The sequence below is a fragment of the Pecten maximus genome, chromosome 11, assembly GCF_902652985.1.
Source record: "Pecten maximus chromosome 11, xPecMax1.1, whole genome shotgun sequence".
In the NCBI taxonomy this organism is placed as follows: Eukaryota; Metazoa; Mollusca; class Bivalvia; order Pectinida; family Pectinidae; genus Pecten; species Pecten maximus.
In genome coordinates this window covers 10,693,693-10,815,588 of record NC_047025.1, presented here as the reverse complement: position 1 = coordinate 10,815,588, position 121,896 = coordinate 10,693,693, and the positions used below count along the sequence as shown (strand labels likewise).

The 121,896-nt window shown below is 36.7% G+C and overlaps 4 protein-coding genes across 7 annotated transcripts; 2 read left to right on the top strand and 2 right to left on the bottom strand.

Annotated features, from left to right (window-relative positions):
• Positions 1-3,807: 3,807 nt before the first annotated feature.
• Positions 3,808-27,215, bottom strand: LOC117337279 (rhophilin-2-B-like). Of its 2 annotated transcripts, XM_033898176.1 has the most exons (15): positions 26,960-27,215; positions 18,200-18,315; positions 16,119-16,247; positions 15,477-15,552; positions 14,912-14,989; positions 13,820-13,944; positions 13,380-13,488; positions 12,762-12,911; positions 11,654-11,746; positions 10,554-10,710; positions 9,771-9,887; positions 7,819-7,939; positions 6,721-6,871; positions 4,890-5,039; positions 3,808-4,373 (listed from the first exon to the last, which is right to left on the bottom strand). In XM_033898176.1, the coding sequence occupies exons 1-15, from the start codon at positions 26,996-26,998 to the stop codon at positions 4,014-4,016; spliced, it is 1,971 nt and encodes a 656-aa protein (XP_033754067.1). In that variant the 5' UTR covers positions 26,999-27,215; the 3' UTR covers positions 3,808-4,013. The 2 variants fall into 2 exon arrangements, with proteins under 2 accessions (XP_033754067.1, XP_033754068.1); XM_033898177.1 differs by lacking the exons at positions 15,477-15,552; positions 16,119-16,247; positions 26,960-27,215 and having other exon boundaries at positions 18,200-18,312.
• Positions 27,216-29,021: 1,806 nt separating this feature from the next.
• Positions 29,022-42,428, top strand: LOC117337281 (RING finger protein 151-like). Of its 3 annotated transcripts, none has more exons than XM_033898179.1 (3): positions 29,022-29,223; positions 39,728-40,609; positions 41,000-42,428. In XM_033898179.1, exon 2 carries the CDS (start codon positions 39,750-39,752, stop codon positions 40,593-40,595), a length of 846 nt encoding a protein of 281 aa, XP_033754070.1. In that variant the 5' UTR covers positions 29,022-29,223; positions 39,728-39,749; the 3' UTR covers positions 40,596-40,609; positions 41,000-42,428. The 3 variants fall into 3 exon arrangements, with proteins under 3 accessions (XP_033754070.1, XP_033754071.1, XP_033754072.1); XM_033898180.1 differs by lacking the exon at positions 29,022-29,223 and adding an exon at positions 36,643-36,771; XM_033898181.1 differs by lacking the exon at positions 29,022-29,223 and adding an exon at positions 39,440-39,481.
• Positions 42,429-44,061: 1,633 nt separating this feature from the next.
• On the bottom strand, positions 44,062-82,512 carry LOC117338428 (protein virilizer homolog). The gene is given in 41 exon segments (XM_033899782.1): positions 44,062-45,047; positions 46,343-46,465; positions 46,995-47,085; positions 47,679-47,832; positions 48,282-48,487; positions 48,838-48,899; positions 49,376-49,658; positions 50,494-50,596; positions 51,059-51,314; positions 51,709-51,842; positions 51,844-51,870; positions 52,388-52,459; positions 53,713-53,818; positions 54,460-54,660; positions 55,119-55,318; positions 56,216-56,352; positions 57,299-57,371; positions 58,328-58,423; positions 64,324-64,470; positions 65,225-65,310; positions 65,806-66,009; positions 66,441-66,584; positions 67,316-67,465; positions 67,861-67,978; positions 68,383-68,566; positions 69,614-69,708; positions 70,406-70,586; positions 71,566-71,654; positions 72,025-72,282; positions 73,536-73,696; positions 74,037-74,116; positions 74,715-74,875; positions 75,371-75,451; positions 76,005-76,076; positions 76,274-76,368; positions 76,627-77,958; positions 78,330-78,465; positions 78,914-78,965; positions 79,921-80,007; positions 81,718-81,830; positions 82,403-82,512. Coding segments are annotated over 41 exon segments (6,495 nt in total). The 5' UTR covers positions 82,475-82,512; the 3' UTR covers positions 44,062-44,974.
• Positions 60,017-62,656, top strand: LOC117337280. The gene has a single exon (XM_033898178.1). The coding sequence runs from the start codon at positions 60,630-60,632 to the stop codon at positions 62,154-62,156; it is 1,527 nt and encodes a 508-aa protein (XP_033754069.1). The 5' UTR covers positions 60,017-60,629; the 3' UTR covers positions 62,157-62,656.
• Positions 82,513-121,896: the final 39,384 nt, after the last annotated feature.

The window sequence follows — 121,896 nt, the reverse complement described above, 5'->3', positions numbered from 1 at the left end:
GATCCAGAAACATCTGTGGTGTCCTCCTGATCCAGAAACATCTGTGGTGTCCTCCTGATCCAGAAATATCTGTGGTGTCCTCCTGATTCAGGAACATCTGTGGTGTCCTCCTGATCCAGAAATATCTGTGGTGTCCTCCTGATCCAGAAACATCTGTGGTGTCCTCCTGATCCAGAAACATCTGTGGTGTCCTCCTGATCCAGAAATATCTGTGGTGTCCTCCTGATCCAGAAATATCTGTGGTGTCCTCCTGATTCAGAAACATCTGTGGTGTCCTCCTGATCCAGGAACATCTGTGGTGTCCTCCTGATTCAGAAACATCTGTGGTGTCCTCCTGATCCAGAAATATCTGTGGTGTCCTCCTGATCCAGAAATATCTGTGGTGTCCTCCTGATCCAGAAACATCTGTGGTGTCCTCCTGATGCATGTATTTTGCCCTGACCACCTCGTTAGTAATTACTTGCACCCTGATACTGAGATATCTATGACCGGTAGACAACCAATTCAAACTAAACTGGGAGAAATATCTACAGTAATCGAGGCATGTTACTGCCTTTGTCCAGCAGGAAGACGGACCTCAGGTATATACGCTTATGTTGCATTGATGCTGTACTATATTGGTTATTATATGCATCAGGCAAATACCAAAGCGCTCCAGTCAACAAGTCGTAAATTCAGTATTTCTGTGTTGTAACATGGCCATCCAGATTTCATCTTCACATGTGCCTGCATATAAACAGTTCATTTTGACCACATTAAATGCCTTTTTGACTTCGTAAGTAATGATATTCAATTTTTACTTGATGTTAGTAAAAATAGACCATCTGGTAATTTGACCTTTAAATGACAAATTTACCAGTCCCAGATTTACAAAACCTTTACCATAATAAGTTTACATAATGAGCCAGCTAATCACAATATATTGTTGGTGCACAAGAACAAAAAGTGGGTATATCATTTCCGTAGAAATATGACAAAATATGAATTTAAAAAGTCACAATTTACGATAGATTTTGTTTGCTGTTGGTAGCCCCCGTATGAGAATAGGCATTTAAATCCAAACATGTACAGAAAAAAAAAAAAAAAAAAAAAATGTTTTGGTTTCCGGGAAAATGCAACAATATATCAATTTATCTTTGGGCAGGATTAGGGTTAATAATAAGCTCTTAATACGCTACGTATTTTGAAAGGGCTGCATATGGAAGACATTTAAAATGTAATTTTTCTCACAAAACAAGAGGCCCAGAGGGCCTGTATCGCTCACCTGGATTTCATGAGATATGAAACAAGAATGATGATTAAGTATATTTGTCACTGGTATTGCTATGTCAATATATCATAGGCATTTTATATGGGTACGTGAGGATTTTATGTCAAAAAATGCATTAATCCATGAAATAAAATTGACTTTTGGCGCAACCCCATAGGGATGCTACCACACGAATGTGAGTGATATCCATTGCTTAGTTTCAGAAAAGAAGTTGTTTAAACCAATTGACCCCTTTTGACCCCGCCCTCTGCACCCCAAGGGGAGTGGGGGTCAGTTCCTTCCTTTATAAAATTTTGAATCCCTACCCAAAAGGATGCTACCAGGCAAATATGAGTGATATCCCTTGCTTAGTTTCAGAGAAGAAGTTCAATTCAGCCAAATTGACCCCTCTTGGCCCCGCCCTTTAGGCCACCGGGGGATCAACCTCGCCATTTATACAATTTTGAATCACCACCCAATAGTGATGCTACCAGGCAAATATGAGCAATATCCATTGCTTGATTTCAGAGAAGAAGTCGTTTATATCAATATAGCCCAATTGATCACATTTGGCACCGCCCCTCAGGCCCCACCATTTGTACCATTTTGAATCCCAACCCCAAAGGGATGCCCACAGTCAAATATGAGCAATATTTATTGCTTGGTTTCAGTGGAGAAGTTGTTCATATCAATTTAGCCAATTGACCCCTCTTGGCCCCGCCCCTCAGGCCCCTGGGGGTCAGCTCCATCATTTGTACAATTTTTAATCCCCACCCCATAGTGTTGCTACCAGGCAAATAGGAGCGATATCCATTGCTCGGTTTCAGAGAAGAAGTCGTTTATATCAATATAGCTATATTAACCCCTTTTGGCCCTGCCCCTCAGGCCCCCAGGGGGTCAGCCCCACCATTTGTACAATTTTGAATCTCCACCCCATAGTCATACTGCCAGGCAAATAGGAGCAATATCCTTAGCTTGGTTTCAGAGAAGAAGTCGTTTATATTAAGAGAGCCAAATTGACCCCTTTTGACCCCGCCCCTCATACCCCTTGGAGGTCAGCCCCACCATTTGTACAAATACGATGAGTAAAATAGAATTGTCTAACCTTATTTCAGCGTAAGCGTTTCTTTAAATATGGAAATCAACATGAACCATACTTTTCAACTGCTTTTGCTTCCAGGGAGTAATGGGTAGGTCCGAGAGAAACCTGCTTAATTTCTTGTCCTGAGAGACCTGTTAATCTCCCTGCTTTCGGGTCCTAGTCCCGGACCCTTTCCGGTCATACACCCAAAAGAATGCCATAGCTAGAGTCATTAGTTATGCAAAATGTATACTCCCATCCCCGAGGATGCTTCTGGCAAAATTTTGTCAATGTTAAAAGTAACAATTTAAAGGACTTATTTCTTATTCCTCTGTTGGGAACCAACCATCCAGCCCCAGTAGACCAGTGTCACAATTTGACCCGACTATTATCCTGACAAAATTTGGTAAAAATCCATTCCGTCCTTTATAAGTAGGGACTTAAAGACTAACCTCTGGGCCCAACACTTCCGGCCCACGGAGGGGCCAGTGTCCACCATTTTTGCAAAGTATGTTCCCCAGGTTTGTTTCTGACCAAATGTGATCAAAATCCATTCACTTGTTCATGACTATCCACAATTTAAATGACCAAACCTCTATTTCCCCCATTGGGTCCTGTCCCTCCAATGCAAGGATCGTCAGTCACCATTTATATACAACAGCAGGACTGGATTGGGCTGAATGCCAATGGCCTGGTTACTCCAGATGGTTAGAGCATCGCTCTAGAAGTCGGAATTCGCGGGTTTGAAATCCCGATCTAGTCATTGCATTCTTTCTTTCCTATTACATTTGGCACCCAACTAAATACCCATGGAAGGTGGTATAGGGTATTGTGTGTGTCGTTGTCATTGTTGAAGGAGTTATTCTGCTGGGTTTATCGCCCTGTGAACAGCCATGGTCATTTTAAGGCAAGGTCTCCTTATAGTAGTAGTTCACTACAGCTAGACTACCTCACTGAACAACACACGTTGTATGTCATCCAGAGCAAATGGATCAAGTGTTTTGCTCAAGGATTCAACCACGACAACACAGACCGGTCTGTTTCTCAGCTTACCGAACTACGAACTATAAACCTTGGATCGTCACCCGAGGTAACTCTTTGTTGAAGGCGGAAGTTATGTACACTGTATTGTCAAACCAGACTGGACTGGTACCAGTGACCAGGTAACTCAAATGGTTAAGAGCTCCAAGTCTGGTTTTTGCATAATTCTTCTCGTTACAATACTGCTACTAAAGGTATGGTTTGAATGACATAACTTGAAAAATACTTGGTAGTCCTGTCTCCCCAGTATTATTAAAATAACCAACTTGAATTTTCATGCCCTTTGCAGATGTGATTAAGATACATTTCTTCTCACATTCAGGTCCCTTGTTTGCTTTAATCTGGACCAACAAGAGTAATTAGGAAGATAAAATATTTTTGCATTATTTTTTGAAGATAAATAAAGTTGATTGTTACAAACAACATAACAACAAAACAATAATTTTGATTTTAATCTCGGTTCTCTCTTCCTACAAGATGTAGATATTGCTTTTACAATGAACAATTGCATATCAAAATGTATATAATAAAATATAATATATGATAATATATAAAAGGTTAGTCATAATACTGTGATTAAAAGTCTTTTGATAATGTGCACATCCTCTTTTTCTGACAAAACAACAATCTTTTTAAATAAAGTTATCGCAAAAACAAATCTCCATCTTCAAATTCTTTGCTTTTTTCCGGCTTTTCCTGTTTTTCCTTCGACCCTTTCCGGATGAAAATCCAGGGAGCACTTAGTCTGCTGCGATTACTTTTCACACTGTGGCTGGACACACTTTCTCCTGGACTCTGCATCCGCATTGGAGTTCCAGGAGAACTTGGTGTAGAAGACGGTCGCGGAGTTTCCAACATACTATTGTTTATGGGAGTAACTAATGTAAGTTCAAGATGGCTACCAGATTGTCGGACCAAATTCACAACCTCTTCGTGTCTCAACCATTTGGAGTCTTTGCTACCCACAGCCACCACAAAATCACCAACTTTAAGCTTGCTAGCCTGAATCATGAAAAAAAATTCAAATATCAAAAGTTAGCGAAAAAAATATTGATTCTCCTTATACAAGAACATCCAGAATAATAAATCAATGAATTAAGTTACTAATTATTACAATAAAACTTCATTTTCTCCAAATCTGATAACTCGAAGACCGTTAAAATCAGTGTACATATTCTTTTCCATCAATAAAAATTCTACATATTAATAAAATATGCTCGGTTACCTCAAATACTTCAGAAATCTCAATCTGTTTTTGTATGACCTTAATGACATCAAGATAACAAGGTTTAACTGTACATTCTTCAATTAAGATGAAAATTATTTCCAAATATTTGTCTACAAAGTTGGTTTTCCAGACCATAACTGGGTCTAATATTTATTTTACTTAATATTTTTTAACTTGACCATGAGCCTACAAGCAGTACAAAGTGAACTTGTGAGAAACTCCGGGAATGGATTTGTAAAGTACAGTGTATTGAAGGGTAAAGCTTGAATAGAATGTAACTAGGGACTCACCTCAGCCACACTTCCCATTTCGATCTCCGCCACCTTGACTGGACAGTCGCCACGGACACTGAAGCCAAATCCCTGGACAGCACTGCGGTCAAGCACAACGGTCCGAGGAGCAGACCACTCATTTTTGGCATTGAAAATCAACACAGGACCCTGAAACACGGTCAATAATAGAGAATCGACAAAGGGACCTGAAACATGGTCAATAACAGACAATCGACACAGGGCCCTGAAACATGGTCAATAACAGAGAATCGACACAGGGCCCTGAAACACGGTCAATAACAGACAATCGACACAGGGCCCTGAAACATGGTCAATAATGAAGGATCAACACAGGACCCTGAAACATGGTCAATAACGGAGAATCGACACAGGGCCCTGAAACACGGTCAATAACAGAGAATCGACACAGGGACCTGAAACATGCTCAATAACAGAATCGACAAAGGGCCCTGAAACACTGTCAATAACAGAGAATCGACACAGGGACCTGAAACATGGTCAATAATAGAATCAACATAGGGCCCTGAAACATGTCAATAACAGAGAATCGACACAGGGCCCTGAAACATGGTCAATAATGAAGGAACAACACAGGACCCTGAAACATGGTCAATAATAGAGAATCGACACAGGGACCTGAAACACGGTCAATAACAGAGAATCGACAAAGGGCCCTGAAACATGGTCAATAACAGAATCGACACAGAGCCCTGAAACACGATCAATAACATAGAATCGACACAGGGACCTGAAACATGGTCAATAACAGAAAATCGACATAGGCCCTGAAACACAGTCAATAACAGAGAATCGACACAGGGCCCTGAAACATGGTCAATAACAGAATCGACACAGGGCCCTGAAACATGGTCAATAACAGAATCGACACAGAGCCCTGAAACACGATCAATAATGCAGAATCGACACAGGGACCTGAAACATGGTCAATAACAGAAAATCGACACAGGGCCCTGAAACACGGTCAATAACAGAATCGACACAGAGCCCTGAAACACGATCAATAACATAGAATCGACACAGGGACCTGAAACATGGTCAATAATGCAGAATCGACACAGGGACCTGAAACATGGTCAATAACAGAAAATCGACACAGGACCCTGAAACACAGTCAATAACAGAGAATCGACACAGGGCCCTGAAACATGGTCAATAACAGAATCGACACAGGGCCCTGAAACACGGGCAATAACAGAATCGACACAGGGCCCTGAAACATGGTCAATAACAGATAATCAACACAGGACACTGAAACACAATAAATAACAGATAATCGACACAGGGCCCTGAAACATGGTCAATAACATAATTGACAAAGGGACCTGAAACACGGTCAATAACAGAGAATCGACACAGGGACCTGAAACACGGTCAATAACAGAATCGACAAAGGGCCCTGAAACATGGTCAATAACAGAGAATTGACACAGGGCCCTGAAACATGGTCAATAATGAAGGAACAACACAGGACCCTGAAACACGGTCAATAACAGAGAATCGACACAGGGCCCTGAAAAACGGTCAATAACAGAATCAACACAAGACCCTGAAACACGGTCAATAACAGAGAATCGACACAAGACCCTGAAACATCATCAGTAACGGGGGATCGACATAGGACCCTGAAGCATGTTCAATAACGAATCAACACAGGACCCTGAAACACTGTCAATAACAGAAAATCAACACAGGACCTTGACAAATGAAAACATAAATTTTAAAAAAAGTTGTATCTAAGCATGTCCAGCATGATGCTCAGAAATTATGTCGGGTTTTTTAATGATGTCTGACAATTAAAAATACTTACCAATTTCTGAAAGATGTCCGTCACTTTGACCTTTGTGAACTCTGGTGGAGTAGGGGAAACTACACGCTCGGATTTTGGCTGGATTTTTGGAGACATGAAAATTTCTGTGAAATCGTCTTCTTCTTCCAATGAAGAGAAGCTAGCTAAACACCTGGAGGTTACAAAATATACACAAGAATTGGACACAACATCAAGCGAGGTTTACAGGTGGGTACATGATTACTGTAAATGTAAAATTTACTCAGAAACCCATTTTCTACTACATGTAGCATGTTTCAGAACCGAAAACACTGAAACTTTCAACATGAACTATCTCTGTTGAGCTTGAACGTATTAGGTACACAAACTGTGTTGTCTGGATAAACAAACAATCAATCAAGTAGTGGCTTGTTTGAAATCTTAAGATTCAATTTTGAGATCACCTGCCCAAACCTGACCTAGATCAACTTCAAAGTCTAGAAGCTCTACGAGCAGATGTGCGATACAGGCCAATTTGACCTCTTGTTTTTTTATTGTTAGCCATTGGTCTAATATGAAGTATGTTACATTTGCCTCAACAAATAATATACATGGTTCTATAGGGCTATTCCTGTAAAATATCTAACAGATGGAAGGACTTAACAGTTTTGACACTGTCAACATGAACAACGGAAAAAAAATTCAAAACAGTATTATGGTATATTAAATAAGCCACATTTTTCAGAACTCATCATGCATAGTTTTTCTTTTCTGCAGTCCTCCTGTGAGATATATTATTCACTAGAAAAGCCTGGATGCATCAACTATCGATCATTACCCAATACACATACATGTATAATGTATCTAAATTCTGCCATATTATAAGACAGAATGAAATCAAGACTTGTTAATTGCTATTCGATCTATTTTCTCTGTTCAAATTTTTCATTTTTTTTAATTTAATAATTCCTTCAGCCCTTTTTTATTTTGCAAACCTTACCATATCTTTGGTAATATATTGACAAAACCTCTATATAATCCCAAAATGTTTTATTTCAATTGTTTGCAGTATCATCATTAATAAAACTGACTTAAGAAGTATAGGACACTTAATTAATTTAATTATACCCAGTAATTTACCTATCGTGGCCGGGCTTAAGGATACCGAGGAACTGGTCGATCTTTCTGAGTTGTTTACACAGGTCGTGTAGTCGTAGGGCCTCCTCATGGCTCATCAAGGCTTCCTTTAAGTGAGCCTTTCCTGTCACCAAATTTATAGAGATTAAAACAATGGAATAAGCAATACATTATATCTAGGCATTGTTCTAAGTAAATAGATATTCACTCTTTCCAGGTTAAACTGTTAAATATTCACTGTAATGAGTGTCCCTCGCCCAACAAGTTCCCTCCCACTTTCTCAGGAATGCACCTTTGTACTCGTCATAGTAATTATCAAAGCAACTCATATTTGACAGTGATTACACACAACTAGAACAATCTCTACTGATATTATATTAATTATATATTAACTCATTTTTCACTAGCAAGGAAGAAATCCTTCTTTGCTCTTAATTTAATTTATTTTAATGTCGTCCTTTATTAATTAATGAAGACAAGCAATTTTTCAACCTAAAAGATAATCATTTAACAAGAGATCCCAGAGGGATCTTGGCGCCCACCATTGAACGATCTTTATAGGTTCCATGTCAGATTGATCTTTTTCTCTATTTTTCCCTTCCTTTTACTAATCTGTGTAAATTGAGAAACATCCCTCTAGTACTTTTCAAACAAGGGGAAGCTATATATGAAACTGGAGAAAGATCACTTCAGTACTTTCTCAGAAATAGCGATAACAATCTTCAATTGTCAAAATGCAAGATGGCAGCCTGTCGGCCATGTTGTTTTCCGATTGGTCTCAAAATGTTATATGCATAACTAGGCAACAAGGGGAACCTACATATGAAATTTGAGAAAGATCCCTTCAGTACTTTCTGAGAAATAGCGATAACAAACTTCAATTGTCAAAATCCAAGATGGCTGCCTGTCGGCCATGTTGTTTTCCGATTGGTCTCAAAATGCGATATGCATAACTAGGCACCAAGGGGAACTTACATATGAAATTTGAGAAAGATCCCTTCAGTGCTTTCTCAGAAATAGCGATAACAAACTTCAATTGTCAAAATCCAAGATGGCACCCTGTCGGCCATGTTGTTTTTTGATTGGTCTCAAAATGCAATTTGCATAACTAAGCACCAAGAAGAACCTACATATGAAATTTGAGAAAGATCCCTTCAGTACTTTCTGAGAAATAGCGATAACAAACTTCAATTGTCAAAATCCAAGATGGCTGCCTGTCGGCCATGTTGTTTTCCGATTGGTCTCAAAATGCAATATGCATAACTAGGCACCAAGGGGAACCTACATATGAAATTTGAGAAAGATCCCTTCAGTACTTTCCGAGGATTAGCGATAACAAGAATTGTTTACGGACGGACGGACGGAGGGAGGGAGGGACGGGCCACGGACGCAGGGCGATTTGAATAGCCCACCATCTGATGATGGTGGGCTAAAAACCGATAATTCAAAAAACAAAATATGTGTTCACTTTATGTAAGAGGGGCCTGCATACCACTAGGAAACCTAGTAGATGAGCAAAATCAAATTTTAGATAAGTTTAACTTCGTTTTCAATTTCCTTATAAAGATCAAAGTTCAAAATACAAATCAAGAGGTGACCTACTCCTAGAAAAAGACAAAATCGGTTTTTTATTTCAAAATATATCCACACCATCAAATCATGGCCTCAAAACTATTTTTGCAATACCTCCGGTATCAATATAAAAGGCCGAAATATAGGTTACAGTGACCTACTTTTGATACCATGACCTTTTACTATTACCCGACACACTGCCTTTCCAAGATAATGCACTGTATGACAGATACGTCCTGGTAATGAATTCTTGGATAGATAGACAAGACAATGAGAGTAAAATATACGGACCCCATTAGAGAGGTTATATTATTTTAATCTTGTTTTCAACTACACACATTTATAAATATAATTTTTGACAGGAGCTACCACAGACTTCCTACCATGTGTAAGTCTCTCCTTATCAGTGCGGGGCGTTTCCACCTTGTTGTTATCGTCATCCACTTCCGAGTTCTGGTGGGCAGCCATGTACAGGCCGAGTTTGATGTGATCATTATTGTCTACAAAATTTTGTATTGAAAAAACTTATAAATAGTCAATTTCAAACATTCTTTGAATTCATTCCAGTAAACTTGTCTGATACTGTAAGTTTTATCCTTGTACTGGAGCCAGGGAAATCTTTACAGAATGCTTAATTCTTCTGTCTCGTCCGATCTCTCTGATACCGTTATATGTATACAGAAACATTTCCTACAAAATTATGTCATACTCAAATACATTTCTAACACATAATTCACAAGGGAGGTAATTCAGTCAAATAAGATAATTAGAAATAATGATTAATATAATATATTATAATCACTGCTTCATATTGCTTTTATGCAATTTTGATTCAATGTCTGAGAAAAGGAATCTGTTACCCTTTGATGTTCAAAATTGATTTTCCTCTGTAGTCTCGGGTTAGAACTCTGTAATTAGTCTCAGGTTAGCATTCTGTAATAACTCGTTCCTGACTTTGCCTTGAACAAGATTTTAACAGTTACCTAACTCTGACTGATAATTCACCGATTTCGATGTCATCTGATTAGTCTGAGACTACATAATGTCACCCTGGACTGATAAACATCTATCTTAAACACATATGGACAATAGATTCTGTTTATCTAGATATTTACATCTTCCTATGGTCAAGGATTTATCATCATCAGTAGATTTTTCCCTCATACCTTTATGATTCAATATTGCACTGGCCATGTGTTCGTGGGCGATTGCCATGTAGTACTGAGATTTCACCTGAGTCATGGACAGCCACGAGTATGGGATGTAATCCTTCATTGGCTCGGAGGCCATCAGAACCTGGGTGTCATCATACATCTGTGACACCTGTCAACAGGACAAAAATAAATGGCGTAAAAACAATACACTGTAAAACAATAAAACTTTGTGGAATATCATATATGGACTAAATCATTAAACACAATTCTATTTATAATATCAAAAACATATACTGTAAATCACTTATATTTCGCGTGGGATTTATTTCGCATTAATTCGCGAGGAGAGTCAAATGTGAATTCAAATCCCTGGCGAATATTTATATAAGAATGGCAAAAATAAGTGGCGTCCATTTTGAATCTACCGTAATCTTTACTTGATGAACAGACATTGCAGTTAAACTAATAATAGAATGATAAATTATATACTTATATCAGATTGTAATTTTATATCACAAAACACTACATATGAACGGGCGTGAAAGCTTTATTTACATTTTACAATTTATTTACAATTTAAAGACATTTTGAGATCAGAATTCGCGAAATTATGTATTCGCGAATAAGTCGAATGAGGTGAGTTCGCGAAATAAAGTACTCGCGAAATATAAGTGATTTACAGCACCTAAACTTCAAATATGATTTCTAGATCAAAATTAAAATGTAAATTGAAGATTAGTATTTTAAATGCATGTAGTGAGAATATTTCATGAATATTTTTAATAGTTATCTTTTTCATTGTCAGACCTCGTTGACACATGGAATTATCGTTTTTCACAATTTCACAAATTCATCTCAGTCGTATGAAAATGTTTAAATTACTGTAACATCCATGTTTAATGTTCAATTATTAGGTATACGAAGGAAAAATTATCTGTTTTTAACAGATAACAGATACATAAAAATCTTCACAGAGCTTGTCTAAAATTGTCAAAAGAAAATTTTAACAAGGGAAATATTTACTAAAATCCTGAATTTATTAATTATTTTGGTAAGAAGAATTTCACCACATATTTTTATAATAAACAATATCTAGTCTTAAGTAAACCTACCACTATGGCTTCCTGGGCCGCTTTTACATGAGCTAGAATTCCTTCAACGCCACCAAAAACCTTGCTCTCAAATACACACTCCTGGGCCTGACTCTGTAAAGAAAGAGTTATAAAATTTACTAAACATATCTTCAAAATACAAGATTTAGATTTGTTGTAAACCCACATGTTACTATATTTACATTTGCTCCGCATTTCCCCATTGACACAATGCAAAGAGGCAGTTGCCACCATAACAGCCAGTGCCTCAGGCTATAACACCCAGTGGGTCATGTGATGTTAAAAAGGGCGGGTTTTTTTTTGTATTGGTTTAATTTTTTTCAAAGTTGACGAAAATGGTAAGACAATGTAAATATAAGTATTGAACAGTGGTCATAATGTTGTTATAGTCGATATGGCAGCAAGATGTATGGTGGGCAAATGTAGCATGGAAACCCTAACGGGTTCCCATGCCAATCAGCCATTTGCCCACCATAAAACTTGCCGCTATATCGACTATAACAATGTTAAAACCATTGTTCATTGCTTAAATGTTTTCAAATTAATCCTCCACAGGGTTCAGTTACAGTTAATACAGGATTACGGCTCTCTGCCAACCACAGATATTTTTCCTAATATGCAAATATTCACACAACACCCAACACCTTACTTACCAAGTAGAGAAGGACTGTGGTAATGTGCGACCTTTGACATTTACTAATGACCACAAAATTGAATCTGGTAATTTGAAATTAAAGTCACACTTGTTGAGAGGTCAGGTGGTACAATGGTGGCTCACTAGCCTTAAACCTAGGGAGCCAGGGTTAGATTCCCAAATTGATGTGAAAAGTTATAGGGTAACCTCTTCAAACATACAGATTTTCATTGGGTACTCTGGTTTTCTTCCTGCAGCAAGACCTCCTGCACACTTACATCCAGGCCAACAAGAAGTGATTATCTGTTATATAATTTTATATAGTTTGTTTCCCAAATGTTGTGAAATAACAAAGTTTGTAGTTTTTCAACTGCTCATAAAAGCTTTTTACTTTCGAACAGGTGAATTTATTGCTTAGAATTACCAAATGATTTAAGAATTTTAGAGGAAAAGAAAAAGGATTTTTTTAACTACCATCATGAGCTGAACCATCATCGTTAGTGTCTGGGGCTGCATATCCATACTAGGGGCATTGGAGAAGTGATTGTGTAGGTATCGGAATGTGCCAGCGGCCTTCTGGAAACTGTTTATAGCATACTGCAGGCCAGTGGGGTTGGTGCGGTCCTAAAATAAACACAAAAATACCTATAAATAAGAATCTAATAATCATTTATCTACTGACTCATTTCTTCCATCTCGGACAGAAAAAGGGGGTATTCCAATAAAATATATCTACCCCACTCCAGGTTTTGTTAAAGGGTACCACCAAAGATTGATTTAATAAACAAGTAATAGGAAGGAAATCCAACAATTTTGGAGTCCTGGGGTCATGTAGATATTTTAATGGAATAGCCCTAAACATTTTTATAGTTACATTAGACTAAAAGGCACTAAATATCTACCTCCTTATAAATGCATTCAACTCAAATGCACTAAAATTGTACTTCCTTACAGCTGCATTTGACTAAAATGGCACAGAATTAAATCTCCTTACAACTGCATTATACTAACAGGCACCTAACTTCCTTGTATACAGATGCAAGGATATTAAAAATTATTAAATATTAAATATTAAAAGGAACTAAATTTTACCTCCTTACAGCCAATCTGAGTATGTAATGCTGCAATGTTGAATAAAACGCTGCCTTTCTCAAAGCCCATGGTCTTCTGGGTGTTAGGGACACCAGTCAGGGAGTCATACCTAGCAGATACAAACTAACATTACACAAATATTGTCAATTGATCATGCACATTCTTAACCCCAGGGAGTGAATGACAGCGGTTTGTTATATATAAGAGGAAATCCAACACTCAAAGAATTTGTATCAAAATTCAAGGAAATTTTATAGTAAAGTGTATAAACAAAATATTCAACATTACACAAGAGTTACAGGGCTGGTTGTGGGTGATATTTTCGTTTTATCTGTGGTATTAAACAGCATTTATGATATATTTAAAAGCGCCACAACAAATATGTTCAAAAATGGTCAAAATACAATGAAAGGCTTGGATTTAATTATGATGGATCGTACCAGTGGAAATGACAGCCCAGAACTCTGTCTGGTGGGAAGAATCGTCTCTCCACATAATACAGCTGATTAAAGTACTCTGTTAGAAGGTTAACCCCATCTTCATTACGCTGTGGTGTCCTTATAGCCTTCAATACAAAAACATTTAAATATTATATTCACGTTAAAGTTGTATATGTTGCTGGAACATAACTTCTGTTTTAAAAATTCACAGTATGTCTGTTCTTCATCTCTTTTTATGTGTAATGGAGTGTTTTTTAGTTAAGACTGTTAAAAATAGCATATAATTCGTCAAAATAAATTACTACATAACCATTGACAACATCGTTTTGCGATATATACGGTACACATTACACACTACTTCACATCTTCTACTTGTGACTTAACAAATTATTTGCTAAGGCTTGTGACAAATTATTTACTAAGGCTTGTGACATAACAAATTATTTGCTAAGTCTTGTGACGTAACAAATTATTTACTAAGGTTTGTGACTTAACAAATTATTTGCTAAGACTTGTGACAAATTATTTACTAAGGTTTGTGACATAACAAATTATTTGCTAAGGCTTGTCACGTAACAAATTATTTACTAAGGCTTGTGACATAACAAATTATTTGCTAAAAGCTTGGACTTTACAAATTATTTGCTAAGGCTTAATTGTGACTTAACAAATTATTGAACATGTTTTATATATTCCACATTAAACATTGTCACAGATGTTCCACTATTTCTTGAAAGAACGACCTAAACTATGAGACATTCACATATGGTAGATCACTGCTTATCCGCACACTTCTGTTTATGACAAAGTCATGGTGATCTTTTTTTGGACGACTGGTGTTACTAGAGTTATTGCTGGTCCAATGTATATTTAAATTGTTTTTTGGAAAATCAAATGACCAACATTTGTATTTTAAAGCCTATAATATCATATCAAAAACACTTACAAGTCTTGAAAATAATTTTGCACAATATGCTTCACAGTTAACACCCATTTAGTCTGAAGGAAAATATTTTGTTGAAAACTACATACTAGATTTCTACAGAGAAACTTGGAAATGACTGTTTATGCATACAAAGGGGGATAACTCACCTGTCTTAGATCAAGGAGTTCCTGAATCTCAGTTGTGTAGTTTTCAGAGTCTTCACTATAATGTTCCATGATAAAGTCCTGTAAAAACAAAGTATTGACATGTACACCTTACAATGACATCCAGGTGTTGTGTCAAACACAAAAAACTTCTTATCAAATATGACCTGTCATACAAATTGTAATTCTTTCAGTGAAACCACATTAAAATAATTAAGAACACTAAAATCATTCTATACCAATTCATCCCTGAGCAAAAAAAAATTTGAACAGAATAAAAATCTTCGTTTGCTAATATAAGTTTTAATAGCACATGATGACAAAAACTGAAAACACATGTAAGAAAACGAGAAAACAGATTTGTATTGTTGCAGCTTATAGAGTCATTTATATATATGACCTATAGAGATTAATTTGACCCAAAAGCACGACATTGCTTCTTCTAAAACATTTTGTCTATTAAAACAATTAAAACCAAACAAATTGCATTTTTCTTTTCTCCTGAACATGTAAAGTATTGATTATATTGTAAAAATATATCACAAAGTCTCCCTCAACCAATGATCACCTTAAGAGGGACGGTCAGGTCACATTCTGTCGTCTCTTTCAGGCCCAGTGGAATCATGGGAACACACGCCCCGCCACTGAAATAACATAAGTAAATAATTAACAGGTAATATTAAACCAATTTTTGTTAAAATTCTGGATAATTTAAAGATTTTCAAAGGAAACCTAACAAAAAGATATAAAAACAAGGCAAAATGAAATTTATTTTGATTCTCAACTGTAATTATTTCACAGTTGCCTTTGTGTACAAATATTGTTTGAGAAAATTTATAAAATATTTCTCTGAAAACTGGAAATACATCCTTTATTAGTTTATCCTCAGCTGCAAAACATCACCAAAATATAACGTAAAGTTATGAAAATACCAGTTTATACCAAAGTTCTTTTCTTTCGAAATCTCTTTACTTTTAATTTGCTCTTGGTAAATCGGTAGTGATTTATAATTGTGTAATTAATCCTGTCTAGTGTTGAGACAAGATAAACCTACAATATAATTATATACATCTCCTAAGTTCGATGTGCCCTGTGAAATCTAACACGAAATTTGGCTGTTGTAACTATTAAAACTTCTATTGAGCAAGACTACGCAATATTATACTGAAGGAAAACATTTTTTAGAATTAATTAACAACCACTCTATTACCTGTCATGTTGATAAACTTCCATAGAACTGTTCAGTTCAGATAATTCTTCTTTTAGGAGCTGGATATTGGAGTTGAAGAATGACAGTTCTACAGCTACTAGCTCCTTTAGCCTTTTATTACCTGTGGCTCTGAAATCACAAATACAAGGAATATAATCAATAAATATCAGACATCAGAATTTTAACATGGTGTAGATTTTTTTATAGATAGTCATGTTAAGATTAAGTGATATCTAGAGAGTCAAACTTCTCTATCTTGACTATGGTTTATTTTGTTTAACGTTCTATTATATTAACAGCCAGGGCCATTTAAGGACATGCCAGGATTAGGTGGAGGAAAGCCGGAGTACCCAGAGAAAAATCACCGGCCATATATGGTCAGTACCAGGCAACTGTCCCACGTAGGTTTCGAACTCACAACCCAGAGGTGGAGGGTTAGTGATAAAGTGTCGGGACACTTTAACCACTCGGCCACCGCGCCCCCATTTTGACTCTGACCACTCTGTTTAACTTAAAAGTAAAAATTTAATTCTGATGGCAAAAGTGCTGTGTGAAATATGTGCAGATATCTCAAATACTCACGATGACTTTAATATTTCCATTATCCCCCTGACTTTGAGATAACAAGATCTAGATCTGACTATAAAGGTTGAGATTTTATGTGTAACGCTTCAGTCTTATTTTCATTTTTCTATACCAGGAATGTGATAATCATACCGGGTATAAAAATAAGTAGGTTATGTTTTAATGTATTACCATATATATCTAAACAGCTCATCAACACAGGAAGGTCATCTCACTTACCATCCCTCCCTATAAATGAAGGAGTTCGAGATTCCTGATTTTTTTACAGTAAATTTACACATAAAGTATAAGTAGAATCTCCTCTATTGTTCATAATTCAAAATTTGAATTCGTCCAGCAAAAATAACAGCTCACATATAGCTAGTTTTTGCTAAAATAAAATCTTGAAATAATGCTCATTATTTGAGGCTTAAAATCTTCAGCAATCTTTAACATAATCTCCCCAGTAGAAATTCATAGAAGTTGGCAAGTATGGTTCCATTTAAAGTCATGAAATGGTTATAAATGAAAAGAAACATCACCACACAAATAGAAACATATAAACAAGACAGTAAACTACACTGTCACATTTTTAAGTCAGGTATATTGAAAGTAGATAGGCATAGTTAGGTATGTATCTTTAACAGTGGAATAATGAAATGTTTTTACTGATTTTCAGTTTTATCAAGATTTTCTCAATGTTACATAAGTTAACACCACTTATACGAACACATAACCTCCTCGGGCCAGAATGGCAGGAATTCATGCCTTAAGGACATTTTTTATGTCATGACCTTTCCTTTCAATAAGCCTTGGACTCAAAATTAGATCACCTATCTCAATGGCTTGATCTTATCCTAGGTATAAAGGTTTTTTTTAAGTATAACTGAAAGAACTTTTTAGTGGTTTTTTAACTTCAGATCTGAGGTGAAAACTCATACATGCCCAATGCAAAATGATTTCTATTTATACTACATGTAGTTCTTTAGGTAAAATTCCCAGTTTGAAAATAAGAAAATACAAATAAATTAAAGTAAAAAAGTTGATTTTTCTATTACGGAAATGTAATAATTTAACAAAACAGATTATTATACCTTATGTAAGATTCTCGCCTTATTATTGGTCAATTCCTAATCACATGACCTGAAACAATATGCAGTGTCAGAAACAGCGGTCAACATTGCCATGGGATATTGCAATGTTCCCCGCTCCGCCCGAAAACGCACGATTGTTTCTTACGGAAAATCACGAACATTGAGAAGGGAGACAATTCTTACAAATGCAACAGTGACACAGACAACTTGTAAACATGGAGCAGACGTCCAAGAGGTTTGTCTCAATATTTGAGGAGGATATCGATAAATTGATATCTATTCGGTATAATAAAATAAATAGTGCCCTTGTCTGAGGGGAATATGGAGGATTGTTTCCCCGAGGGAACATTATCTTCCCGAGCCAATATAATGTTTACAACAGCCAGTTTGAATTTATAATTGACCAACGTCCACATCACATACCGAAATAAATTTTCAGCACCATTCCTCATTCTCAGTTCTCTGTTTATCTGATCGTTGATTTTAGATCTCTTCGTCTGTAACTTTCCCCGTGCTGTCGACACCAGAGGGTCAGAACCCTGAAATAAAATGCAGAATAAGTTTTTACTATTCAAAGTAAATCCCAGGCCTGTTTATGTAAACCATTTTCAATTCTTTTTTTTTCAAACTTTGATGCTAAAATCTCCAACATCTGAAATGAACTGAAAAAAATATAATGAATTATCTAAAAGAAAAATAAATATTTGACAGTGTTTACATGGTATATATACCCATACCTAGTTTTAATTATAATGATCAACCTTGTATGGTTTTTTCAAAGAATAAGTCATTTACCGGTAAATTATATCACATGTAATCATTCTTTCCCCCTCTCCCCCACCCCAAATTGTATACATCAATCATAAGTTAAACTTATATTGCAAGTGTACTTGTAATTTCAAAATTTTAATGCACCAGAAAGAAAAGCAAACATTTTATATTTCAGTCTAAGAGTTCTGAACAAAAAAAGAAGAAGAAATTAAGTGCTCTTAATATAGGTGTATACTTTTTGAGGTTTGAAATTTTGAATATGTGCATTGTACAATATAATCTATTCAATGAAAAATCTGTGATATTTATATAATTTATATATACTGGTACACTGGCAAAATTGAAGTCGGATATATAATACACGAGATAAAATGTTATGTACATATACTGTATGAAGATCTGTACTTTGGACAAATGCAGCTAAAATATTTTTTATTTAACCCTTACACTTAATTGTAGATAAGAATAACTGAAAATAAGTAGAGAGACTCATGGTTTTGGAATGTGGTGGGCCACATATATCAGGGCGATACTGATATCTTATCTCAGGAAAAATATTTTGTATCTTTCGCAAATTAATCTATACATTAATTTATTATCTGGGTTCACTATAAAATCTTGTCAATCCTACCATTGTTGTTTAGTATAATCTATCAAAGTGATAAAACACACTAACATTTCTTATTGCCTTAGCAATTTCTACCATCTGTGTTCAGTAAGAAGCTTGACAGTTACAACATAAGATGTAAATATATTGCCGGCTCAAATACAATTGCTGGATTGTGTTTTGTAACATTTTTAAAAATAACCCTTCCACTATTCATATCGACACCTAAAACACCTTTTACCACAGGGGCTAGACACGTTCATATCACCAAGCACAAATATGAAATATTTAACCAAGAGTTCATCCCCAAGATCTCTAATAACTGAAACAGATCTGGGGGTCAAACACTGGTTAAGAGACTGGGGGTCAAACCTTGCTTGAGGTCCAACCCTGGTTGAGAGATCTAGGGGCTGGGTCAAACTTTATAGTTAAAAGATCTGGGGGTCAAACCTTGGTTTAGAGATCTGTGGGGATGGGGGGGGGGCAAACCTTGGTTTAGAGATCTGGGGGCCAGGGTCAAAACCCTGAGATCTAGGAGTCAAACCTGGGTAATTAGAGATCTGGGGGCCAGGGTCAAACCCTGAGATGTAGGGGTCAAACCTTGGTAGAGATCTGTGGGGGATGGGGGGTGGGGCAAACCTTGGTAAGATCTGGGGGTCAAACCCAGCTGGGTTAAATATATTTCATTCTGGGTCAAGAATGTGTCTAGCCCCTGTGCCTTGTAATAAATGTCCTACTGACATTTTTTCAAAATGAAATATATATTTACATAATCATGTAGCTTAAGCTGTCTTCCTTAAAAGTCTTCATACTGGTGGCTTTTTTTCATTTCAGACATTCCTCATATATATATTCATGTACCTGCATGAGCAGATATTGAAGAGGTATTTATTTAGAATATATATGGTTTAACTCATCTGGAAATCAAACTGAAGATGAATATATATATATACATGTATATTATATGAAATGTTTAATTTATAAAGATCAAAGAAATTTTCTGTCTAGACACAATGCACTTCATATATGTCTATGTAGCTATTTATCAAATTATCAATACATGTACAATTGTATTATACTGTAAATAAGCAGTTTTATGCATATCACAAGATGATTCTGCCTCGTGGAGCAAATACTGTCTGCTGTATACAATTCAGGTCTGTACGTGTGATTTTAACTTGAAGAGTTATTTTCATTAAACTCTAAAAACAATTTATTGCTCCGAGACCAAACACTGCCCCTATTTAACATGTAGTTACTGGAGGCATCAAACTCATTGAGATTCTCATGAAGATTCAATTCGAACAGGGTTAATGATACATTAAGATGACCTAGATATTGAAAGGGAGGGGTAGAGAAGATGAGCTGTCTTTGATGTTTAGAATTAAGACTGGTTATAGAAATGCCTTGGGTAATTGAGGGGGAAGGTGGGTGACAGGATAAACCACTTTGATCTTAAGTTCAGATATACTGCCCACTTACCTAGCTAGAGCACAACAGCTGATTGCATTAATGTTTCGACTATAGCCTTAGGGAGTGGCAGTCAATACATTTGTATATGTCATACAGGTGATACAAATGATAATGATGTCATGCCCTTATAAGGAAAAGCCAGTCATTGTGATGGCTGCACAGCCCTGTCTTACTATGAGATGGGTCATAAGACTGAAACATTTTAAAATCATTTTTCGTTTCCCATTGCCTAATCTTCCAATTGTTTTCTTTGCCTATAACCTACCCCGAACATTTGATCAAAATCTTTTAAAGTTGTGAATATACATTCTAATTTTAAAGATATTTTGTTTTTTATTATATAAAGTTTAATTTTTTTATTTTAACTGCCTACCTCTCAGATATTTTTCAAACATATTATTAACAGGAAACAACATATAGTTTTGCTTAGCCTAACTATTGAGATAAGAAATTACATAACATTCAATATAATTTACAAGACCTACATAAATGAAAAACATTTCTTTTTGTGTCTATATATACATATAAAGTATAGTTTCACTTCAGGTAAAACTGTTTCTGATCCCATCCGAATATATACTACAATGTACAAAGTGTAAAAATCTAAATAAGATATATATATGTAAAATAGCCATGGGTAAAATAGTTATCGACTCTATTCTAGATTTACATCAAAAGGAAATTTAAGCTTGTCAAGTAGACTTTTTAAATTCAAACAAATAGTTGATACATATATCAAGTTTATTTCAACAAATTTGATACAAGATGATCATAGATATTGCATGAATGAGATGGAACTGTGAATAACAGGCTAGCTAGGGGCCAGATGTACAGGCTAAAAGTACCGGCATATAATTATATACATACCAGCATGTTACCTTCTGTTGAGGGAAATAGGTCTCATAATATACCTGATAATACCACCTAGAGAAATCTCTCTCTGCGGCAATTTTCCAGTTAAAGTAGAATTCCCACCATTTTCCTTTTTTAGGTATCCATATGTAAGTATAGAACCTTGTTAATTATTTCATCCCACCATATCTTCTACTACATACCTATAGGCCTTTATAAGTCATTTTCATTTCAGATTGATGTTAATTTTTTCACCGACATTTATATTTAGACAATGATATAGGTCATATATTATGAGTCAAGTCTTTTATTCCCAGTGATTTAATGTTTTAGAAAAATATCATTATGCTTGATAGTGTAACCTGACAGTGAATTTATCTCTTTTGTGTATGTAACTCCTTTAATTTGATAAAGTTAATTATATATATGTAACTTGAGAAATAACTCCAAGTTAACAAATGTATAGTGCTGTACCCTGGGACTGCTCTCCTATTTAATTATAGTGCACAGACCGAAATTGTACCAGGGAGATATAGCGTACAGCCCTGGGAGATATAGCGTACAGTCCTGGGAGATATAGTGTACAGCCCTGGGAGATAAAGTGTACAGCCCTGGGAGATATAGAGTACAGTCCTGGGAGATATAGTGTACAGTCCTGGGAGATATAGAGTACAGTCCTGGGAGATATAGTGTACAGTCCTGGGAGATAAAGTGTACAGTCCTGGGAGATAAAGTGTACAGTCCTGGGAGATATAGTGTACAGTCCTGGGAGATACAGTGTACAGTCCTGGGAGATATAGCATACAGTCCTGGGAGATATAGCGTACAGTCCTGGGAGATATAGTGTACAGTCCTGGGAGATATAGTGTACAGTCCTGGGAGATAAAGTGTACAGTCCTGGGAGATATAGTGTACAGTCCTGGGAGATATAGTGTACAGTCCTGGGAGATATAGCATACAGTCCTGGGAGATATAGCGTACAGTCCTGGGAGATATAGCATACAGTCCTGGGAGATATAGCGTACAGTCCTGGGAGATATAGTGTACAGTCCTGGGAGATAAAGTGTACAGTCCTGGGAGATATAGTGTACAGTCCTGGGAGATATAGTGTACAGTCCGGGGAGATATAGTGTACAGTCCTGGGAGATAAAGTGTACAGTCCTGGGAGATATAGTGTACAGTCCTGGGGATATAGCATACAGCCCTGGGAGATATAGAGTATGCAGTCCTGGGAGATATAGTGTACAGTCCTGGGAGATATAGTGTACGCAGTCCGGGGAGATATAGTGTACAGCCCTGGGATATATAGTGTATAGTCCTGGGAGATATAGTGTACAGTCCTGGGAGATATAGAGTACAGCCTTGGGAGATATAGTGTATAGTCCTGGGAGATAAAGTGTACAGCCCTGGGAGATATAGTTTACAGTCCTGGGAGATATAGTGTACGCAGTCCTGGGAGATATAGTGTACAGTCCTGGGAGATAAAGTGTACAGTCCTGGGAGATATAGTGTACAGCCCTGGGAGATATAGTGTACAGCCCTGGGAGATATAGTGTACAGCCCTGGGAGATATAGTGTACAGTCCTGGGAGATATGGTGTACAGTCCTGGGAGATATGGTGTACAGTCCTGGGAGATATAGTGTACAGCCCTGGGAGATATAGTGTACAGCCCTGGGATATATTGTGTACAGTCCTGGGAGATATAGTGTACAGTCCTGGGAGATATGGTGTACAGTCCTGGGAGATATAGTGTACAGTCCTGGGAGATATAGTGTACAGCCCTGGGAGATATAGTGTACAGCCCTGGGAGATATAGTGTACAGTCCTGGGAGATATAGTGTACAGTCCTGGGAGATATAGTGTACAGTCCGGGGAGATATAGTGTACAGCCCTGGGAGATATAGTGTACGGCCCTGGGAGATATAGTGTACAGCCCTGGGAGATATAGTGTACAGTCCTGGGAGATATAGTGTACAGCCCTGGGAGATATAGTGTACAGTCCTGGGAGATATAGTGTACAGTCCTGGGAGATATAGTGTACAGCCCTGGGAGATATAGTGTACAGCCCTGGGAGATATAGTGTACAGCCTTGGGAGATATAGTGTACAGTCCTGGGAGATACAGTGTACAGTATTGGGAGATATAGTTTACAGTCCTGGGAGATATAGTGTACAGTCCTGGGAGATATAGTGTACAGTCCTGGGAGATATAGTGTACAGTATTGGGAGATATAGTTTACAGTCCTGTTTTCTTCGCAAATAAATGATTTTTATAATTATGGACATTATATATATGTACACTTTGAATACTCAATAATTTATATGGTTACAGGTGAATAATTATCAACAGCGTTTGATCAAGTGATTATCAATCCTGTCTTGCATGCATGAAATCATCAGTGTTTTTCTCTTGTTGGAGTACTAGTTCACGCCCTAAACTCATTAATATTGTAGCTTATAATTACAGCAAAGTGACTTTCTCCTGTGCACACAGTTCTTATAACCTGTATAGGTTATGCTAGTTTTATTTTTCGGCAAAGCCGTATAATATTCTTTTGGTCCCGGATATGACGAGACAGGTGGCGTTACTGATCAAGATGAAGTATACGATTGGTCAATGTAGCGATAAATGCAAAATGGAGATATGCAGTTAAAAACGAAACAAACTTAAGATTGAATGCAAGCTGAATTAAAAAAAAATTGTATTCCTGATTCAAAGTCTGCCTTATTATCAACAAATCTGATTCAAACCGATACAATTTTGTTATCCGTGCTGAAACGCATTAGTTTGTTAATTTTTTTCACCGGCAGTTTTACATTATAACCACCAGCATTAAAACTATGCCGTTTATCTTTTTTAAAGATTTTTCTTGTTCATTTATATTTTGTTAAACGTCCTATTAACAGACAGAGTCATTTAAAGATGTGCCTGGTTTTGGAGGTAGGGGAAAGCTGAGTACCCGGAGAAAATAGGTTATATATGTAATAGCATAGTCGGGAATGGGTGATACAGTACATTGTATACAAATTATCTACCAGGTTATCATGGAATATCCATATCCACAAAGCAATTATAGTTCGATTTCCCACTTACTAACCGAGACATTATAATTATGACAGACCTTTAGTATACTTGTAGTCATGTGGTACAGGAATGCTTATCGTAACACCATATAAGGACGTCCCAGCAAATTTCTCCGACTGAATTTTTGTCTGTATTATATTTTAAGAAAGTTGTTATTTTTTCCTGGGACAGCTAGAGCCTAGCACATTAAGTGGTCTTTGTACCTGTGCATAATTGCAGCTACAAATCAATATCTGTTCAAAAAGGAAATTGATTCAATAAATATATTATATGCATTGTTTGCAATAGACAAGTAATTATAACCATATTTAACAGTGTTATATAATTGTACTTTGAGTTTGATTTAATACCATACATGTATGTTTAAAATAGATCTGAGTCAATTGACATGTCAGATAGCATCTTTTGAACATATGTTACATTTTTTTTATGATTTAAAAAGCGATTGTCTAATAAATATATCAATCAATGTCATTGTGAAAGAACAAGAAAAAACAAATTTATTGCAAGCACATATCTCCAGGAATCAAACCTATCAAAATAGCTTATTATTTTAATTAGGAGCCTCCAATTAATAATAACATCAATTCTGCTAGGTGGTTTCTCAATTGTGAAGTTGAAATCACAAATCATCCCTAGCTATTACTTAACTCCAATTTCTCTAGAAAATATGCAACAAGTCTCAATGAGGTAGCAAACACCTACTACAAGAACACCCCACCTAAAATCTACCCTTACCAATCACTGGCAATGAACACAACAAACAAGCATGGAATATCCTATTTATATATGAGGTATAGCCACCAGCTACAACAAGGAGATCCCATCTCAAATCTACCCTTACCAATCATTGGCAATGAACACAACAAACAAGCATGGAATATCCTATTTATATATGAGGTATAGCCACCAGCTACAACAAGGAGATCCCATCTCAAATCTACCCTTACCAATCAATGGCAATGAACACAACAAACAAACAAATATCCTATTTATGAGGTATAGCCACCAGCTACTACAAGGAGATCCCATCTCAAAATGGCCCTAGCAGTTGACTAGTTAGTAAAATAATTAGATGCAAAAGTTTAGCATTAAATGTATTGTGCCTCATTACAAACACTGTACTACATGTAATGACTGATGTCTATTTCGTCAAGGTACATGTGTCATAATGAAACAGACAGTGTCCCAATCCACATTTACCTGTACACAGAGCAGTATTTTGTTACAAGTGGCAATAAGCGACACTAGTAGTATATATTTGCCCAATTTACATGTTTATGTAAACAATTTAACATGCCCAATAAGATAATGACAGATGTATACCTATCTGTTATCTGTACAAACCTATGTAAATAGTGCTGACAGAGTAAGGTGATTTAAATGGAATTAGCTCGTATTTTGATTAGCCTGGACTCCTGATAAGTTGTAAATGTGTAAGTCGCTGTGACTAGTACATACATTACCAAACGACAACATTGTTGACATACTTTAATGTATACATGACTTTCATTAATCATTTACAGTGTGTATACATAATCTTACGTCTGAAATACCAGCCACACTTAATGAAAAAACATACTATGGTCGACTGAATTCTGACTAGACATTTGAATAGAGGTTTTAAAAATGCTTGTTAGCATTTCAATAGGTAATCATGGTAACGTCTTATACATAAAATACAGGTAGAGCAGTTTACTTGTAATTCATGAAACATAATTCCTATCGACTAGATTTTAAGCATCCTCAATATATTTATACAGCGTTAAAAATGTTCTCATGCAGTCGACTGGAACCAATTCCCAGGAATTCACTTGTGACGATCATTCATTGGTTTACAGGTAAATTTGAATATAATGAAGAACTACTGTATACTTTACCTAGGTAGACTATAATTACACAACAACGTATTTCAACATTTTTGGACCATTACATCAATATTGTTATAGACATAGTTTATTGTGTTGATGCGTGGAAGGCTATTAAATTACTGAGATATTTCTGTTAAGTTAATATATATATATATATATATCGACTGGCCTATCCCTTAGGTATATTTAAAGTCCACTGTGTATATCAGACCGGGTTACAATGGATAAGACAACACCCCATTCAATTCAACAACCACCCTTTAGCTTGTCGTACAAGGCTGTCGACACCGTGTTTTAGATCAAATCTACTCATTTTAAAATCTCAGACAATCCTGATATAAAACACAATAAAATCTAGACATAGACAATACATTTAAACAGTCAATCGCATGGATATAATATCAGTCGGATTTATATTTGCAAAACTTTCAGTTGCATTGCCCAGAATGAGAGTGTAACATTCACGAAGTCGAGGATCTCCACAAATCTAGATTGTTCAAAGTTGTTGTTTTCGTAATTCTCACCTTTCTAGCATGGTGGACGGCTGTATGTGTTCCGCTCATATCGTAAAGTCGGTTACAGCGAACATGGAGGCTGAGGAATGTATTTATACTCCGGAGCAACAACTTCAGCAAACTTCATCCGTTCCCATTTTCACTCGCTGACCTATGACCTGTTCGCGTGGTGACGTCACTAAGGTAGCCTAGTTCTCGTTGAGCACAGCAGGTGCCCGTGTAATACCTATACTAAACCTACAGACGTACAATAATAAGTAGGTATGGTTGAAACAGTAATAATAGAGAGATATGTCTCTAATCTGTACATAGAACTACGTTTACTTAGGCGCAGATCGAGGAGACGTTGTCAGACTATTTTTTTTTTTCAAATCGCGTGGTAGTGCGTAATCACAAGCTACATATTTGTATATGCATATTTACTGCATGACTTAGTTTGAATAGAACAAGTTCACATATAATTTGTTGCTTTTTTCATATCAACTCCACCATTCGAGTGAATGAAAGCAATTTTGATGAATGTCCCTTCGCCACAAAAATGTCCCGTACTTAAATCTTATGGAGTCATATTTTGGTTCTGGGACAACACATATTTCAAATGAATCTTATAACTAGATCACGGTTAAAAAAAAAATAATATGAATGTTCTTTTCTTCTTATCAAGAGTATTGTCAAATATATATATATATATGGTATATGACACTTTTATGTCTCTGCTGGTAATTAAAAAAAAGTATATCACATTAATATCAACATTATATGTATAGATTGTTGAACTTGAACAAAAACAAAAAACAAAACAAAAAAACACCAAAGCGATTTTTTTACAAAACATTACACAAGTCTGATTATCAAGAAGAAGAAAAACAGGGACATTCCTCTGCATTCAAGTTGATATGAGGTTTCATAGTAAGGTGTCGTTATAGACAGGTGGTCGTAATATATGATGAAAAGTCTTTACATAGGGTCGATGAAGACAGGAACGGAGTCTTTACAAGAGGTAGTTTTAGAAGGTGCTCTTTATATGTAAACGCTATTGAGTGGTCGTAATACAGAGATCTTTAAATGCAAATGATAGGTAGTGGTCGTTATAGACAGGTGGTCTTTATAGACAAGTTGTCTCTTCAAAAGGTCGGTAAAGACAGGTAGACAAGTGTTCGTTATAGGCGGTAATAGGTGGTCTTTGAAATGAAATCATCGTATAGAAGGATGATTTTTGCTTCTCAATTTTTAACATTTTTGCTGAGGTGTGTACATATTTATCTAAAGTCTAAATGGACGTGCTCATGAATATTCACATACACTATAACTTTGAGAGATATACAAACACACATGTTTAGCGTATACATTATTCAAGTCTACATTGTATATTCAAGAGTAAACATATTGTATACATAAAACGATAAGACACTTTCCTTTTGTGTATATAATATTCACATTGACCTTGGCCAGAAGAAATATGGGTACTATGTAAACAATATGCTGTAGCTATAAAGGTTCAAACATGAATAGTCGAGATATCTTCGGCCTTCAATACACAATGTACTTCTGAAGAACGTACAGAGGCTAATATCTTACACTGTGACTTGTTGCATTTCAGCAGTACTGTAGTTTCCCGTGAAGAACAGTTTACCATTTGCATATACATGTACATGAATGTCAGGCCAGAATGATGATATTTTTATTTATTTTTTTTATTATTTCATGAATTTAAAGCAAATAAATGTTTGGGTTTTCTTTTCTTTTGTTTTCTTTTACAAAAATACAAAGACTTGCGTCTCTATGATAAGGAATCGCCAAAATGTGATGAGCTTAAAATGTTCAAAATATTTCGTTCGTAACCGGTTTCTGTTATTGTAAATATTGTAAATTTATTTTGTGATGAGGTGGAAATTCTTATCAAGACCGTCTCGTATTTCTAGATGGTATTTATGTCACTTTATCGTTAGTACGTACCTTAATCTACCTAATTACTAAACCTGGACCTTTAAATACCCCTATCCCTGATAAAATGCCTACTTACAGAAACCTATTGTGGTTTTATAGACATTTTAGCCTGCTTTAACACAACAACATTCCGAGGTCAGTTGAGTCCGGGAAATTGACATCGGGAGAAATCGATTTGATGCCTGTCATCAAATATATTATGTAAAAACACGAGATCAGTCTCGATCAATATCCGTTGCCACGCGTGTGTCAATCTTCAAGCCTTGCACAGTGAAGTTTCAAATTCCAACAACGGCCACTGTTGGTGTTTTATTTCATCGATCCATGTAAGTTGTTTATATATTCATGAGTTCACCCTGTACAGAACTCTATATTTAAAGATTTGCATTATACTTTCATTGAAGATATCAACATTCTGTAGCAAGCCCAAACTTATTCATCTGAACAAGAAAAATAGAGGTAACACTATTTCTAAAAAAATCTCCGTATCTTTTGGAAATGTCAATATTTTGTTTTCCTTATTAGGGAGCGTAATAGAATTTTACAGGAAGCGGTGCATATGGTATATACATATACGTGTATATATATACATGTACATTGCATTACTATATTTAGTTTTTTTTTATTGCGTAAGTGACAGTCTTATGTCCATTGTGACTTCCTGGTTAGAATTACACATGTAGTATACTAATGTATTTACTTAAACCGAGGATTTCGATATCAGATGTAGGTAACAAGCTTAGTCAAATAGCAGCACCGACATGTGGCCACACGAAAGGTCGATAATTAATTCATACGTACATCTAGTATATCACTTTCACGCTGTTTGTATCTTAAAACACACGAAAAAAGGCGTACAAGTTTTTTTTTTACATTTTTAAAAAGATAATATATATGTTATAATTTTTCTATAAGAAGAAATATTGTGTGTCGAGTTTCATAAACCTTGTTTGAAATGGAAGCGAATTTGATTTTCTTCAATGGCATGCTCATCATTTGATCCCATTGAACTCTTTCCGTGTCTTTTCTTAAAATCAGTTAGACTCTTTGTCCATTGTCTTTATCGTGACGTCATACCTTAAGGTGCAATTGTGTGACGTCATTTCCTCATTTTGATTTACGGATGCAATCACACGGTAATCAATATATGATGAACGGTCATCCCCAAACTACTATAAAATAATAAAACAGCGTATTAGACAAGGCTATCTTATTTTACTTCCCTTATTCGGTTCAGTTGAGTCTTACTGTTCGTCGGTTTAAACATTCTATATACATTGTATACAACACTGGCATTCTAACACATCGTGAAGGGGTTTGAACACATTCATTTCCTTTCTTATAGCACAATTTCATAAATTTTGTTGTGGCTATCTTTCATTCGCCGTTTTCATGCTACGTCTATTATAGTTTTATATTTTCTAAAATCTATATAATATTCACATATTAGTATGATATTAAATCATATCTTTGTGAAATTGGAACATTCTTATCTATACACACTCTGAAACACAGGGGCCAAGCCCCTGTGCTCTGAAATACAAAACAAAAACATTGACGAAAATTCTGTAGGCACTCTCACTAATAATTTTGAGTTGGGTAGGTGAAAACGACTATCTTAACCCATTGGTGTTATTGAACCACTCAAGTCCCGAACTCCACTTATATATCGACCGCGGCCTTTAAATACCCTTTATTGGTTTTCAACGCCTGGATTTTTATTTGTTTGATATTCATTATGAACACCGATCCTACATATTTGTTGGGTGTAGGATTTCATACGTACACGCGTGGTGACACTGTCACTGTGGCCAGCTCGCGCTGTGTATTTGGAGGGAGATGGACATCGACAAGTTGAACAATAAACTTATCTATTGTTTCCAGAAATGTAAAATTAACACCAACAATCCAGGTATTGTGAAAGGGAATGCTGAAAAGGTGATCCAGCCTTCTCAGACGCGAAATGTTTTTGTGACCAACTATATTTTTGAATGCAGTTATCTTGATTATTTTTCCATCAAGAGAGAGTACAGACTGACACATTATTATGTATTATCACGTATCTGTATACAGATGAGCTGTAAAGCTGAATGTAACAAAAGAATTTTAATTTGACACATACTTACCCATCCACACTTGGACGAAAAGAAAGAAATGAGCTCGCGATTTTTGTACAGTATAATTGTACAGGTGTAAATTCACGTATTCTCTGCTAAACGTTCAACAATTATAAGTATATGAAATAAATAAATATATAACAAAATAAAAATGTCAAAACCTGCAAATTTCATCAATATCTATAAAACACAATCTATCACTAATTTTGGACTATTGTGTACTTGGGAAAGATCTGACATCAAAGAGTAAAAAAAAAAAAACTCATTAAAACATACAAAACAATTATTTACATAATGTCTGATAAAAGGAGGTAATCAAATCAAAATTCGAATATTGCCCCAAGAATGTCGGGATTTGATTTTGGACGATACATACATAGACACATTTTATTGTACCAATTTGTATATACATGGGACCAGTACAGGTATTCGACCAGAACTAATGTGTGATCAACAATTAAATCTGGTTCGGTATTTTAAGACAAATGGGATTGATATGGTTTATCTTATTTTGACAGTATGCCATTTGGTCGCCCGTTTAATATACAAGTACAGGCATTATAAAGTAGCCCTTACCAAAAGTAACATATGTTGGCTATTGTACGAGGGATTATTGATATGTTGTGAGCCTCGTATTGAAGGAGGTACTCAAGGATGTTCTTTTTAAGTTCTTCTGTTCTCTGACTATCTGTGACCGTGTACCCAAGGACTGGTCACATTTGGTTAGTCTATATCGACGAGGTAGCACTCGAATGTAAACAAGACAAGCGGCTTTTGCAAAATGGACAAAATCGGTGTAATAAAGGTTCATCACCTAAGGACATCCATAATGATATGGTAGCAACACTAGGGAAAGATGCCCCCCTTCATATGCTACAGCGAAAAGGTGGGTGGCGGAATTCAAAGCGCGGCCGACAGAGCCTTGATAACCCCGTCCTGGATGGTCTGTCAATGTTGCAACCTCAGAAATGGTCAATAAAGTACATGATATTGTTATGACTGACAGACGAGTCACAGACAGATATATAGCCAGTAGATCGAGTTGGCATTTCACAGGAAAGAGTACATTCCATTCTGACCGAGGATCTTGCAATAAGAAAGCTTTCGGCCCGATGGGTACCAAGACTTCTGACAGTTGATCAGAAGCACACCAGGCGCCCATTATCGCGTGCTAATCTTAACCTTTTTGTGGAAGATCCTGCCAACTTTCTTCAGATATTTGTCACTATGGATGAAACATGGGTCGAACATTTTACCCCAGAGGCTGAACAACAATCGAAACAATGGAAACACACTCGCTCTCCCTCGCCAAAGAAGGCAAAGACGGTTCCATAAGCTGGGAAGGTTATGGCCTCGGTTTTCTGGGATGCAGATGGTATTCTGCTGATAGATTGTGACAAACAATCAATGGCACCTACTATGCTTCACTTCTGAGGCAGTTACGGGAAAATATTAAACTTAAGCGCCGCGGAAAGATCACTAAAGGTGTGTTATTCCCTCAGGACAATTCTGTTCACAAGTCTGTCATTGCCATGGCTGTCATTCACGATTGTGGCTTTAAATTGATTGAACATCCGCCTTATTCACCCGATCTCGCTTCATCAGACTTTCATCTATTTCTAAAACTGAAACAGCTATTTCAGGCACCCACTTTCAGTCCGATGATGACGTCATGCACGCAGTGGATGACTTTCTGAACAGCCAAGAAAAGGAGTTCTATAAAAGTGGCATTGAGGCCCTTAAACACCGCTGGCAAAAGTGTATAGATACTGAAGGGGATTATGTTGAAACATAATACAATATGTCCGGCTAAAATCAAATCCTTGAATATGAGGCTCACAACATATCAATCGGCACTCGTACAATCCCCACGCTCGTATTTATAAAATTCTTACGATGCAATGCAATGACAAAATTCATTATACATCAAACATAACTTACAATTATTTGCCAAAACATCCAAACAAGTTTACTTACATGCTAAAATTAAGTTTCAATTTAAATACATGTATGATCACATTTATTCAGTGTGGTTTAAACCAAGGTGTGACTCAAGTCGACAAATCAGGTATGTTTGGAATTCATTTAACTGATTGTCAAACATACACATTGTGACATTAAAGAAAATTAACAAATGTAACAAAAATAATCTCGTGAACACAAACTTAATCACGAGACCAGATGATTTTACAATATTTTGACAAGATAAGAATAACTTTTAAAAAAAGAAAGAAAAAAGAATAAGAGTTGCAAAAAAAAAAAAAACAAAAAACAAAAAACTATTCATGTCGCCCCGGGATTCCTGCACCTCTGAAAACGTCGGAATGTCCAAATGAGCATTCTCTGGGATAGATGGCGGAAGTACATGACGTGACAATTAATGTTCCCCGTACAGTATAGGTGGTGTGATGTAGGAGTGTCGATCGGAGCTCCATTTCTTTACTGTAGGAACACAGGCGGTCACGAACTAGGAAATATAATTCAGGCCATAGGAGTCATGATTTAATGAATGTCAGCACATGACATGGAGATCGAGAGAGGGAGATATTGGGACATTCATAACGCTAGCGTAAGAGGAGAAAGAATACCATTGGGTTGGGATACCGTTTGTGGGACAGTATACTTCATTAATTGGAAATCCGGAAAAAATAACTTATTATCATGTACATTTTTTTCAAACTATCGTGTTCTGAGATAATGTTGTTTTCATTTTCCAAGTTCGATTCTAGAAAACTGAAATGAAAAAATGTGGTGTGTCCGGATCACATTTTGTTTTTACGGAAATAGGCTGTGGTATCCAATCTTAATAACATCATCTGTTATCGTAAATTTCGTTTCTGATAATGCAGTATCACATAAAAAGACGTCTTTATTTACATCAAAAACGACCAATCCTCCGATTCAAAAGGAGACAACCGGCGACCCGAGAGCATTGCCCGAGAGCATGTTTGTATATAGCCCGAGTTTCCTCTGGCCCTGACACCAGACATCCATGGTGTCATGGTCAGAACTAGTTTGTATATAAATCATGGCACAGTCAAGGTGTAATTAGATGATATTAATCACGTTTATGATTCATTGGGTGCAGAAAGGTTATAGACCGCTAGAAAGATTTTCTATGTACACAGACAGCTTGCCACAGGTACTTGGGGTCAGGCACTAAAGTTATAATGGAATCGTCTAATTTTAATTTGTAACATCATTTCTTGTCTACTAAGTATTTATGCATCGATACAACATTGGAATCGATTATAAAGCGCTTTTAAAAAAACACCCGTTTCTGGTTGTTATAATATAGAGCTAAATACTGTTCTATATCCTCTCTATTTAACCTGTTTATCCTTACACAGGGCCTTAATAAAGAATTGATAGAATTGATAAAAAACAATCCTATCAAGTTTAAATCACCGAGTACTTATTGAACAATCCCGGTCAATTCTCTTCAGCCATCTCGCCTTTAGTAAGCCCACCAAGGCGATTTGTCTGCAAAAATATTCCAATTCATCACATTTGAGGAAAACTATCAACGCGAAGACGATTAAGTTGGAATGAAGACGTGTTTTGTAGTATTTTTGAAGTATTTGTCACATTTGGTTGCGAAAGGGCTAACATTGGGAATTTAAACGTGTCAGGTAGGACTGTCGTCTGCCCGTCTGGTTTTGTAGATCTCGGGCCGGGCCGGCCAGTTGTCAACTCGCCTAACATCGATATTACTAAAGTAAAGACTGTATTCTAGATTTTGGATGAACAAGCATGTGTATTTACATGAAAACCTACCAATTATAAAATAGTCCGGCTGCAACTGACGAAAAATCCTCTTCTGTGCATTAAAATACCCGCAACGCAGCAGCGCGTTGTTTACATTATTTCCGAGGTCGTAGTCCAATAATTTATTGAAAAAAAACAAACAAAAAACAAAACAAAAACAAAAAAAACCACAAACATTTGCTACAGATCCTATATGGAATAAAAGGGCCAATCATCTAATTTTCAACTGCAATTTATCCTCTACATAACGCATAACAAGTAATAGTGAGGTTAATTAAGTTTTTAACTTTTTTTCCCGCGAACCTGTAAAGGATATATAGGCCATCTACATTGAAAATAGGAATCAGCCGAATTATTTTGTGTTAGCTTGCTCACAACATTGGGTAATGTATTCAACGCTTTTTGTCGTGTTGGAGGAGCCGTTAAATACATTTTGCTAGATTTATTTTTGTATGTGAAAAAATCTCGAAACAAAAATTCACATGAAATTCACATGAAATTTTTCACGTGAAATTCACATGAAATTCATGTGAATTTCACGTGAAAAAAATATTCACATGAAAAAAATTCACGTGAAGGAATATTGCCTGTGTAACACTGGCGGATTTGTATTTGTATGAATCTATCGTGAAATACACCAGAATGCAGGATTTTGCATTTACCTGCTAATTTTTTTCCCGGTGGAGTACCCCCGCACCCCCCGTAATTTGGCAACCCCCCCCCCCCCCCCCTAACTGAAAATCATGTATCCGAACTTGGCTAATGAGATTTTTAATCATCAGGAAAATGCTATTTTTTTTTTATCATTGCATGATATTTCGTCATCAGAAAAATATAATCGGCTTCGTTGATTGCCCCTGTTCAAAGAGACTTGTTAGCTTGTAATCTGTTTAGAATTAATTCGAAATACCCCTGTATGGTTCGTACAGAAAGTAGAGCACCTAAGAAACTCATTGTGACTGTAGGGACTTACCCAATGATCACTACCTCACTTCTCATTTTGAGAACGTGATAAATTACCTTAATTTGACCAGAATACACGGTGGTTGTCGCCACAGGCCGCGATAGCTCAGTCGCGAATCAGTTAGAGCACCTGTCACATTTAAGCTCAGATGAAGGTCCGAGGTACGTAGTACGACGTACGCTCCCTACCCGAGTCGGTTTATGTTTCTCGGGAACCTGAGATGCTGTCGTGGTTGTGTCTTTGGACAAGAAACTTATAAGAAACTCCATAATTGCTCTGGATGGCATACGATTAGCCCCCTGTATGTTCAATGAGGTAGTCAACAATTACTATAAGAAACTCCGCCTCAAAATGACCGTGACTACCCATGGAGAGAAAAACCCAACAAAACGCTACTGATTGCGGAACACATGGTCCTATTCTACTTAACTTTGTGAATGGTCTCCATGTAAATCGATATTTTGTCACGGATTTGACCCATTTTGAGTATGTATTATGATTTTCTGAGCACGTCAGTATTGTTTTGCTCAGAATTCAAAACAGACCTCGCCACCAAAGTGACAATAATTTTAATTACATACATCCATTTCCACATCTTCATTTCGCTGGTCACTTATAACAATAACTTACATGTTTTCCATTGTGTTACCTAGATCGTATGCCAAAAGACTCTCGAGATTTAATACCAAATTATAAATCTTGGACACATACCAAGAACCCTTCATTATACCCGGTGGAACAGTTATGTTGATCTGTTGAACGCGCTGCCAACATTCCTGACAATTAGGTAAAGGCTGATTGGCAATTGTTGTAGAAAAATGGCGGGACATGTGACGTCACAGCTGTTTACATTATACAGCACCAATATTGGCGGGAGGTAGTACCCTATATAAGTAGGTTATACCTATACATATTGTAGATATGATACATTTGTTTGTTCAGACCTCATAGAGTTTATAACTGAAGATTGTCGCGAAACTTTAACGGGACAAACAATATACTACTCCAGTGTTTGGCTACCAAAGGTAAGTATTATATTCAGCTTATATATAACGATATCTCTATTGATATATCGATCGAAAGGAAGCGACATGAAATGCGCCATCATCATCAGACTGCTGCCGAGATCATTAAACTAATACAGTACAAATAACGGTACATTTTCTAGATAATTAGTCTCGGTGTTCAGTACAAAATCTGAAATATTGATCCTCGGAATTCGGTCAGCGACATGTTTAAATATCAGAGTCTACAAAGATGTGTGCTATTTTCTACAACACTTTTATTTATTCCAGTAACTAGATACAGTAGAATATATATATATATATATATATAGAATAAACTCTGAACTGTCAATATATTGTATTTCTTCTCGAAGACAAATCGAGAAAAAATAATTTAACTTCAGTTAATCCAAAGTTTTCAGGACAATGAAAAGAAGTTTATCATTAGATGATTTGATGGTTGCTTGTGCTGTATTTCAATATTAATTTTTCGGAACCATCACAGGTACCGATCGGTCCAAGGCTTATGTTTGGTTTTTATCGTAGGAGTTAACATTTGGCTTTCCTCTGTTTCAGTTTGTCAGTGCAATCACTATGTTATCTAATTTATATATATGGCGTGCATGCCCATTCAAATTGACTGTTTGATACTAATTTAATGAAACCCAATGGTGAATCTGGAATTTGCACTAAAAATATGAAAACAATAATAATAAATAAACAAAAAATGAAATACGTAGACTGGCGGGAGGGGATTGTACATGAACGGACTACATCCATTCTATCGGAGAAAACAAGAAATTGGGAAGAATATAAAAGTTAAAGAATTCAACATCAGCATGCTTAGAAGTTTGTAAGTTAGTAACTCGTGTATCATATTTTGTCACTCTGGAGATTTTCTACAAACATCGCTCGAAATACACCTGTATTCTGATAGTTAAGTATCATATACAAAAGTCGTGCCAGGATGTGCCGTTTTACCATAATCAAAATCTGATTTAGTTTGTGTTCAAATAGTTATGATACATAATTGATACCGTAATTTGAAACAAATACACGGAACACATTAGATGTAGTGAACGAACAATGGAGCCATTGTAAACATGGCCGCTTTGTTCTATAATATATCGATATTATTGATCAGAGATGCCGAGACAGTTACAGCACTCAATATCTCTCCGGCCTTAGTTTAATGTCCGAGATATCTGTCATCAATATCCTTTAAAGTCCACTGAGCCGATTACAATACGCAGGTTGTGCAAATATATCTATACAACATGTATATAGCTATAGTAAACGAAGCTCAGTGGCATAGTACGTGAAGCAAGGCGACTCCTTTGGTATCGACTGTGCTACATAAATTTAATATGAAGATTATTATTGCATGTCCAAATGCATGTATGCATGCAGGTTTCGTAACTGGAGAAAACATATGCACATAAAATTCAATATTTCCTGGATCCGATTAAATCGTGGAATGTGACGTTTCAAAGAAAAAAAAATATTATAAAAAACAAAAACAACAAAAAAACCCGAAAAAAACAAAAACAAAAACTCTTTCAGATAACATGAAATAAAATGCGTATTCTTGTTTGTTTGAATGATATATAGCTCGGGTTTCCTCTGACCCCAACACCAGACGTTCTGCATTTTGATTGGGGAAAACAAATCTCGTATCCAAATGTCCATAGTTTAGCCGATGTTGGAGAGGCTACAATTCGGCTTAGAAGTCGAAAATAAATAATATGTTTTCCCTGCATGTACGGCAGTAAGAACCCCTGTCAAGCAGAAATGCACTTATTTGACCGCTCAGTGGTAACATAAAGTTCGATTAGCAACAACACAAAACTGGCGGAGTATGTCATGTAAAAAGCCGTTCTAGACGACGCACAATTGTGTCAGCACGAAGGAGTGTCGCCATTGTGAAAGCACAGTATTGTTTATTTATATGTCACATTTATTATCACTTTGTTATTGATTCGGTCTCGTTGTCATGTTAAAACGCGACACGCCATCTCGAAACACTTGAGTTCATGATTATGTAGCCCTCGTGGGACGATTTATTTTGTTTTTGCTCTGTACAGATGATATTCCTATTTTAAATCCAAATTATTACGTTGTTTGCGCATGTATTTCTATAACAGGATTTTTTCGCCTCATTACTTCCCCGATATGCATGTACCTATTTTTATTGCTAGGTAGACTGACTGGTACAGGACACGGAACAACCTTTGATTATAGATTTAGATCAGATCAGACGTTGTCACATGCTGTTTAAGACAATAATATTATGATTATGCATTTTTTTACCGATATGTTTGTGAAGTAATCTTCAATAGGGGTAATATTTTAACAGATTAAGTGTGCCTGGTTGAGTAATTCTCATAAACATATAGCCAAATCGCGTTTCAATCGGTCTCGGCGTCCGCGTGAATCTAGATCCCGTTAATACAGATTAGCTGGTCAACTCGATCTCGCCGCTGCGCACGCGTTACACTTACGTCACAATGTGACTTTTTGACATGCTCATATCTTGAGATTTCTATACAGATTATTTTTGTAATCCCTCAAGGTCAACAAGTTGAGATCAATCACTGGAGTCAGTTAGGACATTGGATTCTGATAGAATCATATCTAAATCAACTATTGCAGTAGCATGCACTTTGTGGCAGAGGAACTTCGCCAATTACTGAAGATTGAACACTTAAAAACATTTCTCTAAATTGAAAAGGTGGATATGTCATTTACTTTTCTCAACTGCCGGGAAATATTTTGGATGTTGTTCCATCCGTTGCAAGTCTCTTATACTGTTCACTGGAAAAGGAAGGAACAGTTCAGAAAGATCGTAGGCGCGGGATAGCTTAATTTTACTGCCTGACAAGTTTTGCAAAAATATAAATATGGCCATCATTAATCGATTGTCTTTGAAATTAGCACAATACTTTATATTTATTTTGAATTCTTTTCATGATTTCAGAAATTTAAGATAACAACCAGCAATGGGATATGATGTCGACAGGTTTGTTGTCACCGTCAACGAAGGTCTGCTGTGCTGCATCTGTCGTGACGTGCTAGAAGACCCGGTCCAGGCTCCTTGTGAGCATGCGTTCTGTCGCACGTGCATCGAAGGATGGCTTGTCCAAAACACGCGCTGTCCAGAGGACCGGAAACAGCTATCGCTCTCTGCTCTTAAACCCCTCTTTCGATACATGAAAAACGATCTCAACAAAATGCAACTAAAATGTTGCAACCATTTCTTGGGATGTACGTTTATTGGCGATTTGGAATTTATGCATACCCATGAATCTGAATGTCCATTGGGAACAGTACCATGTCCAAACGAGAAATGCAAACTGATGGTTTCGCGGAAAGATTTGGTTGAGCACTTGGACAATTGTGAATTCAGAGCGAAAGAATGTTCTAATGGTTGTGGTATGTTGATGATTTCACCGGAAGACGCAGCTCACAATTGCATCGCTGAACTTCGAACCGCGTATGATGTTCTTCGGTCGGAAATGGCTTGCAAAATTCAGGAACAGCGGCACGAGATGGAACTTCGTTTGAATATGCAGCGTGAACACATGGTTCAGAAAGAGTCTATAATCCAATGCCAAGTTGACGAATTAAAATCTGAACTATCACGGATGTCGCAAAAGATGAAACTTTTAATGGATTTGGAGATTCAAAGACGACAGGACATAGAGAGACTTGAGCTAGAGAAAAAAGAGCTCATGGAGCTATTGAAAGGCCAGGCCCGAGGGGGCGCAACAGATAAAGGACAAGCGGCTGGTTCAAGTCGTACACAGCTTCCGTCATCGTTCACTGGCAAAGTCACGACCATTTGAGACCCTGGCTGCTGGTGAGTTGATCACTTTCTTAATGTATAAATGTTCTCAATCATCCATCCTCTAAGTCGAATTTATTTTTCCTTTATGTAGTAACGCATTTATATTTGAACAATTGAAAGTATGCTTTATCCTTTCATAATTATTTAATTTCTGTTAAAACTAGAGCCATACCGTTTAAGCCATTTTGTCACAAGCCTAATCAGAAGTTATCACTTTGATAAGTAAAATGGCTGTTCTTCACGTAGATATTCTATTTTTCATTGTACAAAAACATCCAGTAATTCAAAGTCTAATTATTTCTAGGGTTTGACTAGTGACCTTTTTACAACTTTATTCACTTACAATTATTTTATCTATCCACTTAATCATTAATATCAATTAAACCGATTATTTTCTTTAAGGTTTCAAAAACAAACGATTTCTGACGATGGTGAAGAGATGACAATGGTTCACGAATCACAGAATGCGACAGATGTCAAGACCAAGAAGCACGTTATGTAGAAGGACGTAAGTCTTGCTGTACAATCCATACAATTTGCGGTGTTTCAAAAGTTGATGGCTGAATGATATAGGTCATCTGAAACTGAAATGTTGTATCATATCATAGTTTGTTATAAGACCAAGGATCACGTTATATACAGGGATGTAACTCTTGCTGTCCAAACTATATAAAGGGACGTTACTCTTGCTGTCCAACCTATATAAAGGGACGTAACTCTTGCTGTCAAACCGATATAAAGGGACGTAGCTCTTGCTGTCCAAACTATATAAAGGGACGTAACTCTTGCTGTCCAACCGATATAAAGGGACGTAACTCTTGCTGTCCAACCTATATAAAGGGACGTAACTCTTGCTCTCCAACCTATATAAAGGGACGTTACTCTTGCTGTCCAAACTATATAAAGGGACGTAACTCTTGCTGTCCAAACTATATAAAGGGACGTAACTCTTGCTGTCCAAACCACATAATTTGTGGTGATACCACATTTCAAAATGTGATGCATAAACAATATTTTCCTATTGGTTCATACATAAAACTGAAATATATTTTATCATATGAAGTTTTTTTCATTTTCCTACTCAAATACAGATATACATGATATATAAATCTATATAATTTTTAAAATGTTTCAAAATATACTGGTACCATGAATTCTAGTGACCTAGCTATTGTTTGTATATTAGATATGTACTTGTATGGGTTCAATACAATGACTTGTGTATCATCACATTGTTATATCAAACATGTTTAAAACGAAACTCCAGTGTATATAGGATGACCATATGGTAAGTGTTAACATTCTGGGCAATATTTAAAATCATTTTAGTGCATTTCCAAATCATATTATAGATATTAATATACTAAGCATCTGATACTATATTTCATATCTAAATGTACGATATATCACATCATCATTTTTCTATTTAATCATATATTTATTCAGAGTAATGTTTATTTTATCCAGTTTTTATTTTTTGGTAACAACAGCCAAATCCATGAATCTGACAAATGATAAACTTTGGTCAGAACTAAAAAGTTTAATAATTATTCCCTTTATATATTTTTTAACTTGAAACTATGTCGCGTCTATAGATGTTGATATGATTGAAATGCATAATGAGACCATCCATACACTGAAATCATTTGAAGACCAAAAAAGTGCCCTTCCTTTCCAACATTGTTTGATATTGTTTAAAATGATTATCATTAGATATCTTTTGATGCATTTTTAATATACAATGTATCATTTAGTTTTTGCAGTGAACATCTTTATTTTGATACTCATAAGAAAAGAATTGAAATAACTTCAGTGAGGAAGTAATACTTCAGAATGTTTCAATTTCTTATTTCAAATGCAGTGTGTTGTTTATCTTTGACTCAACATTTGAAAATCATATTAGAAATAAATGAAATAATTCAAAACTTCAAAAACAATTTCTGATTTTTATGTTGTCTATGTAGTACATATACCCAGAGACATATATAGACTGATATACCGGATAGTTTTTGTCATTTACATTATTTACCTGTTTATTCTCAAATTAGTTTTCATTTAATTGAAAAAAACAAAACAAAAAACGTAGAAACCATATTTTAAGATACACGAGGCCTACAAGTGTTTGCAGCTTACCTGGAAATTGGAAACAGAAGTTGGTAGAAACTTGGGTTGATGCCAGCCGGATGACTGACTTTGCATCAATAACCTAAAGGTGTAATATTACTTTTATTTCCGCAAGTTTCTTAGGAGACACTTTACCACTGTGACCTTTTTAATGGGAGTCTAGGTCATATGATATCTTCAAACAACAATAATAGACTTTTACGATTGTAACAGTAATCCATGTTATATATCATTACCACAGAGACCTGTCACAATTTATTTCCCTATGCTATATACCCAGTAGAAGAAAACATGTATGGCTATTACGTTTTATAAGTAAATTGTGTTAGACCCCAGTGTCATATTATTACCCCACACTTTATGGTACCAGTAATTGTATTAGAAACTAATTGAAGATTTGCACTCTTTTGAACCTGTGATCTTGAATGAAGGTCTAGGATATTCACTTGAACAACCCTTGTAGCATTTCACACAAGTCACAAGGTACACATGTCATATGAAAGCACTATTATGGTTAACACACAATGCAAAGTTAAAGTTTTTTAAATGTAGGTCAAAGGTCAAGGTTAATGGAAAGTCTTCTCACAAGGAACACACATGTCAAATACCTAAGCTGCATCCTCTTTGTATTAACACAAAACTGTTTTAGAAAAACTTTAACCTAGCTGTCTGCAGATGACGCCGCAATAGTTCCCCCGGACTTCATCCTGCAAGTTAAAAATTGGCAGACTGGTTTTCCTCCATAAATGATGGTAAGTTATTTGAGCATATTTGACAGGTGAACAAGGTACTGCATAGTTGGGTGGTGAGGTGGCACAGTGCCTTTCACCTCGGGGCTGGGGTGTGATTACTTGATCAGACATAAAAAAGGATGGGGTCACATGCCCAATCACGTGTGTTTTCTCCAGGTACTCCAGTTTTCTATATGGTGAAATTAAATCCCCTGCTAATATTTCAAACTAAGCAGTATCTGAAATGAAGTCACAATCACTCCAGCATCATACAGGCCACCAGGGGCTGCTATAGCTCAGTTGGTTGGAGTGCCGAGTGCCGGCCATGTACCCTCAGGTGAAGATCTGAGGCGAGTCATTACCCATGTCAGTTTGTGTCTCAGGAAGCTGAGAAACAGGCCAATCTGTATGGTCATGTCTTGGGCAAGCTGTTTTCCCCTTATTACTCTGGATGGCACACAACAGGCCTCTTGCATGCTGTTCAGCGAGGTAGTCACAAACTACTACAAGGACCCTGGCCCCCAAGACTGGAGGCATCACTCTGCACAGTTAAGTAATTATGACTAGTATCAATAGTTCTTAAGAAAAGGAGATGATAAAAATTGTACACAATTTGTAGTGATGTTTTATTAATTTCTTGGTCAATTTTATTCTGTAAGGAATAATGGTAAAAGCACAATAAAATCTTTCAACATGAATGCTGTATTGAATTTCATGGATGTAAAAGGTTTGTCAGGACTGTAGTATTTTATTCTTTGTGGAAAGATAGCATTCATCATATCAAAACAATAATTCCACTTCAACATAATGAATCCAACACAAGTTGATTAAAAATTCAGTCTTATACAAAAATGTATTTCCTATAACAACAACAGTTGAATCGTGGTGGTCAAAAATTGTGATTTAATCAACAGCTTTAATTTCAAGATATTTTGAAACTTTATCACCACGACTATATATCAGTGTAAATACATATGTTAAACACATACATTATCATGCTTACTGGTGAATATCAATATAAAGGAGCTGTGTAAATGAAATAACTTCATGGAATTGCACATTAATCCAATGGTAGAGCACTTGATTACCTCCCTTGTCAAATCATTCCATTCATTAAATGTTTCAAGAACTCAACTCAATGATTCTTTTAAAAAAACATGTTGTCATTAAAATTCATTTGAAATTTCTTCACATAATATCTAAATTTTGATTTTATTCTGTGTTATCAGAAGTTGATACCTTTAATACCGCAGAAATACTTCCTTTCTGAAAAAAAGAGCTATTAAACCTTGTATCTGTAATTGTTCATTTTGAGAACAGAAATAAAAATATTATATTGTTGACAAGGAAAATTACTTTTCCCAACATTACTTTCAAAGACTGAATTTTTCATCAGTATTTTCAGACATTTGAAGCTCATTCATAACTTCTCCACAACACTGTTGTGAAATTATTATTCCTAGATATTTAAGGGGAACAAAAATGTCTGATTTTAAAAAAGTTCAGTTGATTTTGGCAATGTCTATTTGGTGAAGGATCGCTGATGGTGTCCTGGGTACTCTCTACGCCCTCCACGGAACATCTGACCGCCAAACCTGCAACAGAAGAAATTGAAACCTGCTTTGTACTATATGTGAATATATTAGAAATAGAAGTCAATTTGGCTATATGATGATTTTACTATACTCCTACACTTCATACCTCGGTGATCTTGAAGGTGACCAAGTGTAGTCACCAAATTGTCACACATAAACAATTCCGATACTTGATGTCATTTCACATAAATACATTGCCATCCATAAGTTCACATACACTTTGCTGACAATATATTGAAATTCAGTAAATATGAATATTTAGTTTAATCGGGGTATGAAAAAAATTTTGTTTGCAAACTGTATGAACCCACGTAGTGGATTCTTACAGAAGTTTGCATACAGAAGTTTTTTCATACCTCTATGAAACTAAAAAATAATTGGCATCAACGCTTATAATTAATTTTTGAAAATGATTTTCTAATCTAAAACATGTTTTATGTACAATTTTACTGGTTTTATATGGGATTCTTTTTCTTGAATCAATACGCAACGTCAATTGTCGTATTGTGACGGAATTTTTTTCATAGTGGTATGAAAAAAAATCTCAACCAATCAGAAAGCTGCATTCTGCGTACAAACAATGGAAAATTAAATATAACTATTTGTATTTAATTTTTTTTGTTTTATAACTTCTTATCATAATGCTTTTATTTATATCCATCTGCGACTCAATTATTGATACAGTTATTGACGATCTAAAAATTCCCCAAAATGCAACATTTTTGCAATATTATGTCTTTAGAAATTTTGTTAATTTCAGAGCATATTTTCACAGTATAACAACATTTTGAAAAGGAATAATTTAATACATAGAGTGTAATGTATATGGTATACCTTTAAAAAATCTGATTTTTTTTGTGCAGTTTTGGAATATCTTGCAAATGTGTCTATCCCTTGGACCTCACTGAAACTTCATCCAGATTTTTTTCTTAGAAAATTCTTATTGTCTCTTGACAAATTAATCATCCTCAAGAACTTGTCTTCAATAAATTGCAAAGATAAAGTTTGTGATGGACATGATATTTATAGAAGATTGTGTATAGTTTTTTTTATGGATGGCAGTGTACTCACCACCCCGAATGTTTCATACTTACACTGGTTTAACAAATGCCTATAAAGTCTGAAAGGAGCTTGATTAAATCTAGACTGAACACAAAGTCAGGACTTATTAGATACTCCAGCACACTACATATTTTTACATGAAACAAGGCATAACAGAGGTAGCAAACCTAATACACAATAGAAGTGGCTGTGACCTTTGACCTAGTATAGTACTCTGACCCTGATGACCTTACCTGCCACCACTGCTGTCCTGGTCCTTGTTCCAGTAGCCACCACGACCTTGAGGGGAGAAACGGAAGTCCTTGCCACCTCTTCTCTCACCTTGGCCAACTCGACCTCCGCTGCCGCCAACATCACTAAAAAAAAAAAATTAGGCTTGTAGTTCATGATTCCATGTTGTGAAAAATAAATTCATTGAAACTTTTTTTATCACTAACAGGCCTGTTCTAATCTACTACATACACGTAATATGGTTATGTCGTAAATATAGAAAAAACACACGTAAAAACACTATTATGATAAGTTATGACATCACAATAGATACAACATCATATGATTGTTTCTGTAGAGAAAGTCATACCATCCAGTCAAAATTCATCTCTCTTAAATTGAATTAACTGGGAAAAAATACATCTGCTGTATAGAAAATTATGTCTTCCCAACATATTGGAAGATTACATAACATTCCTTTATGTATACCAATATTAAAAAGAGAATACGGAGATAAACGAGTGTCAATCTTGCGAAATAATGCTTTTAATGATAAGTGTGCAACTTCTCTCAATCAATGAGCTAGCTATTCATCAAGATATTCCATCACAAATCACAAATGTGCAATTGTGGAAGAAAATTCTAATGATACATGGTGTGTCAAAAAAAACTTACTCTCTGTCAAATGATCGTGGGCTGTTGAAGTTGGACTTTTGTCTGTTGCCATAGAAACCACCTCTTCCTCCCCCACCTCGATTACTTTCACCTTTAAATGAACAAAAAATAAATTAAGATTTTCTTCCTTTTCCTTTCAATGATCATAATGAGTGTTCATCACACAGGTTTACCACACTGAAAAATTTAATATTTCATTCAATCAAATTTTCACTCTCACGTCTAGTTTATTTCACACTCCTGTAAGTTGTAATATAATTTATGGCTAAAAATGCTCTAATTACAAATTCATTTAATATTCTTAGTTTTCTTTGACATATGACTGGACACCATTATATAATGACCATACAATCTTGTAATATACTGGAAAACTCTTTGAAGGTTAATTCGGAGCTGCAATGAGAATTTGTATGGAAGGCCCCACATTAAATGCCATTCAATTTTAATTTAGAGCCATTAAAATAAATTTGGAACAAATATTTCAATAATTTTGTTTACCCTACCGAAAGTCTGGTCTTAGAATGATATGCACAATCACTAAATCGATTAAATAAAATAAATATTACAGAGTATTATTAACCCTTTCAACCATAAGAAACTTAAGTGGACTCCGCCATCCATTCATCATTAGAAGTCTAATATGGTCAGTAGGGGTGAAAGGGTTAATACTACAGGTATTATTACCATAGGTAGTGTCTGTTGGTCTGTCATTGTTACGATTGTAGTTTGAGGGGGGCGTGAAAAATCGTCCGCCTCTGTATCCACGTCCTCCGCCACCACGGTCAAATCCACCACGATCAAACCCTCGTCCTCCTCTTCCTCCTCCTCGGTTCATCTCCTGAAGGACAAAAAAAAAAACATGTTTAGCTTTTATGTCTGAGCTATTTCTTATTCAGAATATCTAGTGCATATTTTCTCAAGTATAACTTCCATTTCAAACCAAGTATTAATGAATCAGCGATACTACAAATCCCTTTGAATGGTCAAAACTGTTTCGTCATTTTCAGTAATGGCGACATTGACATATGACCTTCAACCTTTTATTTTGAAAAAACAACTACGAGAAAGCAACTCTGGTATGAAAGGAGTGTGTGAAATTCAAATTTTATTGTTTCCTTTTCACTTGCATTATTGCATATAAACGGTGATTCGGGCAAAAGAATATGTTCAATGGAACTCAAGTAATTCACCAGAAACAGATTTTCTATTAAAAGAAAAGGCGACTATTGTAGATAGTATTGTTTGAAAGTTAGAAGGTTTAAATATGAACACTGCCTCACGACCTACCTTGCCCATCATTCTTCGCTCTGGTATCGGGGTGAGGGACTGCGCTGGAGGCTGCTGTCCCTGAGAGCCCTTCTCTAGTTTCATGAAATCATCAACGTGCATTGAAGGAGGACGGCTGGTGTTGGGTGGCCGAGAGCGGAAGGAATCCACACGGCCACTGTTATTCATCATGCCTCTGGCTATACCACGTCCTCTCATTGGAGCAACTGTTGGAATAAGATCATTATTATAATATGAATGACAATTGAAGGTAGTTTTCCTTTTGCATAAAATTTCTTATTCTTAATAAAGTTTCTATATCATGTGAAACTCTATTTTTTTTATATGTTTGCAAGTTAAAATGTGAAAAATAGCATAAAGTATGGAACATTGAGTATTATATAAAACTGATCAATTATATCATTCTTTGCCAGAGATGTAGCATCTTTAAACCAAGGATTTATTCATCGTTATAATGAAATTACATTGAACTCAATTTAAAAAGAAATTTCATATTAACCTCTTCCAGTGGAATGTTTTACAGTAAATCTGAGAGATTGACTTGAGATTAACTCACCAAAAGGTCGTCTGAAACCACGGCCCCTGTTAATGCTGATTTCTTGAGACTTTCTCCTGTCACTGAAGGAAAATAATAAATATTTTCAATTATAAGATGGAACTTATGTAATAAAATTTTTGTGTACTGATAAAAGTCCAGCACTTGCATGTCCACTCCACCGTCCTATGCTAATCTGTTAGCTTATGTACCTTCCTATGCTAATCTGTTAGCTTATGGATCTTCCTATGCTAATCTGTTAGCTTATGTACCTTCCTATGCTAAGCTGTTAGCTTATGGATCTTCCTATGCTAATCTGTTAGCTTATGTACCTTCCTATGCTAATCTGTTAGCTTATGGACCTTCCTATGCTAATCTGTTAGCTTATGGATCTTCCTACGTTAAGCTGTTAGCTTATGGATCTTCCTATGCTAAGTTGTTAGCTAATGGACCTTCATATGCAAATCTGTAAGCTTATGGACCTGCCTATGCTAAGCTGCTAGCTTATGGAAGTTCCTATGCTAAGCTGTAAGCTTATGACCTTCCTATGCTTACTTACCCCTGCTTGAGTCTTCTAGGTCGAGTAAGTTCCTCAGTTGAGGACATAACATTCTTTTTGAGTTCCTCCTCAAGGTTGAACTCGGGGCAATGTTTGGCACACATACTCTCCACATCAAATCGAATCATGTCAGGCTCAATGTCTGCCTCATCTAACGCGGGATTAGCCAGCCAGTAGGCAGGAGATAGACGCTCATCTTCGCCGTCTGTTACCACAAACACTGCCCTCATGTTGAACATGGCAGTGAGTGACTCGGTTGGGGGGAGAATGGGCTCCACCACAGCTAAGAAAGAAAACAAATTATACCAAAGTCACTGGATGAAAACCTTTTAATTAGTTCTGTGATAAGCACAGCATTCTGATATTTATGATGAAATGAGACAATTTGGTGAATTACACTCCCCTACTGGTTGTGAAATTACAAGAATGCATGGATCCATGATAAATGAGGCGAACCCACACCCCAAGAATGAAGCTCCAGTGACAGGGAATGTAGGAGGTAGAGCCTGGACAAATGTTCTCTTTGATGTAGGTCAAAGGTCAAAATGTAGGTCTGAGTGACCTACTTTTGATACATGACACATTGCCTCACCTTGGTGAATATATGCCCCAAGTATGAAGTTACAGTGTCAAATAATGTAGGAGAAAGAGCCCAGACAAGGTAATAAGCAGAGGGACAGACCGACACAATGCAAAAGTATTATTAGTCCCTCGGATCCTGGTGGGGGACTAACAAGCACAGTGAGTAACATTTCAAGTTTGGCTCAAACTAAGGAGTGAGCTTATTGCAAGAAAATGAAAAATCATTTGTAAGCTAATTTTCTGAACTGCAATAGAATTGGGTAGGCTTATTACCAGAATGGGCTTTGGCTTATTGCCGGAATAGGCTTATTTCCAGATAAATGTGACACACATTTATTTCCTATAAGGAAAAGTTTGTATATTGGCTCAAAAAGTGATAGGTACAGATACAGAGTATTCTCAGATATCACCAGCTTGACGATGGCTATTATTTGTCAGTACATCATATAAGGATGCATTATGGGAAATCTTTTTAAAAAAGGTATCACCACTGAAAATAAATTGACAGATTAGCACCATTAGGGTCAGATAATTACCCATCTTGTCCTGAGCGTCAGAACTAGGTTCTCGCAGCATCTTCATCAGGTTAACCATATTGTCCAGTAAACTTTCCAGGCTTTCCTCCTCCTTAGCACTGTCCTGTAACCATGGAAACAAATCGGCATAATAGATAATGGATTACTGGATCTATTTTTATTTAAGATATTATTGATAGTAATGACCAGCCTTACCTACTGATCTAAAGCCATAAGTGTAAGAATGTAGTTAGTGATAAAGTGTGTTGTTGTTTTTTGTCATAGTGCAGTACACATGTTCAATTTATAATGGCTCTGCTACAGAACAAACACCTTCCCCTGGAGCAGTCTACTAGTCAGACACTTAACCAAAATGGCCAAGAGACTTCCCCTCAATCAAATTAGCTACTTTTAATTTCCAAAATTTATAATACATAATATCCACACATTTTTCCTACATGTAATGTACCTATCAAGGTTTTAAAACCACAAATCCTGATGAAATTATTCTAACTTCTTACATAGACAAATCAGAGCTTAAAACAGAGAAAAACTGTGATAACATTTTGAAATCAAATCAACCCACCTCCAGGAGTTTTTCAAGGTCAAGAAGAGGATGGTTCTCCATACTGGGGTTCCAGGACAGTACAGCGCGTAGCTCTGTTTGTGTCAGGGTGTAGGTCCGTGTCAGCTCCGGTCCGTCCTGTGGAAGCTCCACCAGTAGACGCAGAAACTCCAGTAATGTGGAAAGTGTGGACAAACAGTCGGAACTGTCCTTGCTAAATGTTGTGTTGATTCGGACCATCAGTCGACCAAGTGCTGTCGTCTTCTGCTCCAACAAGCTGTCAAAATATACAAGACTTACGATAAACTTTGTCCTATTTTGATACTGCTTTCTTATATCAATTTAAATTTCACAATTCCCTTACACCATATCTGCAACAGCTCTGTATTTTTTCTAAACTTCTATTGGAATCCATACTACAGTTAATTTGAACATCCATAAACAGGCATACAGCATGACTGTTTTGTCATATAGAGCATTATAGATGGGTTTTGAAGACAATGTTTATTTTTATCTGACATTTTCTTCCCCATTTCAAATTTTAGAAGTCAACAGATATACAATCTGGACATACCAGATGGTCTTAATGGAATCATGTTTATAAACTTTGGCACACTTTCAGACAATATGGAAGGTCAAATAATACACATTTAGAAGATTTGCATGCTAACCTTTTGAGATGGAAAAAGCCATAGTTATGGTCTGTGAACATGACAAGAGTTCGGACACAGGGCAGTATGGAAGCATAGTTGTGGTCAGGATTACCCATATGGTCTAGTAATGAGTTGGTGATCTGGTACATGTACTCCTTACTAGGGCAGGGCCTGGGCAATCTGGAATGGACAATGCTGATTATTGTATATGTATGAAGAGAAATTGATAATTAACATCCAATGTTACCAGACATCTGTAGATACCAGCTATACATCGATACCACCAGATATCAGAAAATATATTAGTGAGTCTAAGGAAGACACCCAACTTGAAAAACATATTTCATTTTTTAAAAGGTGACAATTGAATTTCTGAGTATGATAAATAAATAAATATCAATTCCTACATTTTTAAACAATATTTGTCAGCACGGTCACGAGCCCATGGCTAGAATGACAAATATTTCACACATCTACACAAACCTACCCGCTCTAAAACATGCTGATAAAGACCCATTGGAGATGGAGAGACAAACGAAGCAAGCCTACAGTTACATCCGCTATATGTACCTAAAAGGATAATTATTTTCTGCTATGCTCCCAACTGTGTAAAATGTTATTGACTTGACAGTGAACAATTTGTTTCTTAAAATAATAAAGACATCAAATTATGACAAGAAATGATTATGACACAGACCTGGTCTTGGATGGTATATGCCTCGCCCATCACTATGGCAACCTCTACATCACACATGCTCTGGATGATCGACTGTAAGACAAGAAAGGAGAGATTATCAGTTGAATTCCAATATACAATATCGTAAGAAGCCATCGCAGTAATGAGAAATCTATCAATAACCATCTACAGTTTTACAGCAGGGTTTTTGCCAGCTATTTTGGGAAAGGGTCCCTGAACAAAAATTGGGAAAATATCATCGGCATTTTCCACAAATTGGGAAAATACCATCGGTGTTTCATCAAATTTGGGAATACTGTATATTATAAAATTGGAAAAATATATGAATTATACAAGCTTAGCTGTTTCTTTTCATAATATTTGTACAAATGAATACAAGTCAGCATCTCTTTTCAGGATATTTGTTTTAATCAATCAGAGAATGTTTAATTTTCTGTCTTTAGTGTGCTTAAACTCATTAACAAGCTTGTCAAGAGTGAAATCAGTCAGGTTGGAGATCGTTTGAAGCCGCTGCCCGACTTTCAGATCGGGAATTACCAGTATTTCGTTTGAAAAAGCTCGTAACTTTCATTAAATCTTTCGAATCTTTGAGCAAAATCTTCTTTGCGTAATATTTGGAATTGTGTGACATCGTCCCGAGTCCAGTACTTGATTTGACCTCGGTAAATAGAACGAGTCAACGTACGTAAACGCTTTGCATTAAACTCCCCTTTAAACGGGCGATTCAAACGCAGATATGATATGACTTCAATAAGACTATCCAAGCGCATGCGCGAATCGCAAAACCAACAACAACACGATGACTCACGGTAGGCCTAACATTTTAACTTTGACAAAATAATGACTGGAAGCTCGTATAAATCCAAATTTTTAGGTTGTCTTATGTTAACAGCGATTGGGAAAATACAGACCGGAATTGGGAATATATAGACCGAAATTGGGAAAATATGTGCCAATTTTCAATTGGGAATGGGTCCGTGTACCGGACCCAAAATATGCCTGGCAAAAACCCTGTACAGTGTGTGTGGTTTGGTATGCTGAACTGTTAATGTCATTTTAAAATGACCAGTTCTATTTTTTGCTATTTCTAAGGATAGAAATAAGAAGAATTCGGTGACCTTGACCTTTGACCTTCAGACTTGAAAAGTAATTCCCAAGCAAGCACTTGTGATAAGAAAGATCTACATGAAGTCTGAGTTTGATCAGCCAAAGGGAACTTTAGTTATCACACAAAAACCTCAGCAGACAATGCTGATGCCGAAATAGTGATACCTTTATGTTGCCTGCTTATCGCAAGTGACAAAAAAATTAGAGATATAACTTACGACAATACATTCCTGTGCCTGTATATGGGGGACCCGGTCACACACTGTATTCAGTATCTGTAGAAGCTGTGGGAACAGTTCCACATATTTCTCTTCACCAGCTGGTCTGTAACAGCATACATGCATCATATGAATTTCTGCAGTGTAACTCAATATTGCTTACACTTTTCTAAATAATCTGTAGTATACTGACTGATTCTTAATATACACTAAAGTTTACAGACTTAGGAGCACGCAATCCAAATTAAAAATGTGAGTTTATCCTTACACTGAATTGAGATTGAGCTATGCCCTATGTCGTTTTATGACAGCTTATTCTAACTTACAAAGCTGTCTGACTTTTCATTGAATGCTAGCAGACTAAAATTTCTGAGCTGTTCATTTTTCCTGATTTGTTAGTGAGCTGTTTATTTTTCTGATTTTTTAGAGAGCTGATTATTTTTCCTGATTTTTTAGTGAACTGTTGATATTTCCTAATTTGCTAGTGAACTGTAAATTGACACTAATTTTTAAGTGATCTGTTTATCTATTTACCCTGATTTGTTAGTGAACTGTAAATTGACACTAATTTGTTAGTGAGCTGTTTATCTATTTACCCTGATTTGTTAGTGAACTGTAAATTGACAAATGTGTAAGTGAGCTGTTTATCTGTTTACCCTGATTTATTAGTGAGCTGTTGATATTTCCTAATTTGTTAGTGAACTGTAAATTGACACTAATTTGTAAGTGAGGTGTTTATCTGTTTACCCTGATTTGTTAGTGAGTTGTAGGGTGGCACATTTGATAGAAGGTTGTGAGAGAACATAAGCAAGAAGGTTCAACATCTTGCTGGCGTAAGGGGAGGCAACCCTCTCTTCCTGCTCCTCCACAGCCTCCCCATCTCCCTTGTCCTCTAACCGAGTCACCTTCATTGTCTGGAAACTTTCTATCACGATGTCAAGCACACACCTAAACCAGGGGAGACAATTACACATCAAAGTGAGAGCTACATGCTTCATTCACAATTAAACACAAATAAATTAATTCTGAAACAGATGTTTCAAAAATTGTTTAATTCATTTAATGCATTTTTATAAATGCAGTCGGTAATTTAATTTAAGAGTAGGTTTAAGTTAAGTATGACTTCTGTAAAACTAATTTTGCCAAATGGTTAACATTTTGAGATTTTACTTAAAGTTTGCAAGGGCAAAGGAAGCATTGTTTTTGCAGAAGCTTTGGAATAGTCTATCATTATAGTGTTCTTTATCAACTTGCTTTCAATTTGTCCTATTTTTTTGTTTGCAAGTATTTTATTCCATACTTTAAAAACTGCTAGAGATAGATTATTTGATAACAACCAATTGTACAGTAAATGGAAGTTTGTTGGTGGGGGAGGTGGCCTGGATATTCACCAGGTGACTACATACCTTGTGACCACAAGGGCAATGTGGGCTGACAAATCCGACAACTGCCAACAGACACGGCGCAGGACGTGCTGTAGTGGCTGGCATGTGGAGGTTGACAGTAGCTGGATAACTTCCTGTAGCTGTGGTGTAGCAGCATACAGATGCATGCTCCATAACTTACGCATGTTGATAGTTTTTGTAGACTCCTCTGTACTCAGAGGCTGAAAAAAAATCATTGTTAAAAAATACTTAGAAAGTATATTACAAATTAACAAAAGATTCTGACTCCTTCAGGGCAGACATACTTAAGATAATTTTGGTAGATTTTTACCATTTGCTACTTGGAGTCTAGTTTCTCTGAGATGCAGGCACCACTAATCAAACGGCAAACTCCAGTCAATATTTATAAGGAGAAATCTTTTCTCTCTGACATTGGAAAGGTACATTGTCATTTTTCAGAGCAAGAAAAATTGCTATGTTTACCACCTCTGAATATGACAGACACACATTCCTATCTAGCACACCCATGCGGAATAACTTCATCCAACATAAGTGCATCAGGTAACCATCAGTATGGAACTACTATATTTTCCCCTTAATCTTAAATAAGGGAAGTAATGCTGACATTTTCAAAGGGACCCGCAAATAGGAAACTAAATAGGAGCAGCAATGCTGAAATTCTTTAAAATATACTCTCAAATAGAGTGGCTGTACCACTATAACTATTCTTTTCCCAGAATGGAGATGTTGGGATTCTCCAATCATACCAGTTGTGTTTCCTCACATCAGAACAATGTCTTGGATTTGCCAACTTAAGAATATTCCTTTTTCATTTGAGATGCCCAAAGTTCTGTTATTTCTATATACAACTGTCTCAATCATCCATTCATCTTTAAATCTACATTGTACATGTAGCCAGTGTGCCTGGGAATTGAAGGCGGCCAGATAACAGATTATCAAGGATCCACTCTTAATAAAGTTTTACAGTTCTGTGAATTTTACATGTCATTCTCTTGGTGGTAGAATTTCCAGAACAAAGTTCAATACATTCTATGCATACACTTCTGAATCAACATTCCAAAAACAATTCAGACAGCAACTTCTCAGTAAAAATTTACCTCCTTTGTCTGAAGAGGGAGTGGCAAGGGCAGTAACTCTGACAGCATCAGCAGGCCACTTAGGTAGGTGTAAGGAGCTTTGACAATATATTTGAGGAGTTCCTTGATCACCTTGGTCCACAGACTTTGGCTTAGAGCTGCAACGAAACAATAAACATAATTGTTTATGCCATAATTATTACTGTGAATTATTTCAATTACATGTATACTGAAGTTGTGTACCATGTAGGTCATTAGCATGTCCAAACCATTAGTTCTCACAAATGTTACAAGCTTAGAGCAGTGTGTAAGAATATGCACCCATTTCATTACAAACATATCATAATGGTTATTGAACTCATTCTGAGCTTTCATTGTAACAGATCTTTTAAGTCTGAATTAAGTTACTTAGTCAACAATTACCAGTACTTGAAATATTGAACAGACACTGTAAGGACCAGATGCATAAAGGGCCACAACTCCAAAATCAATGCTGATGTTGTTGTTATTGAATTTGTCTGAGCTTTTATTTCAATTATGCTTCTTTTTAATATAAATTTCTATTAATAATTTCTCAAAATATTGAGTGGAGAGAGCACGTCAGACTACCAACCCACTTACTCATGTGGAAAGATATGACAAGTCTTGTGTTTGACATGTATAAAGAGTGAAGGTAAAGCTACAGAAATGTGACCTTTGACATTTTGACCTTAACCTATTTTCTTCACAATGACCTTATGACCATGGATGCATGTGACCTTTGACATTGTGACCTTGACAATTTCTCTTCACTACATTTCCTCTTCGCTATGATAGTATGACAATGATTTTTATGACCTTTGACATCAAGTTCTTGATCTACTTTCATCACTATGATATCATGACCATTTGTGTGACCTTTGAAATTATGACCTTGACCTACCTTTTTCACTTTGACATTATGACTTTCAGTCGGCCTTACATTTTTTGCTATGATATTCTGACCATTAATGTGACCTTGACATTGTGACCTTGACACACCTTTTTCACTCTGACATTATGACTATCAGATGGCCTTACATTTTTTGCTATGATATTCTGACCATGAGTGTGGCCTTTACCTACCTTCTTCACTATCGGCCTGCTGTATGTCAGGTTGTGTATAAGCCATCAGTGTATCGACCACTTCTTTTTGAATCTGTTCAAGCAAAAACACAAATGTAAGAGTAATTGTACACACATACAATTTTATAATCTTACTGCTTCTTTTTTTTAAACAAATACTGTATGATATGCTATGAATAAAATTCTCTACTGCATTTTGCTTGGTAAACATATCAATATTGGTGACTGTCAAAACTTTGAATAAATTTAAATGAGAAATTAATCATTTTCATCATAGTTACAAAACAATTAACAAAATTTATCCATTTTCAGCCATGCCCAGGTCTGTGATTTTGAATGAAACTTGCTTTAGATGATAGATTTTAGATTCAAAATGAAATCTAATACCAAGAATGAGTGAGCAGAAGTTTTTCTAATATGGGAGATAAAATCATGTTGACACAGGGGCCGATCCAGTAATTTGTCGGTAGGGGTTAAATTTGTCTCCTTATTAAGGTGGTAAATGGTAAATTGCATAAATAGAGGTTACACAACGAGTGATTGTTGGATAAGGAATTTATTTCACACGAGTAAGTTATTTTTTTAAAGTTACAAAAGACATGAGCTTTAGCGAGTGTTTTTTGCAACTTTTAAAAAATAACTTACGAGAGTGAAATAAATTCCATATCCAACAATTTCCAGTCGTGTGACCTGTTTCTACCACAATAATATCGGCTTGAATCAAAGGAAAACGTGGCCAAGTATAATTTCGCGTATGCAAATAAAGTGTACCGGTGACGTCCGGGACCCGGTGATGTGACGTCATTAGATTATTGATGACGTCAATAACATATGCAGCTTGGGTCAAAGTTCACCGTGTTAGCCAATCATCACGTGTGGTATAAACAGATTGTTAATCAACAGCTGTAATGATTAACTGATGGTCTGAGAGTTGAATAACACACCGTATTGTGGTAGAAAGATGGTTTAACTGAGCCTCCCAGATCTACCCCTATAACCAACACTGATAGGTGTACTGTAGTGACTTACAATATGTACTTCCTCCAGGAACATTGACGACAGCGGTACAGAACATAGTACAGTGTGGAGCTCAAACAATACAGGTAGACATGTCAGGTCACGGTACTGTAACAAATAATGGCATGTTCAAATAATTATAATGTAAATTTTAAGTTCTCCACATATATCGCTACATAACAGCTGTCTCCATACTGTTCACAAATTATTATACAATTTTGTATCTTCCAACTACCAGCAACACACTATGGGGTTGATATTAACCAAACCCATATCCACATGTGAATAAAATATTTTTTAAAATCGCAAGTAAAATGTTGGCTGAGAAATACAGCCCCTTCATCTTCATTATCAGTAAATGGTGTATGTGAATCTGATTATTTCCAATGAATGATCATAAGTGTGACCATTGATCCCTTTAATTTTGATCAACGACCACTTAAATCTAATGAGATGAAGAAGTTGTATGATACTAATGTGTTAGAGTATGAACTGCATCCAATCTGGGGTTCATGGGATATCCTTCTATACAAGCTTTGTGCTTTAAACAAAATGAATTCCTACATCAACTGAATGTACTTATTTAGGTGTATCTAAATGTTTGCTCATTAACAAATTTTAACAGATAATTAAGAGCAATAAATTAATGAATTCATGCAATCCACATTTTTTGCTTTAGATATATGGTATATAGAAGCTTAAATTAATGCACCATGAAAAACATGAAAATAAGATTAAAGCTAAAATACAGTCAACCTCGTGGCGTCATGAAAAAACCTTGATATATCTCGAATATTTGAGGTAAATGGGTATATTTTACATAGAATTTTTACTGTAGGAACTGAATTTTTACTTGAGTAGAGTATTCGAGAGTTTGAGATAGCAAAGCTTGACTTCTATGTTTACTGTAACACATTAACAAAGTAAAGGTTTAACAACACAAGGGTCCTTGATTGACTAGTTCAAATAATCAGCCCCACAACATATGTCTCAGGACAACACCTTGACAATTACATGATATATGAGCTCTTACTGGTTCTCAGCCAAGAGAGGTATACACTGTCATAAAGAACAGGTGCTTACTCAGGGATAAGGACACTTGTTACATAGCAAATACTGAAACTATTATTTATTTATTTGCACGATTTATTAGTAACTGTAATTTAAAGGGCAATGATTTAAAAAGTTTTTTTTTTCAAGTTCAACTTTCCAATGATTATACAGATACACAGATAGTAATTAGTTAATATTGACAAATTAGTTGCAGTATAATCAAGATTACAAACATTTTATAGTCAGCTCATAATGTACATGTGCATCATCATAATTATGATCATTTAGTTTTCTGGGTTTTTTTTCTTTGAAGTAAAATAATTTTGAAATGTATACCTGGCAATACTCTACTTGTAAAAAAAAAACCCACAACAACTTGACTATGTGCAACTTTTTTCATACAATCCTACATGAATGCTGACAATACATTTTACCACAGATTATCTCAATTCTCTCTCCATGAGTCATCCCATACATTTATTTGTTAAAAATGTAACATGATGATACCAGTGTGTACCTAGATATTGACAGGTATGCACTTCCTGGTTAAAATCATATCACCTACAACACTGCACAGAATAAATCTAAAAATTGATTTTTGTGATAAGAAACAAGCAAAAAAAAAAACCTGTTTTACGTGAGCTGTGCTGTTATTCATAGCATTTTATTCACCACAGTACTGATGGTGTAAAATGAATTTTGCCTGTCACCACAACAGTATTTAGATATACAGCTAGGGAGCATAATGGCTATTTTTTACACCAATGGAGATGCTTGTAGAAAACGAGAAACATTGACCTGTCAGAATGCAATCAAGTTCAGGATTTTAAAGGAGCAAATCTGACAGAAGGCAAATAGAGATTACCAATTGCATAATGGCTGCTCGCTTTGCAACATTGGTAGAGGATCGGATACATGAACAAGGAAGTGAATAAGAGATATTGGTGAATATCATTCATGTTTCTTTCCTGACTGTGTCTTCACTTTTGAGTATTAGTTGTGATTGTCAACAAGAGAAGATTACATTTAACTCACTCTACAAAATGGACAAAACTGGCTGTTTTTAATATCACTGAATGATATGCCTTGCCTTGCTCTCATCAAGATATATAATTTGGTTCTATGTATTTTTAAATATCTGTGCCCCAAGAATAATACAAAAGACGTCTAATCCAATGGAATCATGAATTAAGAGTGCAACAGATTTATAGAATATCAAAGACAACATACATAATTTAAAGCAGCAACTATAATAATCACCATGGCAACTGGACGACCGTCTGCTCATAAAGGAGAACAGCTACCCATAAGGGTCAAAGGCAGCTCTAACTGTCCAAATCACCGACAAAAGGAGATCATTTTTATATGTATTGACTGTGATGAAGAGCTCATTTGTGCCACATGTAGCGTAACAACACACAAATCTCACGAACTTGTGGAACTCTCTAGTGTGAAAACACAGCAAAACAGTAAACTGGAGGTATTTATTAATAACACTGAAAAACATGCCCTGCCTCAACTGAAAATGGAGATTCAGTTGACCCATAAAGAACTGACAAAGAACAGTCTGTACTTCAGTGGAATTCGTGAAAAAGTGACTGACCAGGGGCTAAAGTGTAAAAAAGAAATAGATAATTTGATCTCAGAAAATAAAAAAATCTGTGACAAGATGGAAGTTCTGAACCAGAATTTACTTAAAACCCACATCACTGAACTGCAGCGAAGAATAACATCACTGGAGAGTCTTCTGAATGAATGTAAACAAACAATTCAAACAGGATCAACCATTCTTACACATGATGTTGTATCAGATATTCAAAAATTTGACTCAAAGATCCCAAATTTGCCAAAACAACAATGGCCTCAGTTTCATCCATGTCAAGACATGCTAGACCAGTTGAAAAAAGCCGTCGGCACCGTTTCCACTGACCAAGCCCAAAAGGAAAAAGTGGTCAAAATCAAACTACTTCGAGAACCAGTTGTGCAATCAAAATTCAAATTTCGACACCATATCACCACCATCTATCCCACACAGGACAGTCTAGCCTGGGTCTGCGATTTTGAAAGCAACATTCTTGAGCTTATAGACTTCAAGGGGCAGACGAGGAAGGAAATCAAGTACCAAGACAAAATTCGTGACATCAGCAGATCAGCGAAAACAGGAAACCTTTGGTTTTGCTGTAGAGAAGCAAAATGTGTGTGTGAAGTATCTTCATCTAAAATGCCAGTAATCAAATTCAGAACGGATGACCCTCTGTATAGTATTTGCGTGACCAAAGACGAATTTATTGTACTGGGCTCTGAAAAAAAAGTAAGCATTTACACGGATAAAGGTGTTATGCTTCACTCAAGCTCACGCCACATATCGGGGATCACTTCAGCAGGGGAGATAACTCAATGCCCTTTGACTGGCAACATAGCAGTACTGAGTGCAGAAATACTACAAAATGACGACTCCAGTGAGGATAACTGGATAGGACAAATCATCATTTATGACAGAAAGTTGCAAGTGAAATCCCACTATAAAGGCGAAGGAATCAAATCTGCAGGAGAAAGATTTGGCCCAGGATCAATAGCTTACGACAGAAATGGAAACTTGGTCGTGGCCGACATGAAGAGGCATACAGTAGAGCTTGTTAGTGGATTAGGGCAGCATATCAAAACCCTGTGCAGTGGCTCACAGGGGCAGGGAGTGATTGGGCTGGAGGATGGACAAGTACTGTGGACAGCATCTGAGCCCTCACCAGGCAAGTGGGAGGTAAAGCTCCTCAAATACTTCTCTGAATGAGCTAGTTGTGAACAGTTACAAATTCTGATCATGAACCCTCACCAGGCAAGTGGGAGGTAAAACTCTTTAATTACTACTCTGAATGAACTAGTCGTGAACAGTTATAAAATTCTGATCATGAGCCCTCACCAAGCAAATGGGAGCTTGAACTCTTTAGATACTACACTCTGGATGAACTCGTAGAGAACATTTTAAAGAATTCTGATCATAAGCTCTCACAAGGTGGGAGGTAAATCTCTTTTTACTGCTACTCTCAATAACCCATTAAGCACAACCAGATCGTAAAAGTGAGCTCATTTAACACCTCAGATTTACAAATATGTGTTTGTGTATAAGTTTAATTGTTCTGTTAACAACATATAACCAGCTGAAAAGCCTGCGGCTACTGCCAGGTGAAAGTTGTAATGAATTGTATTGTTGTTCACAATGCTGCGTGCTCATGTGTGACGACGACTGATGAAGGTGTCAAAGTCGTTTAATACAGACTTTCTAATCACCTGGGACTGTAAAAACACGGTGGCTTGTCAGGTTAGACAGGGGGTCGCTTAATACAGATCAATTATATAGTAAATATTATTGGGCGGTCGTAAATAACGCAGGGAGTCGTTAATACAGGGGGTCGCTCAGACAGTCTCGACTGTAGTTTTGAACAGTTAAAGAATTCATTCATGCTTGTTTGGTGGGAGTACCTACTTGATATATCTTAATTTCCTTCAACAAATTTTTTCCATTATTCCAGTAATTATAAGATTGTGATTCAAGTATAAAACACTGCAAATAAACCTATTTTTTTGTATGAAAGAAACTATTGAATTTATTTAGAAGAGTGTACTTAAAATGAGAAAAATATAATTATATCAGAAAAAATGGATGCATACTGTGCAAATGTTAAATTTCTTTTACGTGTGAAAATTATTGCAATTGGATAACAAAACTGTAATCTATTTTTGATTACCTGTGCATGCTGTAGCCAAATTAATTCACTTTGCTTAATATGTGTGTGTGTGTCTCATATATGAACCATTTCATTTCAGCTTGGTACCCGATATATTTTCACCACACTGATTGAGGTATAACTCTGGGTATATTACTGGAACGTCTGTCTCTGGCTTTTTCCCCTTGCACAATAGCAATTCATTGTTAGAATTTCTTCACTGTGATGTTTTCTAATTGTTCTCAAGTTTGTCAAACACCGAGATGTCCAAAGGTAAGGCATCTCATTTAAGGGTGCTGCATCGCAATTTTATCATAAAAATGTGGGTTTTTTTTTTATAAAATTGGGAATTCTTCAGCTGCTACCTTAAAGAAATCCAGAAAATCAGCCTGTATGTTGATTTTTACTGGTTAGTCACAAAACTTGCGAAAAACATTTAAATAAAGGACAAATATATGTACCGGGATAAGCATTTTATAGTTTATGATTTATTTAAATCATGTTCATGACAGACAATTGCTCAGAAAACAGCATTCATTTCAGGCCAGATGACACCAAACATAAATAAAACACATTCTTTTTTATTAACCAATAACTGTTTGTGCTTAATTAACAAAATGTATGTTTATTTTATAACAGAGTACCAAAATCTTGTGTGGAAATAACAACTTTCATAGTAAACAATAAAAAAAAATTTCTCTCATGTCTCATTTTTTCATGTAAATTGCGAAAGAAAAAAAGTCTCCCTGCTGCATCTCTTTAAAAGAAAATTGGCATGAGAACCAAGTTATTGAATTTTCTTTCTTTCTTGCCTTATATCTCTATATTTATTCAATTGATGTAACTAAGTCTACATTGGAAAATTATTAAAGATTTTAATACACATAACAATATGACAGAATTTATCTGCACATTAGCCCCTGTCCACAAATAAGCCTTTTCTTCATTTTTTATAAATCTTCAATATTAAAACAGTTATCAAAATGTCATTTGCACTTTTTAATATTTCTATGCCAGCTGAACACTTTTGCCTTTTTCTCCTTATAAAATGTGCAAACTAAACCCTGTTCATATTGTATGTGTTGTAAGAACAACTCCATGTACATAACAAGCCTGTAAAAGTTTAGTCATACCTAAACATTTATAATTAACATTTCCTAAAGTGAAAATGCTTTATGTGAAATCTGCACTTTTTATACCTATCTTGTGTAAATCAAATGAATGGATCCTTACCTCTACTCCTCTGGCCTGAATGAGATTAGCCAGCGTGGCCCTGATCATGTTCATTGTCGGTATTATCACCGAGATGTGGTAGCAGATTTGGTCCGAGCTAGGCACGAACCCTTGTTGCCATGGTCGCAGCAGAAACTCACAGGTTTTCTTAAAAGGTGGACAACAAAATATTTCTTTAAGAATATCATTTCAACATTTCGATTGCATATTTTGTACAAACTAAATCAACTGTGTTATCCTTATATACATACAAAATCAAATTACTTTGATGCAGCTGCAAATAAATTATTTTATTCATGGCATCATTCATATATTTTTCATTTCCCTGTAACAGCTACCTAACTGACAAAAATGTACCGGTATGATGAGTATTTACCTGTATAATAAATATTTACCTTCATGACAACTATTTACCTGTATGTCAAATGATTTACCTGTCTGACAAGGATTTACCTGCAGGATGACTTTTAACCCGACAAAAATTTACCTGTATCAAGACTATCTACCTAGTGTATGATTAAAGTATTAATTTTCCGGTATAACAAATATTTACCTGTCTGACAAAGATTTATCTACAATAACTACTATTTACCTGGTGTATGATAAATATTTACCTGTATGACAAAGATTTACCTGGTGTATGATAAATATTTACCTGTATGACAAAGATTTACCTGGTGTATGATAAATATTTACCTGTATGACAAAGATTTACCTGGTGTATGATAAATATTTACCTGTATGACAAAGATTTACCTGGTGTATGATAAATATTTACCTGTATGACAAAGATTAACCTGGTGTATGATAAATATTTACCTGTATGATAAAGATTTACCTGGTGTATGATAAATATTTACCTGTATGACAAAGATTTACCTGGTGTATGATAAATATTTACCTGTAAGATGTTGATAAATATTGGCAGGCAGTCCCCACTGTACATCTCTAACAGATTGAACTTGTATTTCATCTCAATAGGTTCATCTGAAGTAAACGAGGACATCATAATTAATATCTACTTTTAATTTATTATCAATTTATATTTCCTTTTTTGTACTGTATTTCACAGTCATGATCAGTTTGCCACAGTTAGGATTTTTCAGCTTTATGCCACATTTTTATACTATCTCTACAGGCCACAACTTCTATAATTTCATTCCGATGCCACATTTCACATATTGTTTACGTTATGCTCCCAGCCACATGTTTACACTTTCAGACATATTTTCACACAAAACTTCTGTATAATTTTACACTTGATTTGCCCTGCCATGTTTTTACACCTCTAGACTATAAGTGTCCCACCACATTTCACACTTGATTTGCCCTGCCATGTTTTTACACCTCTGGACTATAAGTGTCCCACCACATTTTACACTTGATTTGCCCAATCGTATTTCATAACTCATGTCACCATGCCAAAATCTTACGAGTCCATCCTTTGTAAGATTCCGTACTTTTTAACATAATATATCTTACCATTTGGGTAGTTGCACTCCGGGGCGATGCTCATGTGTCGGAGTATCCTCACTACAGTGACTAAGGGACGGGGAATTTTCTGGAGGTTGTCGGAGTGGGAGCGGAGCTGGGTAATGGCAGAAGCCACTCCCTCATGGTTGTAGCTTGTAATACTCTTAAGTGGTGACAACCATTCATTCAGATCAAGGAGCTTACTGCTGAAGTCTGTAACAAAAGTAAAGTTTTAAATCTGAATTTTTAAAATTTGATCATTTCAGACGTTAAAAGTCATTTGATCTTGTAATTTTTGCCACAAAATTATATTGAATCTTATACTTGCATAGATATTTTTTGTTTTCATTTGTAGAATGTTATTTTTATGATTAAAAATAAATGTTACATTTATCACTACATACATTTGTATATATCCGGCAATAATCCAAAATTAACCTTGAACTAAGTTCAATGTGATTGAATGCTAACAAATTTAATTGTCCTGCAATAAGCCCAACCCCTATTTTAATTAAAATTTATATCTTGGTCCTCTGGGCTTATTACAGGAAAAATACGATATCCACAAAAAAGTGGTTAAAGGGCATCATTACCCATAAAACTATTATAAATAGTGTCCAAATAGACCTAAGTTTTATATTTACCCTTTTCTGCAATTTCCACAAGGCGCTGTCCAAACTGTTGGTAAATATGGACATTATTGGACTGTCTAATCAGCAGCAACAGTAAGTTAAGGGTGTATCCTGCACAGACAGACTTCTTAAGACGTCCATCTCTTTCTTCCACCCCTGAAAACAGAAATAGTAAAATTTCCTTCAAATACTACGGGGGGGTGGAGACATAACGTCCCTATAGGTGTAGTTAAGTGTCAATCCTGACGAAACTGCCGTGGATCCTGAAAGATACTGGAGGTCTCACTCCAGGTAATAACGTATAGAAGGAGTGATCCCAACACAGAGTTTCGTCCAGAAATGTATTCCTTCAGTTGTATTGTACAACTGAAGGAATAAATTTTTGGACGAAGCTCCATGTTGGGATTAGTGTTTGGATCACTCCTTCTATACATTATTTCCTTCAAATAGTAAAACATGTATGACAGAAATAAAACAAAACCTACAGTTTGACTTATTGATCATTAAAAACTCTGAGAGTAAGGAAGAATAGCACTGCATGGCTCTTTGTAGCAGGGGCCTCTTTTTTTGTGTCAGAATTTCTTCACCAACAAAAATCTGCCTTCTCCATGATTTGATACTTTGTATAATTCTAGTTACACATATAATGTGTATAGACAAATTAATATTGAAAATTGTTACTTTGTATTTCTGCAAAACTAAAATGCATATTTACTACCAATTTCTTTTCTTTTCTTTTTTATTTATAGACAACTATCCTGCAAAAATATTCAATTTGGTAAATTATAATCAATGAATCCAAATGGTTCAATATGAGTATCAATATTTTGTAATAAGATATCTAAAATGACATCAGAAGTTTATGACACTATAAACACAAGACCTACCTGTATATTCTACAAAAGGAAGAATGGCTGTCAGATTGTCATCCAGGCCGAGGACATGAACGACTGCTTCCCGTCCCACCGGGGTGAACGTCATTGTGTACAGATTATGGAGGGCTTCGATTGGCTCCACTTCATCCAGTTCCTTCTCCTCTGTATCAGATAACAATTCGTTATTATTATAATAATAACTACACTATATTTGATTCATGTCTGATAAACTATCTCATAAATGTTAAATGCTTTTTATGATTTTTGTGTCCATTTGTTATTGTTCAACTAGCCAGTAGTGACCATGGACAGGTCAAACTGACCACAAGTGACCAGTACAGGCCAAACTGAGCACTAGTATCCAGGTCAGGTCAGTCTGACCATAAGGGATCAGAACAGGCCAATTTGACCAATAGTGACCAGGACAGGTCAAACTGACCACTAGTGACCAGGACAGGTCAAATTGACCATCAGTGACCAGGACAGGTCAAAATTACTGTCTAGTCACTGAGAGTGGTCAAACTTAACACCAGTGACCAAATGATATCTGTACTGACCTTTAGTCTGGTACTGAAGGAGCTGGTCAATGAACTGGACAGCGAGCAAGTCATGGAAGATCTCTAGTCCTAGTCTGTGTAGAGGGTTATCGTCCACCGGTTCATCCCGACTGTATTCCTGGCATATACAATCACACAGGAAAATTTACATATAACGTTAACCATGATACACGTTTATCTAAAAAAGTTGTGAAAGAGCTGTGTTCCTCTCTTTTCTTTAAAACATCATAAAAAAACTTAAGTTTACAACTATGTCTAAAACTTGAAACATTTCTACAAACTACCCAGTATCAGTCACTCTGGTGAGACATTGGACACTGCTCAATACTGATACCTTTAACTATTTTTGGTTTTGCTATTTTTTTTTTCCTTTTTTCCTTTTCTCCTAAACAGTTGACAATATGAAGTGGACAACATGATTTAATCAGAACATGATATTAACCAAAATGATACAATAATATTAAGAATGTTACATTAACCAAAGTGATATTAAGAGGAATCCAATGTGGAATCATTACTAACATTTTCTTGTGTAGCTGCAGATCGTATGGTACCATTGATGACGTCCGGCCGGCTTGAGAGGAACAGAAGACCCTGTTGTGTTTTCACCAATGTTTTCATGAGCTTGTTTATGGCGGGGAACAGTTGGTGATGTCCAGCTGTCGAGGGTACAGACACCAGCACAAACACAGCCTCCAGCAGACCACTTCAAACAAGAACGTCACATTTCAGGGTTCATACGGATTTTGTCAAACCAAATTTCAAGGCTTTTTCAATGTCTTAATTAAACATTCAAGGCCCATTTTACCTGTCATCTAAGTCATCTTGAGAGGGAACAAGAGAACAAAAAGCAACTTATAACTATCCACTTGATCAAAATACAACTTGAAATGGAAATTATTAACGTCTGTAGGGGAGGCGACATGGACAAAGTTGAATCCAAATGATCAGTGGCCAGGGTTTCACTTATCCTAATGAAACCTTAATATTCAAGGCTTTTTCAAGGCTGTAAACCAATTTTCAAGGCTTTTTAAGGCCCAAGGTGAAATTCAAGGCTTTTCAAGGCCCAAGGTGAAATTCAAGACTTTCTTAAGGCCCGTGCTAACCCTGCATTTCTGTTATCTAAACTATATATAGATGAATAATGTGTTTTACATCCTCTGTAATTCATCAGAGAAATTATGAGCATCAAGTGGCCCATTATTTGAAGGCTACTCCAACCAAACATCTGCTCCACAAGAGGACTCCAGTTTTTTTTCACACAGGGACTACCGAAGACATTATTTCATTCTAACAGTATGATATTATTAGCTGTATGTCTCAAGAAACCATATCTTTGCTAGCCAAGGTTTCTGATTACTTTACATTCCACGAATCTTTGGCATATATAGACGTCAGTTCTGGCCCTCTAGTGGAGATTCGAAATTACCACCTTTTACGCATGAAATTTTCAACCAATCAAAACGAGCGTCTACAAATACACGTGGTGGCTTGTGTCATTTTGATGAGATATGTGATCATTAAATTCTATCAATTGATTGAACACTGAATGTTTCCCCAGTTTATGTATTTATGTAAAATGCCATGACATATATAGTGAACGAGGTAGCTCTGTACTAGGGGTACACCAAGTCTGAATGTAAAACGCGATTTGGTTGGATGCCCTAGGATGTGATGTGATTCTCTTACATTATATATATACTAGAAATATTTCTTTTTAAAATCCTGTTTGAAAAAGACATATCAGTCTTACCTGGTCTGGGCAAAGTGATACAGATTGGGATACGGGTCATATGGTTTTGTCTTTATTTCGAATGTGTTTCCAGGGAGGGTACGTCCTGGCTGGCCCTAAAACCGTATAAATTGAAAATAGAAAGCTGAGCATTAAAGGAACCCATAAAGCAGATTTAATTCTCTGTTAACTTTAAACTGTAGTGAAACACACAACAAAGATTATAGTCATAATGTTCATGATGAGATTCATTAATTTTGTTGAATATTATTTGAAAAGATGTTTATCTTATCATAAGCCATTGAAAGTCTGTGTTTGCTAGTTTTTGAGTTTTCGAAATCGGCTTTTGCCATGTTAAGGCAATAAGTGTTTTATCCATTCTGCCTCTGGATTTAAAAACATGATCATACGGATGACTCATTAATAAAAGGGATAGAACGGGTTAAACATCACCTGTCCATGAGACTGTCTGCATTGTTGAAGTTGGATGAAATTGTGTCTCAAACAAATATAGACAGCTAACGTTACTTTTTCTACCCATCATCAAATAGTGAACAATAGTCAACATTCCAGCATTGTACTATTTACTTGACTAAGGAAACAGACATTTTCAAAAGCCTGAAAACAATTTCAGTCCGTTTGTGCTGAAGATAAACATCTTTTCAAATATGTAGTGATAAGCTGAATGCAGAAAGTGATAAGGTCACAGGTGAAGAAGTTGTACCTGCAAACACAAAGACCAGGTAAACATTTCACTGCAATATTCTCAAAAACAAAATAATTGTGATCTGGAATCTGATTGGCTGAACTTACAATCATGTAGGGTGCTATGGCGATGACCTTGGTGATCTCATCCAGACCACTGACCAATGTGTCAATCTCTGTGTTGGTCACTGTACTGGTCATAATCAGGCTCTCAAGGTCAAGGTCAGTATTGTCTCCATCCTTCTTCTGACCAGCCTCCTCTTCCAGCGACGATAAACGCTCAACAATACTGTAAGGAATAGTAAGATCTTTTATGTTCTCTGCATAATTTCCATATTGACAAATTGGTTTGGTTTTGGTCTTGCATTGTTTAACGTCCTATCAACAGATAAGGTCATTTGAGGACGGCTTACGCTGTGTGCGCGATGCATGTGTGTGGTGAGTGTGTGTTTTGGGAGGCTGTGGAAGGTTCATGTTCATCTTGTGATAGCGCAGAGCTGATACAGACTTTAGAGTGATACCTTACCGAAGCATATTGCTGAAGACACCCAGCAGGACACCCCACCTGGTCACATTATACTGACATCAGACATACCATTTTCCCACTTTAAAAACTGCTGAGCACTAAGCAGGAGTAGCATTTTTATAGACTTTTGTATGTCTTGGCCAGGGGACAAAATCCAAAGTCTTCCTACAAGGGGCGAACAGTGCTTTCTATTTACTTCACTTGTGTCTGCAAATTTTTATGCTCAGATGTGAATGACGTGTTGTTCACCGTTTTTTTCTTCTCTTTTTTGATCTATTTATACATTTGTAAACAGTTTCGTAAGCAAATATTATCAAATAACAACAGCAAAATATGGTAGGATTGAAGGTCTGATATAGCAACAAGAATGTAACCTGGCGTCAAAGATCACATTCTAACTGATTTTCACATTTCTGACACAGAAACATTTCCAATATTGTTTTTACAAAATGAAAGCAATAGAAGCAATTTCATGTACTAGTATATGACATAACATACCCATATCTATGTAACAGAGCACACAATCAGTTAAATTTAATTCACTGACTCCGCTAAGGATCTAACCCAGGACACTGAAGGATCGAGCTAAAGAGAAGTTTTCTCTAGCCGGGTGGTATATTGTGTACCAGGTTTATATTTGTAAGATTTATTATGACATTCAATGGAAAAGCATCAAAGGTCCTCTGGGTTATCTTGGCAATTACTGGTAAAACTAGTTAAAAATCATACATATGCTACATACCTTTTCACACTTCCTGTTAGACTAGACAACAACTCATAAATATGAATTTTCTTCAAAAAGGCAGCCATTGCTATGGTTACTCTGGCAACCTGCAAGCATATAATTGTTAAAATGTGAAATATGTAAATTTTCAGAAATAATATGAAAGCCATTCAGTGATGGGAAATTCAAATGTTATGTAATGACTGAAAAGAAGTACTACAATGTATGTTCTGTTACTGGAAACTTTTACTGTAACAGTAGAAATGGTTGAAAGAGTACTTCAACTTTCTAAAGTGTATCATTTTCTGTTACTTTATAGTGAGGTCAAATCGGGTCTAAAAATAATTTATAAGCAACATCTACAAAATAATTTTTGAAAGCAACAAAATTCCTAAATGAAAAAAAATACAAAAGAGTGTCATCTAAAATAAAAGAAATGAAATAAATATTTGTTTCAAGAATAACATTCAAACATACCTGTTTATTCATCATGCATTCAATAAGTCTTTTATAACAGCTCTCCTGTGCATCTTTTGATTCTTCCTTGACCTTTTGACCTTCGTCACTTTCGACCTTGGCCTTTGCACTCTGCTGTGGGTGTTTGCCTAGGAACCACTGCATGCCACTGGTAAAGCGTGTTGACTGGTCAATGGCACGTATAATTTGGAGTTTGAGTGAGAAGGACATGTAAGGTGCCACAAACAGATCTAGTAGCTTGTGTTGGATGTCCATGCTCTGTAGAAACAATATCATTATTATACAATTACTGACATTTCAGCAGGTGTACACAAGAATTAATCATCCATGTAACAGCAAATTCTTTGCAAAGATCATGATTTCAATTGGAAAGTACTAGTGTTGGTGATGGATACTTGGTTCCTCATCTGGATACCCGAAGACATTCAGGGCAATTGATGAAACTTAATATTTAACTGAACAGAAGTCTTGGCATGAAAGGTTATTCATGTTTTAAAATTAATAACGATGTTCAAGACATGAAAATTCCTGTCAAGTTCCATGATTCTTAATTTAATATCATACCACACTATTATTACTAATCACACAGTCCATTTTTTTTTTTTTAATTCTATTCATTTTTGTTTAATTAACACTTGAGAAAATTAATCAATCACTATAAATTTGTGAATTCAGAATATTTCCATTTAAATATTTTCCCAAGACTTGTCAAATACACCATATTTATCCTGTTACAAGCCCCACACATAAACATTTACTTAAGGGCCTACTGCATTGAAAGTGAGGCAGCATTTGTTAGTTTTTACAGGCTATTCAGTAAAATATATATCCTAATGGAGGATTGCAGAAAAAAAAGAAAAAAGAAAGTCTATGCATGGTGGGAACTCTGGACCACATAGCTTATTATTATGATAATGTTTGAATTAAATCACCTGTGGGACGTCCCTGTTGGACAAATCTTAGTCCATCCATTTTCTATTGAATAGCCCTAAAAAGACATTAATAACAGGCTTCTTACCAGAGCCCCACTCGATTTGCACTCTTCTCAGAAGAGAAGCCTTCTAAGAAGATTGCATTCCGTTAGATGTAAATCGAGTAAACCGGGAGAATATAACCCAAAATTAACAAGTTTTTAAGTTTTCTCAAATACTATGATACAAACACATGCATGTATGTGTCATATATCCTTCTGTAGTGAAACTCATCACTCGCCGCCATCTTGGAAGAGAAATCTTCCAGCTTCGAGACGGAAGAGGTAGAAGATCTTCCAGAAGCAGAAGAGCTCCAAATCGAGTGACCGGAAGATATATTCTAGAAGGAGAAGAGTGCAAATCAAGTGGGGCTCTTGCCATGACAAGGGCTTGTTGCCAGATAAATATGGCAGAATCTTATCTACCTTCTGTCCATTTTACTTTGTCCATATAACCATTTTTCTGCAACACACCGTTCTCTCTAATACAATAACCTGAAAACAAATTGAGTCAAAAATCAAAGGGAGATAATCCACTTACCAGACACTTGAGGACAATATCCCGACTACAGGTACACATACTCCCAGCCAGTTTGATACCCATCTTGAGGTGGCGGACCTTGTGGGCAGTCTCAGGCTGTGCCATAGCCTTGACCAAGTCCAGTCCCTCCAATGTCCAATCTAGTAACTGGTCAAGTACATCTAAACACAAATAAACCTCAAATTAGAAATTCTATTTCAATCATCAACTTTAGTAGTAGAAACAATCTTTATTTGTTGTACAACAATTATCAATAATAAAGAAGGCTTTTTGGCCTGGATGGAAACAAGCAAAGGTACCTTGGAAAAACAAATGTGGCTGCCCCGAATAACTCCATACATTTTGCCATCTGATCAAGAAAGCAAACTCCCTTACATTGGTGAATGGCAGTTTTGTTGCACTGCACAATTGCAACCGGACCAGCCAATGGCATTTAATATGATATTTTATTACCCAAATGAAACATTTTCTCATTAATCCTCTATAGAAGAGTATACCAACCTGTTCTGTTTTCTCTGTGTAGCAGATAAGACAAGCCCTTCACCAGGAGACTGGGGACACTTTCTAGTGCTTCAATCCACCTGTAATATCAAATAATGATACCTTGTTACTTTCCTTTTTGTCAAATTTACAAAGCCACAATTATCAACAAAAGGCCCAGTAGTCCTGTACCTATCATATGTTTTTCAGCTTGTGAAGTACAGACTTACACCCCTAAATAAAAGCCTTCCTTTTCAGTAAATGTCACACATCAAATATCACGGGGATTTTGATAGTCTTCCTGCTACAATTGACCTCTGTGTCATTAAATTCATTCATAAAAAAAACTTAATAGGACTTCGTCTAAGCAGGCTTTGGGCAAAATATCATGACACTGTGTCTTTGAATACTCAAAAAGATTTTTAACATATTTGAATCATGCAACTTTGAAAGTACAAATGTACACTGTATTAGATCAAGGTCATTCATTTGAACAAACCTTCATCCAAGTATGCTACTGGTCCAATATCGTTATCATAGTGCTCTCGGTAATTGAGAAGCAATTATTTTAAAGGAAAAGTTAATGTAAAACGGACAAAGGATCCTGTACTACTGGATAAACTCACTTGTTTCGGACAGGTTAGGAAATGAATTGCTAATATTCAAAGCAGTTAAACTTTTAATACAAATATGACTGACCTGCCATGATGGTCAGAAGAGGAGAACTCATCCACAAGTTCCAGTAATGTTGTTGCCTCAGACGGTCTTTCTGTAGCAGGTTTGTCTGTAGCCTTGTCGGTCTGCTGTTGAAGGGCAGATAACTCCAACTCATACTTGGTCAGTGTGACGTCTGGCAGTGCCTATATATGCAAAGCAAATGCAATAAAATTTTAGTAAAATTTGTTAATTTATCGCAATATGCAGAACAATCAACATTCTTATTTAGAATTTGAAAAGGAAATGGGGTATGTGAGTTTCCTTCAGCTTCATTAACAAAGGTAGTGACTGACTCAATATCAGAAGTTGAAAGTCCACAGTCTGAAACACTTACCTTCAATTGTCGATGTGTTATTTAGAGTAAAATATCTACATCAATTTTCAATTTTTTTTATATCATATAAAACACTTGATATCTGTTTTATTCTGTCTAGACAATAAATTGGTCTTTCAATGTGTAAACTGAAAACTGAAAGTGCCCTCTGAATTAATCTGAGAAGATTGGTCACCCTTATTAAGGCAGAACGAGACTGCAATGAGTTCAATTACATCTGAACAATTATATTCAAGATTTTTTTTTTACTTTTACAAAAATGAATATTCAGGACTCTGAATTTTTAAGTACATCTTATACATACCACAAGTTTTGTCACTTCAAACTGGAACGGGTTGAAGGAGATAGTAGCATAGTCGTCCACCATTTCGTACATGTCCATATTCTGGAAACAATAATATAATATCACGTGAAATACAGAGTTATCTAGATAATTCTGCTATGCAGATATTACATTGTAAAGTGGAGTTAAAAATATTAACTAACTGATATAACAGGAAAATTAGCCCTGTTTGAAAAAAAAGTGTTCGAAGAATATTGTATTAAGTGGATGTCCCTGTAAACTCATATGACAAAGTGTGATCTTGAAAAAAAAGGTCATAAGGAGAAAGAGTAGTCTTTTCAATAGAATGGATAATATTGAGTGTATGTTCTTGAAAACAGGTCATAATCAAAAAGGAAAAACAAAGTGAGATCTTGAGAATCTGTCAACTGCTTTGAGACTGCTATGCTGCTGTGATGTAGCGATACATAAAACTCCAAATTATAATAAAAACAAAACTCCAAATCTTTATCATTAAATATAAAACTACAAATTATTATTAATATAAAACTCAAAATCATTATTATTATAATTATTATCTTTACACAGGGACATAATAACAATGTGTTTTAAAACGTTTGAACATGAACCAGAATTATTAGATAGATACACTTACCGACATCATGTCATCACCATCGATTTCCATTTCATCATCAGAAGAGATATTTTCATACGTATCATCCACCTCCTACAGAATAATACATTATATAAAACAAAAAATACAGCAGTTGTAATTTTACTTCATATCTTATATTATGTTGATTTTATGGTATGTGACAATGAAGGAAGTGTATATGTTTTGTAAGTCAATAAAAAAAATGTCCAGGTTTCCCAGACTTGACAAATTAAAAAAATAGATGTTTTGATGAAGAGAAACGTTTATACCTGGATTTCTCCATCAGAAGAAAACATGGGACCCGGTGACTGATCAGGAGTTAGCTGGTCAAAGATGGGCTGGCCCACCTCATCGATGATCTCCCCTGCAAAACAGAGAAATTATGAACATACATTTATAGATAAGTCTTACCACTTCTTCTTATAGACACTTAAAATTCCTTTTCCTGTTACATTTCTGTTATTTTCGCAGAGATGTTCATCACAGCATCATGTGTTTACTAATCATCCAGGACCTATGGAAAGATAAATATGGTATGATTTATATCGGAAGAAATATTTTGAAAAGACCTCTAAAAAAAAAAAATTTTTTTTTTTATTTATTTGTCAGATTTCTGTGTTACCTGCTTCCATGATTTCTTCGTGGGGTTGTGAAGGTTCCCTAAGGGCCTCTCGTGGCTCCCGAGGTTGTCTGATGATTGGGATCGGAGATTCCTCTGGCTGGGGCAGCTCCTGGGGAGGGGATAGCGGAGTCTGTATAGGTGCAGGCGACCTTTGGTGCACTGGTGACTTTGGGTGAACAGGTGACCTTGGGTGAATTGGTGACCTTGGATGCATTTCTGAAGGTGTCCTTGACCTTGAAACTGGAGATCTAAATGGTCCTGGGGATCTTGGGGAATAAGACCTTCTTGGAGTTCTTGAACGCGACCTGGACCTCCTTGGTGACCTTGAATATGACCTTCTTGGGGATCTTGAATATGACCTTCGTGGAGATCTTGAAAATGACCTCCTTGGAGATCTAGAAGATCGTCTTGGAGATCTTGAGTATGATCTTGATCTAGAATAAGACCTTGACCTAGACCTTGATCGTGATCTGGAGTCTGACCTAGATCTTGATCGTGATCGGGAACGTGATCTTGACCAATTCCGTTTTGAAGGACTTCTTGGCCAGTCCCTAGGACTTCGATCTCCATAGTCTTTTGTTTTATCTCTAAACCCTGTATCACGTTCCCTTTCTCGTTCACGAAACTTTTCCCAAACCTTCTCCCTTCGTTCTTTTTCCCCCATTTCCCTCCCTCTGTATTCCCTATCCCTAGAACTCTCTCTAGATTGGTCATATTCCCTTTCTCGACTATTGGAATCTCCATGTGGCCTGTAGTCTTTTTCATATGAACCCTGAGACCTGTTTTCCTCATAAACATCTCTACTCTCATAGTTCTCACGTTTCTCTGATGAAAAATCCCTGGGAGGCTCACGTCCATCGAAGTGACCTCCATCACGAGTGTCAATGAGTCCGAGCTTAGGACTCTGAATGAATTCTTGCATTATGTCTCTATGTTGGGATGTTGGGTGAAGAGCTCTGTCAAATGGAGCTTCCACACCTCTGTACATGTCAGATGGGGGTTGTCCGGGGATTTGTGGTGGGGGGATATTAGTCTGTGGGGGTGGCACTGGTTGAGGGGGTGGATGTGTGAGATTTGGAGGGGGATGAGACATGTTGGGGAGAGGCTGAGGCTGGGAGTGTGCAGCTTGCTGCTGTTTCTGCTGAAGTTGAACCTGTTGCTGTATATAGTCTAAGGGGTGTTGTTGTGGAGGTTTTGACTGCGCCGCCCGAGGGGGCGGAGGCTCCCACTCAGACCGCGGAATATCGGCTGTTGTTGACACAGGTCTTGCTGGTGTTTGCTCCCAATCTGGACGTGCCATCTCTGTGGACCCAGCACTTCTTGTTTCAATAGCTGATAAATAACATGAAATAATTCCAACTTAAAAAATGAAGATGATACACCACTGATTTAAAAAAGCTTGAAATATAGAGGCAGTGCATGATTAACTTTTTATTAGATGCAATAGAAATTGAAGTTGGTATTAGCAGAGAGCATGTAGCTTTTGGTATTGTATAAAAAAATTATAACAGCTTATTCTTGTTTTCAATTGATCATCATTACTCTTTGTCAGACATGTAGCATCTTTAAGAAATATCAAGTTAATCTTGCAATACAAATACAGAAAAACAGCATACCTGGTATGGTAGTCGGACCGAAATATTGGGTATATTGATAAATTAAATGTATGATAGGATTTACTGCACACTGTGTACATAGCTTACGGTTCTTTTGTCTGACTTGTGGAGGTGGTGGGGGTGGTGGCGAGGAGTGATCTGGCTTCACCACGGTCAACGTCCCATAGATAGCAATGGTGATGGTGGTGTACCATCCCTTCAGTATCAGTCCATCTGTCGGAATCTGTAGCCAAACACAACAGTTCATGTACAAATAATGAAAATACAAACTATTGAATAAAGGTCAAACAGACAACTGATGTATTACTGGTAACTTCAGTGTGGCTTGGTTTAGTATTGTTTAATGTCCTATCAACAGCTGTAGTCATTTTAGGACGGCTTTGGTGTGGATCACATATAGAAAGTCTTTATCATTCTGGTGAGTGAGTTATAGGGGTTCAAAACCTACGTGGGGCAGTTGCCAGGTACTGACTGTAGGCCGGTGTTTTTTTCTCCGGGTACTCCGGCTTTCCTCCACCTCCAAACCTGGCACGTCCTTAAATGACCCTGGCTGTTAATAGGACGTTAAACAAAAACAAACAAACAAACCAAAGAGTTATAGTGAGTTACAATGCATGTTCATAAATACATATTTATACAGAGCATTAAATAGTTCATCAAAGCACACTCACCTCTGCTCCTTCTGCTCGTAGCTTGATATCCACATTCTGTTTGTAATCTAATCTGAAAACCAAACAACTGGTTTAACATTTGCATACTGGGGTAGCCATTCACCTGACAAACATATAAAACACAAGTACAAACTTTAAACATTCTTGTACAGACCACCTCATCTTTCTTTTCCTTATTTTTCTTCTTATTTTGTTGGTACAGTACAATAATTTAGGTTTATCAAATGACTTCGAAATACTGTAAACATGGAAATGTATGCGAGGGGGAAATTTACGCTAATTACGTAGAGTCCTTTTGATCGCAAGAATTTCCCCCACACGTATAATTTCCCCCCCACATATACTTTTGATATCAATTTCCGTAAAATCTTACTTCAAACGAATATGAATTGATTGCGAAAATTACCCCGCCGCATATAGTTAAGTAAACTTTGCATATCGAAATCGCGAAATTCATTCCACACAAAAATTACCACGCTTACAGTAAGAAACAGTATACTTTTTTAAAATATCAAATATTCATTCATTTTTTTGTCAGAACTATTTTGAAATCATATCGGAACCCACAATATCATTTAGACTGGGACACTAATAATACTGAGCTGTCCTATTTTTGGATTGGATGAATTATGCAGATATTTGTGTTACACATAAATATCTACTGTATGTGGTCACAACAAGGATGAAAATGGTATTCAACCATGGACTTCTAGACTTCTACAATATCAGTTGTGTAATTTTTAAATACAGAATGTTATGATATGAGTTTGAACATGTTGTATGAATGTTTGTTTTGTCTTTTGTAAAAAAAACATTTCTATCCATAATAAATAGCACTATAGCTAGAACCTGATTACAGATTTTGTTCTCTGTGACAGACACCACAATTACATCAATCTAATTTGTGTTGCCTTGTACAGTCCACAGGTATTTCAAATAATAATTGCATATACACAACAACCTATTTTTGTTGTTTCTTAATCACTATAAAAATTTTTTGGTCTTACACTCCAAGTCTTTCAAATGTTGCAGCATTCGGCTTGCTCAAATTGTTGACAAATAATTCAAGTTTAAAACTGGAAGGATTTGTGGCACTGCAAAAATGAAAAAAAAAACATTAATATAATCAGGGCATCCAGTTGACACTCAACTTTTAGCAATTTCAAAAGTCAAATCACCATTTCTCAGAAATCTGAAGGGTCAAAACATATCTTAAAAAGACATCTCCCTTCAAACTCAAGAGTCAAATATGACTTTGGAGGGAGTCCAAAACATACCTACTTTCATTGGTCTACTGGATTCCCTGATAATTATGAATTCGTTAATCTTATAACTTTAAAAAATGTTTTAAATTTTCACTTTAAAGCCTCTCTATGCTTTTGCTTATAAATGAAAATATTTTATCAAGTTAAACCTCATAATCCCTTACAGATTCAACTTCATTTAATTTCTGTCAAATCTGGTCAGTTATGTCAACAATTCATATACATGGTATGTAAAGTATGACTATGTAATAAACATCTAAAAATAAAATGTGCACGCCAGTTAACAAACCCTGATGATCAACAGAAAATCATGGGTTTGTTTATCAAAGGCCAAGAATTAAAGATTCGCTACCAATTGATGCTGGCATTTCACGTTTAACCTTTCTTTATTTTTTGTCTAACAGATTCACATTGACTATGTAAGTCGTAAGCACCCCCCCCCCCCCCCCCCCCCCCCCCCCCCCCCCCCTGCTCAATCCATTCCTTTTCTTTGTCTTTGCAGCAGCAACAATATGTCTGATTGACTTTGAGCTTCTGATGCGTTTGAGCCCGTCTTCAATTGCCAGTCTGCCTTTCTTCAAAACAAACCAGTTTGGGCATGCGTGCGTGACATATTTTCTGTGGCTTATTTACATATAGAGAGTGGAGTATGGGGCGCCGTTTTACTATTTATTCCCATTTGGTGATATCACCTATTCAAATGAGTGATATCACCTATTCGAATGAGTGATATCACCTATTCGAATAGGTGATATCACCTATTCGTTTCATTAAGTGATATCACCCATTTGAATAGGTGATATCACTCATTCGAATAGGTGATATCACTTATTGAAACGAATAGGTGATATCATCAATTCGAATAGGTAATATCACTCATTCGAATAGGTGATATCACTTAATGAAACGAATAGGTGATATCACCAATTCGAATAGGTGATATCACTTAATGAAACGAATAGGTGATATCACCAATTCGAATAGGTGATATCACTTATTTGAAAAATGAATGAGTGATATCACCTATTCGAATAGGTGATATCACGGATTGAATAGGTGATATCACCAAATGGGAATAAATAGTAAAACGGCGGTCCATAGTGATATCACTCATTCGAATAGGTGATATCACTTATAAAATTTCATAAGTGATATCACCTATTCGAATAGGTGATATCACCAAATGGGAATAAATAGTAAAACGGCGCCCCATAGTGGAGAACCACATTTGAGATTCCCCATAATCAGTGGGTAGTTTTTCGGTTTTAACTGCAATTATGATAAACTTTCATGGTACTGATTCTCATAATATATCATTATTAGGGTATATCTTCTATAGTTCAACATATTTTTGTGATTTTGTCAAAATTTATATGTTACGAAAACAGGGAGGCTTTAAATATGTCATAAAACTGCTGTAACAAAACCTATTTACTAACTTGCTGACTCAAGAAAATTAAATGTAGATCGAGATAAATCACATGAATCATGCAACAATAATAATTCCCATTTAAAGATATGTATAATGTTGGGACCTACCCGAGTCTGACACCTCCAGGGACATCTGCCTGGACTCTGGTTTGCAGGGGGATCACTCGTACTTCATGGATGATGACTGGTCGAGGGAACTGGACCAGGTCAAGATTTAATTGCTTAAAAAATATAATTATTCGGTTATTAATTATTTTTTGTAGCTTAAGTAAGCTGAGGGTGTGTTCGTTTTTTTTTTGGGGGGGGGGGGGGGGGGGGGGGCTGCACCCTGTCCACCACCCGCAACAAGAGACACCTTTCATGATACCAATATATTTAAAATTAGAATAGATACATTCTGGAGTAATCAGGATATTGTATACAATACTATAGATCAATGTTCCAGTATCAGAAATCGACTATTCACAAATATTGGAAATCGAATTATGAATATTTGAACTATCTATGGATATCCATAACTATTGACCATTTAACGCTGGCTTGCCATTCGCCAGAACTCAACTGGTATTAGCCTTTCAAAGCAAAATTTAGACTGTGAAAATAAATTTTATTTGCGGAGTCATTTGTCAGTTTGTCATGGAGCAAGTTGCAGGATATGGTAGCAGGAAACATGTCATGTGCAGATGTGCCAGAACCCAACCGTAGAATTTCCATTTTGTTTTAGGTCGAGAAGCATCCAGCCTATTGCAAGTTTTTGCATGTGTATGCTATACATTTAATCGCGGTGCCTCACCTCGGCTCCCTGCCCTTCATGTGAAAATGTGTCGAAAAACAATAATTCTAGTTCGGGCCCGGTCTCCGCCATGTTGGATGCTGTGTATAACCTAAACTCCAACGCTATCATTCGTCACTGTAGATAATGATGGTTTCAAGTGCGTACACTATACCATAATAATCCACTTCCGGTCGAGAGTACAAACACGAGGTAGCACACCACAAAATTTGCCGACTAAAATCATGTGTGTGGGTGAAAATAAATTAATTAATACAATTATAATATTTTACACATGTATCACTTTTGAAACTCTCCTGGAAGTCTTTTGTATATTAGCCCTTATCATATCAATAATGCCGCAGCCAATTCCCAATTTTGATACTTCAAAAGATTAGGTCGAGACCATTTTAATTAATAGGAGTCAAAATTAGTATTGATCTCTAAATGGTTTTTAAAATATTTTTACCGACTTATATATCATCTAACATGTTAGTTATCAATATAAAATGTACAACTGTTGATAATTCTGGATCATGAATAAAACAGGGACTTTAAATCTCATTAGATATGCTGATATAAACTATCGCTTATAAATTTATTGTACAGCAATTGAAATTCAAGTCGCATACAAGAATACAGTCGGGGACGTAAAAGGACACTTCATATAGTCCCTTATACAATATATCAACTTTGTTTTCGTTGGTCTGGACGGACGCGTGCGAGGGATTTTGTTATATTGTTGAATGTTAATGTGGAGAGTATAAGATCACCTAGCCTTGATTATAGCATACTACATTTATAGTTCGTGCTGTCGGTGATCTCAATTTTCAAGCAGTGTTATAGCAAAGTTGGCGGTAGGATGTTTGCCTCGAGAGCGAGAGGTCCCTACATGTAGTTCGAACCCAAGCGTGGGAAGAGTATTTTTTGGCATAGCCGTATAATATACTTTTGGTCCCGGTATGACGCAACAGGTGGCGTTACTGGTCAAGATGAAGTACAAATGTATATGATTGGTCAATGTAGCGGTAAATGCAAAATGCAGATATGCAGTTAAAAACAAAACAAAGTTAAGATTGAATGCAAGCTGAATTAATAAAATTATATTCCTGATTCAAATTCTGCCTTATTATAAACAAAAATGATTCAAACCGATATAATTTTGTTATCCGTGCTGAAACGCATTAGTTCGTTAATTTTTTTCACCGGCAGTTTTACATTATTACCACCAGCATTAAAACTATGCCGTTTATCTTTTTTAAAGATATTTCTTGTTATTACTCCTTCATATCACAGATTTGGTGCCGTTGACCACGTGTCGATGTCGAAGCTACATTATTGTACGGGAGATTGAGAAGCTGCTCAGTTTTGAGCTAATGACCCTTGGTTGTCTTCGAGGGCGAAGAAAATGTGAAGGAGGAATCCTTGTAAATGTGGATAGTCACCTATAGCTAATTACTAGCTCTAGTTGGAATTTCAATTTAGCCTAGTAATAGGATGAGAGGTCGTTAGTTCGAGTCCCGGCTGCCATAGCAAAGTCAGCCTACGAATAGATGCACGGTCGACGCTTTTTACCTCTGAGAAACGGACCAGTCTGTGCTGTCGTTGTTACAGATATGCTTTTAGTCAAACACTTTAATAATTACCCTTTGCGCTCTGGGTGGCATTGGACGGACCTCCCGTATGTTGTTCAGTGAGGTAGCCACCAGCTACTACAAGGAGACTCCGCCTCAAAGGACACTGGCTGTACATGTGCACGGGGCGATGAAACCAAACAAACAAGCCAACTAATTCATTAAAAATAAATCTGTCACGCGTCACATCTCCATTACATCTATGCTACAAGCAAACACGGCCTCGTGATCAGTGGACACTTATAATTTCATCAATCTCATATGCGTAGTTGAAACATCGGACCCCACCGATTACCTGTTCTGTAGCTAATGGAGAAGAATTGGATATTCTTTTTGAAGAACCATATATATATATTAATAACAATGCTTATTTATGACACTGGTATAAAACCAAAACCATCCACTTTTCTTTGGGTGTCCGGGTGTTCTATTATTGAAACAGCTTGAAATCATATTCTCGCGCGCGCAAAAAAAAATGATAAAGGGGCTCATAAGGACATCAAGATAGTTCGAGTGGGTGATTTATTAGTCGTACTTCAATGGTACACATCATATAATTATACAGGTTTTCAGAGATTGCTCATGCATACAATTCATTTAATTTACTTCGAACTAATTGATTATACTTCTGTATTCAGATGTTTTGTTTGCGTATTCTCTAGGGGCGCTAGAGAATTAGAAACCAAACTGATGAGATATCTCATAAGGACAGGAGCTGACTGGGACCAAAAAGACAAGGCACAAACCACAGAGCCTGTATAGAAGTAATATATAACTTCACTAGGCGATCTTAATTTAAAACTGCTCAAATATTTCATCGATATTTAATCTAATGACGACCACGACCACGACCACGACCACTGTGATGATGCTATACATTATTTTGTGTGTGAACGAGAGGATGTGTTCTGATCTTTATGTAATGTCAAAAGAATCCTTAGAAAATAATGATAAAAAAAATAAAAAAAAAACACAAATCAATTAACTGAACACTTTGACTTACAGTAGTATTCTGAATACATGTATTAGCCCATCTTATGCGAGAGGGACATGCTTTTAACGAAAAAGACACGATAAATAATTTTTCTTCTTTCTTTTTGTTTATTAAGTTTTAATTTTGCGTTGAATGGTGCCAATATATTTTGTGTCTTTTGTGCAAACCTATGATATTGCAGATGGAAGACATTGCTGTTAAACTTTACTCCCCGAGTTTGCCATAACCTTTATGGTAAAAATTCACATAGATAGATTTATCGTTCAGAATATACAAATGTATTTTAAGTACTTTTGAAAACCAATATTGAACATTGTGACAATTTTTTTTTTAATTGTGTGTTTTTTGTTTTTTTTTTTTACATCTGCAGATTTTGACGAATTTTGTGTTTCCTCCTAGGTATCAATATTTTAGGCTACAAGCACCTCTGCAAACATAAGTATGGTGTAGTTTAATTCATTTAACCTTTTTAACCTTTTTAGCGACTATTGTCATCCAAAGCTGCAATGTCTGTATTTATTACAATCTTGGTGTCTTATTAATTGTTCGTTTGAACCTCAAACTCCGCCTACGAAACCCTTCTATGAAAAAAACGTCAAAAAGAGGAAGTCGCAGAATGTGTATATAAATCGAGAGGCAAGAGTTGCGACGCATCGTACATGTATCTGTAAGATAGACCGAGAGATGAGGGCCCTCCCTTTTTCCCCTCTTTTTTTGTGAACACCAGAAAGACGCCGAAACCTATGACGACAGGAAATTTACATGAGAGAGAGAGAGAGAGAGAGAGAGAGAGAGAGAGAGCAACGAAACGCCACCTATAGAAGCTATTTCAGTTGATGAGCTGACATGGACTATATTGCGTTTGGATATTGTACAGAGTACATGTGTTATCATGCATGCATAAAAGATCAACAAAGATGTTCTACTGGAAGGTACCATGTGTGTTCTACTGCGTTATACTTACCAAAAACCACCGGTATACGTGAAGAAAATTGCCTCGCTTACGGAAAGTGCTGTCGGTACACAAGAAGAAAATTGTCCCGTTTACCGAAAACGTCGTCAGTAAACAAGATAAAGCCTCATTAATGGAAAAAAAGAAAATAGTCTCATTTATGGAAAGTGTCGCGAGTAAACGAGAAAAATGCTCCGTTTACGAGAAGAGCCGAAGATAAACGAGAAGACAATTGTCAGAGTTACCGCAAGTATCGTCAGTAAACGACAACAATGCATCATTTTAGCCGAAGGTAAACAATAAAGAAACATTGCTTCGTTCGTTACAGAATGTGCCAACAGTTGCCGAGTAGGTAAGGCGTGTGCATATCGAATGCATCTGCCGTTATCACGTCATCAATATTTAATTGCATTCGGAAAACTGTAGATCTTATGATAAATATATACCTATTGATGTAGATTTAGTTCCCTAGGGTGGATTGAATATTGTATTACTCATTACACCACATGTTCACTGTTTAGTTCGTAAAAATAGTAGCTGTTTATGGATACGCAAGTGGCAAAACAAAATCGCTACTAAAACGAATTTCTAACTGAAAATCTACAAAACAGTGGAAAATACCACAGGCGCTTGCATAGAAAATTAGAATTAAAAAAAAAAAAAAAATTATATCAGTGGTATGTTAGCTTAACAGATTACACATACCACTGTCAAATAAAAAAAAAATGAAAATCACACATATTCTATGCAAGCGCCTGTGGAAAATACGAACAAAAATAAATACCACCATGTTCAAGCTGTCATATGTGTGATTGCACTACAGACGTGCTTATTTTAGCTTAATCGATTTTTTTAACATACAGAAACTGCCGTTAGCGCAATTATAATTTAACTGAAGGTTTTCAACGCGAAAAGCGCTGAAATAAGATCACCGCTAAAATATTTTATGTTAGGCATTGAATAAGATGATATTCATGGTATTCGTCCTCACACCCAAACTAAACTAAAAAAGTGAAATAACATGTCATATTCTTTTCTTATTCTTATAGCAACAAGGGTTTAGATTAATTTTTGTTTGTATAGAACGTGGAAGTGGAGTCGTGGTATAAGCTGCGGGCGCTTCTGGCCGGGCGATTAGGTGCCATAGATCGTGAGTCCGAAGTCCGGTCTGGGCACGAGTCATAAAATTGTCTTCCTTTGTCATTTTTTTGCTATGTATGTATTGCTAACGTTCTATTATGATATCATTTGGTATATAGTCAAACCAAAATGACCTGTCGCGTTGACCTTTTCGTGGAATATTCAAAGTAGGTAGTTCCATTTGTGCACATGTGTTATAACAAAGCATATTGATTAGGAATACTACTGTGTCCAGCAAGGTGCTGTTTTGGACCATTCGTTTTTGTTACAATTTTATATTGACAACACAGGGATTGTATCATTTATTTTTGATGCATGGTTTACACATATTTAAGTAAATATGTGATCACTTGTTCATATGTTAACAGTTATGTCGCTAAATCTAGACCAGTATAAATACAAATGATGCAGCTGATGATAAGGTTTGTTACATTATAAACAACAACATACTGTAAACGTACTTATTTTAGCGCAATCAAATTTTAGCGCATTTGCAGATTTCAGCCAGTTAGCGCAATGATGAATTAGCGCATCCACAGAACTTTCTATAGAAATGGAACGTACAAAAAAGTAATTAGCGCAATCATAATTTAGCGCAAGGCTTCCAGCGCGAAAAGCGCTAAAATAAAATTACCGCTAAAATATGTACGTTTACAGTATATACATGTATATATACAAAGCACCTATTTCCCCTAAATGACTATAGACTCGTCTGTAATCAATATGCTAATCAAAGTTCCACACGACAGGTCATTCTGGTCGGACTATATGTGTTTTTGTTTAAAGTAAGAAAAGTAGACCTATTTTGTTTATATAAAAATGTTGGTTGTGTCACCAATATACTACTATATGAACTCAATGGAGTGTCGTAAGCGTTTAGCCTTCCAGGTGACAGGCTTTATTACTTTATATTTTGTTTACCGTTTTCTTCCTTTGTACACGCTGTCCTCGGTTTCCATAAATTTTTAATTCAAATGAAGCTTTTATATAATTTTTCTTTCGTTTTAACTTTCCGAACTCTATCAACAGATGAAGAGTGATATGGCTACAAAGATAGGAAAAGACGCGGGAATTCGCGTGAATTATAATATTTTTTATGTATCTATCATGTATCTATCATTATGCTATATCAGGTAGGTGCATTTGAACTCAACAAACAACAACACGTATACATTTATCTTAATCACATTATAACTATATTAATATTCCGTTTTATTACAAGGAAGTAATGGAGAGCATTGGGGCTGACGACGCAACGTTACACTTTTCGGAGCAAGTTCATTCCATTTTACAGTAGCAGGATGCTCTTTTTTTCTGATGCTTACAAAAAAGAAGAAAAGTTGGATGTTCATTACTAACTAGTCGGTTCTACTGGGGACATTATTCATTCATCGTGGCCAAAATATTCACATATTTACTTTTAATTCTTTTGACTAAATACAATAGTTTTTAGCAAATATTTTTTTGTAGAAGTTTGTCAGTCAGAAAGTATCTGTAATCCGACGTAGAAATTTTGCCTGCAAGTTCTAGTATAGTAAAGGATCAGTCACACTACACCTTATAGCGCTAACGGACTTCAAACGTGTAAAATAAGTGCAGCCAAAGGTTTTACGCTAATGAAAGGTGCTCTCGCGATCGATGTACGAGACTGAAAAACGGACAAACATGCCTGAACGCACGACAAACACACAAACGTACAATGAATGCACGATCAATGCATATATAAAGGATGTAAAACGTCCAATTAACGGACATCATACATCGTATTAGTAACGGACTTGCAACGCATAATCAGTATGGGGAACGGACGACAAGGTATTTGTTTGGTTGGTTTGGTGTATTTTGTTTAAAGTCCTATTAACAGCTAAGGTAATTTAAGGACGGCCTCCCGTGCGTGCGACATGCACGCTTGTGTTGAGTGCGTATGTGTGTTTTGGGAGGCTGCGGTATGTTCGTGTTAAGTCTCCTTGTGATAGGCCGGGACATCTGCCGATTTATAGTGCTACCTCATTGAAGCATACTGCCGAAGACACCTAGCAGGACACCCCTCCCGGTCACATTATACTGACAACGGGCGAACCAGTCGTCCCACTCCTTGTATGCTGAGCGCTAAGCAGGAGCAGCAACTACCATTTTTAAAGACTCTGGTATGTCTCGGCCAGGGGACAGAACCCAAAGCCTCCCTCACAGCGGAGGTATTTTTACCGGTCACGTGACATATAAAACGGGTATATAAAAAGGTCGAAGATTTTCTTGGTTCTGCAACAACAGTTTCTGCTGGTGACCGAATAACATGTTCTTCCAAATAACGAAAGCAAATCTAACGTAGGCTAGCAAAAAAGGTAGGTGCAGGGAACGGAGGAAGACTCCAAGATCATCCTCTCCCCTCTAAACGAAGTGGTATTGACAAAAGAGCAGACAGGCGGAGAACAAGACCTTGACTTTCAAGTCTCACAGGAAGAAAGCCTTTCTCAGTCTTGAGACATGCAAGAATACTCATGTGATTTATCCATGTACACGCAGACGTTCTATCTAGTCAAATAAGCACAAGAACTCTGCCGCCGTGATGAGCAAGAGGAAGGCCAAGTCCAGGAATGTAATGCGGAAAGTCCATGTCGATGAAATATGGAAACAAGGACGATAACAACAAGGTTTTGAAAGACCGTATATGGCAGGAAAAGGCTGATAAGCTCCAATATGATGGTAAATTCAAATGCATAAATCTGAATTCAAAAGCTGAGATAATTTCTGCTGAAGACAGTTTGGCAATTTCTTCAGCCGACGACAGTGCATATTTGTCATTAAATCAAAGTCGAAGATGGGCGTTAATGATTCCATCATGGTGCATATTAGGAAACAATGCGCTGAAGGTCAGACGGAGTTGATGGCGTCTCTCAGAAAATTCCTTCGTCGCCTCTGAACCTGGCACTGAGCGCTCTGCTTTCTTAGACTGGATGCATACAGTCTGCAAAAAAGGCATCAGATGACCAATTCGTCGAGTTTCAGACAAACTTCATTCAGATGCAGACCAGATGGAGGCAGCATCAGCGCTCGTCTCACATGTCAGTGAGCAGCAGAACTTAAGAATGTGGCGGCTTTCAGTCTATGCCGAGAATGCCACCCCTACATCTTCTGATGTCTCCATTGCAGAGTCAGTCTCCTAAATACATGCAGACATATATGAAGCAGCCTTACGCCAATCCTGGTTCCAGCCTTTCGGATATTCCAATATACTGTCAAACATTGATGACGCTGATTCCCATCGATTGATTTAATTGTGTTTGCCTTTTCGATTTCCATAGTAGAACAGCAGCTTGACGCTTTTGGGAAGTAGACCAGTGACTATAATAACTTTATATTCTTTCTTTTTATAATATTTCAGTTCTTTCAGTGTGACAAGTGAAAATGTTATTTTGTTTCTAAGTTAAAGGTAATATAATTACAAGAAACTGTTGATTGGTATTGATAAAAAAGATTTGTTATCATCTAATGGAATTTACAAACTGCTACATTGTACATCTGGTTGGTAGAAACATGCTGACTCCATATGATTTTGATACATTTGTTTATGAAGATTGGCAAGGGAACATATTTTTCATAAGTCATAAAATGTTCATTTTAGATTTGTTCAATAAGAAGTCATACATATATGAAGATTTAGAGAATTTGAACAAATGTTCAGATCATGGTGTTCTGTGAGTGGACTGACCCGGCTGGTGAGTTAACCTAATATTTAACAGATTACGAACCTTCTTGCCGTCTCGATTGGCTGTGTTCGGCCCTTTAACAAACTGACATTCAATCATTTGGCAGATCGAGATGGATCCTGCTGATAAAGAGAAGACCGCTTTCACAACATCAAACGCTTTGTATGAGTTTAACATCATGCCCTTTGGCCTATGTAATACACCGGCCACATTTGAACGGCTAATGGAATCTCATCTGCAAAGATTAGACAGTATTCTCGACAGACTCCGTGAAGCTGGGTTAAAGATCTCTCCGAAAAAGCGTGTCTTCAAGAAGAAGAAGATAACGTTCCCTGGTCACATTGTGTCAGATAAACAAATTTCTACCGATCCTGCCAAAAAGTAAGACATGGCCCGTCCCCCAAAAATGTGCATGAGGTTAGAAGTTTTCTTGGGACCTGCTCCTACTGTAGACGGTTTATTAAGGGATTTGCAGATATTGCAAGACCTCTTCATCAACTGATAGGGAAACAGGAGTTATTCACATGGACAGATAATTGTCAGGAATTCTTTATGCAATTGCAACAGCTTCTAGTGTCATCGCGTACACTCAGCTACCCAAACATGGAGCTGTGCTGTCACAGGTGGAAGAAGGACATGAGAATATGACAGCTCACTATAGTAAACTGCTTTCGAAATCAGAACGGAATTATTGTTTGACTCGTCGTGAGTTCCTGGCTATGGTGATGTCAATAAAGCATTTCGGTCATTATCTTTAAGGAAAGGAGTACCTTGTACCTTCTCCAATTTTAAAATCCGGAGGGACAAATGGCTCGATTGTTGGAGGTCCTGGATACTTACAATATGACGATCCAACACCAAGCTGGTAAAATCCATGGAAACGCACACGGCTTATACAGAATCAATCAATGTGAATATTTCTCTAGACAAGAGGGACCATAGAAGGATCAAAATGCTTATTGCGGAAGAGGAGACTCTTAGTCAAGCAACACAGCTTGGATTGGCTTAATTGGCTTAATTGGCTCGAAAGAAATTCACCAGCTTTCCTCAGGAAGACACAGTTGGAGGATCGGTCACTGGGTCCAGTCATACGATGGAAGGATGTATCCTATGAAAATCAATGCAGCACATCTTGCTTGGCACAATGGAATGTTCTGAAATTGCAGGAGGGATTTCTATACATAACATGACTAGACGGAGTCAGGACAGCTTGGCGTAGCTAGGACATTGTCCAAAGTCAGACAGTTTTATTGGACGGGATATACAACCACTATTAAGAATTTGTGTAGGGATTGTCGTATATGTCAACAACGAAGAGGAACACTACAAACACATCGGGGATAAATGGGACAGCGTATTGTCGGAGCGCCTTTGTAGCGAGTGGCCTTCTAGGGCATTTACCAGAATCTACAAATGGAAATGAATATATCTTAGTTGTTACTGATTACTTCATGCGATAGACGGAATGCTATGCAACGCCAGATCAAGAAGCAAATACAATAGAAACGACATCAGTTTGTTTGTCGGTAAGGGGTTCCCAGACAAACTACACACCGACCAAGGAAGTTTGAATCTGGTCTATTTCAAATGATGTGCAATCTTCTCCATATTAAATATCAACTTCGTAACTGTCAAAATAAATCGTAAGTACATAAATCACTGTTGTGTTTATGCTTATAACATACTAATTATACTAAATATTTAGGCATGACATCATAAAGCATCGTCTTTTACTTAAGCTTACTTCAGATAATCTGCGATCGGCTAGTTTACTTAACGAGGAAAACACTTTAAAATAGGCCTAAATTCATATGAGGCTCGTAGTAATTTACAATGAACAGTTCATTTAAATTTGAATCAAAAATAGCACGGCACATCTAACATCTTGCATAAGTACAGCTTAAATACTCTAGGCCACTTTACAAACTGTACATAGCGATCAGCTGACCTTTAGGACATAGCTACTGAAGTAGCTGGCGAATAAACTAAGAATAACACATACTAAACCTCACCATTTATGGTGATAAATTGCTAACTTCGCTACAATACGTTACATCAGTTGTATATAAGGTAGAAATCCGGTCGTGAATTAGGTCCACCGTACAAGAACGGATGCGAACCGGGGCATCACTGTTTATGTTACGCCTCATTCTGTTGCTCATTAGTGTATTCATGTAAAATATACATTATTGTACTTCGTTTCAACTTCTGCACTACCTGACACGAAGACTACATTTGGTATTTTTCAGTGTTTTTATTTGTTTTCGATGTTTGAATTGATGAGATATAGTAAAGTTACGACCAAGAATGCTACTTTCACTTTGTCATCGCATTCCTGATCAAAGCCGGGATCAACTGTCATGGCAACGACGGAGGCCGTGTTTTAGTACAACATTAAATGCACCAACTTGTACGTATAACTTAAAACGTTTCACATAATACAGTATGTCTTTGGAAGTTATCTGCAAATAAAATATTTAATTAATTACGATTCGTTGCATTCGTGTTGTGATTTTTGTTAATTTCTATGCCACCTTTCGACACTAAAAACACTGAAGAGTTCCAATATCGGGACATGAACATAATTATCGATCGTAGTTGTTCCAATAGTGCAACCTTGTATCAAATTTCAAAAAATATAAAATGAGACTTTTTGGATAGGAAATAAACTCATTTATGTAGATTGTGCCTTGCATAGGACTTTTCAGATGAATATTGATATATACTTTCCATTGATTCCCTGATACCTCCTTTAACAAAGTGATTAAGAGGTTACAATTATTGCTGCATTATCAGTGACCTGGAAGGACCGTCATTATAAAGAGGAAAATATGAACTTTCATTTTAAAAGCTTATTGAGCACGTACAACATTGTAAATAGGGAACTAAGGACAAGGGAACGTTAGTGTCGAAGTTAAGGTGCTTATATAATGGAGGATAACATTAACAGTGATGCGTGACAAGTAACCAATAAGGAACTCACGAGGAGTAAACAAAACTCACACTAAGTACAATGTTACTGTACATCTAACTGACAATTGTGTACGGTGGTGGACGTTCCATTTTGAACATGTTCAAAACTTCCCACCGGATGGAGCGTGCATGAGTATACATCGCTGGACAAGGAACGAAGTCGCATACTTTTGTTTGGTTTATTATCATGACATATCGGATAGTTTCAGTTTTTTGGGCCAAGGTCACCGGTACCGTTTTAGAAAAGCATTGCCAGCGCTCTGAAGGTTTCATTCATTGTGAGATATATATTAAACTTAAGACACTAGTAAAGGAGCATAACAGCTAGTGGGGCCGAAGGAGATTTGCATTGCGTTATTAATACTCGGTGTCCTTGTTTATGTTACAGGTAACCATTCGGAATTATACAGATTGCCAATTGTGCTATCCGTAGACCTCAATCAACACCTTGTGTTCGAGTCCTAGTCTCATTCACCTCTAAACTGTGGTTAATTGTAATGCCGTAGAGGAGCAATGTGTATTTCCTTCACCTATGCAATAACCAGAAAATACCCAAAATAAATCAGCCCATTCATCAAATATAATATCTCCGAAGGGAAATCTACTGTAAAATATTTTTGTGTCAATTCAAACATCGACAAAAGCGCCCCAAACAATGCATACTATGTGGATACGTTTACATTTATGTCGTTCCTCAAATGACGAATCGGTTTGTTAACCCGCAATGATAATCTGAATGATAATACGAATAGCATCAATAATGATGCGTTTAATAAAAGATGTGACACCCGACACTGTAACAGGGTACTCACAATATAGACAATGCAATTTTATCCGTCATCGTAACATTTACAAAGTCCGTTCTCAGAAATGGGTTTTTAAATTATCGTTTTAATCATTCATATAATCCATGAAATACCTTTCTAGTGCGTAGATAATTATCGCCAATACAGTATTTATATATTTTTGTCGGCAACAAACCACCACTAATTTGTACTTGTCTGGTACGTATGTGTTGGGAGAATTGAAGTAATTGACATCAGTCTGTGATCTAAAGGTAACCCCGTACCTTCATTTAATGTTAGAAGCCGAATGAGGATATCCTGGTATTGTGAATTATTACTGATATTTTTATTGCATTACTAATTACCTGTAATAATCTTTATTGGTTCTATTTTAGACTGATATGTTTTTTTTACTTTTTTATTTTCTCTTAATAATTAGTAAACAAAGAAAATATTTATATGAAATCTAAGGTAAGAAGAATTTTTGACAAAGCGATAACAAACTTCAATTGACAAATTTCAAATTCTAAGATGGACAACTGTCAGCCCTTGTGTTTTCTATATAAAATGTTCTTTAATACAGAAAAGCATTTCGGATCCGTGGATTGCATAATGCGATGACACAGCAGGTATCATTCATCAGTGGTGGTGGTTCTGTTGGGTATAATCTAAATATATGATGATGATTTATTTTATTGTGCTTAACAGAATACTTCGTTCTGTAAACGTTTTCACTTCAACCGATATCACGGAGGGACGTCTTTAATGGTTTCTCGGAGGGACGTCTTTATTGGTGTCTCAAAGGACGTCTTTAATTGTATCTCGGAGAGACGTCTTTAATGGTTTCTCGGAGGGACGTCTTTAATGGTATCTCGGAGTGAAATGTTTAATGGTGTCTCGGAGGGACGTCTTTTATGACATCTCGGAGGGACATGTTTAATGGTATCTCGGAGGGATGTCTTTATTAGTGTCTCAAAGGACGCCTTTATTGGTATCTCGGAGTGACATCTTTAATGGTATCTCGGAGGGACGTCTTAATGGTATCTCGGAGGGACGTCTTTAATGGTATCTCGGAGGGACGTCTTTATTGGCGTCTGAAAGGATGTCTTTATTGGTATCTCGGATGGACGTCTTTATTGGTGTCTCAAAGGACGTTTTTAATGGCATCTCGGAGAGACGTCTTTAATTTTATCTCGGATGGACGTCCTTATTAGTGTCTCAAAGGGCGTCTTTAATGGTATCTCAAAGGACGTCTTTAATGGTATGTCGGAGGGACGTCTTTATTGTTATCTCGGAGGGACGTCTTTAATGGTATCTCAGAGGAACGTCCTTATTAGTGTCTCAAAGGGCGTCTTTAATGGTATCTCAAAGGACGTCTTCAATGGTATCTCGGAGGGACGTCTTTAAGGGATCTCGAAGGGACGTCTTTAATGGCATCTCGGAGGAACGTCTTTTAATTGTATCTTTGGGGGGGGGGGGGGGGGGTGGCGTCTTTAAAGGTATCTCGGAGGGACGTCTTTAATGGTTTCTTGGAGGGACGTCTTTAATTGTATCTCGGAGGGATGTCTTTAATGGTATCTCGTAGGGACGTCTTTAATGGCACCTCAGAGGGACGTCTTTAATGGCATCTCGGAGGGACGTCTTTAATGGTATCTCGGAGGGACGTCTTTTATAGCATCTCGGATGGACGTCTTTATTGGTGTCTCAAAGGACGTTTTTAATGGCATCTCGAAGAGACGTCTTTAATTTTATCTCGAATGGACGTCCTTATTAGTGTCTCAAAGGGCGTCTTTAATGGTATCTCAAAGGGCGTCTTTAATGGTATCTCGGAGGGACCTCTTTAAGGGATCTCGAAGGGACGTCTTTAATGGTATCTCGGAGGGACGTCTTTAATTGTATCTCGGGGGGGGGGGGGGGGGGTTAATGGTATCTCGGAGGGACGTCTTTAATGGTATCTCGGAGGGACGTCTTTAATGGTTTCTTGGAGGGACGTCTTTAATTGTATCTCGAAGGGATGTCTTTAATGGTATCTAAAAGGACGTCTTTAATGGTATCTCGGAGGGTCGTCTTTAATGGCATCTCGGAGGGACGTCTTTAATGGCGTCTCAGAGGGACGTCTTTAATGGTATCTCGGAGGGAGGTCTTTAATGGTATCTCGGAGGGAGTCTTTAATGGTATCTCAAAGGACGTCTTTAATGGTATCTCGGAGGGACGTCTTTAATGGTATCTCGGAGGGACGTCTTTAATGGTATCTCGGAGGGAGGTCTTTAATGGGATCTCGGAGGGAGGTCTTTAATTGTATCTCCGAGGGACGTCTTTAATGGCATCTCGGAGGGACTTCTTTAATGGCATCTCAGAGTGAGGTCTTTTATGGCATCTCGGAGGGACGTCTTTAATGGTGTCCCAAAGGACGTCTTTAATGGTATGTCGGAGGGACGTCTTTATTGTTTTCTCGGAGGGACGTCTTTAATGGTATCTCCGAGGAACGTCCTTATTAGTGTCTCAAAGGACGTCTTCAATGGTATCTCGGAGGGACGTCTTTAAGGGATCTCGAAGGGACCTCTTTAAGGGATCTCGAAGGGACGTCTTTAATGGTATCTCGGGGGGGGGGGGGGGGGGGGCGTCTTTAATGGTATCTCGGAGGGACGTCTTTAATGGTTTCTTGGAGGGACGTCTTTAATTGTATCTCGGAGGGATGTCTTTAATGGTATCTAAAAGGACGTCTTTAATGGTATCTCGGAGGGTCGTCTTTAATGGCATCTCGGAGGGACGTCTTTAATGGTATCTCAAAGGACGTCTTCAATGGTATCTCGGAGAGACGTCTTTAAGGGATCTCGAAGGGACGTCTTTAATGGCATCTCGGAGGGACGTCTTTAATTGTATCTTTGGGGGGGGGGGGGGTCTTTAAGGGTATCTCGGAGGGACGTCTTTAATGGTATCTCGGAGGGACGTCTTTAATGGTTTTCTTGGAGGGACGTCTTTAATTGTATCTCGGAGGGACGTCTTTAATGGCACCTCAGAGGGACGTCTTTAATGGCATCTCGGAGGGACGTCTTTAATGGTATCTCGGAGGGACGTCTTTTATGGCATCTCGGATGGACGTCTTTATTGGTGTCTCAAAGGACGTTTTTAATGGCATCTCGGAGAGACGTCTTTAATTTTATCTCGGAGGGACGTCATTATTAGTGTCTCAAAGGGCGTCTTTAATGGTATCTCAAAGGGCGTCTTTAATGGTATCTCAAAGGACGTCTTCAATGGTATCTCGGAGGGACCTCTTTAAGGGATCTCGAAGGGACATCTTTAATGGTATCTCGGAGGGACGTCTTTAATTGTATCTCAGGGGGGGGGGGGGGGCGTCTTTAATGGTATCTCGGAGGGACGTCTTCAATGGTATCTCGGAGGGACGTCTTTAATGGTTTCTTGGAGGGACGTCTTTAATTGTATCTCGGAGGGATGTCTTTAATGGTATCTTAAAGGACGTCTTTAATGGTATCTCGGAGGGTCGTCTTTAATGGCATCTCGGAGGGACGTCTTTAATGGCGTCTCAGAGGGACGTCTTTAATGGTATCTCGGAGGGAGGTCTTTAATGGTATCTCGGAGGGAGTCTTTAATGGTATCTCAAAGGACGTCTTTAATGGTATCTCGGAGGGACGTCTTTAATGGTATCTCGGAGGGACGTCTTTAATGGGATCTCGGAGGGAGGTCTTTAATTGTATCTCCGAGGGACGTCTTTAATGGCATCTCGGAGGGACTTCTTTAATGGCATCTCAGAGTGAGGTCTTTTATGGCATCTCGGAGAGACGTCTTTAATGGTGTCCCAAAGGACGTCTTTAATGGTATGTCGGAGGGACGTCTTTATTGTTTTTTCGGAGGGACGTCTTGAATGGTATCTCCGAGGAACGTCCTTATTAGTGTCTCAAAGGGCGTCTTTAATGGTATCTCAAAGGACGTCTTCAATGGTATCTCGGAGGGACGTCTTTAAGGGATCTCGAAGGGACCTCTTTAAGGGATCTCGAAGGGACGTCTTTAATGGTATCTCGGGGGGGGGGGGGGGGGGGGCGTCTTTAATGGTATCTCGGAGGGACGTCTTTAATGGTTTCTTGGAGGGACGTCTTTAATTGTATCTCGGAGGGATGTCTTTAATGGTATCTAAAAGGACGTCTTTAATGGTATCTCGGAGGGTCGTCTTTAATGGCATCTCGGAGGGACGTCTTTAATGGTATCTCAAAGGACGTCTTCAATGGTATCTCGGAGAGACGTCTTTAAGGGATCTCGAAGGGACGTCTTTAATGGCATCTCGGAGGGACGTCTTTAATTGTATCTTTGGGGGGGGGGGGGTCTTTAAGGGTATCTCGGAGGGACAACTTTAATGGTATCTCGGAGGGACGTCTTTAATGGTTTTCTTGGAGGGACGTCTTTAATTGTATCTCGGAGGGACGTCTTTAATGGCACCTCAGAGGGACGTCTTTAATGGCATCTCGGAGGGACGTCTTTAATGGTATCTCGGAGGGACGTCTTTTATGGCATCTCGGATGGATGTCTTTATTGGTGTCTCAAAGGACGTTTTTAATGGCATCTCGGAGAGACGTCTTTAATTTTATCTCGGAGGGACGTCATTATTAGTGTCTCAAAGGGCGTCTTTAATGGTATCTCAAAGGGCGTCTTTAATGGTATCTCAAAGGACGTCTTCAATGGTATCTCGGAGGGACCTCTTTAAGGGATCTCGAAGGGACATCTTTAATGGTATCTCGGAGGGACGTCTTTAATTGTATCTCAGGGGGGGGGGGGGCGTCTTTAATGGTATCTCGGAGGGACGTCTTCAATGGTATCTCGGAGGGACGTCTTTAATGGTTTCTTGGAGGGACGTCTTTAATTGTATCTCGGAGGGATGTCTTTAATGGTATCTTAAAGGACGTCTTTAATGGTATCTCGGAGGGTCGTCTTTAATGGCATCTCGGAAGGACGTCTTTAATGGCGTCTCAGAGGGACGTCTTTAATGGTATCTCGGAGGGACGTCTTTAATGGTATCTCGGAGGGAGGTGTTTAATGGTATATCGGAGGGACGTCTTTAATGGCATCTCGGAGGGAGGTCTTTAATGGTATCTCGGAGGGACTTCTTAATGGCATCTCGGAGTGAGGTCTTTTATGGCATCTCGGAGGGACGTCTTTAATGGTATCTCGGAGGGACGTCTTTAATGGTATCTCGGAGGGACGTCTTTAATGGTGTCTCAAAGGAGGTCTTTAATGGTATCTCGAAGGGACGTCTTTAATGGTATCTCGGAGGGACACGTTTAATGGTATCTCGGAGGGACATTTTTATTGGTGTTTGAAATGACGTCTTTAATAGTATCTCGGAGGGACGTATTTAATGGTATCTCGGAGGGACGTCTTAAAGGATTTCTCGGAGGGACGTCTTAAATGATTTCTCGGAGGGACGTCTTTAATGGTATCTCGGAGGGACGTCTTTAATGGTATCTCGGAGGGACGTCTTTAATGGTATCTCGGAGGGACGTCTTTAATGGTGTCTCAAAGGACGTCTTTAATGGTATCTCGGAGGGACGTCTTTAATGGTATCTCGGAGGAACATTTTTATTGGTGTTTGAAATGACGTCTTTAATAGTATCTCGGAGGGACATATTTATTGGTATCTCGGAGGGACGTCTTAAATGATTTCTCGTAGGGACGTCTTAAATGGTTTCTCGGAGGGACGTCTTTAATGGTATCTCGGAGGGACGTCTTTAATTGTATCTCGGAGGGATGTCTTTAATGGTATCTTAAAGGACGTCTTTAATGGTATCTCGGAGGGTCGTCTTTAATGGCATCTCGGAAGGACGTCTTTAATGGCGTCTCAGAGGGACGTCTTTAATGGTATCTCGGAGGGACGTCTTTAATGGTATCTCGGAGGGAGGTCTTTAATGGTATATCGGAGGGACGTCTTTAATGGCATCTCGGAGGGAGGTCTTTAATGGTATCTCGGAGGGACTTCTTAATGGCATCTCGGAGTGAGGTCTTTTATGGCATCTCGGAGGGACGTCTTTAATGGTATCTCGGAGGGACGTCTTTAATGGTATCTCGGAGGGACGTCTTTAATGGTATCTCGGAGGGACGTCTTTAATGGTGTCTCAAAGGAGGTCTTTAATGGTATGTCGGAGGGACGTCTTTAATGGTATCTCGGAGGGACACGTTTAATGTAATCTCGGAGGGACATTTTTATTGGTGTTTGAAATGACGTCTTTAATAGTATCTCGGAGGGACGTATTTAATGGTATCTCGGGGGGACGTCTTAAATGATTTCTCGGAGGGACGTCTTAAATGATTTCTCGGAGGGACGTCTTTAATGGTATCTCGGAGGGACGTCTTTAATGGTATCTCGGAGGAACATTTCTATTGGTGTTTGAAATGACGTCTTTAATAGTATCTCGGAGGGACATATTTATTGGTATCTCGGAGGGACGTCTTAAATGATTTCTCGGAGGGACGTCTTAAATGGTTTCTCGGAGGGACGTCTTTAATGGTATCTCGGAGGGACGTCTTTAATGGTATCTCGGAGGGACGTCTTTAATGATGTCTCAAAGGACGTCTTTAATGGTATCTCGGAGGGACGTCTTTAATGGTATCTCGGAGGAACATTTTTATTGGTGTTTGAAATGACGTCTTTAATAGTATCTCGGAGGGACATATTTATTGGTATCTGGGAGGGAAGTCTTAAATGATTTCTCGGAGGGACGTCTTTATTGGTGTCCCAAAGGACGTCTTTAATTGTGTCTCAAAGGACGTCTTTAATGGTATCTCGGAGGGACGTCTTTAATGGTATCTCGGAGGGACAGGTTTAATGGTATCTCGGAGGGATGTCTTTATTGGTGTCTCAAAGCACGTCTTTTATTGTATCTCGGAGGGACATCTTTAATGGTATCCTAAAGTGACGTCGTTGATAACAACACTGACAATATTATTTCGGTATAGAGGGAAGTGATCCATATGATTATTTAAATCCGTAAGTGTTAAATCAAGATCGTATAATTTGCAGTCTTTTATTGAAATAGGGATTAGCAGATCAGGATGAAAAGATACACCAAACCTACTTTACTCCTATATTCTCAATAACAATGGCTTTCCTAATAAATAACGACTGATACTGTGTTTTGTTAATGCTATCACAGTTTACCTTACTTCGTGTCGGTTTTGGTTTTAACGACGCTGCCATGCAGGAAGGGCGTAAGATTTGTGCCTGCTGCCCCCATTGCATGATCGTAAGAGGCGACTGAATTTGGGATCTTATCTTTTCTCGTCTTTCTTACAAACTTTCTTCTTCCTAATGTCTCCCGTGACAATGCCTCACTTTTGGCCTTTAGTTGAGCGTTCGCCCCTGTGAGGAAGGCTTTTGGTTTTGTCCCCTGTCCGAGACATACCAGAGTCTTTAAAAATGGCAGTTGCTACTCCTGCTTAGCGCTCAGCATATTAGGAGTGGGACGACTGGTTCACCTGTTGTCAGTATAATGTGACCGGTTGGGGTGTGCTGCTGGGTGTCTTCGGCAGTATGCTCCAGTGAGGTAGCACTATAAATCGGCAAAAGTCCCGGCCTCCCAAAACACACATACGCACTCACCACACGCATACATGTCGCACGCACGGGAGGCCGTCCTTAAGGGTAATCTATATAGCAGAATAATGTTGAATTTCAAACACGAATAAATATCTTAAAATTCGCACAAAAATAGTCATGTAATATACCAAAATGTTTGTTTGGACATGTGGTGTCTTAAAATCACAAATAATTTGATGTACATGCTAACAATTTCTTCTATAGAGTTACTTTGTGGTAAGTTGTAGCATGGAATAATTCTAAGTCACAAAAATAACGAAACCTAAAAAAATAGCCCAGCTGTCATGCTCACTAGTGTCAGTAGCACAGGGTAGGAGCATTTTTTTGACCGGATTTGACTTTATGTAGGTATAAACACATATTTTGTTTTGACATTGAAATGCAAATGGCGGCTGTGGATGATATTACACAAATAGGGCATAAAGGGAGGCATTTCGGCCATTAAAAATGCTCCTATATCATACGTCTAAGACATCTGATTATAGTAAGAATGACCGTTTTAAGACAAATTGTTAAACTTGTGAGTTTTGGGACCTTTTTCAGAAATATATATCTTTTACCCCAAACTCAACGGATGAACATTATTTCCTAAAAACAGTCTTCCTTCCATGTCTAGAGTTCTCTATAGTATCTAATATGAGCATTTTTGATGTTTGAAATACCTTCTTATATGCCATAATTGTGTGATATTATTCCAAACCGCCATTTGCATTTCAAGGTCTAAATAAAATCAGTGTTAATACATATTATAAAGTCCAATCTTGTCAAACCAATGCTCCTCCTATTTTGTGCTTTTGACCCTTGTGAACAAAACGACATGACTGTTTTGCACAATAAATGCGATACAAATGAGTTAATTATGTCCCCCTGAAACATGCATTTTTCTCATGTTTTGTTGAAATTGACGAACTACTGAACAAATTAATGTCAACAGCAAGGCTCACAGTTTGACATAATACATATCAACATTTTATCAAGTTACTTCTATCAAATTGCACCCTAGTACGGAAGTATAGCCTTGTAAAATATCAACTGTTTTGGCTGGATTTGCTGTTTAGATGCCCCTTAAATGACCTTTGCTGTTAATAGGACGTTAACAAAATAAACCAAACCAAACCAAATTTTAACGACGTGTTCGGGAGACTTCGGTATGAAGTGCTGATTCAGACCCACAGCAACCTTCAAAGGGAATGAAGGTAACAATCATTTGAACAAACTCTATCGCCAATTACTCCATTTTGCTGTAGGCCCAATATCAGGTCTCTGGGCCTCTTGCTTAATGAGAAGTCGTTTAAAGATTTTAGCATAGTTGACCCCTGTGACATTGAATGAAGGTCAAGTTTATTCAAATAAACATTCTTGATAGCCCTTTATCTACCATGCTTTAGACCCTTATCCAAGCACGTTTTCCATTTTGCTGGATACTTAAATTTTTCACATGATCGATGTAAAAGTCATTATTGCTTTACTAATTGGTTAATTTGGTAATTTTTTCAATTAACTAAAATTTGATATACATGTTTCTGACTAACTGTATGTGCCTACCTTTAATATATAAAGTTATTTTGATGACATGTACCAATGTGCGTCTTCAAATCAACTGGGTCTTAACAGATGAATCGCCAGCATGTTCTGGTATTGATGGCATTAATCCTTCCTAAACTACCATTAAGGCGCCCCGTAAAAGCTGCCAGTATTACTAAGTGCATTTCATGGCGCCCGTAAAAGCTGCCAGTATTACTAAGTGCATTTCCTAAGAAATTTCCATTTGTGTACGAATGCAAACATTGTAAACACCATCGAGGTGATTTATTTCATCCATGATGTAAAAAGAACAATGAATAACAATTACGAGCTAAATGATGTCAATAGAACAAAAATATTACGCTTCGCAACATTACTCCGTAGGCCGATCTAGATCAAGTCTCGGCAAACTCGCGCGCAACGTCTTCATAGTTGCCACAACCGTTTGAAAAAGTGACAACGAAACAGTAACTCTTGGTTTAACGTCCTATCAACAGCTGTGATAATTCAATTAGGGGCTGCCCTATACCACAAGATATGACAAGCCATAACCCGATTTATCTTTCTTAAAATATCTAAAGTCCATTCAGAATATAATTACGATAATAATGCCGACTTCTTAGCGCTACTTCAAAGACACCCAGCAGGACACTCTACTCGGTAACATTATGATGACAACCGCTGAACAAGTTTTTCCACTGTCAGAAATGCTGAGCGCTAAGCAGGTGTAAAACTACCATTTTTATAGACTCTGGTATTTTGCCGCCAAGGGACAGAACCCAAAATCTTCCTCACAGGGGTGAACGCTCAACTAAAGGCCAAAAGTGAGGCAGTGTCAAGGGAGTGGATAGGAAGTATAGTTTTTAGATAGAGGAGAAAAGATAAATCCCACGTTTAGTCGCCGCTTACAATTACGCAACGAGGGCATTATGTACAAACTTAACGCCCTGTTTGCTTGAGACCCATGCCTTCTTAAGGTAGCGCGAAACTGATACCTACTTTATAGGGAACAACCAACCAATTGCAAAAATAGACTTTTGAAACATCCCCTGTGTATGGAAAGTTGAGCCGGGATAAAATGTCTGACAGTCACCGATTCGCCATTATGTTATGAAGTTAGAAAATAGATATGTAGCCCGATATGTAACTATCCATAAGAAATGTTGATATAAAATATGTTAGTCTGATTGAATTTTCCCCAAAAGTTCAGGTAATAATAATTAACAGGTAAACATTTCAGATTTCTGAAAATTTTTACTGCGAAGTTCACCCATTTTCAAAATGGCTACCTTGGAAAAAAATGAGCTGAAGGACCCCACTTTTTTTTATTACGTGTTATATGAGACCCTTAATAATAATTGCCATATTGAATTCAAGAATTTTAATGATATACTCCAAAACGTTGACACTAAAGTTTATGGAAAAACAATGGATTGGTTGGTCCCTATATTAGGACAGTGCTTACATTGAACCCATTCAAGTATATGTAGGCGCCATCATTTGATATAACTTTGCTATAAGAGCGCTAAACAATAACACCAACAAATTATACATCTGACGATATCTCAGGGTGTATTGAAACATCATTAACATGTCATTGGCAAAGCAACCTTCCAGAACGATAGGTTTTATGCATATAAAGCTGTCTCACTACGTTTTGTATCTCCAATACATAATATTTTCATGGAATTTTTGATATTGCCTTATTCTTTATTTTTGTATAATATACTTTAAATGACAATGACAATATAGCTGCCATTTTGAAAATCAAGGGCCCCAAGGACCCTAACGGTCACCTGACCCCACCCCCTCCCAAGGGTTATGATTTCCAAAGGTTTGGCAAAGAACCTTAATAACCTTCCATCTATTAAGAGTATTTGATTCTACCATAATTGGATCTTGAGAAAAAGGATTTCTTAAATTTCTGTTAGATAATTTGACCCTTTTTGGTCCCGCCTAACAGCCATTGGGGATTCGTCGAAACCAGTATTTGTGCATATCACCAAACTACCATCCCATACTGATAATTCTAGCCAAGAAAACACTTCTAACGAAGGTTAGATAAATGACGCTGGAAAATGGTATGTCCCTTCTATCTATCAAGATAATTTGATTCTACCAAATCTGGATCTTGAATTTAATCTAAATTTAACCCGTGTTGGCCCCACCCCTCAGGCCCCTTGGAGTTATTTCCTGATATGTCCCTTTGAGTCTTTTCCGGAGATGGAAGCGTCTATGGGAGTGTTATGGGAGGATTCGGTAATATTTGTGTTAGCCTCCTTGTGATAGCGCTGACGGATACCGACTTTATAGTATTTCGGAACACTCTTTTTATCAATCGTTTCTTTCTGTTCCCGTGTAATATATGTCAGGTTAATATTTAATGAATGTATCGGCTAGTCCCCAGTCCTATATGTCCCATTGTGGATCCTCTTTCAGTTGTGTACGTCAAGTGCAAAACGTACCGGCGCACATGCATGGAATACGAGTCTGAATATTGAAGCATAGGACTGGTACTTCATTATTTTTTTTAACTTTCAGAAGCAAATACAATTTGACCGCACGCAATGGTTATTGTACTGTGGCAAATGACATGCTGAGGGCGATACACACACTGTATTAGGTTGTTGATGGATGAAGATGGGTTCATCGTATCGGAAGAAATGGACGCCAGTTTGGATTTTTATATTTTCCTGCATTTTCCACCACGCAATATCAGGTAACTATTTGAAGCATGTAAATGAATTCTGAATGTATTTTACCAAGGCATAGGTTGGTATAGGAAACTGGTTTTCGGTTTATCATATTTAATAATATTTCAGTTTGGGTTTCGCAAAGAACACGGTTCTATTCCAGCAATTTATGTAGTAAAAGAGCTAATCAATTACTATAATGGTAGACACTCTAATGTCTATTGTTGTTGTTTAGACAACGAGAAAGCATTTGGCAGAATCTGGCAGAATTGTTCTTTTCTATGAGCTGTATAATGATTTAAATATCAAAGGGACGTTGTGGAATCTATTTTACAACACATACAAGGGGGCGACATGTGAGGTCAGATACAAATATTTTCTCAGTGAACAAGTTCATATAAAACAGGGGGTCGGTCAAGGGAGAGTAATGCCATCATGGATGTTTTTCGTATATATAGACTAGTTGATGTATTCTTTAGAAAACAAAAAAAGTGGTCTTATTATTATTTTTCGTCTTGGTTTTAGCATTTGAAATATGCAATGTCTTTTACAATGTGTAGAATTTTATGCTAGCAAATGGCGGTTGACCTATAATGGAAGCAAATGTTAATTTATTGTTACAGATATAACAAAACTAAATCATCATGAGTTAAATTAACATTAAAATTTTGTGATAGTATAATTAATGAAAAAAGACAATATGTGCTGGTACATTCCTGTCAGCGAAGCGTGATTGTACTAATTGTCGATTGGGCATAAAAAAAATAATTAGAAAATCAAATTCTTTATATGATGTTGGCATAAAGCCTGCAGGGTTGTTACCAACCTCAGCCAAATATATTTGGGAACGTGTTGTACTACCTGCTGCGTTATACTCATGTGAAAGCTTGAATAATTTATCTCCAAAACTTTGTGAAACATTAGAAGTAACACAAAGGTATTTTGTGAGATTTATTCTTACTTTTCGTTCAACTTCCCTGGTAGATTCTGCAATATCATACTTTGGCTTTTGGTCAGTTCAGGGGAAAATAGAAAAACACAAAATGTTGTTTTTGAAAGATTGTGTCATGCCAAATCTGACTATATCCACAAGAAATTTTTAATTATCTTCTTACATGTATTGGCAATGAAAATACGATCTGTCCAAACTCAATTACATCTAATTTAATGAAAATCGTTATCAAATATAAGCTGGAATTCTTTATAGAACAAGTTATAAAGAATGCATACTTTGCATCAAAATTCCCACGGAAATATATTGTTAGCAATGCTACCCACAAACACGAGGAAGAAACATGGAGGGGAAAGTTCAAAATTGAATAGATCTGGAACGGTTTTGCTTCATTCATACATTCAGTTTAAAGAACATCGTCTGGTTACATTGCTTTCAAACCATAGTAATCTTAGAAAACAACTGATAAATTTACTTAAACTTGGATGTATGAATATAATAACAGGTGTTTGTAATTAATGTGAAATGGCTGCTGCTGATATAACCATTTAATCGTAAATCAGCCCCATACATCAAACATTATATCTCCGAAGGGAAATCTACTATAAAACATTTTTGTGTTAATTCAAGCATCGACAAATGCGCCCCAAACAATTCATACTATGTGGATAGGCTTACATTTATGTCGTTCCTCCAATGACGAATCGGTTTGTTTACCCGCGATAACAATATGAATAATACGAATAGCATCAATAATTTAAGGTGTGACACCCGACACTGTAACAGGGTAATCACAATATAGAAAATGCATTTTTTATTTTTCATCGTAAAATCTACAAAGTCCGTTCTCAGAGATTGGTTTTTTTAAATTATCGTTTTAATCATTCATATAATCAATGAAATGCCTTTCTGGTGTGTAGATAATTTTCCCCAATACATTATTTATATATTTTTGTCAGCCACAAAACACCGCTAATTTGTACGTGTCAGGTACGTATGTGTTGAGAGAATCGAAGCTTAATTAATGTATCGGAAGTAATTGACATCAGTCTGGTCTCCTGGTTACCCCGTCCCTTCTTTTAATAATAATAGGCGAATGGATATCCTGGTATTGTGAATTATTACCGATATTTTTATTGCATTATTAATTACCTGTAATAATCTTTATTGGTTCTATTTTAGACTGATATGTTTTTTTACTTTTTTTTTTATTTTCTCTTAATTATTAGTAAACAAAGAAAATATTCATTTGAAATCTAAGGTAAGAAGATTTTTTTGAGAAAACGATAGCAAACTCCAATTGACAAATTCCAAGATGGACAACTGCCTACCCTGATGTTTTCTTTATAAAACTTTCTTTAATACAGAAAGGCATTTCAGGTCCGTGGATTGAATAATGCTTTTTTTACTTTTTTTTTTATTTTCTCTTAATTATTAGTAAACAAAGAAAATATTCATTTGAAATCTAAGGTAAGAAGATTTTTTTGAGAAAACGATAGCAAACTCCAATTGACAAATTCCAAGATGGACAACTGCCTACCCTGATGTTTTCTTTATAAAACTTTCTTTAATACAGAAAGGCATTTCAGGTCCGTGGATTGAATAATGCGACAATGGGACAGCAGGTAGCATTCGTATGGCAGTGATGGTGGTTCTGTTGGGTATAATCTGAATATTTGATGTTGACTTCTTTTATTGTGCTTAGCAGAATATTTTGTTCTGTAAACGTTTTCATTTCAACCGCTATATCTCGGAGGGACGTCTTTATAAGTGTCTCAAAGGACGTCTTTAATGGTATCTCGGAGAGACATGTTTAATGGTATCTCGGAGGGACATCTTTAATAATATCTTGAAGTGACGTCGTCAACACTGATAATATTATTTCCCGTTATAGATGGAAGTGATCCGTATGATTATTTAAATCTGTAAGTGTTCAATTCAGATCGTAGTATTTGCAGTCTTTTATTGAACTGGGGATTAGCAGACGAGGATTAAAGATACACCAAAGCTACTTTACTCCTATATTCTCAATAACAATGGCTTTCCTAATAAATAACGACTGATACTGTGTTTTATTAATGCTATCACAGTTTACCTTAATTCGTATCGGTTTTGGTTTAAATGACGTGTTCGCGAGGCTGCGGTATGTTCTAATAATCTCTTTTCTGATAGATAGTGCTGATTCAGACCCAGAGCAACCTTCAAAGGGAATGAAGGTAAAGGTAAATCATTTGAACAATCTCTATCGCCATTTACTCCATTATGCATAGGCCCAATGTCAGGTATGTGGGCCTCTTGCTAAATGAAGGGTCGTTTAAAGATTTTAGCATATTTGACCCCTGTGACATTTTATGAAGGTCAAGTTTATTCAGATTAATAGGGAAAATAGACAAACAAACAAAATTTTGTTTTTGAAAGATTGTGTCATGCCAGATCCGACTATCCACAGAATTTTTTTAATTATCGTCTTGCATATATTGCCAATGAATATAAATCTGTTCAAACTCAATTACATCTAATTTAATGGATATCGATATCAAATATAAGCTGGAATCCTTTATAGAACACAAGTTATAAAGAATGGACACTTGGGACAATGGGGGGTGGGGGGGGGGGGGGTGGGTGGATGGGGGGGTTATCAAGTGGATTGAATTATATAATAAAAAGGATAGATTGTGGAGATTGGCGAAAAGCTATGTTGAATATCCCAAAAATGTTAGATCCAATAAGAATCAAAATGAGGGAAAATGTTGAAATATTTGTAAATACACTTACATTAAATCGATAAATTGATTAAATTGATTGATTGTGTAGGGCGGCATGCGACAGAATACCATATAACTAGCATAAATATAGGTTTTTATTTCTTTGAAATAATTTCATGTGCTATGTAATGTTTCTTTAAGTGATTAATCTTCATGTATGGAGGAAATAAAGATCATTCATTACTTAATTCATTCGTTCATCAACACGAAGAGAAATTTTGACCCTTGGTGAATCGTATGGTCGAAAACGACGTTGTATTTGAAATGTGATTTGATCGAAGAATGGGTTAACACAAAATGTTCCAAGTCTTACATTGAAATAGAAAATAAATATCTGTATTCATGAGGTACCCATGTATCGTGTTTTGACTTGGTTCTAGAAACTAAGTTTATGCTTTGAATGTCCAGCCTATTATCGCGTAATGTAATATCAACAGCTTTTGTCATGAAAGTACGGCGTCGCCTGTGTGTGAGATGGTATTTAGGGTTACCAGGTCCAGCTTTGTGAAAACACCCAAATAACTTCATATTACGTTAACGAAACATAAACAGGATACTTCGCTAGTAACTTGTTAGCGATGAGTGCTACTTTTTTCACCTGTATTCAAGGTGATACGTGTAGATTTCATTTTAACACTTCTACTTAACTAGTTTTAACTTGGGAAGTTAATGATCAGTCAGTTGTATGTAGAGAACCGAGAGTAATGTTTGTATTGTTGTATTGTATTGAACGTCCTTCCTACAGGCAGGGTCATATGAAGACTGGTATCTGGTTTTGGTATCGTTTTACCTCATTTTAACAGTATTATGCTAGGTTTACATTATGTTCCCGGCGGTCACGGCTAAGTTTTGCAACGGTCTATCACGGTATACGTGACGAGCCGTGGGAGCTGGGAAAGGGGCTGCTCCCGGATGCTCAAAGGCGCACTACGGTTCGGCCTGCGGTCTACCACGGATACCACTACTTTCCCTCTCGACCCGTTACGTTCTGATGGGGTCCTTTACGTTTCTCACGTTCTGATCACGTTTTTGGAATTCTGCCAAGGCTTTCTACGGATGAAACGTAGACGCCGCGCAGTTTTGGAGCAGTTTTGAAAACCGTGACAAAGCTGGACAAACCGGAACAAAACGCGTAGCGACCGTGAATCAACCGTGATTCGTAGATGCGAATGCGCCAGGTACCAGTCCTACTCGCTCAGCTCTGATATGAAATGGTGAATTAAGTGAAAATTATCAACTTTTTGTACTGAGGGAGAATACAGGTTAGAGATGTGTCTTAATTATAATCTACATGTGAGCAGTTTTCTACACCTTCTTGGGTGATGCAAAGACTTGTGTAACTGTTTAAATATTTGTCAGAAGCGGCCACGTAGGCGCACACGTACACGTACATTCTCTACCTTGTATACACGTGAACCAGTGTCTATTATTTAATAATAATGGGTCCACCTAATAGACAGCAGAAGAACCGCTCTAATAACAGAAACGATTCATGGAGTGATAAACCACCGAAATCCAAACGTCAGCGCTCTGAAGATGAACTTTTAACGGCTATATCCGAGTCGGTAGCAGGTATACATGATAGTGAAGTCATGTCTAAGTTGGTCACTCAACTATTATCCAATGACTTTGATATCCCGAAAATTGTAACGTGCTATGCAACCTCTGTTGAAAACAATATCCGACCTTAAACACAGAGTTGAAGATGCTGAACAATATAGCAGGCGTAACTGTCTAAAAATTACCGGTATCCCTGAGCCATCTGAGAGTACTAAGGAAGACACTGACAGAATTCTTCTGGATCTATTTAAAAATAAACTTAATATTTCACTGTCGCTGAATGACATATCTAGATCCCACCGTGTTTCAAGATTGCACACCCACCAGGATTCCAAGTTTAAACTTGGTGTTGATTCTAGGCCACGTGATATCATCATTCGTTTCAACTCGTACAGAACCAGGGCCTCAGTCTATCAGTCTAGATTCTCTCTCCATTCTAAATCTGGTAGTACCGATAGTAAAATTTACATTAATGAGGCGTTAACTTCTCAGAGAGCACTGCTATTTAGAGATGCCAGAGCTATTGTTAAGAGTGGTAAAGCCCTTAAAGCCAAAACAGCTGATGGATCCATCATTATCATTGATAATGACAACAAAAGACATAAAATTACAACATCCTACCAGCTCCGTAATCTCTATCCTGACAACACTCGTGTCTCATACGCTGATGCTCTTGGCTTTAATCCGGCCCCTCTGAGTGAAGTTTTCCCCGCACCTGAAGCCCCACTTCCGGTCAGCGCCAGCACCCCCAAGTCATCGCGGCCAGTGCCGATCTCATCGACCGACTTCTGATGCACTCCGATTGTTGAAACGTACGTGATATATTAACACAACCATTATGAAGTCTGTAAAAATATTGATTGTTCACGTTTTTCAACAAATGGTACTTTAGGATAAACCAATGTACATACTACAGGTTTCAATATCTTCAAATAATATTTTAATAATTTGACATGCCTATTTCGTGTATGTTATTGTTGTGTATCTTAACAGTGGGTCTAACTAAGTGTTTATTCAATGATTATTCTGCACTGTTACTCATTGTTCAAACTCTACAGGTATAAATGGGTGTTGTTTTAGGAGTCAATATAGAACTGTTCTAAATGTTTACAGGTAAAATTTGGTATGACCTTTATATCTTTAATTAATATATGTAAATTCATGTGACTGAGAACAATTAACTAGAGGAGTCAATTACTGTTCTAAATTTACACAGATCAGAGTGACAAAAGACATTATATCTATATTTAGTATGTAATGTCATGAGATATGTGGCCACAGACATACATGATGTATATACATAAATATCTCTGCTGTGACTCAATTGAGATCAATATATCCAGAGCATATTTTTTTTTTTTTTTTTTAAATATATTATTTTTGGTTATACTTATATGCTCTCTTATGGTTTGTTTTGTAAATGCTACTTGCTATTACATAGTTAAATCATAGTTAATACCAAATATTGATATAATCATGATCTACATGTAGTATCTAATTTCCTCGCTTTTTCTCATGTACCGATATAGCGCTCTGAGTTTGACTATTACGCTATATACATACATATATGTAGAAATATAATCTGTCCATATCCATTAATGATTAATAAGCTTAATCTATCAGTGAATTCAATTAAAATCTCTACTTAATTTTTATAGTGAATTTAATAGCATGATTCCAAATAATTATAAATCCATTGATTGAAGAAATCTGATTTTCTGTTCCTATTTGAACTGGCAATTTATTTTTTAGTAACTTATCACTCAAAATTGACGATATAATTTATTGGTACTACTTAATATGATATAATTTCATTAATAATATGAAATGTAAGTTCCTCACGACTGAAAACTTTTTAATTTTGGCCCTGAATGATGTAGGGTAGTATTGATGTTATATATTTTCTTAGTTTACTTTTGTTCAAGTTACATATGGCATAATTGGTGTTACATGTGCGTATATACATATATTATATATTTTGTTTTGATTGTTTATTATTTGTTTTCGGCCTTTATGGTGCTAATTACATATCCAAGTAGATGTATTAGCTCGGGTAAGTATATTATTATCCTGTTTCTCCCTCGGGAATTTGTTGTTTATATTATATTTATACTAACTAAGTTTCAGTGTGTATGGTTATTGTATGAATGTGTGAGAAAGCAATCACTCAGTGGTTCTACTTTCTTGTTTCTTGATAATGACATATTTTTTAAATGTATTCTTTTCTCTTATATTAAGAGCAGGTGATGTACAGGTAAACCCGGGTCCTTATTGTCAAGATAAATATGAATCAAGCAATATTTCGATTCTTCATCTTAATGTCCGTTCTTTGCGTAATAAACTTGAAGTTATTGAAAGTGAATTTTTTTAAATGACATTCTCTGTTTTACTGAAACTCATTTAGAGGATTCTGTTAATGATAATGATCTCAAATTGGAGTCACATCCTACTTTCTTTAGAAATGATAGGAAAGACAGACAAGGGGGAGGTGTTATGATATATGCTAAAGATAATGTTCATGCTACAAGAAAATTTGATTTTGAATCAGTTGATCTTGAAAGTATTGTCATAGAAATTAGATCATCTAACAAAAAGTTTCTTCTCTGTTGTATTTATAGACCTCCTAATGCAGATGTTGCTTAATGGAATAAATTTGATATATTTATTGATACACTAACCAATGTTAACTGTAATTTGATTATTACAGGTGATATAAACCAAGATATGCTTTCTCTTTCTCCTAATACACATCTTGCAAGAATCTTAAGTAAATATCAGCTACAAAGTATTATTCAATGTCCTACAAGAATCACTAATACATCAGCAACTGGTATTGACATATTCTATGTTAATAATCCCAACATAGTACAGAGTTCGGAAGTGTTATCACCCCTATGTAGTGATCACTGTCCTATTGTTATGAATCTATGTTTTAAAGTGTTAAAAGTAAAATCATTTGTAAAAGAATTTTTTTAATTTAGTGAAGCAAATAGGAGTGAAATAAATAGAGGTCTTCTAGCAATTGATTGGAATACATTAATTGAATCTAATGATAATGTGAATGAGATAAATAGTATACTTATAAATCAAATCAACTTGCTTACTGAAAAGTATATTCCATGTAAAAGAATAAGAATAAAACCTAACGATAAACTATGGATGACAAATGAAATTAGAACCCAGTTAAGGAAAAAGAATAGATTACATAAAAGAGCTAAACATACTAATAAAGTAAATGATTGGTATAAATTCAGAACATTAAGAAATACTGTAATTGACCTTATTAGAACAGCTAAAGATACACATCTTACAAAACTTCAAAACTCTCTTGCAGACAAGACTGTACCACTTAGTAAGTGGTGGAATATTCGCTAAGTCTTTATGTGGTCTCTCCAAGAAAAATGAAACTTCTTATCCTCTTAAAGTTGGTAACGATATTTTGATTCATCCATTGGACAAAGCAGAAGCTATTAATAATGTTTTTACTTCTATTTCTAATTCTGTTGAAGATACTAACAATGTTCATAATTATAACATGGAGTTACCTCCCCTTAGTCATATCAAACTTGGTACAGTCACAATATCAGATCAAGATATCATTGATCAAATCCAGTTAATAAATGATAGTAAACCTCATGGACCTGATAATGTTTCTCCTAAAACAATAAAAAAGATCTTCTACCGTCAATAATTTTACCTCTCAAATGCTATTTAACAAAACTGTTCCTTCTGGTACAATTCCAACAGCCTGGAAGTCTGCTAATGTTAAAGCTCTATATAAAGGTAAAGGTGCCATTGATGATCCAAATAATTATAGACCAATTGCAATTACATCTATTTTAAGTAAAATATTAGAAAAAATAATCTTTAAATATGTCTTTAATTATGTAACTAAACATCATATTATCAGTGAGCACCAATCTGGATTTCAACCTAGAGACTCTACTGTCAATCAATTAATATCAATATATAATGTAATTATGGATAATATAGATAAAGGTAAGGATATAAGATTAGTATTTTGTGATATCAGTGTAAAGCCTTTGACAGAGTCTGGCATCAGGGTCTTTTATATAAGTTAAAAAAATATGGCATATCTGGTAATTTGTACAAATGGTTTGAAAGTTATCTTACGGATAGAAAACAAAGAGTTATCTAGGTTATAGCTCTACATTTAAACATATAAATGTTGGAGTTCCACAGGGATCGGTACTCGGACCGTTTTTATTCTTACTTTTTATTAATGATATAACTAATGAAATTAATACAAATATAAAATTATTTGCTGATGATACTTCTCTCTATGTTATTGTTGATGATGATGTTGGAACTCCTACTGCTGAGTTAAATGATGACCTTGAGTCTATTAATAATTGGGCTAGGAAATGGAAAATTTATTTTAATCTTAATAAAACAGTTGCACTAACTGTAAGTAAAAAAAATAGGATACATCCTCCTTTATTTTTTGATGATCAATTAATTCAACAACATTCATTCCATAAACATTTGGGACTTATATTTAATTCAAAAGGTACTTGGGGGATCATATTAATGATATTTACAATAAAGCATGTAAACGACTAAATCTATTGCGTATGATAAAGCATAAGGTGGATAGAAAAACTCTTATGACATTATACTGTTCATTAGTCAAGACCTATTTTGGAATATTCAGATTCTATTTGGGATAATTGCACTATTGGTGAATCTAAATTATTAGAATCTGTTCAGATTGATGCAATGAAAATTATCAATGGTTTAAGAAGTGGCACTTCTCATTATAAACTATATAAAGAAACGGGTTTGGAAAAATTAGAATCAAGGCGTCATAAGCACAGATTAATTTTAATGTATAAAATCATAAATCACATGACCCCTGACTATCTGTTTAATATCATCGAACCATTTATAAATCAGCAGCAAAATACTCATAACCTGCGTCATCATAGATTTTTTAATATACCAAGATCAAGAACCATTATCTATGACAGGAGTTTCTTTCCATGCACTATGCAGGCATGGAATAATCTTGATCCTTCACTAACCAAGGCTGTAAGTCTAAGTTCCTTCAAAAACAATCTTAATCGATCTTTAGCAAATCCTAATAATGATACTTTATCTGCTAAATTTAAAAACTGTATACCTCGTAAATTAAATATTATCTTGTGTCAATTAAGAAATAATGCAAGTGACTTGAACCATCATAAATTTATAGATCATCTTATCCCTGACCCAAGTTGTACCTGTGGCTCACCTAGTGAAAATAATGATCATTTCTTTTTTACTTGTCCTAATTTCTCTAATTCTAGGTATTTAATTAATTAAATTAATGACCGTATTGGTTATTCTAATTCAATCGTATTAACTTCAGGTGACAATATACTATCGGATGATATCAATGAATTTATCTTAACTACTGTACAACATTATATAGATAGTTAAAAAAGATTTTAGAAATTATGTTGAATAATTAACAAGAGGCCCATGGGCCTTAACGGTCATCTGACAAACACTTACACTTACAGCAGGGACACACACCCCAATCCAGCATTATTACCATAAATTATTTATCGCAGCCAGTTATGTTTTAGATCAAATTTGGTTTTTATCCATTTAGCTTGTCCAGGAAGAGCAGCATCATAAAGCAAAATTTTAGCCAAGTTCCCATTTTTGGGGCATGCCCCTCTGTCCCAATGGGTCAGACAAGACTTATTTATATCAATTAGGATTGCCTTTCCCCAATGATGTTTCATACTAAATATGGTTGTAATCAATTCAGGCATTAAGGAGGAATTGCATTTTTAAGAAATGTTTAACCTAAGCGCTCCTTTTGCCCCATCTTTTTTTCCCCAGGGGTCAAACCTGTCTCATTAAAAAATATGATTGCCGTCACCTTATGTTTCACATCAAATTTGGTTGTAATCCACCAAAAGGTTAGGGAGGATTAGGATTTAACAGCAAATATTCACCAAAGTTCCCCTTTTGGGGCCCTGCCCCTCAGGCCCCAGGGGTCACACTAGCCTCGTTTATATAAAATATGACCACCCTTCCCAAAGGATGTTTCACACCATATTTCGTATTAATCCACCCAAGGGTTAGAGAGAAGTAGGATTTATAGCAAAATTTCATCAAAGTTCCCCTTTTGGGGCCCCGCCCCTCTGGCCCCAGGGGCCACACCAGCCTCATTTATATAAAATATGACCACCCTCCACCAATGATGTTTCACACAATATCTGGTTGAAATCCACTAAAGGGTTAAGGACGAGTAAGATTTTATAGCAAAATTTCATCAAAGTTCCCTTTTTTGGGCCCGTCACTCTGGCCCCAGGGCTCACACCAGCCTCATTTATATAAAATATGACCACCCTCCCCCAATGATGTTTCACAACATATCTGGTTGAAATCTACTAAAGGGTTAAGGAGGAGTAGGATTTTATAGCAAAATTTCATCAATTTCATCATTTTCTCAGGCCCCAGGGGTCACACCAGCCTCATTTATATAAAATATGACCGCCCTCCCCAAATGATGTTTCACAACATATCTGGTTGAAATCCACTAAAGGGTTAAGGAGGAGTAGGATTTTATAGCAAAATTTCATCAAAGTTCCCCTTTTGGGGCCCCGCCCCTCAGGCCCCAGGGGTCACACCAACTTCATTTATATAAAATATGACCGCCCTCCCCCAATGATGTTTCACACCAAATTTAGTTGTAATCCACCCAAGGGTAAAGGAGGAGTAGGATTTTATAGCAATATTCACCTAAGTTCCCTTTTTGGGGCCCCGCCCTTGTGGACCCAGGGGTCAGACCAGCCTCATTTATATAAAATATGATTGCCCTCCCCCAATAATGCTTCAAACCAAATTTGGAAGTAATCCACCCAAGCGTTAAGGAGGAGTAGCGTTTTGAAAGAAAAAGTTTACGGACGGCGCACGGCGGACGACGACGGACGAAGCACGATGACTATAGGTCATCCTGACCCTTTGGGTCAGATGACCTAAAAATGTATAAGTACAGTCTGATAATATAAATAAGATTACAAGTTATACAAGTAGTATTCACTGAGGCTGAGTACACGAGTACACATCTTTAGATGTGCTGTGTGTGAGTGATTGTGAGGGTGTGTGTGTGTGTGTGTGTGTGTGTGTGTGTGTGTGCAAGGATGTATGTGTGTGTCATGTAGAATGTAGGTATGCAAGTCTGTATCATAAAGAGTACATGCTTATAGAATCGATTATAAATTATCATTCTACTCTGAATATCTTTGTAATATAACCAATGACGCTTACATTCTTTCAACTATTTCTTTATATATATATATACTTCACTGCCTATGATAATTACTTTATTAACTGTATTCACTTTAATCTGTATATATGTGGTACCTTTGGAGAGGACTTATATAGGCTTGCCTGTTGTCCAATCCATTTGTTTTATTGCAAGAAAATTTGTTGAAATGAAAATCAACCATGATCGAACACGAACTAGATGCAACAGAACGTGACAAAACTTGAAAGGACCGTGAGATGCCTTGGAATATATATATGCTTCCCGTCCTACTACGGACCGCCTGCAAGTTTTATTACGGCCTGTTACGTACCGTTACGTTTTGCTACGCCCAGCCCGTTTTACTACGGCCTGTTAGGTTACACATCCACACCGTGACTTCCGTGGCAAATATTTTGACAGTTTAAAAATTTGGCACGGCAACCACGGCAATCACGGTCGTTCACGTTTGCCTATCCCGACCCCCCGCGTTTTCTCACGTCCATCCCGTTTTGTCCGCGGTGGCCTGAAACGTGATTGCCGTGGCCACCGGTAACATACTGTAAACCTAGCAATAGATTAAGAATGGTGTCAATTGACGATAGAGCCAATGACGGGAGCTTTATAGTGTCATTACACTGAAATAGCACATCTTCTCATGGTAGAGCGACACTCCTCGCGGTGAAACTAACCTGGCGTTATTATAGTAAAATGAAGGACACTCATGCTTTCTATGCAATGCAAGTAGCATAACATAAGAATAACCTGTTTATGCTTGTTATGTTTTTCAGTACTGACCATGTGTTCAGAGTACCTGGTATCTGGTCTCTACGGCGTCGAGGACTCGGCACTGACTGCATCCAGTGTGTTCGACGACAAGCATGGACCAAACAATGCAAGGCTTTATTATGCTGGACATGTAACAGCGATAGGTCGTACTGCTTCGTCGTGGTCAGCGCGCACAAACACTCAACAATATATACAGGTAAAACGTGTTTCAAATGCATCTCTTTCCAAAAAATGTATTTCTTATCTTATTTTATGTCTTATTCCTGATGTCTCCGTTGACAATTTTCGGCCCTTGGTTTATCGTTTGCCCCTACGAGGAATGCTTTGGTTTTTACTCTTATAATGTAGTTTCTACTCATGCTTAATGCTCATCATTTGACTGGTTTTACCGTTGTATAATGCGATCGTATGACTATCTTTGGCAGTATGCTTCAGTGAGGTAGCAATATAAAGTGCATATCAGTTCCTCGCTATCACAAGGATAACATCACGAACACAACGCAGCCTCCTAAATCACAAACTCATCACACCCATTCATCTTATATCTTACACAAAGGGAGATGATGTGAACTTAAATGACCATTCCTATGGAGTTGGGCTTGACCAAGTATTGTTATTTTCGGGTCTTCTGAAATCTAAGATAGTTAATTTGGCCGTTATTTCTAAAACACACGTCTCCAGCTAAACCGGTGGAAAACCTTTGCGGAAGCTTGCCAGAAATGGCTCTGGTAAAGTGTTTTGTTATTTTCAAGGTCGATTTGAAATCCGGGATGGTCGCTCTGGCTTGTATTTTGTGAAAATCCCAGTTTAAACATCTCTCGTTCCACCAGTAGAATTCAGAAACTTATCAGGCATGATCCCGAGATGGTCCTGATTAAGTGTTGTTATTTTCAAGACTGGCCTAAATTCCCTCAAGAAACAGTTTAACAATTGCTCTCAGTATCATATACTGCTAGTGAGTATGTTCACTACACTAGTCCTAGGTTATTTATAGTCAGACGACCGGTAAGAACCATTTTCTTAAAATAACACCAGTCCCTTTTATGTATACTTACTGCTCATCGATATGTCGTCCCTTTACTAATTTGCATTTCCCGACGAAGGCCTAGTTGAAACATACAGAGGATGAAATTGTTGATATAATAGCATTCTGGTTATCAATGTCCTTGTCTGATGACAAGATCTTTTAACAGAATATTGGCTTACTAATGTAAAACACTTTACTGCCCTTGACCGGTTTGTTTTCGGGATATAAAGTCCACATTACAATCAGACTATATTCATTAATATCATACAAAAAGATGACATGCGTCAAATTTCTAAGCAATTCCTTCGTTTTTAGATAATGTTTTCATATGATATAGTTAAATAACAATTTGCAATGTTGAAAGAATTTCCATATAGGAAATGAAATGTACATAAGTCAAGTTCATTTCTAATGTCATGTAGTAGGCGGGGTCAGGAGGCGAAAGTTTGCCTAACAAAACTAATTTTAGATAAACCTAAAGAGCAAGGACTGAAAATGAAAACATTGATTCGAACCAGTGAACTTCCGGTCTCGCCATCAAGTTCTTTTGTCCGGATTAGCCGAAGGTTTAAGACATATTATATACCAGAGTAAATTCCATAAGTCTAATAATGCTTTTTTTGGGAACCACCATATGAAATCGGAAAAATAATAGTAAATGAACAAAAAATAAAGTTTAGCAGAGAAAAAACCAGAAGAAATATAATTAACTAAACAACATCAATAACAAAATAAACTGGAGAGAACCAGCATTCTAGCAGGCTCAGACAATAATATTAACTGGAACAATTACTAGGCGCTTCCCACATAAACTACTGATATAGCATGTGAAACCGGCAAATATACACAACCTACCACTGTAAGCACAGTAAATTATACTCAATATAAATAAGATAGCCAGCCACCTGAGACGGATTTTAGATCCACCCCCAGTTAACATATAAGAATCAGCGATTATCCTCAACCAATAACAACATTCGATACATGCTGACCACGACCCATCTCCCAAGATGGCTCCAAGCAGACACATGTTAAACCAGACAGATTACCCTTCCGTATACCTTAGGCTGAACTTAAATGAATGACGTTGGTCTACTGTAATGATCAGTGATCAAAATGGTCTTAAATGTTAACAAATTCTCCTCAATAACTA

Coding starts and splice junctions, on each gene's coding strand:
- LOC117337279 (XM_033898176.1), bottom strand. CDS start 26,998: ATGAGCGGAACACATACAGCCGTCCACCATGCTAGAAAG. Junction 16,248..18,199: donor GGTGCTGAAAATTTATTTCG/GTATGTGATGTG, acceptor TTGTGATTTCAG/AGCCACAGGTAATAAAAGGC. Junction 4,374..4,889: donor AAATGGGAAGTGTGGCTGAG/GTGAGTCCCTAG, acceptor TTCATGATTCAG/GCTAGCAAGCTTAAAGTTGG.
- LOC117337281 (XM_033898179.1), top strand. CDS start 39,750: ATGGGATATGATGTCGACAGGTTTGTTGTCACCGTCAACGAAGGTCTG.
- LOC117337280 (XM_033898178.1), top strand. CDS start 60,630: ATGGCAACTGGACGACCGTCTGCTCATAAAGGAGAACAGCTACCCATA.